The 138,450-nt window shown below is 58.5% G+C and overlaps 4 protein-coding genes across 10 annotated transcripts; 3 read left to right on the top strand and 1 right to left on the bottom strand.

Annotated features, from left to right (window-relative positions):
* Nucleotides 1–54,503: 54,503 nt before the first annotated feature.
* On the top strand, nt 54,504–62,401 carry TH (tyrosine hydroxylase). Of its 2 annotated transcripts, none has more exons than XM_003816061.5 (13): nt 54,504–54,654; nt 56,461–56,682; nt 57,667–57,841; nt 58,153–58,241; nt 58,399–58,466; nt 58,847–58,897; nt 59,300–59,445; nt 59,564–59,699; nt 59,783–59,852; nt 60,273–60,329; nt 60,568–60,663; nt 60,966–61,099; nt 61,942–62,401. In XM_003816061.5, the coding sequence occupies exons 1-13, from the start codon at nt 54,565–54,567 to the stop codon at nt 62,099–62,101; spliced, it is 1,494 nt and encodes a 497-aa protein (XP_003816109.1). In that variant the 5' UTR covers nt 54,504–54,564; the 3' UTR covers nt 62,102–62,401. The 2 variants fall into 2 exon arrangements, with proteins under 2 accessions (XP_003816109.1, XP_008967339.1); XM_008969091.4 differs by having other exon boundaries at nt 54,514–54,666.
* Nucleotides 62,402–64,650: 2,249 nt separating this feature from the next.
* Nucleotides 64,651–66,343, top strand: INS (insulin). Its single transcript, XM_034931941.4, has 2 exons — nt 64,651–65,404; nt 66,197–66,343. Exons 1-2 carry the CDS (start codon nt 64,936–64,938, stop codon nt 66,340–66,342), a joined length of 615 nt encoding a protein of 204 aa, XP_034787832.1. The 5' UTR covers nt 64,651–64,935; the 3' UTR covers nt 66,343.
* A 1,404-nt stretch (nt 66,344–67,747) lies between these two features.
* Nucleotides 67,748–97,026, top strand: IGF2 (insulin like growth factor 2). Of its 6 annotated transcripts, XM_063608045.1 has the most exons (6): nt 67,748–67,878; nt 76,793–77,012; nt 78,340–78,582; nt 90,608–90,770; nt 92,472–92,620; nt 92,914–97,026. In XM_063608045.1, exons 4-6 carry the CDS (start codon nt 90,614–90,616, stop codon nt 93,148–93,150), a joined length of 543 nt encoding a protein of 180 aa, XP_063464115.1. In that variant the 5' UTR covers nt 67,748–67,878; nt 76,793–77,012; nt 78,340–78,582; nt 90,608–90,613; the 3' UTR covers nt 93,151–97,026. The 6 variants fall into 6 exon arrangements, with proteins under 6 accessions (XP_063464115.1, XP_063464113.1, XP_034787835.1 ...); XM_063608043.1 differs by lacking the exons at nt 67,748–67,878; nt 76,793–77,012; nt 78,340–78,582 and adding exons at nt 85,051–85,286; nt 85,844–86,008; XM_034931944.3 differs by lacking the exons at nt 67,748–67,878; nt 76,793–77,012; nt 78,340–78,582 and adding an exon at nt 86,753–87,908.
* LOC100969036 (putative insulin-like growth factor 2 antisense gene protein) lies at nt 78,695–85,855 on the bottom strand. The gene is made up of 3 exons (XM_055093965.2): nt 85,196–85,855; nt 79,621–79,792; nt 78,695–78,830 (listed from the first exon to the last, which is right to left on the bottom strand). The coding sequence occupies exons 1-2, from the start codon at nt 85,497–85,499 to the stop codon at nt 79,695–79,697; spliced, it is 402 nt and encodes a 133-aa protein (XP_054949940.1). The 5' UTR covers nt 85,500–85,855; the 3' UTR covers nt 78,695–78,830; nt 79,621–79,694.
* Nucleotides 97,027–138,450: the final 41,424 nt, after the last annotated feature.

Here is a 138,450-nt window from a genome sequence, read left to right as displayed (position 1 = left end):
CGGCTAATTTTTTGTATTTTTAGTAGAGATGGGGTTTCACCGTGTTAGCCAGGATGGTCTCGATCTCCTGACCTCGTGATCTGCCCACCTCGGCCTCCCAAAGTGCTAGGATTACAGGCGTGAGCCACCGCGCCCAGCCAATTTTGCCCATTTTTTAATGGGGTTATTTGTTTTTCACTCATCAAATTGTTTAAGTTCCTTATAGATTCTGGATATTAGACTTTTGTCAGATACATAGTTTGAGAATATCTCCCCCATTCTGTAGGTTTTCTGTTTATTCTGTTGATAAACAGATAAACAGTGATTACCTTAGCATTTACAATATACATTTTAAATTTACCTAAGTCCATCTCCAAATAACACCATTTCACTTCATCAGTAGCACAGATACCCTATAACAGATTAGTCCTGTGTTAGTCCATTTTGCATTGCTGTAAAGGAATGCCTGAAACTGGGTAATTGATAAAGTAAAGAGGTTTAATAGTTCTGCAGGCTGTATAAGAAGCATGATGTCATCATCTGCTTCTGGTGAGGCCTCAGGAAGGTTTTACCCATGGCGGAAGGCAAAGAGGGAGCAGGCATGTCACATGGCAAGAGAGGAAGCAAGAGAGGTGCCAGACCCTTTTAAATAACCAGCTTTCACATAAACTTACTGCTGCAGAGAGGGCACCAAGCCATTGATGAGGGATCCACTCCCATGACCAAAACACCTATCACTAGGCCCAACTTCCAACATTGAGGATCACATTTCAACATGAAATTTGGAGGGGACAAATACCAAACTATATAAAGTCCCAATTCCTCCTCCCATCCCTTATAATGCTTGTCATTTATTTTACTTACCCATATGCTGTAATAACCCAATGCATTCTTACTAATATTATTTGAAACAAATAGTTATCATTAGATTGATTTAGAATAAGAAAAGATCTTACTTTTACCTTCATTTATTCCTTCTCTGATGCTCCTTTTCTCTTTATGCAGATTCAAGTTTCTGACCTATAATTTTCCTCTGTCTAAAAAAGAATCTTAACATTTCATTCGGGTGTGGTGGCTCACACCTGTAATCCCAGCATTTCTTGTAGGGCAGATCTGGTGATAAATTCCTTCCATTTTTGTTTGTCTGCAAAAGTCTTTACTTTCTCTTCACCCAGCCTATCACTGTATATAGGCTGGGTGCAATGGCTAACACCCATAATCCCAGCACTTTGGGAGGCAGAGGCAGGAGGATCACTTCATCCCCAGAGTTCAAGACTAGCCAGGGCAACATAGTGAGACCTCATCTCTACAGAAATAAAAAATAAAAACATTGTCAGGTGTGGTGCAGCACATCTATAGTCCTAGCTACTTGGGAGGCTGAAGCAGGAGGATTTCAAAGTCCAGGAGGTCAAGGCTGCAGTGAGCTATGATCACACCACTGCACTCCAGCCAGGGCAACAGAGTGAGACTGACGCTGAAAAAAAATTTTTTTAATGATAGCCTAAGAGCTGTGAGAATTAATGTGAACTGCAGGACACATGTATCATCAACACTTTGAACATACTTGTGGCCCTTGTTCCTCTCAGGGCTTTAAAAATCATTTTTATATAATTTAAAAATTATATGTAAATATATATGCGCACATATATACACACATATATACACATGTGTGTATATACATATATGCGCATATACATACATGTATGTATATATACACACACACATATATATAACTGGATATAGAATTCTAGGTTGGTAGTATATGTCTTTCAACACTTTAATTATTTCACCTTATTGTCTTCTTGCTTGCAGTTTTCTGACAAGAGGTCATTGTAATTCTTATCCATATTTCTCTCTAGGTAATGCGGTATTTTTCCTTTTGTGTCTTTCAAGAATTCTTGTTGTCTTAGGTCTTCTCAGATTAAATATAATATGTCTATGTGTAGTTGAGGGTTTTTAAATGTTTACAAAATTCTCCTTGGTGTTCTCTGAGCTTCCTGGATCTGTGGTTTGATGTCTATCATTAATTTTGCCAAGTTCTAAGCCATTATAACTGCAAACATCTCTTCTGCTCCATTCCTTTTTTCTTCTCTTTCTGGTATTCCAACTACAAGTATGTTACATTTTAAAAATTTCCCTCAGTTTTTGGTTGCTCTGTTCTGGTTTTGTTTTGTTTTTTTCAATTCCTCTTTTTTCCTTTGCATTTCAGTTTGGAAAGTGTCTGTTGATCTGTCTTCAAGCTCCTCAATTCTTTCCTTAGACATGCTTAGCCTATTGATAATCCCATTGAAGGCGGTCCCTGTTTCTGCTAAAATGTTTTTTATTTCTAGCATTTCCTTTTGATTCTTTCCCAGGATTATCATATCTCTGCTCGATTACCGATCTTTTCTTAACATTTTGTCAATTTTTTTCATTAGAGCTCTTAGCATGTTAATCATAGTTATATTAAATTATCTATGTGATAATTCTGACATCTGTGTCATATCTCAGTCTGGTTCTGTCACTTGTTTTGTCTTTTGAAGCTGTGCCTTTTCTTATCCTTTGGTGTGCCTTGTAAATTTTTTGTTTATCAGGTAATAGAAACTGAGGTAAAGAGCCCTCTACTGTGAGGGTTTATGTTATTCTGACAAGGAGTCAGGTATGAGGGGGAGAATAGTGTTCTATATTCTCCCAATTAAATGCCTTACAGTGAGCCTGTGCCTCGGGCTGAAACCTTCACAAGTATTTCCCAGTGTCATAGCTTTTGCAACTTGGGAGTGACAGGAGAGCTAGAAGGGGCTGGAGTCGGGGAAATGCCCTTCACCCAGGTGGGATAAGGCTCTGGAAACATCTTTCCCCAGAAGAGTAGTACTTTGTTATGGAAATTGCTCCACAATTACTCTTCACCCCTGCCCCCTACCTGCCTCCTACCAGGCTCTTCTGGGCTCTTCACAGTGAGAAAGTGGTTCCTGGAGGTAAAGTCCATGAAAGCGTGGAGCCCCCAAGACTGCACACCCCTAGGATCTCTTACTCTCAGGGTAGCCTGTCTCAGCAGTTGATCAGAACTACCATTTAAACGTCTGTGTCTGTTTGTGTCTCCCATGGCTTCTACTCCAGTAAGCCAATCTTGGCCACAACTCTCTGGACTTCCCCATTTCTCTGATTTCAGGAGAGTGATTTGCTCTACAATCTCAAGTCTCTGATGGGTCTGAGAAAGTTAGTGATTTTCAGGTTGTTCTGCTTTTTCCGGTGGAAGGATGGGAGCTCTTTACATGTTGGGGGTGAAAATAAAAATCCATTCTTTTTTCAGAATGTTTTTGTCCCTCCCTATTCTTTCCTTCAGGCCCTCTAATTACTTGTATACTAGGCCACCTGAAATTGTCCCATAGCTCAATGATACTCTTATCATTTAAAAAAAATTCTTGTTTTTTCATTTCATTTGGAATATTTTCTATTGGTATATCTTTAAGTAATCTCATCCAGTGTATTTTTTATCTCAGACATTGCCATGTTCATACTGACAGCTCAATTTGGTTCATTCTTACATTTTTCACATCTCTCCACATCTCTGTTTAGCTCTTTGTACATAGGGAATGCAGTTACAATAACTGTTTTAATGTCCTTGCCTGCCAATTCTAACATTCATGTCTGTTCTGGGTTTGTTACAATGGGTTGATTTTTCTCCCCATTATGGGTTGTATTTTCTTGCTTCCTTGCAGATCCCACAATTTTTTATTGGTTGCAGATGTTGTGAATTTTGCCGTGTTGGATACTGGATACGTCTGCATTCCTATGAACACGGCTGAGCTTTGTTCTGGGATGCAGTTAAGATACTTTGGAACAACTTGTTCCTTTCATATCTTGCTTTTATGGCTTGTCAGGCAGGCCTGGAACATTACTCCATCCAGGGCTAATTATTCCCCACTGCTGGGGCAAGACCCTTTTATTGGTACCCTACCCAATGCCCTGTGAATCATGACATTTTCCAGTCTGGCTGGTGGGAACTGGTTCTTCTCCCAGCTCTGCATAGGTACTGGGTCCTGCAGCCCCGAACCCTTTCAGTTGGTCCTTCCAGGCTTGGGTCATTCCCTCCCAGACCTGTGATGAATGTATCCTGCTGAATATTTTAGGGGGAACCTTCTGGAGATCTCCAGGGTTCACGCTTTGTACCACTCTCTTCTCTGCCCTGCAAACTCTAGCCACCTTGGTCTCCCCAAACCCCCAATTCTGTTACCTCAACTTGGATTCATTGGGCTCTGCCTCAATTTTCCTCCCTGTATTGCAGTCCAAAAACTCTCTCAGGGCAGCAAGACAAGGCAATTGTAGGGCTCACTTTGTTTTTCTTCTCTTGGGGATCACTGTCCTTCTTTGCCCAATATCCTTTCTTGAAAACCAGTGTTTCTTTTTTTTTTCTTCTTCAATCTTTTTGCTTATTATTTCAGCTGAGAGGGGAAACCCAGTTCCTGTTACTTCGTCTTTGCCAGAAGTGGGTGAAAAGCCTTGGAGAGTGTCATCAGTTTTGACTTATTTTCTGGCTTTGGAGTAAAGGCAGGTTCAGGGACTTCTACTTGTTCTTTCCTGCCATAATAGGTCTTACCACAAAGGTCAAGGAGCTGATGAAGGAGTCTGCCTGCTTATGGGTCCATGTTGATTATTTGTGTAGGAACTGGGGGCGTAATCTTCAAATGGGTTCATGAACATAGCCCACCCCATGAGATAGACCTGGGCCAGATTTCCACTTATTACCTAACTCCCCTATGCTGCTTCTTTAATGGGGGGCCCATGATGACACTTGGGTCCCCTAGTACCAGTGTTATGAGTGTTATGCAGACTCCATATGCAACAGCCCTGTAAAGATAGTTGTGTCCCTCAGTTATCAGCCGTGATGATCTGATTCAGTGGCTGTAGGTCCCTTAGGGAAAGGACTGAGGACATACCACAGGTTGCATTTGGTATGCTGTTTCAGGGTCCTGCCTCATGGGGACCCAGCTTCTCTTTCCATTGGTGAGTCTGGGTCTGAGAACTGGCTGAGGTCTGGAAATGGCCAAGGGGTCAGGATTGCGTTTGAGAGGATGATCTTAGCCTCCGGCATTCAGTCTTCATCCCTTGTTTCTATATTAAGTGGTCACCTGGTTGGTTGCCCACCTGTCCCCTCTAGGAGCATCATGCTCTATTATCCTTCTCAAAGACCCCTGTGGGTAAGGCCAGCTGGTGCCGTTTCCTCTTTGCTGCCCGAATTCACTTTCTGTGGCTGCCATAACTAAGTACCATAGACTGGGGGACTTAATAACCAGAAGTTTATCCTCCTCAGTCCTGAAGGCTGGAACCCAGATCAAGGTGTCACAGGGCTGGTTCCTCCTGAGGCTTCTCCCTTTGGCTGGCAGATGGCTGCCTTCTAGCTGTGTCCTCACAGGGTCTTCCCTCTGTGTGTGTCTGGGTTCTAATCTCCTCTTCTCACAAGTATATCGGTCAGGTTGGATTAAAGCTGCTAGAATTTGGATGTTTGTCCACCCCAAACCTCAAGTGGAAATTTGATCCAATGTTGAAAGTGGAGGCCTAATGGGAGGTGTTTGGGTCATGGGAGTAGATCCCTCATGAACAGGTTAATGCCCTCCCTGGTAGAGCGGGGCAAATGAGGTCTCACTTTATTAGTTCCCGCAAGAGCAGGTTGTTAAAAAGAGGCTGGCACCTCCCTCCCATCTCTCTGGCTTGCTCTCTTGCCATACGGTCTCTGCACACACTGGCTCCCCCTCACCTCCACCATGAGTGGAAGCAGCCTGAGGCCCTCACCAGCAGCAGATGCAGGCCCCGTGCTTCCTGTACAGCCTGCAGAACCATGAACCAAATAAACCTCTTTTCTTTATAAATTACCCAGTCTCAGGTGTGCCTTTATAGTAACACAAGTGGACTGAGAAAATTGGTACTGAGAGTGGGGTGTTGCTATAAAGATACCTGAAAATGTGGAAGTGGCTTTGGAACTGAGTAATGGGCAGAGGTTGAATGAGTTTGGAGGGCTCAGAAGAAGACAAGAAGATGAGGGAAAGTTTTAAACTTCTTAGAGACTAGTTAAGTGGTTGTGACTAAAATGCTGATAGACATGCAGGCAATAGAGGCCATGCTGATGAGGTCTCTGATAGAAATGAGGAACTTACTGGGGACTGGAGCGAAGATCACCCTTGTTAACCCCTAGCAAAGGTTGCAACTGCATTGTGTCCATGCTTTAAGGCTTTGTAGAAGGCTAACCTTAAGAGTGATGACCCAGAATGTTTAGTGGAAGAAATTTCTAAGCAGCAGAGTGTTCCAGAAGTACCATGGCTACTTTTAACAACTTACAATCACTACAACGGCAAAGGAATGATCTAAAGGTAGAATTTCTAATAAAAAGGGAAGTAGAGCACACAAATTTAGACAATTTTCAGCCTGGCCTGTGGTAGAGAAGCAAAGAATGTTTTCAGGAGAGGAATTCAAGGTCCTTTGTGACACCGGTTGCTAGCGGGGTTAGCATGACTGAAAGAGGGCATAGTGCTAACAGTCAAAACAATGGGGAAAGGGCCCTGAAGGTATTTTGAAGGACTTTGAGGCCACCCTGCCCATCACAGGCCCAGAGGCCTAGCAGAACAGAGTGGCTTGGAGGGTCAGGTCCAGGGTGCCACTGCTGTGGACCACCTTCGGATGCTGCTTCCCACATCCCAGCCACCCCAGATCCAGCCATGGTCCCAGTGGCCTCAGATACCGCGTGGACAGCTGCCCTGCAGAGCACGAGGCATGGGACTTGCTGGCTTCCATGTATTGTTAAGTCTGCAGGAATCCAGAATGCAAAAGTGCTGGAGGTTTGGCCGCTTCCATTTAGATTTCAAAGGGTGTATTGGAAAGCCTGGGTGCCCAGGCAGAACCCTGCTGCAGGGATAGAGCCCTTCGGAGATATTCTTCTACTGGAGCTGTGGGAATGGGGCTGCCAGGGGGACCCCAGAATTACAGAGACACCAGCAGTGTGCAATCGCAGCCTGGAAAAGCCCCAGGCATTGGACTCCAACCTGTGAGAGTAGCCACGTGGGCTGGGCTCAGCAAAGCCATGGGGGCAGGGCTGTCCAGAGTCCTGGGAGCCCACCCTTCCTTCCAGCGTGGGATGTGGGACATGGAGTCAAAAGAGATTTGGGAGCTTTAAGATTTAATGTCTGTTCTGCTGGGTTTCAAGCTTGTGTGGGACCTGTTCTGCCTTTCTTTTGGTCAATTTCTCCCTTTTGGAATGGGAATGTTTACCCAATGTCTGTCCCACCATTGTACCTTGGAAGTAAATGACTTGATTTTGATTTTACAGGCTCATACCTGAAAGAAACTTGCCTTGAGTCTTAGATGAGACTTTGCACTTTGGACTTTTAAATGGATGCAGGAAGAAGCTAAAACTTTAGGGGACTCCTGAGATGGGATGATTGTATTTTGCATGTGAGAAGGACATAAATTTGGGGGGACTGGGGAGGAATGCTATAGTTTGGATGTTTGTCCCCCAACCTCATGTTGAAATTTGATGCCCAGTGTTGGAGGTGGGGGCCTGATGTGAGCCGTTGGGGTCATGGGGATGGATACCTCATGAGTGGATTAATGCCCTCCCTGGAGGAGGGTGAGAACTAAGTTCTTACTTTGAGTTCCCATGAGCACTGATTGTTAAGAAGAGCCCAGCACCTTCCCTCTCTCTTGGTTCCTCTCTTACCATGTGGTCTCTGCACACTGGCTCTCACCCTCCCGCCATGAGTGGATGCAGGCTGAGGCCCTCCCCAGCAGCAGATGCAGGTGCCATGCTTCCTGTCCAGCCTGCAGAACCATGAGCCAAATAAACCTCATTTCTTTATCAATTACCCAGTCTCAGGTATTCCTTTATAGCAACACAAACAGACTAAGACAAAAGCCCACACCCATGACCTCGTTAGGACTCTCACACTGGATCTTGGATTGTGAATTTATAGATCTGAACTTGGGGTTTTCTTCCTTCAGGACCTTCATGGCTCTCAGTAAAAGCTGCCCGTTCCACAGCTCTTTGCTTAAGGTTTCCCCATAGTTCTCAAGTGCTGGGGACATGGCACCAGGTGGTCTGTGATCCCACAGTGTTCTGCTCTAGCCTGCCAGGGGCTCTGTCCACTCCTCCCCTGCTCACCCCCATGAGGGGCTCCTCCTTGCCCTGGTCAGTGAGAGAGCTGATCACAGAGCCCACACCTGGGCTCAGCTTCCCAATGCCATGCCTGGCACCAACTATCTCAGGCCTGTTCCCCTGAAGAAGAATCTGCAGTGGGGTTTCTCATGCATGGGATTTGTTGGTGGGGGGTGCCCTCCTAGGAAGAGAAGAGGCTGAGAACACAGGCAAGCAAGAGGGAGTCTCAGCAGCAGACAGCCTCAGGGAGCTCTGGGGCATAAATTGTACTATAGTAGCCTGGGCTTTGAGGTAAGGGGACTGGGTTTCATATTCCTGGGTGGTCACTCCTAGCGTGGGCTGCCCCTGGGCTGGGGCATAGCCTCCTGTTTGCCTGAGAACGAGTCACTGAGGAGGGGCCGCTCTGAGTACTTGCAGCCAACCTCTGTGGCTGGGAATGAATGCAGAGCCAGTGTAGGAGTCAGGTGGAGCCGAGGGTGTAAGGGCCAGGCAGAGCAGAGGCTGGTGTAGGGACCCAGTGGGCACAGGGGATGAGGACCCAGTGAGGCGCTGGCAGCATGCTGCAGGCCGGACAGCTCCAGGCACCTTCCTCATTACCATGTGTCCTCCTCGCACAGGGGATTGTGAAGCTTCCAAGGCTGGGTCCACAGGGCCTTGGAACAGGGGGAGCCCACAGAGAGCCTCCCAGGCATAGGGGCTGTCCTGGGAAGCTGCTCTGGCCCCAAGAGGTGCCTTGGGAAGGCTTGGCCTGGCCACAGTCCTGCAGCACCCCCTGGGCATGGGAGGGGGGTGCCCAGCTCAGCCAGGCTCAGAGGTCCTGGCCCCCTACAGCAGGCAGCGGGCAGCATCCACACCTGTAGGTCTCCTTGTCCCAGCAGGTGGGACTCCAGGCACACTCGCTGCAGCAGCGGTGTCTGTCTGAGCCTGCCGGCCTGGGTGGGCACCGCTGAGGACGTTTTTTGGGCGTTGGTGCCAGGGTGTCGGTGCTGGGCGTTGGTAGTGGTGTCCCTGTGGGCAGGCAGCTGTGCTGGGAGGGCGGGTGTTGCTGGGTCCCCATGGGTGTGGCTGTGGCTGTGGGTATGTGTGGCTGTGAGAGGATGGGCACGTCTCTGCGTGCCTGTGTGTGCCCCTGTTTTGTGTGTCTGTGTGTGCCCATACGTCTCTGTGCACCTGCGTGTGTCTGAGCATACCTGTGTGTGTCCGTGTGTGGCTGTGCATCCCTGTTGTTTGTGCATGATGGTGTGTATTTGTGTTTATCTGTGTGTGGCTCTGTGTGTCTGTGTTTTGTCTGTTCATGTCTGTGTGGCTATGTGTACTGTGTGTGGCTGTGTGTATTTGTGTTTATCTGGGTATGGCTATGTGTGCCCATGTGTGGCTGTGTGTGTCTGTGTGTACCTTTGTGTGCCTATGTGTGGCTGTGTGTGCTGTGCATGGCTGTGTATATTTGTGTTTATCTGTGTGTGGCTGTGCAAGTCTCTGTGTGTCTGTGTGTCTGTGTGTGTCTTTGCGGCTGTGTGTCTGTGCGTGTCCGTGTGTGTCTTTGTGGCTGTGTGTCTGTGTGTGTCTTTGTGGCTGTGTGGCTGTGTGTGCTGTGCATAGCTGTGTGTGTTTGTGTTTATCTGTGTGTGGCTGTGCATGTCTGTGCGTGTCTGTGTGTGTGCCTTGCGTGTTTGTGTGTGTACCTGTGTGTGCCTGGTGCCCTCCAGGAGAAAGGGGGCAGGGAGCCCATTGCAAGGATGGGCGGTGTATGACCTGTCTCCCTGAGGATTTCTGAGGGTGGGGTAGCCACAAGTGTGTCTATGCCGGGCTCCCTGCTGTTTAGAGGGTGGAGTGATAGGCAGCTGAGAAAGGAGAAGGGAAGAAGCAGCTCTGAGCTCCCTCCTGACCTCAGGAGACCCTGCACCCATTGCTGACCGCCCACGGCACCCTGCCCTCCCTGGGGCCTGGGAGCAGCCCTGGGGCCTGGCTGTGAGCGGGGCCTGAGAGGTGGGGCGCAGCCCTCGGGGCTGCCCATCTGGCCCAGGTTACACCTGGCTGGTGCCTACTTTCCTCAGGTGAGGACCTGCGCATCCCAGGCTCAGGGTCCTCTCTGTGAAGGGGGCACGATGGTGAGACCACCCTGAGCATCCGGTGCGCCCAGTGCATCCCGCAGGGAGGCCCCATCCTCAGCTCCTCTGGGGGTCTGTCCAGAGTGCCTCTTGGTCCAGCTGCATCCATCCAGTCTGCTGGCACTGACTGAGCACCTACTGGATGCACTGGGATATAGTGGGGGGATCTGGGCCGGGCAGGGACCCCCACAGGGCTTGTGGGTCAGGGCAGGAGAAGGCCCGGGGCAGTGGGGGCAAGCAGAAGCCAGGCTCCGTGGCCTCTGACACTGAGGGCCCCAGGCGGGCCTCCTGGGCGGCTGCTCTCCTGCACCCTCTGCAGACAGCTACCTCACCCTCACGTCTCCCCAAGCCCTGGTCACACACTTGGCCTGTCCACTTGAGGGCCTCGCGGGCTTCTGAAAACTCACTTGTCTGGGACTTGCTCCCGGTCCCCCCTCACCTACCCCACAGTGGCCGTCCTGGTCCCCCTTCTCCTATCCCCTAGCGCCCGTCCCGGTCCCCCCTCACCTACCCCCCAGCACCCATCCCGGTCCCCTTCACCTACTCCCCAGCAGCCTTCCGGGTCCCCTCTCACCTACCCACCCCCAGCGCCTGTCCCAGTCCTCCCTCATGTACCCCCCAGCACCCGTCCCGGTCCCCCGTCACCTACCCCTCAGCGCCCGTCCCGGTCCTCCCTCACGTACCCCCCAGTGGCTGTCTCAGTCCCCCTCACCTACCCCCAGCGGCCATGCTCCCTCTGGCTACTCCTGGCTTCCATTCCATGGAATTTAGCACCTCGAGCTTCCGTGTGCTCAGTGACACCTCTGTTCTCTGCTTCCTTCCCCCCAGGGTGGATGCTCTGTGGGTTCTGGGACTGGGTCTGTTTTGCTCCTGGCTGTGACCCAGTGCCCAGAATGGAGCCTGGCTTGTGTATGAAGGGGACAAATGTGTACCCCTGAACGAGGACTGGGGTGTGTGGCCTGGCTGGGGAGGCTGCGGAGCCTTCCTCACAGGACGGGGTCCAGTAGAGTTAACTTGGGCAAAATGCAGGTGTGCAAAGGCCCTGCAGCTAGTCAGGCGTGGACCTGCAGAGGCTGGGGTGGGTGGGCACCACCCAAAGCCTGGGGAGGCAGGTGGGCCGGCCTAGTCCAAGCACAAAGGCTCTGTGTGGGTTCTGCCTGTGACTTTACCAAAGGCCGACGGGTAGCCCTGAGGGCCTCTAAGCATGGAGACATGCCCGTTGATGCCCATGTTTGCAGAGGTCAGGCTGACTCCCCAGAGGAGGATGTGCAGAGGCAGAGTGGCAGAGCAGGAGGGTAAAGGGAGACCACGGAGATGTCACTGCCCTCCCGATGGCATGTCTGAAGGACAGAATGTGGGGGCAGGAAGGAGCAGCTGCCGGCGGGGCAGGTGGCAGGGCAGGTGGCAGGGCAGTAGTACCCAGCATCAGGGTCCGGCCTGGCGAGGAGGCCCAGGCGGTGAGGAGCCCCGGGGCTCGGGCCTGGGGCAGCTGGACCCGTGCTGCTGTCTGTCGTCTGAGAGTGACGGACAGAGGGCAGCTGGCTTCTGGGTTGGAGCACAGGGGAGAGGGAGGCGGCTAGCGGGAGACGGACTGTGACCTGCGTGTAGCCGGCAACTGTGGCAGGAAGATGAGAGGAGGCCGTCTGGAGCAGCTCCGGACCCAGTGGAAGAGGCCGTCCCGCAAGGACCTGGGGAGGAGCAGCAGAGCGGGGAAGAAACACATGAGGGGCTGGGAAGGCAGGAGGAGGTCTCCAGGGCTGGAGGCCAAAGCACTGGGCCCCTTGGCGGTGCGGGAGCTGACTGATCTGGACTGTGGTAAGAAGAGAGGTGGCATGAGGTGACAGGGAAAGGGAGTGGACAGGCCTTCTCTCTTTCCAGACATTTAAGGTGAAGTAAAGAGGTTGGCATGAGCTGTGTGGCAGTCTGTGGACTCAAGGGATGAGTATTTAAGATGGGAGAGAACTGAGCCTGTCTAGAAGCCCGTGGAAGAAATGAGTTACAGGCCACAAAAAGACAGGGAGAAACCGCTAACTCGACATGTGGAAGAGGCCAGGCTGCAAAGGATTGTAGGATCCTGTAGGGTTCTACCCTTAGGACATTCTGGAAACAGCAAAACCATGAAGACAAAGGTCAGCGGCTGCCAGGGGTTAGGGAGGCAGGAGGAACAAACAGGTGGAGCATGGAGGATTTCGGGGCCGTGGAACCCCTCTATGGGGTGCTGTAACAGTGGATACAGGGTAGTATTAGTCCAAACCCATAGAACTTATAACACCGAGCTCCAAGCCTCATGTAAACTATGGCCTTTGCATAATAATTAAGTATTGATGTATTTCAAAACAACGTGTAGTGCAGGATAAATATATGCATTTTTATTTGTCAATTACATAAACAGAAATGTTTTTCAAAAAGCATCAGCGTGGATAAGCAAAGTGCGATCTTCTCATACGGTGGGGGATCTGGACCCACGCTGTTACGGGGTGGACCTGAGGCAGGGGCTCAGCGGGAAAAGCCAAACACGGAAGGACAGACGCTGTGTGCTGCCACTCACATGAGGCTCCTACAGTCATCAAATCTGCAGAGACGGGAAGTAGAACAGTGGGTGTCAGGGGCTGGGGGAGGGGTGGGGAGTTTGCTTTGAATGGGAACAGAGTCTCATCTTGGGAAGATGAAAGGGTTCTGGAGATGGATGGCAGTGAGGGCTGCACACCAGCGTGAGTGTCCCTAATGCCCCTGAATTGTGCATTGAAAAACAGTGTACATTTAGGACAGTACATTGATGTGATGTGTTTTTTGCCCCAGTAAAAAGTATGCGACTTTAAAAAATGTCCAATGGGTTCCTCAACTGACTCACAGCGATGCAAGAGGCCAGTAACGGGGAGACTGCGGGCATGGGGGAGGGCTGGGCAGGGGGTAGAGCATCAGGGAAATTTCTGTACTTTCTGCTCCATTTTCTATAAACCTTAAAGTGTGTGCTTTAAAAAAAAAAAAAAAAAAGGCTACCAGTTACAAAACAGAAAAAGCCCAGAGGCCAATGAGGGCACCCGGCATAGCCTGCGGGCCAGTTGGCTGGGGGGGGCTGGAGGAGGTTGGGATGGGGCTGGCCCCTGCTGCATGCCCTGCCTGCACCCCTCTCCAGGCTGCAGGTGGGGTCTCCTGGGGTTTGCCTGTTGCCCCTGGGGCTGTGTGCTTCATGCTAGCAGGAGCCAGGGCAGCCTGCCCACTCCTGCATTCCCCCAGCAGGGCCAGCTTCTGCTGCCTAGCAGGTCTTCAGGACATTGTGGGAAAGAGTGGATGGACTGGACAAAGGTGCTCGGAGGAGTGTGTGTGTGGCCACAGTGGCTCCCAGGGAGGGGCATGCTCAACAGGAGCTGGGATGGTGCTGCGGGAGGCTCAGGGCCACAAACCTGGAGATCAAGGCACAGAGAGACCACCAAGGCCACGGCCAGCCCCAGGCAGAGCTGGGAGTGAGCCAGGCCGCCCGATTGGGGTCTGTGGCCTGGCCTAGGCCCCAGCCCGTCTTGGTTTCCCACGCTCAGGGACCCACTGTTTGTGTGTCCGTCTCAGTGGGCTGTCATTTTTAAAAGGAAGTGAAGTTCACATACCCAGAATTAGCTATTTTCAGTGCACAATCCAGCGTATCCAGCACGATCTCAGTGCTGTGCGACCCTCACCTCGGTCTAGCTCCAGAACACGTGCATCCCCCAGGCGGAAACCCTGTCACTGAGCAGTCACTCCCTGTCTCCACCACCCCCCTCCCTGGGCGGCCACCCATCTATTTTTGTCCCTATGGATTTGCCTATTCTGGACATTTCATATAAAGGGAGTCCATCACCACGCGGCGTTGTGTGCCTGGCCTCTTCCACCGAACGTGGCGTTGGCGAGGCCTGTCCATGCTGCAGCCTGCATCCGTCCATCATTCCTCGCATGGCCCAGTAATGTTCCATTGTACAGACAGACCACAGTGGGCTCGTCTTTTTTTTTTTTTTTTTTTTTTGAGACGGAGTCTCACTCTGTCGCCCAGGCTAGAGTGCAGTGGTGCGATCTCTGCTCACTGCAAGCTCCGCCTCCTGGGTTCACGCCATTCTCCTGCCTCAGCCTCCCCAGTAGCTGGGACTACAGGCGCCCGCCATCGCGCCTGGCTAATTTTTTGTATTTTTAGTAGAGACGGGGTTTCACTGTGTTAGCCAGGTTGGTCTCTATCTCCTGACCTCGTGATCCACCCACCTTCGCCTCCCAAAGTGCTGGGATTACAGGCGTGAGACACCATGCCCGGCCTGGGCTCGTCGTTTTCGTGGTTGGTGCATGCCAGGGTCGTTTCCACCTGTTGCCTCTGGTGAGTGATGCTGCCGGGAACATGGGTGTGCACGTGTCTGCCTGAGTCCCTGCTTTCACTTCTGGGGATAGACCTGGGGTGGGATTGCTGGTCACACGGTAGTGCTGGGGGTAACCGGCCTGCGTGGACCGGCCAGGGCATTTCCCATGGCAGCTGTGCTGCTGACGTCCCACAGCTGTGTGAGGCTTGCTCACGGGGCTCTAACTGCATGCCCACTCCTGGCCCGTGGGTCTGGAGTACACAGAGAGTGGCCGGCTCTCAAGCGTCTGAGCAGCTCCCACAGCCTGGGCGCCTGCCTGGTGTGGAGGGGTCGGGGCAGGTGTCTTGCTGGGGACTCCAGCAGCTTCCTCTGGACTTGTCTCCCGGCTCCAGGGTTGCTGGGAGGCTAGTTCTAAAACAGGGGAGAAGCCGTGTGCTCTCTCTGCCCACTGGGAGCCCCAGTGTAGGACGACTGTGCCCTGGTGGGGTGGGGGGGGCTGCTGCCCACACCATGCCAGGCAGCTCCCCCACCCTGGCCTCAGGCAGAGCTGCCGTCCTTCTCCCCTTGGTTTAACCATTAACAGGTCGCCTGCGGTGCACCCGGAGACAATGGCGTGTTTGTTCAGCGCAGTCCGCAGGGGCCTGTGCAGGGTCTGGCACAGTCATCAAAGCTTTGCGATTAAGACTATTAGGGACGGGATTTGTGCAAACAAAGGGACAGGTGCAGGGGCCAGGCCAGCTGCTGGGGCCGGGTGCTCTGCTGGGAGGCCATAAACCTCCCTGGGCCATGGGGCCTCCCTTGCCTGCAGCCCGCTCGCCGAGGCTTTGCTGTTCGCCCAGGCACAGAGGCCGGGCTGCACAGGGCAGGGTGTCCCCAGGGCATCCTGCTCCCCCCACCCCTTGGCCCCTGGGCTGCCTGGAACCTGGTTGGCTCAGGAGCTCTTTATCCACAGCTCCTCTGTCTATGTCCCCTTGGCAGGTCCTTTTTAACATGAGTCCTCCAGTGAAGGAAAGGGTCATGCCAGGGCCTGCACCTAGGGCCTCCGTTCTCCAGTGGGTGTCTTTGCATGAAATGGCCTGGGCCCTGGCACTTGCCCCACCAGCGCTGCCTGCAACCTCGTCCCTGTACCTCGGGCCTCCACCACATCCCTGGACCTGCACGAAGGAGCCCTGAGCATGGAAGTCAGGGGAAGGGAGGTCTCGACATGAGCCCAGCCATGGCCAGAGTACTGAGCCCAGGGCCAGCAGCCTCGGCTGGCAGTGCAGGGTGATGGGTCTGTGGGCCGGGCTGCCCAGGGACCTCGGCCCTGGGGTCTGAGGGGCACCAATGCCTTTTGCAGGCCACCGTTTCCCTTTCCACTTTCCAAATGTGATTGGACACAGGTGGATGCACCTGCCTGACCAGCAGACAGCCCGGTTCTGACCCGTGTGGAGCTGCGTGGACTGGGCTCACCTGTGCCTTCTTGCATCAACCAGGTGTGGACTCTGACAAGGTGCCGGCCACTGTCCTCCAGGAGCTACCTCAGGGACACGCAGGGAGGGACTGGACAGACAGATGGAGCGCAGTCCTTGCTGCCCGGCCAAGCCCTCGTGGGCAGGGCAGACTCCTTCAAGATCATCAAATGAAAGCAGGCAAAAACCATGTCCTTTTGTGACCTAAGCTTGGAAGCAATGTTGTCACTTCTGCCTCATCCTATTGGTTAGAAGTGAGCCAGGAGGTCCTGTCCACATCCAAGGTGGGAGTCCCCACAGGACGGGGCCTGGGAGGTGGGCCCATGGGCTCCAGAGGGGCTGGACCACAGCAAGAAGAACGAGGCCAACCTCCATGGGCAGCGCAGACCGGCTCAGGCCCTGCCCTTCCCGCCGGGGTCCCCTGTGACAGGACGCAAGGGCACAGCTGTGGAGCAGGGTGGGCTGTTAGAGCTGGGCAGAGGCCACAGTGGCCAGAGGGCTGGTGAGAGTGGCTCTCCTGCTGCCCTAGCCACTGGCTGAAGATCTGCCTGGGGAGGAGTGGGTTTGGGCGGCCGGGCCTAGGACCCCTTCATAGCTACCACTAATACTCATTCTCTGCTCCTGAGAAACCTCCTCCAGGGGCCTCTGGGGTCTTGGAGATGAGACAGAGGGACCTCAGGCAGGACAGAGAAGAGACCCTGGTCTCGGGTGTCCACAGAGCGGGAGCCAGGCAGGCTGGGCGGAAGTCCTAGGCTTGGACCCTGGTACGGGACTTTCCCTGTCAGAATGGGCTCAGGAGGGAGTGAGTGCGTGGTCCTCAGGTGTGCAAGTGCCAAGGCTGGAGCCCACCCCCTGGGAAGCAGGGCCAGGGTGGCTGGGGCGGACTTGATCCCTGGAGAGGAGCGTGGGCAGCCAGGGCAGGGAGGAGGGCAGGCAGGAGGGAGGTCCAGGCCTGTGGGCCGACAGGGGGTGAGGAGGCAGTCTGGGGACCTGAGAGAAGGCCGAGTGGCTGTGGGGTGGGTGACCTGGGGCCCTGACTCTGCCTTACCCTTGGCCATGGGGCCACATTCATGCTCGGCCCCTGCCCAGCCTGGGCTGGGAAGGCATCAGCCTGGCCATGAGGCAAGGGGCCGGCCATGCCTGGGGCCAGAGGGGGTCCCCCAGCCCTTCTCCTTCTCTGCATCTCCTGAGTAGGGCCCCTGCCCTGCTCTGACAGGGTGGTCACCTTGCCCCGCTCCGTGCCCAGTCCTGAGCTGGCAGTGGCTCCAGCCTTTGCAGCGTGGCCCTGTCTGCCTCTGTGTGTGTCTGGGCTCCTCTCATTTGGCCGCCCTGCCCGTCTACACTGGTGCCCCCACACCTGCACTGTCCGCCGGGCCAGGCTCTGTCTCTGCCACCTGTTGGGTGCTTGCCAGACTCCGCCATCCTCTCCGCTCCCAGCTTGCGGCTTCTGCCTCCACTGGCCTGGGCCTGCCCTGCCGCCGCCTCCTTGTGCCCTGGCTGTCTGCTGCCCCTCTGCTGCCCATTGGCCAGCCGCTGAGCTCCCTACCAGGAAGAAAAAGGGCCAGGCCACGCCAGACCAGGACTGGGCACAGCCTCCAGCACTCCAGGTGGACAGGCTGAGACGCGCGGCGAGCGAGGCAGCCTGGGACGGGTGATTTCTGGAACATGGGGCCAGCCAGCCTTGGCGTGAGGTGTGGACAGCTGCCAGCTTCTTCTCAGGGCTGCTCACGGGCAGCGGGGGAGTGACCCCGTTTTCTGCTTGGCACCTGGCTTGCCATCCCGCTCTACCCCAGGGCACTCAGACCTCAAACTCCTCAGCTGCCTGGAACACCAGGGAAGCCCAGGCTATGTGAGCCTGTGCCCAGCAGGCCAGGGGGCCCAGGACATCCCCCTCTTCTCTGATACTCCAAACCTCCCTGCCTTTCAGGAATGCCTCCTGGTCCTTCTGGTTTTCTAGGCCACGGGCTCACCCTGGTCTGCCAGCTCTGGAGCTCTGAGAATATTCCTGTAAAATGCACATCCCAGGCCTGGCCGCAGACTGTGAGTCACAGGTAGGGCCTGGGATCAGCATTTTCATGGATTCTGCAGGCACTGCTGAGAGCAGCTGCCCGGGGTCAAGCCAGGGCGTGGGCTGTCCTCATCACGCTCCCCTTCTCAGAGGCCGCCCTTCTGGCCTGGCCTGCACCTTTCCCCACTCACTGCCCGCCAGCTGCAGACACACTCACTCCTGCCTCAGGGCCTCTGCACGGTGCAGACATTCCTCCCACAGCTTCCCAGGGAGGCCGAAGAGCAAGGAACCTGCCTCTCCTCATGGAGCCCTCTGCTCCCGCCACACGGCTGGATTTTTCTTGGATGCCAGCATTTGACATCTCTATGTGAGATCTGCTTCTTCCCTGATCGTGACATTCCCTCCACCAGCAGGCAGCCGCATGAGGACCAGCTCCTGCTCACCGCTGTGTCCCTCCTACGTGCGGGGCAGGCACCCAGCAGCAGGTGTTCGGTGCCCACTGGGAGCGTGCCTGGGCCCCTGCTCCTGCTCCTCAGAGGGAACAAACAACTGACCTGCTGACGGAGGCTGTGAACCCACACGGGTTGTCTGCAGACGTAACGGGGCATCTCCTATGACGCTTCTGGAGAGGGCAAGGCTCCACGGCTGAGGGCTTTCTTTGGGTGACAACCATGTGAAATGCCATGACCTTGTGCCACCCCATGGCAGATGACTCAGAAGGTGGTGCGTACCCTTCCCCCATTATGGTGTGGACACGCAGATGTGGGGCCTCTCCCACCTCTTACAACTGGGGCAGGCTGACAACCACAGTAGAAGGGACACCCTGCAACTCCCAGACCACATCATAAGAGGCCACGCAGCTTCCTCCTGGAGCTCTCGGGCAGCTGCCCTTGGAGCCTGACTGCCATGCTGTGAGGAAGCCCAGGTGCCACCGAGACGGCACATGCAGATGTGCAGCCAATGGCCCTGGCAGAGCCTGACAAAGTCAGCACCAGCCACCAGACCTGCCAGCAAGGATGCTCTGAGCCGACGTCCACTCCGGCTGTCGTCTGACTGCCCACGAGACACCCTGAGTGAGCACTGCTCAGCTGAGACCCATCAACTCCAGAACTGTGAGAGGCGATGGTTCCACAACTTCCTGGCTGTAGTCACTGCTGTTGGGCAGCTGTGGGTGACCCTGAAGGGACACTCTGATAAGGGACATCTGCTTGCATGTGTGACCTGAGTCCCAGCCTCAGCTTTCTCATGTGAAAAATCAGGACCACGGTAGACCCTACCTTATAAGGCAGCTGCAAGAGTGAAATACAATGGAAAATGTACACAAGATAGGGTGGCTGTTCGACGCCCTCTTGGTTCTTCAAATCTAAGGCCCATGTCAAGTTTTACCATCATTTTGCCATCACGATGAGAAAAGAAATGAGACCAGCCTGACCAACATGGAGAAACCCCATCTCTACTAAAAATACAAAATTAGCTGGGCATGGTGGCACTCGCCTGTAATCCCAGCTACTGGGGAGGCTGAGGCAGGAGAATCACTCGAACTCAGGAGGTGGAGGTTGCAGTGAGCCGAGATTGCACCATTGCACTCTGGCCTGGGCAACAAGAATGAAACTCTGTCTCAAAAAAAAAAAAAAAAGAAAAAAAGAAATGGAACTTAAACAAGGAAATAGTGTTTTCCTTGTTTTGTTTCTTGCTTATTGAAAGCACCTTGCCTGATGGGTTGAGGGAGGGATTTTCATAAATCACTGTTGTATACACACGTAGAGAGAAAATACCAGCAAGTAAGGGTTACTGTCCCCACATTTGAGTCCACTTCCTCCGGGTCAATTTTGTCTAGAGTCATTGCACCGAGGCCGTCCCTCATACACTCTTCCTTTGGGCCATGTACAGGGCTGGGGGACACCTGTTCCCCAAGAGGGGCCTCCACGATTGACCCGGGAACTTTTGCTTGCTCTGCCGGTATCTAGATCTTACCAGCAGGTGCCAGCAAATGATCTCTGGACTGCGCCCCAGACTCACTGTCCTTCCCTAGATGGGCCCTTGAGGCTTGGGATGGAAGTGTAGAGGGGTCACTGCCAGGTGAGACAGTCAGGTTCATCCGTGTTGAGCTGGGGCCACCATGTCATGAACCTGGCTGTTGGCAGCATTCACATGAAACCTGCTTTCAGAGACAATAAGTGTAAACAAGTGTCTTAGGATCAGTGCATTGTGTCCCAGATAAGCCCCTTCTCCCAATGTCCCTCCACAACACACACACGAGGAAAGGAGGCTGGGAGGTGGGGAGGCTGGGAGGTGGGGAGGCTGACAGGCTGGGATGTGGGGAGGCTGAGAGGTAGGGAGGTGGGGAGGCTGGAAGGTAGGGGCGTGGGGAGGCTGGGAGGTAGGGAGGTGAGGAGGCTGGGAGGTAGGGAGGCTGGGAAGTAGGGAGATGGGGAGGCTGGGAGGTAGGGAGGTAAGGAGGCTGGGAGGTAGGGAGGCTGGGAAGTAGGGAGATGGGAAGGCTGGGAGGTAGGGAGGTGGGGAGGCTGAAAGGTGGCAGGCTGGGAAGTGAGGATGCTGGGAGGTGGGGAGGCTGAGAGGTAGGGAGGTGAGGAGGCTGGGAGGTAGGGAGACTGAGAGGTAGGGAGGTGGGGAAGCTGGGAGGTAAGGAGGCAGGGAGGCTGGGAAGTAGGGAGGTGGGGAGGCTGGGAGGTGGGGAGGCTGGGAGGTGGGGAGGCTGAGAGGTAGGGAGGTGGGGAGGCTTGGAGGTAGAAAGGTGGGCAGGCTGGGAGGTGGGGAGGCTGGGAGGTGGGGAGGCTGGGAGGCTGGGAAGTAGGGAGGTTGGAAGGCAGAGGGGCTGGGAAGTGGGGAGGCTGGAAGGCTGGGCTGCTGGGAGGTAGGGAGGCTGGAGGCTGGGAGGTAGGGAGGTGGGGAGGATGGCTGGCTGGGATGTGAGGAGGTGTGGAGGCTGAGCCTTGGCAGAATGTGGGCTTTTCAGCGAATCACTAGCCCCTGAAGACAGCCCAGGTCAGGTGCAGCACCGCCCCAGAGGCCAATTAGTGATTTGTCACCCTCTGCCTTGGGAAACAAGGCTGCCAGGAGTCTTGCCCCCAGCCACAGCATCCAGCTATGCTCCCTGCCCTCTGGCAGGAGGTAGGGAAACCTCTGCTTTCACATCTGTGGGGAGGCCCCCATACTTGGCCCCTGCCCTTCAGGCCCAACCCACCCTGTCATGGAATCCTCTAGAGTCCTTGGAGGGGCAGAGTCCCACCCCCACCAGGAATTCCATCGGTGATCCTAGGAACGGAGTCCCGGAAGGCCTGCTCCTACGGCCCTGGGGGCAGGAATTGAAGCAGGCGCTCCCTTCAGGCAGCGGGACAGGATGGTGTCGAACAGACACTCCAAGTCCCTCTCTGTGTGACTCGATGTCACCACCTTCTGACCCTCAGGCCCCGGAGGGTCCTAGGAGAGGATCCCTGCCCAGGGCTGTGGAGAGGAGCGAACCGGATCCTGGGGTCAGGCTGCGTCCTGGCACCTGGCACACAGTAGGGCTGCCATCGGGCACGTCCACCCATGCTGTGGACCTTTGCTACTGCCAGGGCAGTGGAAGGGGGCACCTAGGCTGTAGCAGGGGAGCTCTCAAGGGCCCCCCCTCTGTGCAGTTCAGCCAAGGCCAGGCCTGTCCCATCAGGGTGAGGCTTCCCTTGGGGTGAGGGGTCCTCCTCACCTCCTGATCGTAAAGGCCCAGGGCTGGGCTAGGGACCCTGGTGGTTAAAAGGGCCAGAAAATGCTGTCCAGGCAGATAGTCCCAGGGAGAGGGCCCAGAGCACCTGCCGCCAGGCTGGGGACGCAAGGGGGGGCCATGGTGTCACCCAGCACCCAGCACCCCCCAGAAGCTCCTGGATCCCCGTTAAAACTGGGTGATCATTAAGTGGAGTGGGTTGTGTCACAGCCCCCAGAAGCCCCACCCACCACTCCCCAGCCACCCCTGGGAGCAAGGCCCTCACCCAGAGAGGTGGGGTGTCACCGGCCTGGCCAGAACCTCAGGGTGAGGCAGGGGCCTCGGGTCACTGCAGGGGGCCTCCAGTGGACCCAGGGGTGGGGCTGACCCCAGCCGCTCCCTCTGGAGATAGAGTTCTGGATGTTTCTACACTTGCTCCGACTGCCAGCCGCCCCTTAGGTGGGGCCCTTTGATGTCCCCGAACTCACAGGTGGGCGGGGCCCCGAGGCCTCCCCTGGCCCTTTGAAACTGGGAACTCTTGTGGCCCAGTCCCAGCAGACACAGGCTAACACCGAGTTCACCCTGGAGTCCACCGGCTCCCCCAGCCCAGCCCCAGGATCCCAGGCCTGCTCTCCTCAGGGGTCCCTGGAGGGCCAGTTCCCAGCCTGTGGTCCAACATCCTCACCTCCCTGAACCTCCATAGCAATAGCTGCTGGTTTGGCCCCTGGCTGAGCCGTCTCCTGGTCTCCCTTGTTTCCTTTAGCACCCTGTTCTTTAGGTAAGGAAACTGAGGCACAGGGGCTTGGGAAGGCAGAAGCCCCCACCCACGGGAGTCATCAGGCAGAGGGAGGGAGGTGGGATGGGAGAAATAGGAGGCCACAGGCTTGCAGGGGTCTGTATCCCAGAGTCCCCCTAACCTGAGGGTGCCTGCCCCCTAGGCCTCCCGGTGACCTGGCGGAGGAGCCGGCGGCCAGGTCCCAGGCTTGCTATGCCAGCACCCCACAGCGGCACAGGGGCAGGGACCAGGCCTTATCAGAGCGGCCGCCCGCCACCCGCCTGCAGCTGACAGAGGGATGGGGAGACCAGCCATAAACCCGTCTGTTCCCCTAAAGGAGAGAGGGAACAAAGGCATAGGCTAATAAAACTCAGATCAAAGCTGACTTATCTCTTCATTTTGCTATTAAAATTTGGAATCAAAAGGGAAGGCGGCCCCTTTATGGTTCAGGATTACAGAGATTTCTGTGCCTGTGGGGCCCTGCAGGGCCCCCGCTGCCCATCCCAGCTTCAGAGCCCTAGCCTCGGGCTGCAAGGGTTCCTGGAGTTGACCTTCCCAAGGGCACTCCTGGGACATGGGCTCCAGGTCCCTCCTGGGCCTCGGGGGGCCACAAGGAGGGAGTGAACAGCTCTACCTAAGGCCCCCTTGAGACACCAAGACACCCCATGGCTGACCTCCCCACACCGATGGCTCTGCAGGTGAAGGGGTTTCCTGGCCTGCGCCCTGCGCCCTCTTGTCTCTGCAGAAGAGCTCCCTCGGTCCCCAGTTCCTGAAACTCCTAGACCCCTCTAGGAGGGAGACAGCCGGGGGGCAGGGCCTCTGCCAGCTGCACCCGAGTCAAGCCTGGAGGCCACAGGGCTGGGTGGGTGGGTTCCTCTCCTCCATTTCTCAGCTGTCCCAGGTCTCTGGGGTGGGGGGCACCACTCAGCGCCGGATGGAGTGGAACCCCTGGAATCTTGGGCAGCCAGGCAGTCACTCCGGCAGGCCCTGCATCCGCAGCAGAGGCCCTTGTGCACTGCGCAGGTGACACGCGCGGACCTGTCTGCACCTACCCAGGCTTGCTGTGACACACGGTCCAGTCCCGTGTGTGAGCACGTGCCCAAGCTCCTGTCGGCCGGCGCCCCTCCCCCATGCCCAGGGGGGCCCCCGCACGCTTCCTGTGCACGCTTCACCTCTTCTCTAACCAACGCCTGAGCTCCCTGGTAGGAAGCTGGCGGCCCTTCCCTTCCAAACAGGCCTGACAGGTTATGACACTGAAGATTACACACCTCCCCCAGGGTGGGCGGGGGAGGGGCGAGGAGGGAAGGTAGACTTCGGGGCAGGGGCTTTGAATGGCCTTCAGCCCCTACCCCAGATGTCCCGGTGCCCAGAGGCTGGACCCCGTAACCTTCATCTCCACACTCCAGGGGTGCAGGACATTCCTGGGTGGAGTGTGGGCCCAGGGCCAGGTGAAGGAGCCTTCCCTAGGTGGCTCTCGCAGGCACGGGCCAGGGCGGGGCAGGCAGGGCAGTCCTGCCATGCCCCGGGTGCCCAGGGCTACCCTCTCCACCATGCTCTGAGCCCTGGCATGAGCTGGGTTTGGAGGGAGGGGTTGCCACGTGGATGCAGGTTCCAGGCATGGATGAGGGTGGGGTCTGGCCTCAGCCTCCTTGCTGCCCAGACATTGCATTTTTGGGCAGGGCCTGGCAGACACCTGGGATGAACCAAGCACTAGAGGACCATGTGGTCCAGAACTCATGGGGGTCTTAATGGCCCCCATGGGGGAGGGAGAGGAGGAAGGGTTGAGGGATCCCCTCTGTTTCAGAGGAGTAGAGGACCTTTCTGCTGGGCCTAGAAGACAAGAGTGACTGGACAGCACACAGCTCCTAGCATCCCCTCAGCGGGGTCCTGAGATTCCCCTACAGGGAGACGTTGTACAGATGTGTGCACCCATTTATCTACTAAATCTTAATGTGGTATACTGATGCTTGGCAGAGGACTTAGAAGGTACCCAGTTAGCAGTGGGCAGCCCCCCTACCATGGCTAAGCCCCAGGTGGGCCAGGGTTTCGGGGTTACGTTAACTAGCTACCAAGTTTGACATTGGTAAGGATTGGGGTTTCAGAGAATTGGAGGTCTGTTAGGTCTGTTTACAAGAGGGTCAACCCAGGCAAATCTGCAAGCTGGCAGGGACCAGAGTTGAGTCTTTAGACTAAGGATATGGTGTTTGGAATACAGCAAAGGTCTTTCTTCTCAGTTTCCATCCATCCATCCATCCATCCATCCATCCATCCATCCATCCATCCATCCACCTCATCCATCCATCCATCCATCCATCCATCCATCCACCTCATCCATCCATCCATCCACGTCATCCATCCATCCATCCATCCATCCATCCATCCATCCATCCATCCACCTCATCCATCCATCCATCCATCCATCCACCCATCCACTTATCCATCCATCCATTTTGCCATCCATTCATTCATCCCTTTACCCATCTCTCCCTCTCTTCCTCCCGTCATCCTTTGATCTGTCTGTGCATCTATCTTTAGGCACCTATCTACACATTTATGTATCTATTCATCCATCTATCCATTAACTCTCACCACTTTTATGAGCAGATGGGCATGGGTTAAATCACAACTTATCTCTTATTAGCTTAAGAGCTTTTGGGGTCCAGAGAGTACATGTCTCAGTGCACCCATAATCATATGGGAGGGGTCCCAGAAGTTCTTTCATGAATAAATCTTCCTAAAGCAGTTGGACTGTTTTATTAATTCAGTTGCTTTGAAAATATCTCTTTTTCACCTTCATAGAGAATTGACCTTTGGTTGTTGGTCGACTCTGAGTCCAGGTTTGTTCTGCAGTTGGGTGGTCCCCATCCTCTCTTGTGGGGGCTGCTCGAGGGTGAAAAAAGGAACTGGCAGATGACAGGACACCCCCGGGAAGGTGGACAGATGTGGGTGGGCGGCTGGGAGGAAGGGCTGTTGGAATAGGCTGTCTGGGGCCAGGAGGCAGGCAACAAGCCCAGACGCCAGGGCGGTCCTTCCCCAGCTGATGGCCTTGCCCATGCGTCCACCTCTGCAGCCTCCGTGTCTCCTTGGTGAAGTCTGGAAGTGTCTGCTTTGTGGGAAGAGGGTGAGGATCCAACAGGACCGTGGCCCATCATGGGGGTTCTGTAAAGGGTGTAGGTGTGGCCTTGGTGGAGGTAGTCAAGGCTAAATGAGGGCACAAGTGTGGGCTCTGACCCCATACAGTGAATATCCTTATAAGAAGAGACCCCACAGCACTTGCTTGCTGTCCATGTGAGCCTGGGGAGGCCCCGACGGGGAGCCAAGAAGCAGGTTCTCACCAGCAACCGAATCTGCTGGCCCCTTGATCTGGGCCACCCAGACCCCAGAGCTATGGGAAATGAATGCGTAGGGTTTAAGCCCCCAGTCTGTGGCCCTTTGTTCTGGCTGCCTGAGTTGACTGAGCTCTCAGGATAGAGAGCGTCTTCAGTCCCGGAGGCCGCCCACCAGGGCAAGATTGTGCAGGCCACTGCTTTCTCTGCCCCGGCCTGTCCAGAGCCCTGGTCGTTCTGTGCCCGCTCCCCGTCCAGCCCCTGCCTCTGTCTTGCCCTCACCTCCACACCCTGTCTGTCCTGCTCAGCACAGGGGACATTTTCTCCAGGTGGAACGGCCATCCAGCTGCTCACCCGTGTGCCCGGGTAGGTGCTAGGGTGGAGGATGGGCTGGGACACGGGTGGGGAGGGGGATCTGGCCTGCCTTAGGATGCAGACTTAGGCCTCTCGGAGGAGCCCCGGTCCTATCCAGCTCAGGAGGGGGGCTGCTGGGCTGAAACAAGCAACTGGGGAGTCTGGGGACCCAGAAACACCTTGGGGCTCTGGGCTCACACCCTGCTAGCTGCAGGGCTGGCCCCATGAGCCATCAGAGGAGCCAACAGCGCACCTGCGCTGAACGCTGCACCATGAGCTGACCCCGGGCCCCTGCCACCCTGCCAGCCATCCCACATTCAGAGTGGGGCAGCATGCAGTAGGCGCTTATAAAGGCCTCGGCCAGAGTGGCCCAGCAACAAGTCTGCAGCAGGGCAGTCATGGGATGGGCCCCAGCTGTGGCCTGGGGGTTCTGTCCAGGGCCCACTGCAGCAACCGGCTGCTCCTGGACGTGGGGCATTCTCTGTGCTCAGCCTCAGAGGTCCCTGGTGGATGCCAGGTCACCTGACCGGCCAAAAGTTCCAGCAAAAGGGCCCCTGTCTTGGGAAGGCCCAGGCTGAGGAGGGGAGGATGGCCCGACCTTAGGGGACATAGTCAGAGACTATGCTTTCAAACCTCCATGGCCTCCCTTGCACGGCACAGAAGTGGGTATAGAAAGTGTGGTCAGGGAGCCCAGTGGAGACGGAGCTGGCCAACCAGGAAGGACCCAGGTATTCTGGGCAGGAGGGTGAGAAGGGCTCCCTCCTCCAGGCCTGCCCAGGCCGCCTCCTGCTCCAGGCTCCGCTAGCTGCCCCGGGCTCCGCTAGCTGCCCTGTTCCCCCCACCACCACGTCCCCTCACGCCTGCGGCAGGGAAACAGGAGATGCTGTGGTTTTGTGACGTCTGCCCTCATGTCCCCAGCTGGAGGCCCTCTGCGGGTCAGCCTGTCTGACTCTCACCCACTCCTGGTTGTCCCTGTCTGCAGGTGCTGGCTGTGCTGGACAAAGGGCTGTGCCTTGGCTGGCAGTCCTCTAGGCCATTGGTCTGTGGCTGTCTGTCTGTGGTGGTCAAGCTGCCCAGGGCAGACAGTGAGCTAGGCCAGCCAGGCCCTGGCTCCCACTGCTCAGCTCAGAAGGTCCGGGGCTAGGTATGTCTGTGAGGGCTGTGCTGTGCCGACTTCGGACACCCAGGCGCGAGACCCTGCAGGCACAGGTGACTTTGGGGCTGGGACAGTTGTATTCCCAGCCAGTAGCCAGGCCTAGCGCTAGTTAAAGGAGGGATGCTGACCCTGTGGAGGCGAGAGGCCCAGCACCAGGTGGCCTCGTCTTGCTGTCCACCAGAACTGGGACGACATGGGGCTGGGCTGGCCTGTGAATGACCACATGGCAGGCCCAGCTCCTAGTTCTGTGGAGCAGGGGCCACGACCCCTTCCCTGCCAGTGGCTGTGAGGACAGGATCCTGGAGGGGGAAGGGATGCACCCGACGTCCCTGGGGTGGGTTTTGAGGAGGAGCCCTCCTGGTCCCAGGTGAAGATACTGGCCAGGCCTGGTCCCTGGACAGCCCCTAGAAAGGTGCCGCCTGCCAGGTCTCTGGGTCCTTGAGGTGGGCTCAAGGCCACCTCAGCAGACGACTCATGCCATGTCCCCACCCCGACGTGCATGCCAAGTCCAGTGACTGTGGGGACTCCAGGGGCCCCCACTGGCCCCCTCCTCTGTCCCCTGAGCTGGGCTTTGCCCTGGGAGAAAGGAAGCAGCGAGGTCCTGAGTGGGATGGCACAGGGCACGTGGGGTGTGGGTGATGGAGGACGTTGAGCTGGGTGGGGAGAGGTGGGGCATGTGTGCGGCCTGGCCATGTGGATCCTCCCAGGGGAGCTGAAGCCCAGGGGCCAAGATGCCCCGGCGATTGGTGCCTGGTTAGGGAGCTGGGGTTGCGGACCGGCCCCCGTTTGTCACTTGCTGGCCTCTCCCCTGCTACCCTGCAGGCTGGGCTGTGGTGCCACACGGTGGTCTCTTTCTGGGTTGGGGTGTGATTCTTTCCTTTCTCCTGTGGTGTAAGAGTGCATAGCTGTGCAGGAGGCCGCCGAGGGCGTGTGTGTGACTGTGTGTGCTGCGCGTAGGGCCGTGTGTGCTGGCATCTGCGCACGCGTGTTTGCGGGGCCCGCAAGTGTGTGTGTGCATGTGTGGTGTGTGGCATGCGACGTGCCTGCAGAGAAAGTGTGTCTGGGGGCCCCACGTCCTCAGGCCTGGCGCCCATTGACCCCCGTTAAGCCCAAGCCCCATGGCTAGATTGTAGGCGGGACTGAGGCGCTTCGGAGACCTCTGCACTCGACTGTGGGAGTCTTATGGGGGCCTCCTGGGATGTGAGCAACCCCTGCCCTGCCTGGCAGTGTCAGCACCTCGGGCGGCCCACGCCTGGCCCCGCCACCCTTCCCCTGCCCCACTCCTGTGGCAGTCACGGTTGAGCCGCACCTCCTGCGGTCCTGTCCCTCCCTCGGGGTCCTGGGGACCAGCCTGGTTCCCTGAGAGCAATCTGATGGAGACCCCCTGAGTCCCACCCCAGCTCCCCTTTCCTGACCCCTTCCCAGCCCCTCTCCTCCTTGAGGAACCAGCACCCTCCTCCTGCAGCCCGGCCACCTGGACATGGGACGAGGGCCCCACCGTGTGGCCACCTGGACACCCTGCAGGGTGGCTCCTCGGCCTGACTTCTGCCTTCAGCACCCAGGGCTCCTCCTCCTCTCCGACTGTACATGTGAGATGGGAGACAGAGACACGGGGACGGGGACACAGAGACGGGGAGACAGAGATGCAGAGAGATGGAGGCGGGGAGACAGAGATGCAGAGAGACAGAGACAGAGAGACAGGGAGACAGAGACACAGAGAGACAGAGATGAGGAGACAGAGGTGCAGAGACAGGGACACAGAGATGGGGAGACAGAGATGCAGAGAGACAGAAGAGAGATGGAGGCGGGGAGACAGAGATGCAGAGATGGAGACAGAGACGGGGAGACAGAGACACAGGGAGACAAAGACAGGGAGACAGAGACACAGAGAGACAGAGAGATGGAGAAGGGGAGACAGAGACATAGAGATGAAGACAGAGATGAGGAGACAGAGACACGGAGACGGCGACACAGAGACGGGGAGACAGAGATGCAGAGAGACAGAGAGATGGAGGCAGGGAGACAGAGACACAGAGATGGAGACAGAGACAGGGAGACAGAGACACAGAGAGACAGAAACAGAGAGACAGGGAGACAGAGACACAGAGAGACAGAGAGATGGAGACGGGGAGACAGAGACGTGGAGACGAAGACAGAAATGAGGAGACAGAGACGCAGAGACAGGGACACAGAGATGGGGAGACAGAGACGCAGAGATGGAGACAGAGACGGGGAGACAGAGACACAGAGAGACAAAGACAGAGAGACAGGGAGACAGAGGGAAGGAGACGGGGAGACAGAGGCACAGAGATGAAGACAGAGACAAGCAGACGGAGATGCAGAGACAGGGACACAGACACGGGGAGATAGACAGACAGAAACAGAGAGACGGGGGAACAGAGACGCAGAGACAGGGAGACACAGATGGGGAGACAGAGATGCAGAAATGGAGAAAGAGATGGAGATACAAAGACAGAATTAGAGAGAGACAGAGATGGGAAGAGAAACAGAGACAGAGACAGAAGCAGAGAAATAGAGACGCAAAGATAGAGACAGATGGGGAAGAGACAGATAGAGATGGAGACAGACAGACAGAGATACAGATAGAGATAGACAGAGATGGGGAGAGAGGCAGGTAGAGACAGAGGCAAACAGAGAAACAGAGACTGATGAGGCCACACACCCATCCATCTGTTCACCTCAAACCCTCTAACCCTCTCCCTGCTACAGATGGAGACCCTCATGACCTGTGTGGTCCAGAACCCAGGTCTTCACCTCCCCCCACTGTTCCTGGGCCCACCGGTTTCTCGGGGATAATAGTGAGCATGGCGGTGGCTGGAGCCCAGAGCCAGCTGGGCCACAGCACAGCCCAGGGACGGCCCACCCTCTACCAGGCCAGATTCAGCCCCCTGATGCCAAGACCCCAGATCCAGCCCAGGCCCAAGCTGACCCCTGCCACATCTGCCCCTGTGAGTGGTGCCCACGAGATCTGATGCCCTGACTCACGGGCAGGGGTGGGCACCGGCCCTCCATCTTGGCAGGGCAGGACACCCTCCTCCCAAGATGCCTCTTCCTCAAGGAGGTGGAAGCAGCTGGCTCCCCCAGTCTGAAGGCCTAGGCCCCGCTGCCACTCACTGTCCACAGGCTTCCGTTTTCCCACCTGTGGAATGGGGGTGATGGAAATACAGCCCCAGGGGGTCGTGGTGCTGTACAAATTTGCGAGGCCACCAGTGCCCTGCAAAGCTGGGGGGTGTCCCGTTGCGAATAGCTCAGCGCAACCCTCCCCGGGGGTGGGAAGCGGGGAGCAGCCTTGCTCAGGGCTGGGGTCTGAACTTGGAGCCGTGTGGCCCCCCAAAACAAGCCAGGGCCTGACTGCATGAGTGCTCACTGCATGGCCGGTTTGCTAAGGGTGGGCTGGCCAATTCAGAAGGGAGGAAAGAGCCCTTGGTGGGAGTCAGTGAGGGGCAGGGTTCCTCTCAGGCCTCCAGAGACCTTTCGAGAAGCCCCCTGCTCCTACCTGGGTGTCTGGGAGCTGTGTGGAAGTGTCCCTAGAAAATTCTACCCCTGACTGACTCTGGGCTTGGGGAGCCCAGAGGCATCTGGGAAATTGGGGCCCATGGGCACCCACCTTCAGTGCACCCAATGCCAGCTGGCCCGGGGGCCCCTGAGGTGCCCACAAATGTCCCCACAGACTGCCCTGTCGGGTTTGCCTGCCAGGCCCCTCCCCGGGCAGGGAGGGGGCTTTGTGGACCCCCAGGCTCTTTCCAGCACAGGCGGCCGGGAGTGAGGTTATGCCTCAGATGGCCGCAAGGGGGTGCCAGCCTCAGGGAACACCAGGGAAGGGGCTGGGCCTCAGTCTGCAAGGACAGAGATGGCCCAGCGTGCCTGCCACCTGCCACCCACCAGGAAGTGTGCACCCCAGGCAGCAAGAGAGAGGATGACAGCTGCAGAGAAGAGGAGCGGTGGCCAGCGGAGCTTAGCTGGGACATGGGCTTGAGTGTGGCTGTGGCCATCCACGGAGCTAGAGGGTGTGGACAAGTGGGAGTGGGGCAGGCGCCGGAGCCCCTGGGAGCAAGCATGCTGGAGGGTCCCTGGGGTGAGCTCAGGGTGCAGGGGCCAGGGAAGCTGCAGGACCCAGGACCCCACCCCATCCATATCCCAGATCAACATGATCCAGGGAGAAACATACTTGCAACTTCTCAGCCCACAGATGCACACAGTCACATACAAACGCACACACACTCAGCCCATCTGCAGCAAACTCACATCCATACCCTGCAGAAGCACCCGTGCACACCATGGAGACCCTTGTGCCCAGGAAGGGCGCACAGCCTGCTCAGGTTTGTCCCTGTCCCTGCAGGCAGGTCCCAGATCCAGCTGGGCGGCAGGACCAGGACCCAACGCCTCCCCATCTGCTGTCCCCTCCCTCCCTGTCCCCCTTGCAGCCACCATCACCGCTCTCAGCAGGCTAAGCTGGCCTTCACAGGTGGCCTGGTCTTCCATTGACCCTCGGCATGCACACACAGGTGCACACAGGGCCAGGTTCACACACTCTGACTCTCCCATGTGTGTGCACACAGGGCCGGGCTCACATGCTCTCTCACATGTGTGTGCACACAGGGCCAGGTTCACACACTCTGACTCTCACATGTGTGCACACAGGGCCAGGTTCACACACTCTGACTCTCACATGTGTGCACACAGGGCCGGGCTCACACACTCTGACTCTCCCATGTGTGTGCACACAGGGCCGGGCTCACACGCTCTGACTCTCCCATGTGTGCGCACAAATCGCAGCTGTTTCAACACCAGCACTACTCTGATAAGTCCCCGGGCACAGGCCCCAGCTCCTCACCCCCCGGGTTTGGAGTCTGGGGTCTTGAGGGAGAAGAACGTGGGGCCGAGGGTACAGAGGGCTAGGCCTCGAGTATGGGGTTTCAGGTGGGGTGTCCCTGTGGGTGGATTCCCAGGGGCCTGCCCTCCATGGGGTTCATAGTAGCCCCCAGCGAGGGTGGACCGGACAGTAAACAGGAGCTTCCCTGCAGGCCTGTAGCTGAGGCCCTTCCAAGAACAAGGGTGGGGCTGGGCCCCTGCTGGGCACTGTGCCGAGCTCCCGCCCCGTGCTCCACCCTGTACTCCCTGCTCCAGGCCGGCCCGATGGCGCCTCCATTCCTGCCCCTGCTTTTCCCCTCCCTGTGTCCACTTGGGCCCCTGCTGCCCTCATGGACGGTCTCTCCTTAATTGACCCCCAGCCCGCATCCTGACAGAGCTGTGCCTTCCTCGGTCTCCCCGCTGCTGAGGACAGCACACGGCACACCCTGCCCCTGCCTGGAGCCTCTGCCTACCTCCCAGTGGAGCGGAGCAATGGTGTCACCTGTCACAGTGACACAGACCAGGGCCGCTGTGTCGCAGAGCAGAGCAGCTCAGCGGTGCCCGCAGGCAAGGTCAGGATGCACATCCTGGGAGAGAACATCTTGTGCCACAGCCAGCAGGACCGTCTGGGGCTGGTGCACCCACCAGGCCCTGTGACGCCACTGTATCTGCCTGAGCCATCATCGCACCCTGTCACCCCGCTGATTCCCACCGTAGCCCACGGGGTTGGTATAAGGACACATGCCGCCCAGGTGGGGACACTGAGGCCCACCGGAGAGTGGCCAAATGAGGCCTCGAGCCTGGGCCTCCTCTTTTTTTTGAGGAGACGGAGTCTCACTCTGTGGCCCAGGCTGGAGTGCGGTGGCACAATCTCAGCTCACTGCAAACTCTGACTCCCTAGTTCAAGCTATTCTCCTGCCTCAGCCTCCTGAGTGGCCGGGATTACAGGCATGCGCCACCAAGCTGGGCCTCCTTTTTACACAGCAACCTCCCCAGGGCCAACCCTGTTCTGGCCTCTGAGCTGCCCCCAGGCAGCCTCTCTCCTGTTTACCTAGACACTGTTAGACCCTGCACCAGTGCCTGATGCCCAGGACAACACTGGCCCCTCAGTGGGCAGGGCTGTAGCCAGCCTTACCCCTGGAAACAGGGGAGAAAGGGAGGGAGGGAAGGGGGCCCACCTGCAGCGGTCGGCCGCTGTGCACCCCCCTGCAGAGTCAGCTCAGAGACACCGGGCTCTGCCTTCTGGGGTTCCCAAGGCTGCTCCCCTGAAGAAGACTGCTCAGTCCCAGCTGCCCCAGACCAGGCCCTTGGTGGGGGGTCCCTGAGCCTCCACTCCCTCCGGGAATGGCTGATCCTCCTTGGAGCCGAGTTTTTGTGCTGTGGGGAGAGCACCCAACCATGGGGGGCACCCTGGTAGCTCACGACATGGACCCCTGCCCACGGGCATGCCCTCGGCCAGCCTGGAGACAGCTGCTCTATTGACTGCCAGGCCAGGAGTGTCCCAGGTTAAGCCAACAAGCCCCCTCTTTCTGAGAGACAAATCACCTCCTTTGGGCGTGGAATATGGGGGGCCGGGGAGCTGGGAGGTCGGGAGCCCTGGCTGGACCACAGGGCCTGTGGCTGGGGACCTCTGGCTGCCCAGGCCACAGTGAACTGAGACCCCCTTGGGTCTCAGCCTGGAGGGGGTGACCCAGGAGGGTGCATTTCTGCTTCCCCCTGAGAAGTCACACCACACCTAGCCAGGGGCCCCTCCAGGGTGTACCCCAGGGGTCTAGGGGATGTTAATGATTGGCCGTCTCGGTTCACAAAGATAGTCATCACCAGCACCATGGAGTGGCCACCGCCCAGCTCTGTCAAACTTGGACTTAGCCTCACGTGCACCTCGATTTAAAGAACAAGAAACCAGCCCTGCCCACACCCCTGGCTCACTGTGCTTCCCTCCCTCCTTCCCTCCTTCCCCGGACATAGCCAACACTTTGAATCTCGTGTCCCATGGGGTGTCCACACAGGGCACCTGATTTATCCAGGCTCGGGGAGGAGGGGTCACAGATTATTCCCCAGGGGACTTTACCTAGTCCGTGTGTTTGCTTTAGGAGTTCTGAGGCCATTTGGTTTCTTTATGCATTTCTGTATCTTTTGCATTTTTCTAGTGAGCGTGGGGTTACTCTTTTAATCGTAAATATATATATACACCTATTTTTTCAGTTAAAAAACTGTGGTTTCAGGCCAGGTGTGGTGGCTCAAGCCTGTAATCCCAATGCTTTGGGTTGTCAAGGCAGGGGCATCGCTTAAGCCCAGGAGTTTGAGACTAGCTTGGGCAACACAGTGAAACCCCGTCTCTACAAAAAATTGTTTTCAAATTAGCAGGGCATGGTGGCGTGTACCTGTAGTCCCAGCTACTCAGGAGGCTGAGGTCGGAGGATTGATTGAGGCCATGGAGATTGCAGTGAGCCATGATCCTGCCACTGCACTCCAGCCTGGGTGACAGAGAGAGACCCTGTCTCAAAACGAAAACAAAAATCTGTGCTTCCTCAATAACAAATTGAAGTCACCAACACCCTCGTCCACCGAAAGGTTAGCATGTGCCTGGTGACAAAGTCAACAGACAAAGGGGACTGGGGAACAGTTCTGTTCCTCCTCTGCAGAGTCCTAGGCCCCAGGCCCCTCCCTGAGACAGCCTCAGGGCCTCCTCCTTCCCCTCCCTCATCCTCCTCCTTCCCTCTCTCTCCTTCCTCCTTTGCTTTCTCCCTCTGCAATCTCAGCCACCTGCATCCGCTTCCTCCACCCCGACCTTCCCGCCAGGCAGGTGCCCAGGGCTTGCTCAGCATGGGCAGCCCCCGGCTCTGCCCCCTGCACACTGGGAGGCTGCTCCACTCTCAGGGGTCTCTGGCTTTCCGTGTCCCTGCAATTAGCCTCCGCGTGCGTGCAAGAAGTCAACACAATTTGGCTCCACGTGGCCCCGGTGCCGATTGTGGACAGATAAAAGACAAACTAATGTCCTGCCCTGAGGATTAAGATGCAGCTGTTTCCCTGGATACCGGATCAGGCGTAATTAGACAAAGGGAGTGCTTTCCAAACCTACTCAGCCGAAGGCCCAGGGGCAGGCAGCCCTCACCCCCAGGCAGCTGGCACGGGCTCGGGCCCTTCCTTCTTCCTTGTTAAAAGCGGATTGATACAGACGCCATGGAAAAGGTTTCTGACACGCAGCGGGATGATGGCAGCAAGGCCTCCTGCGGTGACAGCGAAACAAGATGCTCAGAGCCCCATTAGCAGGGCCGCCACGTGTGCGTTCGCCTTCGCCTCTGCCCCTGTTTTCTCCAGTTTTGTTCACTTTGCTGTATCATGGACGATAACACATCTTAGCAAGAAATCAATAAATGGTCCCAAGGCTTTTAATGGAGAAGAAATAAATAGCAACCGCGCTTGGTGGTCTGGAGGAACCAGCGCTTTCTGCCTGGACCCTGAGCCTCAGGCTTCACTGCCAACACGGCCCTCCCTGTGGGGCGGGAGCAGCCTGGAATGGGAAGGGTCCACCCTTCTTTCCCGCTTCCTGCAGAGGGCGGGGAGGGGCTCTGTCACCGTGCCCCTCAGAAGCCGGCCTGGGCTGTGTAACTGGGGACTTGTGGACAACAAGCCAGAAGGGGTCCTGCCAGGCTCTGGATGCCCACTCTGCCCATGAGGAGGGCACAGGCAGCGCAGTGCCGTGGGAGGCAGGCTGCCGACCTTATGCCCCAGGGGCGGCCTTAGTGCTGTGTAGACCCAGAGGGGACACGCCCCAGGGCTCCCTGAGGTGCTGCCTCAGTGGCTGTGCACTCCCAGCACCCACGGGGTGTGCCCACCAGCTGCCCGGCCCCTGAGTGGGCCTGTGTCCAGTGCTCCCCTGGCCTCCCGGGAGGAGCTGCTTGCTCTGCCCCAGGGTTGCTGAGAGACAGCCTTGCCACTGACCCGGCCGGTCTCTGCCTCCAGCCCAGCCCTCTGTGCACGCTGACTGCGGGTGGAAACTCCAGGCTGGCAAAGAAAAACACGTGAGGCAGCCCCTCATTCAGCAGAAGAGTTCGTTCTGGGGTCTCTTTGTCAACATGCTTTTCTCCCTTTATTTGTGTTATACTTTTTCCAGTTTTTTGTGGTCAAATACACATAACACAAAACTTCTCATCTGAACCACTTCCAGTGCACAGTTCGGCGGCATTAAGCACGTTCACGTTGCCGGGCAGCCATCACCACCGTCATCTCCAGAACTCTGTCATCTTCCCAAACCGAACTCTGTCCCCTGAAACACTCATGCCCCATCCCCTCCGCCAGCCCCCCACAGCCCCATTCTCCTCTCCATCCCCACAGATTTGACGTCTTTAGGGACCACGTGGGAGTGGACTCGGGCAGCATTTGTCCTGTTGTGACTGGCTCCTCTCCCTGATTGTAAGGTTCTCGAGGTTCATCCACGGCGTAGCGGATGTAAGAATGTCCTTCCTGGGCCGGGCGCGGTGGCTCACGCCTGTAATCCCAGCACTTTGGGCGGCCGAGGCGGGTGGATCACAAGGTCAGGAGATCGAGACCATCCTGGCTAACACGGTAAAACCCCATCTCTACTAAAAATACAAAAAATTAGCCGGGCGTGGTGGTGGGTACCTGTAGTCCAAGCTACTTGGGAGGCTGCGGCAGGAGAATGGCATGAACACGGGAGGCGGAGCTTGCAGTGAGCCGAGATCGCCCCACTGCACTCCAGCCTGGGTGACAGAGCGAGACTCCGCCTCAAAAAAAAAAAAAAAAAAAAAAGACTGTCCTTCCTTTTTGAGGCTGAATCTGAATCGTGCCCCGTTGTATGCGTGGACCACATTTTGCTCTTAGCCGGCGGACACTGGGTTGGTTCCACTTTCCAGCAATAGTGAATAACACTGTTGTGAGCAGTCACACACACGTTCCTGGGTGGACATAGGTTTCATTTCTTTTGGGCATCCGCGTAGGAACAGGATTGCGGCAGCCTGTAGTGCCCCTTTAACCCATGGGGGAGCTGCCAGGGTGCTGTCTGCAGCAGCTACCCTGCGGCACGACCCACCGCAGGGGCTCTGATTTCTCCACATTCTCGTGAGCACTTGCTATTTTGTGTTCTGCATTGTTTGGGTTTGTTGACGGTGGCCACCCTAACGGGTGTGGAATCCTGTCGCGCCGTGATTTTGATTGGCATTGCCCTAATGATTCGTGGCATTGAGCACCTTTCCCTGCGGCTGCTGTCCTGGATACACCTTCCCTGGAGAGGCGCCCGTCTACGTCCTTCGCCCACTTTTGAATCTGGTGTTTGGCAGTTGTGTTTTAGGGGTTCTCTGTGGGTTCCGGGTACTACTACCCGATCAGGTGTGTGATTTGCGGCATTTTCTCCTGTTCTGGGAGTTGCCTTTTTACAGTTGGTGATGTCCTCTGATGCACAAAGTTGTTTGTTTGTTTGTTTGTTTGTTTTAATTTTCAAGTCCAATTTATCTCTTTGTTGCTTGCACCTTTGGTGTCACATCTGGGAAATCACTGCCAGGTCTGAGGCCATGAAGCTTTTGCCCTGTGTGTTCTCTCTACCGTCTCAGGCCCTACGTCCAGGCTGTTGACCTGTTAGGGGGTAATTTTTGGATGGGAAGGGAGGGGTCCAGCGTCACACTTCTGCATGTGGGCATCCCGGTTTCCCAGCCCCGTCTGTGGAGGAGGCTGTCCTTTCCCCACTGAATGGCCTTGGCACCTGTGCCAAAGATCACGGGACTGCATTTGCCAGGGGGATTGCCAGTCTCTCCTCTACGTATTTGTGAATAGGGATCTATACACATTCCACGAACACACAACAGGGCCACGGGACAGCCCTGTGCCAGGTTCCTACCTCCCCGCCCAGAGGCTATGTGGATAGAGCACACGTGTGTGGGTATGGCATGTGTGGTATGTGGTGTGTTCATGTGTGTGACATGTGGAGTTGTGTGGGGTGAGTGTGCTGTGTGTATGATGTGTGTTTGTGATGTGTGTGGTATATGGTGTGTGTGGTGTGTGTGGAGTTTGTGGGGTGTGTGTGGTTGTGTGTGTGGTGTGTAGCGTGTGTGGTGTCTGCATGTGTGGTGTGTATGGGGTGTGTGAAGTGTGTGTGTGGTGTGTGTGGTATGTGTGGGGTGTGTGTGGTGTGTGTGATCTGTGTGTGTTGTGTGTGACTATGTGGTTTGTGTATGTGTGGTGTGCATGTGTATGCCTGTATGTGTGTGTAGTGTGTAATATGTGTGTGTTGTATGTGTCTAGTATGTGTGTGTGTGATGTGTATGATGTGTGTGTTATGTGTGCCTGTATGTGCGTGTGATGTATGTATGGTGTGTGGTGTGTGTGTGTGGTGTGTGTATGTGCATGGTGTTTGTAGGTGTGTGTGGTGTGGTGTGTGGTTTGTGCAGTTTGTGTGGTGTGTGTGTGGTGTGTATGCATGTGGTGTGTATGTAGGTAAGTGTGTTGTGTGTGTGGTGTGTATTGTGTGTAGTGTATGTGGTGTGTGGTGTTTGTGTGTGGTGTGTGTGTATGATTGGTGTAGTTTGTGTGGCATGTGTGTGGCGTGTATGTAGGTGTGTGTGTTGTGTGGTGTGTGTGGTGTGTATGTGTGGTGTGTGTGTAGTGTCTGGTGTGTGTGTGGTGTGTGGTTTATGTGTGTTGCATGTGGCATGTGGTTTGTGTCTATGTGGTATGTATGTAGGCATGTGTGGTATGTGCGGTGTGTGTGGTTTGTGTGTGTTGTGTGTGGCATGTAGCTTGTGTGTATGTGGGGCATGGTAAGTATGTAGGTGTGTGTGGTGTTTGTGTGTGGTGTGTGTATGGTGTGTGTGGCATGTAGCTTGTGTGTATGTGGTGTGTGGTGTGTGTGTGGTGTGTGTATGTGGCATGTGGTGTTTGTGTGTGTGGTGTGTATGTGGTGTGGTGTGCATGTGTGTATGTGCGAGTATGTGGCGTGTGGTGTTTGTGTGTATGGTGTGTATATGTGTGGTTTGTGTATGTTGTGTGGTGTGTGTGTGGTTTGTGTGTGGTGTGTTTGTATGTGATGTGGTGTGGTGTGTGTGGTGTGCATGTGTGTGGTGTGTATGTGGTCTGTGTGGTTTGTGTGTGTTGTATGTGGCATGTGGTGTGTGTATGGTGTGGTGTGCGTCTGTGTGTGTGTGTGGTGTGTGGTGTGTATGTGGTGTGTGGTGTGTTTGTGTGTGTGTGTGTCTGTGTGTGTGCACGCACTTAGATATCTTGTGTTCGCAGCTTGTCGTGGAGAGCAGTCAGTCCCTGGCTGCCTGGCGTCACTTCCTTCTCGGGCTGCCATCCTGGGAAGGGCCCCCTTCGCCCGGCCGTGCCTCCTGCTCCTGCGTCTGCTGCCCTTCGAATGCAGCCGCCCGGTTCAGCAGCCTCTCCAGGGAGGCCTGGGTGGGCCGCCCTCATCTTTTGTCTCCTCAGCGGGGGTTGCAGTGGCTTCACCTGGAGGCTCCGAGGGAGCACACGTGCGTCCTCTGGGTGAAGGCTGCCCAAGTGCTTGCGTCTGGGCGCCATCCTGTGGTGCCCACAGGGATATCAGGCTGAGAAGGCCTTTGTGCTGGCGTCCTTTATAAAATAAGCTCACCGGGGCATCTACGGCAGGTCAGCGTCAATACTCAAACGTGTTGTTGTCTAAAAGTGTCTGGAAATTTTACTCCTAATGTCAAAGGAGGCCCCTCCCATGGGCTCTGAGACTGGAGGGTGGGGGTTGTGAGCAGAAGGACCCAGGGGAGGGGAAGTGCTAGAGAGTGGGGGGTTCGGCCCACCAGGGGCCCTGCATTGGCAAGACCTGAGGTCATGCCATCATTTTCAGGCAGTGGGAGCCATTGAAAGTGCTTGAGTAAGAGAGTGGCCAAGGCAACATGCGTTTGGTGAAATCAATGAAGCACCTGTATTGGGAGGTGTTTGCTGGAAAGAGATAGAGTGAGGGTGGCTGGGAAGAACTGTGAGGCCTGTGTACACATTTCAGGGGTCCTCACTAAGCCTGGGCGTCTCATGGAGCTGTGGCAGGCTGCATGGACCGTGGGATTTGTTTGGACTCCCAGCTGTCCGTGGAGATGTGGAGAAGGTGAGAGGCCCTGGGGCTGAAGGGGCAATAGCCTGGATCGGGGAAGGTGGCAAGCCGAGGTCAGATGGGGAGGGACTGGAAGGCCCCAAACCACAGCCATTTACACCTGGGTGCCAGGTGGGAGCCAGGAAGAGGGGCCAGGATGTTGGACGCCAGCTCCACCCCGCGACTGCTCCCTGCCCAGGCGGACAGTGGGGAGGGGGCATACAGCACTCTGAGGATCATGAGGGTGGGGACCCCAGGAGCTGAATCTAGAAGGAAAGGGCTCCTTCCAGAGGAGGTCATTTGGAGATCCTGCCATCCCCACCCCCTTCCAAACAGCCAAATCCGCTCTGCCACCACCGCCTTCCCTATGCCCCCACCCCAGCTCCAGCTGAACCCCCTTGCCCAGCTTCCTTGGGAGACTGCCAATCTAGGCTGAGTTTTGCAGCTCCTTCTCTGGAGCGCGAGCCAGGCGCAGGCTCTGACACTGTCAGGGCAGCGGTAATGACGTCGGCCTCGAGTCCGGGGCCAGCCCAGGCCCCCTGTGCCCCTAGACGAACCCTCAGAGGATGCAAGCCTGAGGGTCCCCATTCTGGTCCGAATGGGAAGCCACTCCAGAGGCGCGCTGGCGCAGGGGGCGGGGATCCTGAGGTGGCCTGGACAGAATCAGCCTCCTCAAGTCGCCCAGCCCTGACGCCCAGGCCCTCCCCAAGGAAGGTGGGGTGCGTGGTCTGCCTGCTCCCTCCGCAGGGCTCCCTGCGGCATCTCAGTGCTTGTGGAGCTGACAGCTCTCTCTGCCTTCCTAACCCTTGATCCCTTTGATAAACATCAAAACCTCAGCATCAGCATTGCCTGGAGGCCATGCCCTCCATGCTGCCTCCCCTGCACAGGCACTCACAGATACCTTCACCCCAGTTCGGAAGATTCTGCCCAGCCCACCATCTGCGGTTTGTAAAAGAGAAACAATAGACCATCGGTTGCTATTGCTTCTAAATGCAAAACTGCGCTATGACGTTTCATGTGCTTTTCTGGGAACACAGTCCCCTACCCCGGTGTGCACGAGAAGGGGGCTGGCGCTTTCCTTCTTTGGGGGAACATTGCTGTTTTGGGGTTGGGTTGTTGGACAAGATCCGGATGGCAGAAACCACAAAGGAGATGGTTGACAAGCCTGGCTCCCCGAAGCCACATCATTGCCAAGCCTTCTTGATGACCACAGTCTCCATAAACACGGTAAAGGGTGGACCAGGCTCTGGGAGATGATACTTCCTGCCGAAAAGGATTCATGTCGGGAATGCGTAAAGAATTCCCACATCTCATCAGGAAAACGCAAGCCTCCAAAGGGAAGATGAGGGGAGGAAGTGAAGGGATCGTTCGAGAGAGGGAGAAGTAGAGATGCTCGGGAAGCAAGCGGACCTGAGATGCCGCTGAAGTGTCATTCAAGCTTTGTAATGTCGGGCGTGGATGATGACCTGGAAGACAGACGCTGTTGGGTCACGCTGGCGGAGTGTGACGGGAGAGGTGCTGGGGCGTTCCTGAGAACATGAATGTGGGGCTCCCAGAGCTCATAAGCTCATGATTTCCCTCCTCCCCAAAGGGGCTCACCCTCCAGTATCCAGGCTGGGGGGCCAAGAGCACACGCACTTTTTATATTTGTGTGTGTGCACGTGTGTATGTGTGTGTTCAAAGGAGAATCTGTTGCTCGTGTAACTAAAATTAAAAATAATATAGATGTAGAGAAATTGGAAGCCTTGTGCTCTGTTGGGGGGAGTGTGTAATGGTCCAACGTGGCCCAACGATGCCACCTCTAGGTCTAGCCCCAAAAGAATTGAAAGAAGGCTGGGTGCGGTGACTCTTGCCTATAATTCCAACACTTTAGGAGGCCAAGGCAGGAGGATCACCCAGGCCAGGAGTTCAACACCAGCCTGGGCAACATATGGAGATCCCCTATCTCTACTAGAAATTAAAACATTAGCTGGGCGTGGTGGTGCGCACCTGCATTCCCAGCTCCTTGGGAGGCTAAGGTGGGAGGATTGCTTGAGCCCAGGAGTTTGAAGCTGCAGTGAGCTATGATGGTGCCACTGCACTCCTGGGTGACACAGTGAGGCCCCATCTCTTAAAAAACGTATGTGTGTGTGTATGTGTATACAGAAAGGGGGGTCTCAGCTGGGCGTGGTGGCTCACTCCTGTAATCCCAGCACTTTGGGATGCCGAGGCAGGTGAATCATGAGGTCAGGAGTTCCAGACCAGCCTGGCCAATATGGTGAAACCCTGTCTCTACTAAAAATATAAAAATTAGCCAGGCATGGTGGCGCATGCCTGTAATTCCAGCTACTCGGGAGGCTGAGGCAGGAGAATCGTTTGAACCCGGGAGACAGAGGTTGCAGTGAGTCGAGATCACACCACTGCACTCCAGCCTGGACAGAGCGAGACTTCATCTTAAAAAAAAAAAACAAAAAAGAGGGAGAGTCTCCAGGAGATGCTTGTATGCTCACATTCATAGGTTCAGAACTCACAAGAGCCAAAAAGCGGAAGCAACCCAAGTGTGTGTTGACAGGTGAATGAACGGACAAAAGATGGCCCATCCTAGAGAGGAAGAAAATTCTGACACTGCTGCGTAGGGATGACCCCGAGGGCATCGTGCTGAGTGAAATAAGCCTCAGAAGCACAGGTACTGCAGCATCCCACTTAGACGCGGTCCCTAAGGCAGTCACAGGCGTAGAGACAGAGAGCCAATGTCGGTACCGGGAGCTGAGGAACAAGTGTTTAATGGGGAACAGAGTTTCAGTTTTAGAAGATGAAAAGATTCCTGGAGATGGCAGTGGTGACGGTTTTGCAACCATGTGAATGTACTTAATATCACTGAACTGGACAATGAACAATGGTTAAAATGGTAAAGTTTAGCCAGGCGCAGTGGCTCACGCCTGCAAGCCTAGCACTCCAGGAGGCTGAGGTGCTGGGAGGTGTGAGGGTCACTTGAGTGCCAGGGTTCAAGACCAGCATGGGCAACACAGAGAAACCTCACCTCTACAAAAAAGCAGGATGTGGTGGCACCTGCTTATAGTCCCAACTACTTGGGGGGCTGAGGTGGGAGGATTGCTTGAACCCAGGTGTTCGAGGCTGCAGTAAGCCAAAATTGTGCCGCTGCACTGCAGCCTGGGGAACAGAGTGAAACCCTGTCTCAAAAAAAAAAAAAAAAAAATCAAAAACAAAAACAAACAAACACACAAAAAACAGGTAAATCTTATATTATGTACATCTTACCACAGCAAAACAATAATCATTTTACAAGCCCAGTAATAGAAAGCAGTCAGAACAGAGGAGGGTGGCGACAGCCTTGGAGGTCCTCAGGGCTCCAAGTGCACCCCGGCCTGCGGGGAGTGGGCAGGGATGGGGTGGAGAAGGGAGCGGGCTTCGGGGAAAGGGCCAGAGGGAAGCAGCCCCTGCTCCGAGCCACCTGGGCCCACGCTGGAGAACCCGAGTCCCGGGTCCACTGGCCGTGGCAGGGAGAGCTGGCCCGTGGCTTTGCCATGTGGAGGCCGATCCGCCCTCTCTTCTCATCTCTGAGCCGGGTGTTCCCAAACTTCCCTCCTGGTCTGTTCATCCACCAGGCTCTGAGGGCCCGCCCTGCCTGGCAAGGGGGGAACCAAGGGGCCAACTTTAGCTTTCCAGAAGCCTCTGTCCAGGGGAGGAGTCGACGTGAACGAATCGGTCACACACACGCGGAAAGGTGCCGCTGCTGGGGACCTGTGGGGCGGGGGCGGGGCAGAAGGAAGGTCCCCTGTTTGGGGGACCCTTTATTAAAAACAGGCGGCAAGCTGAGGCGTCCAGCTGAGTTCATCCCAGGCCCCAAAGTAATCGCACGGCCAATAAGCCCTGTCTAGGATGAGGACGGGTGGGTCTGGACCGAGGCCCCGGCGGGAGGGAGGGTCCTGGGCGTGCCACCAGCTCTCCGGTCGGAAGCTTCTGCATGGGCCGTGCCCTGCGCTGGGAGACTCCTGCCCGGGCAGCCTTGCTCCAAGGTCGGCTCCACAGAGGGTGCCCGCCCTCTCAGCCCTGGCCTGTGGCACCTGCCCACAGCCCTTTCTTCCCCGGATGCAGTTTTTGCCCCCTCTGTGTCCTTGGCTGCACGAGTAGAGGCTTTCTTGCGTTGGCTGCCCGCCTGGCCCGGACTCACCCGGACTGGCTGAGGCTGAGGCTGACAGTGCAGGGAAGGAGCCAGAAGCCACTATGGCTGCTGTGCAGAGACCAAGGTGTCTCCCTACACCTGTGGCCCCCAGGGCCCCAGGGACACAGGGTCCACACACTGCCCCACCTGCTCCATCTCTGGGACGCCCTCGCTCCCCAATCTGATTGCACAGGGTGGGGGGCCCAGCAGCCTTGGTGACAGTTCTTCACCCCAAGGGCCCGCCCAGTTTCTCCTGGCTCCTGGGGACGGGAGTGGTCTGGGTTGTGGCCCCACCAGCTCTGTGACGGGGCTCTTGATGCTTCCCAGGCCCTAGTTTCCCTGAGACCTGCTGGCCAGGAGCTCAGGCCTCCTGGTTTCTGGTTACTTTTCCTCCCCTAGAAAGCAGCCTTGGCGGACAGAACAGAGGCCCAGAAGATCCCGGGAGGCTCCCCAGGCCCCGAATCTGGGGAACTTGCAAGGATTTGGAATCCTGGCCGGGTATGGTAGCCGAGCCTGTAATCCCAGAATTTGGGGAGGCTAAGGTGGGAGGATTACTTGAGGCCAGGAGTTTGAGACCAGCCTGGGCAACACAGTGAGACCCCCTCTCTACAAAAAAAGTTTTAAAAATAGCCAGGTGTGCTGGTGTGCCCCTGCAGCTCCAGCTACTTGGGAGGCTTAAATGGGAGGATGGCTTGAGCCCGGGAGGTCAAGGCTGCAGTGAGCCATGATCAAGCCACTGCACTCCAGCCTGGGTGACAAAGACCCTGTCTCTCAAAATAAACATTTAAAAAATAGAAGTTAAATCCTCTTTTGGAGACTGTGGGGTGAGGTGAGTGTGGCCACACCACAGCCCTTCCACCTCCCCATTGTGTGCCCCGAACTGTGCTGTGCTGGCCACTGGCCTCACCATCCCTGAAGCATGGCAGGTCCCCCACCCCCAAGGCCATGCTGGGGTGGGGACAGGGGTCATGTGCTTCCCACTTGGAGGGGGCTGTTCCAGACACCTCCCTGGCTGCCCCTGGCGGGGTCTCGGCTGTATTGGATGTGAGGACCGTGGGCCTCCCTTCCCCCAGACTACGAGAGCCTCCAAAATTGGGACCGTGCTGTTTCCCTTTCCGTGCTGTTTCCCAAAGGGCACCCAGGAAATGCTTGCTGCGTGAATCAGTGAATGAGTGAGTTCATTCACCTGGGGGCTGGGTGGGGACGATGGAGCCTCCAGCCTCCTGGGACCTGCCCTCAGTGTGGAAAGTGAGGAGGCATCTGTCTTCCTGAGGAAAACCTGGGCTTAGTCCTCCCTCTGGCCCAGGAGGGGACCGGACCCCACAGCTGGAGGGAGCCGGCTTAGCTGACAGCGAGTGTATTAAAAACAAGCTTTGGAGCAAAGCGGACAAGCTCAGGTGTTGGTAGAGTTCATCCCAGGCCCCAAAGTAATCACATGGCAAACAAGCCCTGTCTAAATATCACGGCGGCTGGGGCAGCGGCACGCAGCGGCCTGGAAATGTCAGCCGGGGGTGGGGGCTCCTCCGAGCCCCGGGATTAGCAGAGGTACCTGAAGTGAATGCTCCCACCTCCTCCTTCCTGCTCCTGCTCAGGACCTGGGCTGGGCCAGCCCGGGGCACCTGGGGAGGGGCTCAGAGGGTCTCACTGGGGCCAGGGGCTCTTCTTTCAGCCCCAGCCCGGGCTGGTTCCCATGGGGTAGCAGGCTGAGGAGAGTGGGGAGACTGAGCTTGGCCGGAGTGGGGCGGACGCACTTCCAGGCCCAAACCAGCAGCCCATGGGTGGGGGCAGAGAAAGCTGCCCCCCTGCAGGCCCAGTGAGTCCTCAAGAGAGGGGGCCACCCAGCCATGGGGGGGTGGTGATGTTGGTTCGGGGAACCTAGGGCATCTGGACCAGCCCCTGGACAAGGCGGTCACAGCAGCCACTGCCTGAGCGGGCCGTTCCTGAGCAGGCCACCTGCGGGCTTCCCTCCAGGTCTGCCCATCGGCTCAGGGCTTCCAGAGCCCAAGGGAGCAACACGTTTCTCCTGAGCACGGGTGGAGGGAAAATAAGGTTGTTTACGATCGAGTTGCCCATGGAAGCATTACCAAGCCCCCTGGAGACTCATCTCACCGCAGTGGGACCTTTGCATTCTCTCAGGCAGTGGGGGTCTCTGCTGTGTTGTCCGTAAAGTGTCAGCGTGGGGCCAACTGGGGACCTCAGCAGCCACGTCCAACCCTCACCTGAAACAAGAACTGGAGGCCTGGGCTGCTCCTCCCTCCCTGCCCTCAGGAGCACAGGGTGGCAGGAGGTGAACTCCACGGGCGAGGGGCTCTTGCAGGCCCCCAAAGCCAGGCAGGTGCAGGAGGGAAGGACAGGATTCAGGGACAGGAGACACACAGGGGGTCCCCTCTGTTCCAGGATGCTCCCAAATCTGAGCCCAGCTGCCCACAGGGTGGAGGGTGCGTGGACAGCCGGCCAAGAGGGGCGGGGCCGCAGAAGGCCCTGGCGAGGCCGTGGGGCCAAGCAGAGGAGCCTAGAGTGGCTGGCCAGACGGGCCCTAGGTGATGCAAGGGGTCCTCCGCACCCCTGTTCTGTTTCCCCGGCTCTGACCCAGTGTGCGGCCTCTCCTCCGTGTCTGTACACGGCTGCCTCCAAGGCCCCTCTCCTCAGGCCCTGCATGTCCAAGCTGGGCCTCCTTCCTCTGATCACCCTTCGGAGAGGTGGCATTGAGGTCACCTCCTCCCCTCCCAGAGTCTGTATCTTGTGGGCAAATGCCCCGGTGCCTCCCACCGTCCTCCACGCATGCAGCTGCCTGCCCAGGTCCCCTGTGAACGCAGCCCAGGGCCGTGCAGGCCACAGGCGGGGCTCGTCTTCCCAGCTGGGGCCTCCAAGTCCACACCTGTGGCTGGGAAGGGGAGTCACAGCACAGATGGAATGAAGCACATGAGCCCTGGGTGTGGAACCTGCCTCAGCTCAGAGCAGCGGTGGGACCACATCTTCTCCCTGCCACAGGCCAGGTGACTAGCACCCAAGCCTGTGGCACTGGCACTGCTGGGGGGCCAGGGCGGGCTGTGGCCTTGCAATTAGATGTGATTTGCTGTCAAAGCATAGCTGCCGCCTCTGTGAATGACTAATGAGAACTGAATGCCGCTCTTATTGCTTTTCACTCGACTAATTTGTCAGAGGCTGTCAAGAGCCAGGGGGAGGGGGCAGAGGGTGGGGACCGGAGGTCTGATTGAGTCACCGGCATGGGGGCGAGGCTGGGTGCCCAGAGGGGTCTGCAAGAAAGCAGGAGCACCTGGCAGGAACTCAGGGCCAGTGGGGACCTTGGCCATGACATCGTGTGAGAGTCAGGAGGGACACAGGAGCTGGGGTCACCCTGTTTGTTCCATATCAATGGCTGGTCAGCTCCTCTAAGCCCCTACTGTACACACACGTGCACATGCATGCATAGGACACACACACACTCTTACACAAACACACACATGCATGCATGTGGACATAAAATCATACACTCACATGAATAATTTTAGAAGCATGTACAACACATGTACACGCAGAGAAGCACTCCCACACATGCTTCCTGGCACACGCACGCACACACACACACGCGCGCACACACACCCTTGAATGCACACTCTGTCTCCCACACAGACACAGGCCAGCGAAAACTCCAGGCCAAGCTCTGGTGCGTGGGTTCCCAAGCCTGGCTGCACACACAACCAGGGTGCTCTCGGCAATTCCAGCATCTCCATACCCCTGGAGCCTCTTGTCCTGGTGTGGGCTTCCTGGTGATGTGGGCCAGCCAGGTATGGGTGGAACCATCCTACTCCCCCTCCAGCCCCAAGCCTGAGCCAGCCTGAGTCCGGCATGGAGCTCCTGGAGCCAGGCGAGCAGTGAGGGGCGCTGGGAGCTGGGGAGATGCCCTGTGGGTAGGAGATGCGCACCCCGCCCACCCGGATGCCCTTCCTCCCAGCTGAATGCCTGGCTGCCAGGGACCATGGTGACTTCTCTTGCTTGGCTCTGTAACCTGCCCCCTTCGTACCCTTTCCCTCCCTCTGCCTCCATCTCTGCCCGACTCGGTCCCACAGGACCCTCTGGCCACTGGATCCCCTTCCCTGGAAGCACCATCCCGACCCAGCCCCCTTGGCCTTTGGGGGTCCCACAGACACAAGGGGCTCAAGGCTGACCCCTCCTCCCACAAGGGCCTGCAACCGCCAATCCCTGATGCCCCCCACTGTGTGGATGGCAAAACTGAGTCCAGGGCCCAAAGGGCTGAGTCAGGACCCTCTTTCCGGCCCCCTACATGGTGGGTCTCAACACTGAGGCAGTCCCTACAGGCAACAAGGATGGAAGGACAGCACTGGCTGTCCAGGCTGGAGGGACTCAGAGAGGAGGCCACTGGGGGACTGCCTGGAGGAGGAGGGCAGCCCGGGCCTGAGGGCCTGGCAGGATTTGGTGGGGAAGGGAAAGCGGAGCCCCAGGTGGGCAGCTGCAGGAGCAGATGGGGGGCAGGGAGCCGTCTGTGGGGGACAGGGAGGGTCCGGCTGCCTGTCCAGGGTGTGGAGGAGGAGAGGCAGCCCACAGGCTCAGAGCCCGAAGGAGGCGTGGTGCCTGCTCTGCCGGCCTCGCTCTGGGACTGACTTCCAAACACCCAATTATCCCTAAATGCATCCGATCGACCGGCAGGGCGGCTGTTCCGGGGCCCACCTCGTCCATGTGCTCCGCCCGCCCTGCTGTGGGGCTCCATCTGATGGCCTCATTAGGGCTAATTGCTCTGGCATTTGGGTCTGACAGGGACGGCGGATTCTGTCCTGTGTCGGGGCGTCTTGGTTCTTCCAGCTTGGGGGATGGAGGGGAGCTGCTTCCTTACACGGCAGAGAAAGGCCCGGCACCCCAGGCGGGGCAAGATGGCGTGAGGGGAGGACGCAGGCCTCACTGTCCCCTGCCTTCTTGGGACAATGGGAACTGAGGGACAGCCCAGGGTGGCATGACACCCCAAATCCTCAGGAGGTCCCCCACTGTCTCCCAAATGTGAGTGGGGGTCTGGGAGGCTGCAGGCCGGTGTCCCCGGGAGCCAGGCTCTAGAGGGGGCATCTCTGGGGACCCTGGGGACCCCGGTCTATAAAGAGAACTGTGGGGTAGACATGGGCAGGGGGGGCAGTGTGTGCTCCAGCATGTGTGCGTGTGTGTGCATGTACACGTGTGCACCTGTATCACCTGTGTGTGTGCATGTGATGTGTACATGTGTCATGCATGAGTGCACGTGTGTAGTGTGTGCTCGTGTGTGGTGCGTGCGTGTGTCATGTATGAGCACACTTGTATATGCTGTGTGTACTGTGTCATATATGAGTGTGTTTGCCTGTGTAGTGCATGCACATCCATGTGTGTGCATCTGGTGTGTCCGTGGGTCATTACGAGTGCATCGTATGTGTATCGTGTACATGAGTACACTTGTATGTGTGGTGTGTACAGGTGCCATGTAAGTGTGCTTGTACATATATGCATGCATGTGTCATATGCATCCGTGTGTGCATGCGTGTGGTGCACACATGTGTTATGTCTGAGTGTGCCTGTATGTGTGCTATGTACACGTCATGTGTGAGTGTGCTTGCATGTGCAGTGTGTGGATGCTGCTTGTACCTGTGGTGTGTACCTGTGTCATGGGTGCCCACACGTGCATGGAGTGTTGTGTGTGTGCTTGTGTGCCCCATGTGTGCATGTGTGTGTGCCTCACACAGATGCCTGCATTTGCCTAGGCACTTGCAGGAGGACACCATGCTGGCTCTCAAAGATCACAGGGCCACCTGAGCCCTGTGCACACCACAGCCAGGCCGTGGCTAGACCCTGCAGAGCAACAGGGCGATGCCTGTCAGCCAGGGGGCCCAGAACACCTCCTTGGCCCCTCCCCAGCACATGGCTGGGCTCCTCCAGCAGGCCTGGATTTGGGAATGGCCCGTGGTGGGCAAGGCTGGTGCTGGGGAGCAGACCTGGTGGCCTCAGAGACTCGCCCTGTGGGCGGAGCAGCCTCACAGCCAGGTGGAAGTCAGCACTCTGCCCCTGCCCCACGCGGGGAGCGGGCACCAGTGCCAGGGCACAGACGTGCTGGGTGATTAATCTGGGTGATTAAGCCTCGGGCTGAGAGGCTGTTGAGAGAGAACACGCTGCGTTGTGGAGCTGGCTCAGCGTTCCTTACGGCCATGGTGGCAGGGGCTGTAACCACAGGGATGGCGGAAGTGGTGGAGGGTGGTGGGGTATGGAGGGGAGCCCAGAGGGCTCCGTGCAGGAAGGTGGAGCCTGGTGCAATGGAGGGGACAGCAAGGGCTCCTCAGACCTCTGCGGGGCCCCCATTCCCCTGGTCACCTGTTTTGTCTCTGATCTGGCCTGGGTCGGCCCTCACTCCTGGCCCCACCTCATAGCCCACCCTGGTGGGGCTCCGCCCCAGCCCGTCTCCTTCCCAGGGGCCGGTATGCTGGCCCCAGGGGTCTCTTGGGGCGTGACCTCGGCCTCCAGAGAACCCTGTCCCAGCTCTGCCCTTCCCTCTGGGGTCTCTGTAGATGGAACGCTGGTCACAGCAGCCTGTCTGATTTGTTCCCTGTGGCCTAGGGTCCTGAGGCCCGCAGTGCCAGGGGATGGATGCCACCGGATCTTTGAAAGACCAGTGTCAGTCCGGGCGCAGTGGCTCACGCCTATAATCCCAGCACTTTGGGAGGCCGAGGTGGGCGGATCACGAAGTCAGGAGATCGAGACCATCCTGGCTAACACGGTGAAACCCCGTCTCCACTAAAAATACAAAAAGTTAGCTGGGCGTGGTGGTGGGCGCCTGTAGTCCCAGCTACTTGGGAGGCTGAGGCAGGAGAATGGCATGAACCGGGGAGGCGGAGCTTGCAGTGAGCCGAGATCGCGCCATTGCACTCCAGCCTGGGTGACAGAGCGAGACTCGGTCTCAAAAAAAAAGAAAAAAAGGAAAGACCAGTGTCTTGGGAGTTGGGAAACCTGGGCTGGAGACTCACTGCATGACCCCTGAGAAGTTGCACCTCAGAACCTCAGTCCTCGCATCTGCAGAATGGGTCTGTGAACACCTCAGCTGCCCGAACGTGGATGCCGCAGGCTGACCCAGCACTGAGCTCTACCAAGACCAGGGGCCAGCCGTGTGCTCCCTCCAGGCCTGTGCCCAGCGTGGAGAGGCCTCGTCCCGTGGGCGCTGGAGTGGAGCCTTCCTGGTGTTTGTGGACATCTCTGGAGAGGGCCAGAGGCAGGTGGGTGACGCGGGGCATGGCTCAATCATGGGTGGTCCAGACTGGAGAGGTACCCTTGGGCTGGGAGCGGGGAGGCTGGCCAGGGTGGACTTTCGGGGCCTCCATGGATACCCTCACCATCTGGAATCGGAGAGGGGCACGGCACAAAGGAGGGCGGGGCCAGGGCCAGGACTGGAGTCGGGGGCACCTCTGTGCCAACAGGGGCCTTGGATCTGGGGTACAGCATGGTTCCCCGGCCCTGAAGGGGCTGGCGTGTGGGACAGGCTTCCCAGGAATGGATAGGCAGGGATGGATGCTGCCTGGTTGGGGCGGGAGGCTGGAGGCAGGGCAGGTGCAGGCACCTGAGGGCAGCACTCGCCTCCGCAGGGGTCCAGGGGCCTCCCCAGCCTCAGCACCTGGCCTGGGCTCCTGCCTCCAGAGAGCCTGGCCCCAAGGAAGAGTCTAGTAAGCTTAGTTCCCATCAGGCTTCCATGAAAGCACAACTGGCCCAGCAGGAAACCGAATTAAAAAGCAATATTTGTATCAGTGGAAGACATTTGCCAAAAGGTTAAATCCACATCCGGCAGTGTGGGCCATGAGCCTCCGGCGTGGTGTTCATCAGGCATGTCTCTCCTCCTGGCCTGGGCACCTGAGCACTGGGGCCACCCTGGGCAGAGCTGGGGCGGGGTGCTGGGGGGCCTGGAGCTGCCTCACCGAGGGATCCCCAGCAGCCGACCCTGGGGGAGGCAAATGAGACTCTTTCTGGGGACCTTGAGGGGAGCTCGGGGGAGCCATGCAGAGCTTCACCAGGCCTGGACACTGGGCATGGAGGCTGGGCCACCCAAGGGCCATCATCAGGGACTCAGGTGGGTGGGCCTCAGCCCCGGGTGACAGAAGCTCACGGGCCGCAGGGCGAGGCCAGAGGCTGAGCCTTCAGGCTGGGGTCTTGGAGGCAAATCCCTCCAACGCCCTTCTGAGCAGGCACCCAGACCTACTGTGGGCAGGACCCACAGGAGGTGGAGGCCTTTGGGGAACGCCGTGGAGGGGCACAGCATCTCCGAGAGAGGACAGGGTCTGCACTGGGTGCTGGGAGACAGCAGGGGCCGAGCGGTAGGCTTCCCTACCCCCAGGTATGTTCCAGAGGAGCGCAAGGGAGGGGCATTAATATCGTGGCAAGAAAGGGCAGGCATTGCAGAGTGAGCAGCGAAGGAACTGGGTTTTGTGGGATGCACAGGAGTTCACCCGGATAAGAGGTGGGTGAGGAATGACACTGCAAACCGGGGATCACGGAGCCCCAAATCCTTCTGGGGCAGGAAGTGGGAAGGGTTGGGGGGTCTTCCCTTTGCTTTGACTGAGCACTCAGCCTGCCTGCAGAGGGCAGCGAGGAGCCACGGAGGGGTGTGGGACAGGGATGCCATGGCTGAAGCAGTTTTAGGAAAGGTCCCAGGGGCTATTGTTGAAGAGAGAACGGGGAGGGGGGAGTCCCACAGCTGACAGGAGCAGAGTGGACCCTGAGAGATGCCAGCTCTGGGTGCCACAGTGACCAGCCGGGGTAGGCCTTCAAGAAGTCAGGGAGCGTCTAGGGCTTCTGGCTCCTGCTGGGCCCAGGGTGTCATCTTGGGCTGCCAACACCAGAAAGCCCAGCAGATACAGGAAGCCCCAAGCCCTGTTGGAAACGGTTCTTCTCCAGGAGGGACAGCGGTGGCAGCGTTCAGCCGCAGGCCATGCACTCTGGGGCCACGTCCTTCCCTCTGTACAGTCCACCATTGTCAAGGCGGGCTCTGGCCATTTCTGCTGACCCCAGACGGATGGGGAGGCCTCCCCTTCCACCAGAAGGGCCAGAAGCCACCCTGGGCAGGGGCATCACTCTCCCTGGGTGGGGCAGCGGCTGGGAGCAGGAGGTGCCAGTGGGCGTGGGCTGGATGCAGGTGCCTGCGGGGCGGACATGGAACTTGGGGGAGGCTCTAGGCTGGGGTTGTCCTCAAGGGAGTTCTCAGGTCACCCCAGGGTCACCCTCACCCCGGGGCCTGGTGGGGTAGAGGAGAAACTGCAAAGGTCTCTCCAAGGGGAAGGGCGTCAGGGCCCTCAGCACTGAGGGACGTGCGTGCTATTCAAAGAAGGGGCCACAGGACCCCGAGGGAAGCCAGGAGCTAGCAGTGGGCCATAGAGGGGCTGAATGGGGTGGGTGGAAGCCGTCCCTGGCATGCTGTCCTGGCCCTGGTCGCCCTGGCCACCCTGGTGGGGACTGTGATGCAGGAGGTGGCAGCCATTTGGAAACGCGTGGCGTCTCCTTAGAGGTGTCTTCTTCAGCCTCCCAGGGTCCTCCACACTGGACAGGTGGGCCCTCCTGGGACATTCTGGACCCCACGGGGCGAGCTTGGGAAGCCGCTGCAAGGGCCACACCTGCAGGGCCCGGGGGCTGTGGGCAGATGGCACTCCTAGGAACCACGTCTACGACACACACAGCCTGGAATCTTCTGGAGAAGCAAACAAATTGCCTCCTGACATCTGAGGCTGGAGGCTGAATTCCCCGTCTTGGGGCTTTCTGGGTCGGTCTGCCACGAGGGTCTGGTGTTCATTAAAAGTGTGCCCCTGGGCTGCCAGAAAGCCCCTCCCTGTGTGCTCCCTTGAGGGCTATGGGGCCAAGGGGACCCTGGCTGTCTCAGCCCCCCGCAGAGCACGAGCCCCTGGTCCCCGCAAGCCCGCGGGCTGAGGATGATTCAGACAGGGCTGGGGAGTGAAGGCAATTAGATTCCACGGACGAGCCCTTTCTCCTGCGCCTCCCTCCCTCCCTCCTCACCCACCCCCGCCTCCATCAGGCACAGCAGGCAGGGGTGGGGGATGTAAGGAGGGGAAGGTGGGGGACCCAGAGGGGGCTTTGACGTCAGCTCAGCTTATAAGAGGCTGCTGGGCCAGGGCTGTGGAGACGGAGCCCGGACCTCCACACTGAGCCATGCCCACCCCCGACGCCACCACGCCACAGGCCAAGGGCTTCCGCAGGGCCGTGTCTGAGCTGGATGCCAAGCAGGCAGAGGCCATCATGGTAAGAGGGCAGGTAGGTGCCCGGCGGCCGTAGTGGACCGGAGCCCAGGGCTGGTGCCAGCTGCCTCTGCCACTCCCCAGCCTGGCTGGCAGCCCCAGGCTCAGGGTCCATGCAAACCCCTGGGACGCGGCGTGGATGTGGAGGCCTGGGCACAGCGGCATCCCCTGTGCCTGGTGTTTGAGTCCCTGTTGGGGGAGGGTGAGGTGATGCCTGTCCCTGTGTGTGCCCCTCTTAGGCCGACCTCTCTTGGGGGTCGTGTGGGTCCCTGTGTCTTGTTTCATCTTGAATCTTAACGATCAGAATGTGGAAACAAATCCATCCAAAAAATCCAAGATGGCCAGAGGTCCCCGGCTGCTGCACACAGCCCCCACCCTACTCCCACCTGCCCCTGCCTCCCTCTGCCCCAGCTGCCCTAGTCAGCACCCCAACCAGCCTGCCTGCTTGGGGAGGCAGCCCCAAGGCCCTTCCCAGGCTCTAGCAGCAGCTCATGGTGGGGGGTCCTGGGCAAGATTCAAAGGGTATCTGGGCTCTGGGGTGATTCCCATTGGCCTGTTCCTCCCTTATTTCCCTCATTCATTCATTCATTCATTCATTCACCATGGAGTCTGTGTTCCCTGTGACCTGCACTCGGAAGCCCTGTGTACAGGGGACTGTGTGGGCCAGGCTGGATAATCGGGAGCTTTTCAGCCTACAGGAGGGGTCTTCGGTGCCTCCTTGGGCACTCAGAACCTTGGGCTCCCTGGCACATTTAAAATGGGTTTTTATTTATGGACCTTGATTGAAACGTGGTGTGAGTTGTAGCAGTGTCATTTCCAGGTACCTTCTCAGGGACACAGAGCACCCTCCCCCGTCCTCCCCCGCCCTCCCCTACCCTCCCCCACCAGGCTCCCCATCAGGCATCCCCTCCCCAGGGGGCCCCGGGGCCCAGCCTCACAGGCTCTCCGTGGCCTGGAACTGCAGCCCCAGCTGCATCCTACACCCCCAGCCCAAGGGTAAGAGGGGACTCTGGGAGGGGCTTCTGCTGCTCCCCTTCATGCTCCACAACCCTGGAAGCTCAGGATGAAGCTGATTCTTCTCTTACACGGGGCCCAGAGCCTTCTTGGGAGTTCAGCTCCAAGGGATGAGCCCCAGGTGTCTGCCAAGCCCCCCTCTGTTCAGGCCTGGGGCGGCTCTGGGATCGAGGGGTCAGAGGCGCTGAGCCCAGGGAGAGACACCTGCACCCAGAGCTATGACAAAGGGTGGAGGGATGACAAGGCAGCCAGGAGCGGGCGCCTGCGGGGTGGCACAGAGGGGCAGGGCCCGAGGACAGGCGTCCTGATGGGAGTGTGAGAAAGGGTCCCCTGTGCGGCAGCCAGGAGGGTAGGGGGGTTGTTCACTGGGGCCCTGTGGGGGCAGCTCCTTCCTGAGCTGCCGTTCCCTCCCCGGCAGCCGATGCCACTGTCCATCAAGACATCGCCCTCTTCCCACCACTAATCCAGTTAGCGCCTGGCCTGGGGATGAGTGACACAGCGTCTCTGTCTGTCTGCTCGCCACAGAGTGGGGAGCAGGCGAGCACCTTCCCAGCCCCCACTCCTCCCCCACCACCACTGCTTCTGACTGGGCTGCCCCCATCGGGAAGGGCGTGCAATGCCCGCAGGCACCTCGGCTAGCATCTGCCCCAGCAGGCACACAGTAGGCGCTCAAAAACGTGCTCTCATCCCCGGCCTCTGTGTGCCATCAGCGCTGCCCGACTGTGGGACCAGCTCTGGGTGGGGGTCCCCGGGTCTCAGCAGGTGGAGGAGGCATGGGTGCCCCTTGTCCCCACAGTCCCCGCGGTTCATTGGGCGCAGGCAGAGCCTCATCGAGGACGCCCGCAAGGAGCGGGAGGCGGCGGTGGCAGCAGCGGCCGCTGCAGTCCCCTCGGAGCCCGGGGACCCCCTGGAGGCCGTGGCCTTTGAGGAGAAGGAGGGGAAGGCCGTGCTAAACCTGCTCTTCTCCCCGAGGGCCACCAAGCCCTCCGCGCTGTCCCGAGCTGTGAAGGTGTTTGAGGTGAGCTGGTGGCCTTCGTGTCCCTGGGGCAAGTTCACCTGTGGGTGGGGCTGTGTGGGCTGAGTTCCTGACTCCTCTATAGCAGAGGTGCAGCTGCCCAGTCCCCCGAGGCCGGCACAGGATGCAGCAGGGGAGTCTCAGGCCTCAGCTCAGCCCCCATGGCATCTAGCCACACCCCTGTGTTTTTGAGGGATCCTGAGCCCACCCCTAGGGCTGAGGCTACCAAGCCCCACTGTGCCTCTTGCCTTGCCCATCCCCTGGATCCCCCTCACCCACCATTTCCCACGTGGGGGGCTCCCAGCAGGGCAGCACGAGAGGCAGGGGCAGGGCAGTGTGCCCTCTCCCACCCACCCAGCACAGCGGCTGAGGTGACCACTGATTGCATTAGTCACTCCGGCCCCACTGTGCCCCGGGAGGCAGGTGACCCAGCTCCCGGAAGAAGCTCCCAAATGACATTAAAGCCAGACTCCCCGCCCCCCAGCTCCCAGAGCCAGTTTTGTGGCCGGAGGGCCACTGCGACCCACCGCCCTTGTTGCTAGGCAACAGGAGGTGGGGGTGGAGCGGACCCTTCCGGCCAGTGTCCTGGACGCTCAGGGGCCAGTGAGACTCAGGGCCCATCCTACAAACCTGGATGAGGCCACCAGGGTTGGGGGCACCTTCTGACCAGTGGCTGAGGAGCCGGACTGTGTGGCATGGCCTTGGGACACACAGACCGAGCCGCCCAGAACCAGGTTAAGCCTCAAGCTGTGACAACTCCTGGTTAGGCACGTAACACAAAATCCAACTTGCCAGTGGCAAACCCTGGCCTGGTGGCCGACAGCTGACCTGAGCCTGGAAGAACGGGATCTGTGTGCCGCTAGCACAAAAGTCAAGGGCAGGGCCTGGCCAGCCAGCCAGATGTGCTTCCTCCCCGCCCACCCCACCCTCTCTCTCCATCTCTGTCTCTTTCTCCTTCTCTCTCTCTTCCTGCTTTTGCTCCCTAAGACGTTTGAAGCCAAAATCCACCATCTAGAGACCCGGCCCGCCCAGAGGCCGCGAGCTGGGGGCCCCCACCTGGAGTACTTCGTGCGCCTCGAGGTGCGCCGAGGGGACCTGGCCGCCCTGCTCAGTGGTGTGCGCCAGGTGTCAGAGGACGTGCGCAGCCCCGCGGGGCCCAAGGGTGAGGCGGTTTTCTGTCCTTGAGGGCCACCAAATGACCTCGAGAGGCTGGGGTGCAGGGGCTCCTGCAGGGGGACCCTACAGTGACCACGTGGTGGTGGCCTGGTTCCCTCTCTGCGGGCTCCACTCCGCCCCCCGTTTTGCTACACATCCGTGTCCGGGCCTGAGGCCACTCCAGGATCCCCCCGCAGCTCTCACAGCCCCGGCTGCCTCTGCCCCCCGGAAGTCTTGTAGGGGAGGCTGCTTCAAGGTGGGTGACACGGCCCCACGGCTCTGAGCTCACCAAGATCTCTTCCTCCATCACCCATAAAGTCCCCTGGTTCCCAAGAAAAGTGTCAGAGCTGGACAAGTGTCATCACCTGGTCACCAAGTTCGACCCTGACCTGGACTTGGACCACCCGGTGAGTGGTGCGCCCCTCACTCAGGCCTCCTGCCCCTGATCACATCCCCTACCCTTAGCCCAACCCTGGACAGGAGTCTGTCGGCTTCAGGAGCCTCTGTGGCCTGTGCCCCCACCCCAGCACAGCCTCCTGACCCGTGTATCCCCTCTGCCCTCAGGGCTTCTCGGACCAGGTGTACCGCCAGCGCAGGAAGCTGATTGCTGAGATCGCCTTCCAGTACAGGCAGTGAGGGGCCCCTGCGCTCGGGACCCAGACTCCGTCCTGCAGGCTGACGCTGGACCTGGGGGGTGGGAGGGAAGGACAAAGGGGAGGGCCCATCTTGTCACCAGCATCAGTGCCTCCTGCCAGGCAGCTCTGCTCCAGGGCTTTCCATGTCCCCAAATCCCAGTGGGGAAACTGAGGCCCAGGGGGGCTAGAGCAACCCGCCGAGGCCACACAGCCGGCTCACGGCACAGTCAGCCGGGGTGCACCCTCCTGTCCATCCTCCAACCCAAAGGCCTCGCTGCACTAGGCGGGTGTGGACCTGTGCCCAGTGAGGCTCCCTCCCTCCCTCCTGCCCTTCTCACTCCCCGAGGGGACCTGCTGACCACTGGCCCCCTCCCCAGCGGCGACCCGATTCCCCGTGTGGAGTACACCGCCGAGGAGATTGCCACCTGGTGAGACCTCCGTGCAGCTAGGGGCTGGGGAGGAGCCCGGGGGATGCCTCCTGGAATCCTGGCCTGTGAGGGCCGCCTCCAGGGACCTTGGCACAACAGGAGAGACTAAGGCCGGGAAGAAGAGGGACTTGCAGGGCTCAGAATGTTGGGTTGGGAGGAAGAGGCTACCCATCCTGTCTGGCCATCCCCAGTGTGCTGAGGGACCGCCCCTCACGGCCCCCTATCCCCTGGGATTCCCTAAAGCCACCAGCAAAAGCCCCTCCCAGGGGCCTGGGTCTTCAGGGGTCCCCAAGAGGCCTGCGTTGGTAGGGGCTCAGGCAGGCAGAGGCACCCACAGTTCAGGAGGGGGGTTTCGGGCACTGGGGTGGGGCATTGGAGGGCCCTGAGCCTGGCTGCCTGTAGGAAGGAGGTCTACACCACGCTGAAGGGCCTCTACGCCACGCACGCCTGCGGGGAGCACCTGGAGGCCTTTGCTTTGCTGGAGCGCTTCAGCGGCTACCGGGAAGACAATATCCCCCAGCTGGAGGACGTCTCCCGCTTCCTGAAGGGTGTGCCCAGACGGGAGGGGCGCAGAGCCGGGGGGCCGGGGATGGTCAGCCAAGCGCCCCACCCCAGCGCGGCTCCAGCCCGTCCCGGCTCGGCAGTGACCCGCGTGGCCCCTTGCAGAGCGCACGGGCTTCCAGCTGCGGCCTGTGGCCGGCCTGCTGTCCGCCCGGGACTTCCTGGCCAGCCTGGCCTTCCGCGTGTTCCAGTGCACCCAGTATATCCGCCACGCGTCCTCGCCCATGCACTCCCCTGAGCCGTGAGTGCGCGCCCTGGCCGCCAGCCCGAGGGTGGGGGGTGCGACGGGCGGCCCCTCAGCCCCCTTCTCCCTCCTACGCGCAGGGACTGCTGCCACGAGCTGCTGGGGCACGTGCCCATGCTGGCCGACCGCACCTTCGCGCAGTTCTCGCAGGTACGCCGCGGCCTCGGAGGGAGCCGGGGTCACCCAGGGGCTGGCTTGGCGCCGGGGGCGGGGGGGGTCGATGTGCGGGTGGGTGAAGTGTGCTGCCTGCTCCCGGGCCCCGCCAAGGAGGCTCAGCGCCCCGAGGGTCGCGCGGCATAGGGCGGGGCTGGAGCGGAGCCTCCCACGGCCTGTGCTGCCACCTGCCGGCTACCTGGGAACGGCGCCCACGGGCTTAGGAATATGGTCAAGGAGGGCTGCCTGGAGGAGGAGGCCCGGTGGAGGTGCGGATCCTGGGTGGCCAGGGAAGGTCTCTGCCACCCGGGAAGTGTCCCAGAGACCCCTGGAGGGGCTGCTGACACCCCCGGTGCCCCCACCTCGAGCATGACCCAGGGCTGCCTATCCCCATCCTTCATCCTCCCCGCTCCACAGGACATTGGCCTGGCATCCCTGGGGGCCTCGGATGAGGAAATTGAGAAGCTGTCCACGGTGGGTTGACCCCTCCCTGCAGGGCCCGGGGTGTGGGTTTGGGGGTCTGAATCCAGGCCTCACCCTCTTGCCGTCCAGGCTGAGGCCTCTCCTTCCACCCATGAATTGTGACCCTCACCCTGGACTGCCTGCATCCTGGCCTGGCCTCCCTGGGGGTGGTGTCCTGGTCACGGGTGACCAGGGGCTGCCCGGTGGGCGGCAGCTGTCTCTGGGCTGATGCTGCCCGGCTTCCCCGCAGCTGTACTGGTTCACGGTGGAGTTCGGGCTGTGTAAGCAGAATGGGGAGGTGAAGGCCTATGGTGCCGGGCTGCTGTCCTCCTACGGGGAGCTCCTGGTGAGAGTGTCTCCTTGCTGCAGCCCCCAGCAGAGGGGCAGGGCTGGGGGACAGTGCAGGGAGGGGACAGGCTCCCAGTGGGAGGAAACTGAGGCCTGGGCCTCCAGGACTCAGGCTCTGTTTGGGAGAAGGCTTGTCTCTGCCCAGTCCTCACCCCACACTATCCCAGGCCTCCGAAGGCCCGGCGGGGGAGATGGGGGTGACTCTGCCCAAGGAACCCACCCAGCGTCAGGCCACGGTGCCCCAGTTCCCTCGGGGACCTGGGTGCAGTGGAGTCAGTGATGCCATTGGCCTCCTGCCAGCACTGCCTGTCTGAGGAGCCCGAGATTCGGGCCTTCGACCCTGAAGCTGCAGCCGTGCAGCCCTACCAAGACCAGACGTACCAGTCAGTCTACTTCGTGTCTGAGAGCTTCAGTGACGCCAAGGACAAGCTCAGGTGGGCTAGGCTGCTAGGGCAAGCCCCCCATGGTGCCCCCAAACTGGGCCAGCCAGGCCTTCCTTCTGGCCTTGAGCAGGGCTGGACCTGTGAGCCCAGGTCACAGATGAGAAAACCGACCCCTGGTTGCAGCAGCCCCCACACAGCAGGGGCACCATCCGTGAGAAGGACCCCAGCGTCTGGGGAGGGGCGGACCTACAGGACTGGGGGCTGCTGGGTGGCCGGGTCAAGGCCAGTCTTGGAGGTGCTGACAGAGCCTGAGCTTTGTGAGGATGTCCTGTGGAACCTGTCCCGGCCCCCTGCCCTGGGATGGGGAGAAGTCAGGGGGATAGACAGAGTCAAGGTGGGGGGCAGGGCGGGAGTGGGGTCCCCCGGGCTGGGGGCCTTTGGCTCAGTGACCAGAGTGTCAGGAGAGGGGAGCAAAGCCCTCTAGCCTCATCCCCATAAAAGGTCTCATCATTTTCCCTCCAGCCTCTTGTTGTGCACTGGGGAAACTGAGGCCAGGGGCTATGTGTCCAGCGGACTGGGGTGCTGAATTCCACCCACAGGCTTAGGGATATGGTCAAGGAAAGCTTCCTGGAGGAGGCCCAGTGGAGGTGCAGGGAGGGATGGGGTGCCTGGCAGTCTCTCGTGGAAAAGGCGCCTAGCCTATCTCCCCCATGAACCCCCTCACCCAGCCCTGGAAGAGGCCTCAGTGTCTCGCCTGTGACCAGGTGGCTCAGAAAAGCCCTGGGAGCTCTGAGCCACTGTGAAGGTGGAAACGCGGCCCCTGGCCTCCCCTCTCCTGGAGGCTGCAGACTCTGCCTGCCAGTTGATGAGGGCTCTGCCGCTCTCCTCCCCAGGAGCTATGCCTCACGCATCCAGCGCCCCTTCTCCGTGAAGTTCGACCCGTACACGCTGGCCATCGACGTGCTGGACAGCCCCCAGGCCGTGCGGCGCTCCCTGGAGGGTGTCCAGGATGAGCTGGACACCCTTGCCCATGCGCTGAGTGCCATTGGCTAGGTGCACGGCGTCCCTGAAGGCCCTTCCCAACCTCCCCTGGTCCTGCACTGTCCCGGAGCTCAGGCCCTGGTGAGGGGCTGGGTCCCGGGTGCCCCCACCTCCCTGCTGCCAGGCTCCCGCTGCCCCTGCACCTGCTTCTCAGCGCAACAGCTGTGTGTGCCCGTGGTGAGGTTGTGCTGCCTGTGGTGAGGTCCTGTCCTGGCTCCCAGGGTCCTGGGGGCTGCTGCACTGCCCTCTCCCCTTCCCTGACACTGTCTGCTGCCCCAGTCACCGTCACAATAAAAGAAAGTGTGGTCTCTACACCTGCCTGGCCCCACGTCTGTGCCACAGAGACAGACCCTGGGATCCTCAGGCCCCCACATCCCCACCCCAGCCTCACTCAGAGCTTTCGCCCTGGCCTCCTTCCTCCTCTGGGAGGTGGCTGGCCGCCCTGGCCAGGCAGCTGGCCCCTCCGGGCCTGGTTTCCCCGCTCACCCTGAGGCCCCGCCCAGCTCTGAGCCCCAAGCAGCTCCAGAGGCTCGGGCACCCTGGCTGAGCTGCCCCATCTCCGTGGGGTGCCCTCCCAAGGTGGGGAGCCGAGTGACCGTGGGAGGGCCTCTCTCAGGCCTGGCAGGGAGCAGGGGTCACAAACTGTGCTGGCTGGGGGTGGCCTCAGAGGTGGGCCTGCAGGCCTAACCCTCCCTGCTGACAGGGCTCCCAGCCCTTGAGAGAAACAGGGATGGAGGAACAGCTGCCCCGATGCCCTCACCCACCCGGAGCAGGCCCTGTGAACCAAGGGGAACCTCAGTGTGGCCCCCAGCATGTGTGCTGATGGGGAGGGTCTGGCTGAGCTGGTGCCCAGGCAGATGGTCTGGGCCTATCTCCCCAGTGAGGCAGGCTGGGGGCTGGATTTCACTCTGTAAGATGCCCCTGGCTTACTCGAGGGGCCTGGACATTGCCCTCCAGAGAGAGCACCCAACACCCTCCAGGCTTGACCGGCCAGGGTGCCCCCTTCCTACCTTGGAGAGAGCAGCCCCAGGGCGTCCTGCAAGGGGTGCTGGGACACCAGCTGGCCTTCAAGGCCTCTGCCTCCCTCCAGCCACCCCACTACACCCTGCTGGGATCCTGGATCTCAGCTCCCCGGCCGACAACCCTGGCAAACTCCTACTCATCCACAAAGGCCCTCCTGGGCATGGCGGTCCTTCCCAGCCTGGCAGTCTGTTCCTCACACACCTTGTCGGTGCCCAGCCCCTGAGGTTGCAACTGGGGGTGTCTCTGAAGGGCTGTGAGCCCCAAGGAAGCCCTGGGGAAGTGCCTGCCTTGCCTCCCCCCGGCCCTGCCAGTCCCTGGCTCTGCCCTCCTACCTGGGCTCCCCCCATCCAGCCTCCCTCCCTGCACACTCCTCTTAAGGAGGCACCCATGTCTTCTCCAGCTGCCGGGCCTCAGAGCACTGTGGTGTCCTGGGGCAGCCACCGCATGTCCTGCTGTGGCATGGCTCAGGGTGGAAAGGGCGGAAGGGAGGGGCCTTGCAGATAGCTGGTGCCCACTACCAAACCCGCTCGGGGCAGGAGAGCCTAAGGCTGGGTGTGTGCAGAGTGGCCCCGAGAGGTTCTGAGGCTGAGGCCAGGGTGGGACATAGGGATGTGAGGGGCCAGGGCACAGGATACTCCAACCTGCCTGCCCCCATTGTCTCACCCTCCTGCTTCTGGGACCTCCTGATCCTGCCCCTGGTGCTAAGAGGCAGGTAGGGGCTGCGGGCAGCAGGGCTCGGAGCCCATGCCCCCTCACCATGGGTCAGGCTGGACCTCCAGGTGCCTGTTCTGGGGAGCTGGGAGGGCCGGAGGGGTGAACCCCAGGGGCTCAGCCCAGATGACACTATGGGGGTGATGGTGTCATGGGACCTGGCCAGGAGAGGGGAGATGGGCTCCCAGAAGAGGAGTGGGGGCTGAGAGGGTGCCTGGGGTCCCGGACGGAGCTGGGCCAGTGCACAGCTTCCCACACCTGCCCACCCCCAGAGTCCTGCCGCCACCCCCAGATCACACGGAAGATGAGGTCCGAGTGGCCTGCTGAGGACTTGCTGCTTGTCCCCGGGTCCCCGGGTCATGCCCTCCTTCTGCCACCCTCGGGAGCTGAGGGCCACAGCTGGGGCTGCTGTCCTACGGCGGGGTGGGAACTGGGCAGCCAGCAGGGAGGGGACCCCTCCCTCACTCCCACTCTACCACCCCCACCACCTTGGCCCATCTATGGCGGCATCTTGGGCCATCAGGGACTGGGGACAGGGGTCCTGGGGACAGGGGTCTGGGGACAGGGTCCTGGGGACAGGGGTCCTGGGGACAGGGGTCCTGGGGAACAGGGGTCCTGGGGACGGGTCTGGGGACAGGGGTCCTGGGGACAGGGGTCTGGGGACAGGGGTCCTGGGGACAGGGTCCTGGGGACAGGGGTCCTGGGGACAGGGGTCTGGGGACAGGGGTCCTGGGGACAGGGGTCTGGGGACAGGGGTCCTGGGGACAGGGTCCTGGGGACAGGGGTCTGGGGACAGCGGTACAAAGAGCCCCGCCCTGCAGCCTCCAGCTCTCCTGGTCTAATGTGGAAAGTGGCCCAGGTGACGGCTTTGCTCTCCTGGAGACATTTGCCCCCAGCTGTGAGCAGGGACAGGTCTGGCCACCGGGCCCCTGGTTAAGACTCTAATGACCCGCTGGCCCTGAGGAAGAGGTGCTGACGACCAAGGAGATCTTCCCACAGACCCAGCACCAGGGAAATGGTCCGGAAATTGCAGCCTCAGCCCCCAGCCATCTGCCGACCCCCCCACCCCAGGCCCTAATGGGCCAGGCGGCAGGGGTTGACAGGTAGGGGAGATGGGCTCTGAGACTATAAAGCCAGCGGGGACCCAGCAGCCCTCAGCCCTCCAGGACAGGCTGCATCAGAAGAGGCCATCAAGCAGGTCTGTTCCAAGGGCCTTTGCGTCAGGTGGGCTCAGGGTTCCAGGGTGGCTGGACCCCAGGCCCCAGCTCTGCAGCAGGGAGGATGTGGCTGGGCTCTTGAAGCATGTGGGGGTGAGCCCAGGGGCCCCAAGGCAGGGCACCTGGCCTTCAGCCGGCCTCAGCCCTGCCTGTCTCCCAGATCACTGTCCTTCTGCCATGGCCCTGTGGATGCGCCTCCTGCCCCTGCTGGCGCTGCTGGCCCTCTGGGGACCTGACCCAGCCTCGGCCTTTGTGAACCAACACCTGTGCGGCTCCCACCTGGTGGAAGCTCTCTACCTAGTGTGCGGGGAACGAGGCTTCTTCTACACACCCAAGACCCGCCGGGAGGCAGAGGACCTGCAGGGTGAGCCAACCGCCCGTTGCTGCCCCTGGCCGCCCCCAGCCACCCCCTGCTCCTGGCGCTCCCACCCAGCATGGGCAGAAGGGGGCAGGAGGCTGCCACCCAGCAGGGGGTCAGGTGCACTTTTTTAAAAAGAAATGAAGTTCTCTTGGTCACGTCCTAAAAGTGACCAGCTCCCTGTGGCCCAGTCAGAATCTCAGCCTGAGGACGGTGTTGGCTTCGGCAGCCCCGAGATACATCAGAGGGTGGGCACGCTCCTCCCTCCACTCGCCCCTCAAACAAATGCCCCGCAGCCCATTTCTCCACCCTCATTTGATGACCGCAGATTCAAGTGTTTTGTTAAGTAAAGTCCTGGGTGACCTGGGGTCACAGGGTGCCCCACGCTGCCTGCCTCTGGGCGAACACCCCATCACGCCCTGAGGAGGGCGTGGCTGCCTCCCTGAGTGGGCCAGACCCCTGTCGCCAGGCCTCACGGCAGCTCCATAGTCAGGAGATGGGGAAGATGCTGGGGACAGGCCCTGGGGAGAAGTACTGGGGCCACCTGTTCAGGCTCCCGCTGTGACACCGCCCCGGGGCGGGGGAAGGAGGTAGGACATGTGGGCGTTGGGGCCTGTAGGTCCACACCCAGTGTGGGTGACCCTCCCTCTAACCTGGGTCCAGCCCGGCTGGAGATGGGTGGGAGTGCGACCTAGGGCTGGTGGGCAGGCGGGCACTGTCTTTCCCTGACTGTGTCCTCCTGTGTCCCTCTGCCTCGCCGCTGTTCCGGAACCTGCTCTGCGCGGCACGCCCTGGCAGTGGGGCAGGTGGAGCTGGGCGGGGGCCCTGGTGCAGGCAGCCTGCAGCCCTTGGCCCTGGAGGGGTCCCTGCAGAAGCGTGGTATCGTGGAACAATGCTGTACCAGCATCTGCTCCCTCTACCAGCTGGAGAACTACTGCAACTAGATGGAATAAAGCCCTTGAACCAGCCCTGCTGTGCCGTCTGTGTGTCTTGGGGGCCCTGGGCCAAGCCCCACTTCCCGGCACTGTTGTGAGCCCCTCCCAGCTCTCTCCACGCTCTCTGGGTGCCCACAGGTGCCAATGCCGGCCAGGCCCAGCATGCAGTGGCTCTCCCCAAAGCGGCCATGCCTGTCGGCTGCCTGCTACCCCCACCCTGTGGCTCAGGGTCCAGTATGGGAGCTGCGGGGGTCTCTGAGGGGCCAGGGGTGGTGCAGCCACTGAGAAATGACTTCTTGTTCAGTAGCTCTGGACTCTTGGAGTCCCCAGAGACCTTGTTCAGGAAAGGGAATGAGAACATTCCAGCAATTTTCCCCCCACCTAGCCCTCCCAGGTTCTATTTTTAGAGTTATTTCTGATGGAGTCCCTGTGGAGGGAGGAGGCTGGGCTGAGGGAGGGGGTCCTGTAGGGCGGGGGGCTGGGAAGGTGGGGAGAGGCTGCCGAGAGCCACCCGCTATCCCCAGCTCTGGGCAGCCCCGGGACAGTCACACACCCTGGCCTCGCGGCCCAAGCTGGCAGCCGTCTGCAGCCACAGCTTATGCCAGCCCAGGTCCAGCCAGACACCTGAGGGACCCACTGGTGCCTTGGAGGAAGCAGGAGAGGTCAGATGGCACCATGAGCTGGGGCAGGTGCAGGGACCGTGGCAGCACCGGGCAGGGCCTCAGAACCCATGCCTTGGGCACCCTGGCCATAAGGCCCTGAGGATTGCAGCCCAGGAGAAGCAGGGAACCGCCAGGGCCACAAGGGCAGAGACCAGGGCCAGGGTCCCCCTGCAGCCCCTTAGCCCACTGCCTCCCAGTAAGCAGGGCTGCTTGGCTGGCTTCCTTGGCTACAGACCTGCTGCTCACCCAGAAGGGCCTACGGGCCCTGGTGACAAGGTCGTTGTGGCTCCAGGTCCTTGGGGGTCCTGACACAGAGCCTCTTCTTCCGCACCCTGAGGACAGGGTGGCTCCGCTGGGCACCCAGCCTAGTGGGCAGACGAGAACCTAGGGGCTGCCTGGGCCTACTGTGGCCTGGGAGGTCAGCGGGTGACCCTAGCTACCCTGTGGCTGGGCCAGTCTGCCTGCCACCCAGGCCAAACCAATCTGCACCTTTCCTGAGAGCACCACCCAGGGCTGGGCTGGGGATGGCTGGGCCTGGGGCTGGCATGGGCTGTGGCTGCAGACCACTGCCAGCTTGGGCCTCGAGGCCAGGAGCTCACCCCTCCAGCTGGGGACCTGGCCACTGGGGCAGCCCTGTTCCTGAAGCTCTGAGCTCACCCCTTCCCCATGACCACATCAGCCCCCTTCCACCCAAAGATGTCACAGCCCCCAGCTAGCCCCGCCTCCAGAGTGGGGGCCAAGGCTGGGCAGGCGGGTGGACGGCCGGACACTGGCCCCGGAAGAGGAGGGAGGCGGTGGCTGGGATCTGCAGCAGCCGTCCATGGGAACACCCAGCCGGCCCCACTCGCACGGGTAGAGACAGGGGCGCCCTGCTGGAGCTGAGGTATGTGAGCTCGCGCGGGGCTGGGCCAAAGCGGGGCCCGGTGGGCCGGCTGGGAGGCTGCCCACCAGTCAGCCATCGGCCAAGCTGTTGCCCTGGCTGACCCTGATGGCCAACAAGGCCGCAGGGAGTGATGGGCAGAGGCCCGTTCTGGGAGGGGAGGGTCAGTGCTCTGTGGGGGACCATGTGTTGGAGTGGAGGGCAGCAGGAGGAGCCCTTTGGTGTCCAGGGACTCCTGGAGCTGCCCCAGCCTTCCAGGACTTGCAGGGCAGCTGGCACTGGCTGGTGCTGGGGGCTGAGGAGTGTCTTTTGAGGGGCCAAATTTTCTGTGACTTCTGTCCTGGGGGACCTCTGACCTGAGGCCTCAGGAGAGGGCAAGGCCGCCCACCCAAAAGAGATGCAGCCATGGTTCGCGGTGCCCTCAGCTGCCCTGGGCCAGAGCTGGGGCTAGCTTTCACCTTGTTGAGACCCAGGACTCTGTCCCCCAAGCCTGTCTTCGCCAGCGCCTTGACCCCACCCCCCACACACTGTGTCCTGGAAAAGGTGGACACAGGAGACCACAGCCAGGGCGAGGTATCGCCCCTCCATCCCCCCAGGCCCAATGAGAAGCAGTTGGCCAAGGTGATCCAGGTGGCAGAGGCAGCATCAGACCCAGTCTTCTGTCAGGCACCACCTTGGGTGCCGGTCCCCAGATGCCCTGGCGGGGAGTGTGGATGCTCCCGGAGCCCCCAGGTCACCCCATGTGAGCCAGGCCCACAGAGCTTGGCTCTGCAATGCCTGCTGGGCCGCTGCCTATGCTCCACCCCTTCTGGGAAGCTAAAAGACAGCCCTTCAGTGTCCAGAGACCTGCCTGGCCTTGGAGCCTGGGTTTCACATGCCCACCGGGCTGGCAGGGGCACTCAGCTGCCTCCAGCCCCGGCGGTCACCCTGGCATTGGGTCAATCTAACTGCTCCGCAGTCACAAGGCAGCTGCTCCCCAAGGCTCCCCAAACCTGCTGGCCCCTCTAGAAGCCTCTGTCCATTCCTGGAGGACCGAGGGCAGCCTGCATGCCATCCCGCACACAGCCTTCTGTCTGGGCATCCTGCCTTCACACATGCTGCACAGGGAGGAAACTCTTATACCACATTCCTTAAGCAGAGACTGAAGCCTGGAGCCAGGCACATGGCACGTGCTCCCACCCACCCAGGACACACTGCGGTGTGGCTGCCTCCAGGCTGGCCCCCTAGATTGCGTCTGCTCCTGGCATGGATAACTGGCACCTTTGCCTGGCCGTTGGGGCAGTGTTTGCCTTCCCGTGTCGGCAGCAAATATTTACTGTCCTCCGTCTCCAGGACTCTCCAGGCCTGAGCAGACCCTGGGGGGATGAGTGTGGACTCAGCGGTGCTGAGGGTAGCCCCCTGCCCTTCAGGTCCTGGTGCCCAGCAGGGGTCCAGCCCAGGGAAGAGACTGAGGCCAGGACAGGTAGTGTTTAAGCCTGAGTTTCTGGGAAAGGTAGCCCTGGGCAGAACTTGGGCCGAACGTCGGCCAGTGTCTGTCTCCAGCCAGGCTGTGAGGTAGCTGTTTCCAGGATGGGCACTTTTCCACACCTAGCAATGTGGCCAGGAGCCGCCATTCATGGGTGCGACCAGCAGATGGCATCAGAGCCTCACTTTTGATGCACTCCAGCCACCAGCCACGGGTCCAGGCTCGGGCCACCACCCAGGGCACCACCCAGCAGCTGCATCCTGCCCCTGCCGGGCACTCCCGGGGGCTGTGGGGCTTGTGGGGGCCCTGCCAGACACTCTTGGGGGCTGTGAGGGGCTCTGCCAGGCACTCCCAGGGACTATGGGGGCTGTGGGGGGCCCTGCTGGGCACTCTGAAGGGCATGGGGCTTAGGAATGAGAGGAGCTGTCTGATGATGATGGTGGGGGCGCTGCAGAGGCCCCCGGACTGCTCAGGTCCAGTCTCGGCCCCTAAGTCAAGCCTCAGGCCAGCCTCTCACCAGCCTGGGTTTCTCAGACGGCCGGGACAAATGTTCTGGGTCTCTAATATTCCAAGAAAGCCTCTGGCTGGACTCTGAGCCCCACCTGTGAGCCCCTAGAATCACAGAGAGCCAGGGTGAGAAGACCAGGGGGACTCCGTCCCACCCTCGTCATGGCTGAGCCCACCGTGGCCTGTGGTGGACCAGGCTGTGGCCTTTGCTGAGGGTCCCCAGGGCCCCTGGGGGCTACTGAGGCTGGAGGCCAGCGGTGGCCAGGAGGGTCCCTCCCTCAGCCACTCAAGCCAGAAGGTCGAGTCCTGGTTTCCATGTGAGGAGGGGGCTTCAGGGGCTGGGACCTGGGGGCACGGAAGGCCTGGAGCTGGGGTCCAGGCGGCTGAGGGTTAGTGCATTCCCACGCTCCCCTCCGCCAGCGCCGTGAGGAGAGGGAGGTCCACTCTGGAAAGAATGTTTGAGGGCAGGGGTAGACAGGGTCTGGGAACGCGGAGATGACACACTGGGGTGCCGCCTCCGCACCCTCCGCCCTTCCTCCCACTATTGTTTCTGGCCTCGGCCGCAGGAACAGCAAGGCAGATTCCTTCGAAAGTGGGGCCGGCCGGAGGCGGCACCCCATCGTCCCTCTCGCGGCCCAGCCGTGCTGTGCTGGCGCCAAGCTCCCCGCCGGCCTCCCACCCGCTCCTCCGCGTCCTCAGCTCACTCCTCTGCTCCCAGGTGGCCCCAGTCCCCGCCCCACCTCGCTTGGACTCCCCACTTCCTGCCCATCTGCTGCTGTTGGGAGACCCTCTCCCTGACCCCAGGGACTGCTGAGGCAGCCTCCAAGCCTCCCAGTGTCCCCGAGGCTGCCCCTAGAAGCTGGCTTGGGGCTGTACCAAAAGGTCACCCCACAGTCCCCACTCTCCAAGGCAGGTTGATAGCAGGGATCTCAGGGTGCCCATGGATCTAGGACTAAGTCAGAGTCGGGGTCCCTCAGGCCAAGGGTAAGGTAGGTGGTGCCTGCCAGGCTCTCCTCGCCCAGGGAGGCTGAGAATGTCTAGACCCAGGTGGCTGTGACCCCTAGGCAGAGCCAGCCCAGCCCTTGCCAGGTATGGAGACCGGCCTCGAGGAGGCCAAGCCCTGGGGGTCCACAGGCCTGTGGGCTTCGGGGAGGCTCTGCTCCCTGTGGCCCTGTGTGGCCCAGGCTGCTGAGTCATCAGAACCTCGGGGGCGCCGCGGGCCCCACATTCCGCCCAGGCCTCTCTCTGACCCCCTTCCCAGCCCATCTGTGTTTTTGGAAAACAGAGCCAGAGCCCCCCGCGGCCCTGCCAGCTTGCGGCTGCTCACGCTGGGACTCAAATCGCACCCTTCTGTCTTCAAAGTCCACCTTCACTTCAAAGCTCGGTCCCACCCCAGCCCGGCCTCCACAGGGCCACCACCTGCCCACATCCAGGCCCGCTGCTGCCCAGTTTCGGAGGGACCTTGGGCATCCCCTGATCCTCTCTAGAGCGCGGGGTTCCTGGCATGGGCCCGTTACACATGGGTGGCTCGGTGGGTGGTGAGGACGGGGCTGGGAGGAGATCCTGGGGACCCCATGGTGGAGGCAATGAGGCACCCAAACCCCAACTCCAGTGATGGCTGCTTCCACGGGGCCCTCCGAGCCCTGACCTTCAAGGTGCAAGAAAAGCTTTCAGGGGCAGGGGTGAGTGGAAGGTGGGCTTCCTCCCTTGCCACCTGGGGGGCGGGCCCAGGACAGATGCTCTGTGAGCACTTCCCAACCTAGGCCCAGCTGTGGGGAAGGAGGGAGCAGGCGGCTGGGCTCCAGGCAGGGGGAAGAGTTGCCTGAGAACTTAGGGAGAGAGGGAGGGCTGGGGCACCCCATGCCAGCTCCAGCTGTACCACCAGAGCTCAAAGCAGAGGAGGCAGGAGCCAGCAGGCTGGGAGGCTTCCTGGAGGAGGTGTCCCAGGCCTCTGCCAGCACTGCAGCCTTGAGCACGAGTCCACGCTGGGCTCCTGCTTCCAGGGCCGCAGACCCAGCCCAGCACTGCCCATGCTGCCCTTGCCAGGGACCCTTACAGAGCTAGCACCTGGGTCCTTCCCCCTGGTTGGGCATGGGCTGGCCTCGACAATAAAGAAGGGGTAGCTGTGGCCTCAAGGTCTACAACAGGTTGTGATCTGTGGGTGCCAAGAAGTCATGGGCCCTCAGCATCCTCAGGGCCAGTGAGTGTCCACCTGGGCCAGTGTGGGGCTGAAGGGTGAGAGCTGAGAGGCGGGGCTGACATCCTGGCTCTGCTGCCAGTGGCTGTGTGGCCTTGGGAAAGTCACTTAGCATCTCTGGGCCTTGGTTGCCTCATCCATCAGAAGGGAACCAAAGGAGGCCCTGCCTGCCTCAGCTGCTGGATGGTGTAGCTCAGTGTTGTCTGTGAGAGGCAGGCCCTTGGGCAGCCGTGCCTCTGGCTTCAGTACACCCGTGAGCTGCTTTCTGTGCCCAGGCCTTCAAATCACGGGGACAGCCCCGTGGGTGTGGTTCAGGTCTGGGCACCACAGGCAAGGGGAAGCTGACATGTCCTCCGTGGGAAGTGGCAGTCCCCATGGCTACCGGGCATGCACAGGGCGTGTGGAAGGGACCTTGGAGGGAGGAGCAGCTCCCCGAGGGAGGAGCCTGGGGCTGGGGTACAGAGGCCTCTGCACATCTTAGAGTAAAACAAGCAGGAGAGGCTGGGTGCGGTGGCTCATGCCTATAATCCCAACTTTAGGAGGCTGAGGCGGGCAGATCACCTGAGGTCAGGAGTTCAAGACCAGCCTGACCAACAGGGAGAAACCCCATCTTTACTAAAACTACAAAATTAGCTGGGTGTGGTGGCACATGCCTGTAATCCCAGATATTCGGGAGGCTGAGGCAGGAGAATCGCTTGAACCTGGGAAGCAGAGGTTGCGCTGAGCCGAGATGGCACCATTGCACTCCAGCCTGGGCAACGAGAGCGAAACTCCGTCTCAAAAAAACAAAAACAAAAACAAAACAAAAAAATCAAAACAATCAAAAAAAACAAGCAGGAGGGGCTCTGAGGTGCCTGCAACACCCAGGTACAATCCGTGGCCCTGAGGCCCATCACAGGGAAGGGGTCTTTGCAGCTCTTTCAACCCCCAGCCCAGCATCCAAGGAAGCCCAGGGCAGGGAGAAACCTCAGCTGCACTATCAGAGCTCAGAACAGAGAAGGCAGAAATTAGCAGGGAGTGGGGCTGTGGAGGCTTCCTGGAAGAGGTGTCTCCCGCCTTGCTGGCACTGAGGCCTTGAGGATGGGTCCATACTGGGCCCCCACTGCCAGGGATGCAGATCCGGCCCACTGCTGAAATCTGTGCTCCTGGAGCCTCCCTCCTCTTCATGGGCCACAGGCTGTGAAAACCCCATAGTCCTCCCAGGCAGCAAGTTTTGTTTTGTTTTTTGTTTGTTTATTTGTTTTTTGAGAGTCTTGCTCTGTCATCCAGGCTGGAGTCCAATGGCGCGATCTCGGCTCACTGCAACCCCTACCAGCCAGCAAGTTTTGCTGGAGCAGGTGGAGGAGTCTTTGCAGCGAGCTCCCGAGCTGCCTAGGCCTGCCGAAGAGTTGCTGAGCACATGACCACCAAAAAAGGTTTCGGCACCCGTGGGTAGGGGAGGCAGGGGCAAATGTCACTTTACGTCAGGGGGAGGATAAAATTGAACGTTTATTAACATCGATTTTGTGCCAGAGGTGGCTACCCAGACCCATCCACTGTAGCCGTGAGGTTGGAAGGGAGAGGGGAGGTATGAACTGGTTTGTCCAAGGTCGTTGGCAGAGCGCGGCTGTGAAATGGGTTAGCCCCCAGGCCCCTCCTGCCCATCCATCCTCCAAGCACTGATGTGTGAGTGGCACAGTGGTCTCCTTGGCCCTGCCAGCCCCTCGGGCTGTGGCCCTATAGCCTTTGAAGGACGGCCTCACTTCCCCAGCAGAGGCAGCCTGGCCTTCCAGTACCTCGATGGTGTAGGGCTCTGGGGCCACAATCTGGTGTTTTCAGGACTAGGTTGTGGGTTACTTCCTCCTCTTCTCTCAATTCCCAAGGTTTGTTAAGCGGCCCTGTAGCTGTGGTCATGGCAATATGGATTTACTGGCGGTGCTTTCTGAAGCTGTGGATGCAATTCTCACAAGTGGCCACATGGTGTCAGGCTCGGGCCAGATTTGGAAATCTCCGCTTTACAGGTGGAGCAGGGTGGGGCTGGGAAGCGAGTTAAGAACGAAATTCAGCCCATCTGGGCTCATCCTAGGGAGGCTGTCTCTGAAAGGGGGTCTCAACGTTCTGCCCCGGGCCTCTCAGTAATAGATCTCATTTTATGTTCATGCTAATGTAGTGGTTTCCTCTCTTAGAACAAAACGGATGCTTCAGAAAGGTGTTCCAGACCTATCCTGTGGCTTAGGCCCTAAGCTTTAGGATCCTCACCAGGCCACAGCCCCCTCGGGTTAGGAGACACCCGAAGGGAGGAATTCCCTCAGCGCCCCCTCTCAGTCCTGTAATGCCAGGACAGAAGCAGATAAGAGCCCCGGTTCCAAACACAAAGGTGCAGGACCCATGGCACCCTGACACTGTAGGGAGGCGTCCTGACTTTGTCCCCAGAGTCCCCCTCCAGAGTGCCCCAAATTGCGGCGCCCAAGACCTTTGGGTTATGCCACTGTAATTCTAGAAATGGCCGCCAGGGGTCAGCATAAGGCCACTTAAGAAGCTAAATGGCGAAAGCTTGGTGTAGCAGATTTCTGGGGGTTCCCAAGACTCTCATGCATGAACAAGGGTGGGCTGAGCCTCTCCCAGGCCTAAGAGGCAGTGGAGGAAGGAGGTTTTTCTATGTCGTGTCCCTCAATCCTGCACCCCAGTTTTTGTCCATTTTGCCGTCCCTCTCACCTGTCTCCATAAAGCATGTGTCCCCCAGACCCTTGCGTGGAAAATCTGTGGAATGTAGTGCTGCGGGGCCACAGCCCTCACACCCGAACCCACTGATCCCCAATGCCTCTAGTCCTGCCTCGGTGGCACCATGGCTTAGCTGCTCCCCGGGGGCCCTTTCTATCCTGACCGCTTCTCCCTGCTCTCCTTCTCCTGTTTACACACCCTGGGTTCCAAGATCCTGATGGGATAAAATAGCCTTGGAGACTAGAGTGAGCTCCTCCTGGGCCCATCCAGAGATGGAATTCCAGTCCAGGGCAGAGTTTGGATTCAAGACACCATTGTGGGCCTGGGAGGCTCCAGGTTTCCAGGAGTTTGACCTGTGGGCTGCTTCCCTTTCAGCCCCGTAGCTGCCCACCTCCTCAACCTGGGGACTCTTCATTTGGGGGGCATCCCATGGAATCACTTCATCTGGCTGGGTGTCAGCCCGTCACTCTCTCTAGGTCCATCTGCAGCTTGGAAAGTCCCAGCCAAGTGTCTCCAGAGGGCTCTGGCAGTCGCTGTTTGCAACATTTGGGCATCTTGCAGCAGACACTGGGACCAGCACATGCTACGGGGTCTCTAAGCCATAGAGCCCCGGAGCAAGGGCTGCTTCATGCTGACCTCCTTGTATCTTTGTTTTGTTTCTTTCCCTGAGTCTTTGTTTTGTGCTTTCTCTTCCTGCAGGCTTGAGGAAGAGGTGTCGAATTCCCAGTAAGACTTGATCTAATCCAATGGGTGATTCTATCTGAGCCCTCCCTGAGCTGCTGCCAGCTCTGAGTCTGTGCTTTAGCTGGAAATGCGAACCCATTCAGTGCTCTGGACCTGACAGGGCCATTAACATCCCTCCCCACTCAAAAGCCGAGTGAAAAATCCCATTTTCCCTCCTCCCATGGGAGGGCATGGCTCTGGGGCATCTACGTCTTATTTGAGACATCCCCCAACACATGCCAGATTTGAATCCCCTTCAAGTCTAACTCTCTTCCCTGCTGAAATCCTTGTTATCCCCACTAGATGTCCTATTCCTCCAGCTAATGAAGGGATTTAAGACGAGGGCTTGAAAGAAAAAGGGAGAGGGGACAATTAAATCCCAACACAGGCTAGTAAAACTAATCACACTGAAGGTGGTTGGGGTGCATGGATGTTGGGAGGGTAGGGACTGGTGGCTCTCTGGAAAGTACACGTCTTTGCCTCTTCCTGAGTCTTTGCTAGCTTGGGGAAGAGGTTAGAAATTTCCAGTGTGATTTAGTCCAATCTGGTGGATGCTTCTATATGAACCCTCACCCAGCTGCTGCCAGCTTTGAGTCTGTGCTTTAATTAGAAAGGCTGCGAACCTGTCCAATCGCCCAATCCAGAAATGCCTGCAAGTGCCCCCTGCAGCAGTGTCATTAGAGCTTAGTACCACACAGGGTGTGTCCGAGGTCAGATCAGACGTGACCAGTGAAGTGAAAAACCCCCCAGCTGAGTACCTTGCTCATGGAAGATGGAAGGACCTAACTGCACAGTACATAACTGTACTGGGAGCACCTCAAATCCAATTTTTCTGCTCATTCTTGAATGCTGCTTTGTCCCCCTTATCCCCCCCCCCATTTTACCAGTGCCACGTCCACCAACATTCCGGGGTGTCAAGTAACTGCCAAGTGTCACTCTAAGTAAAGCTACACCCACTCCCCACCACCTCCACATAGCCCCCACCTCCTAGCTGGCAGGGAGCTTCTGGCTTATGCCCACGCCCACAGGCGCCTTTCTGCCAGGTCAGGGGTGGGCCAAACCTCCACCCCCTAATGTACCATGCCCTGGTGCTGGAAAGTGCCTGAGCCAGCTGCCCCAGCGGCCTCAGCACTACCAAGTTGGCACAAAGCTCCCCAAATTCGGAGGGGCTCAGGGAAACGAGTGGAGGGGATGAGGAGGTGAGGGGTAAACCCATCATTTCAGTTGGCATTTGAGCAGGTGCCATGCTCAGCGGAGATGAGGCTCTCCCATCTGTAGGGGCCGTATTAACATGCACACTCTAAAAGTGCCCTTCGTGTCTCCAGCCTCAGCTTTGTCCCTCTCCTCCTCCACGTCAACCTGGCCAGAGGGTCTGGACGCCACAGCCAGGGCACCCCCTGCTTTGGTGGTGACTGCTAATATCGGCCAGGCCGGCGGATCATCATCCAGGCAGTTTCGGCAGAGAGCCTTGGGAACCAGTGACTCCCCGGTCCTCTTTATCCACTGTCCAGGAGCTGCAGGGACTGCGCAGGGACTAGAGTACAGGTAACTGGGCTCCCATCCCTTGAGCGTGAGAGAAAAGCTGCACTTTAAGTGTTCAGGCGTGGGTGGGCCGGGAGCTTGGGGCAGCTGCCAGGATCCTGGTTTCTGAAGGAGGGGAAGAACTTCTGCTGCTGGAGGGTGCAGGGAAGCCTCCTGAGAGCAGCCTCAACTTCAGGGATGGGGTGTGCAGGAAAGGCCATTGTGGAGAGGGTTCTTCTTTAGGGCTGCACAAAGCCACTGAGGCTTTTGCAAGGAAAATAGGTTTTCCTTGACTAATTCACCAAGCAAAATGGGAGGGGTAGGGGAGGAGGGCTAGGCTGCTCTTCCCAGCGGGAACACACAGCTGTCTTCACAAGTGTGAAAGGAAGAGTCTTTCTGTGTGAAAAGTTTCCTCCCGTTGCATCCCCCATCCCATTCCCAGAGACAAACAGGAGACTTTGCAGAGGAGCCAGGGGCCCGAGATTCTGGCGCAGATATTTTATTTATATATATATATATATATATACACCATTTTAAAGGTAAAGCTTCCTTCCCTCCTGCCTCCCTATGCCTCCTGACCACCAGCAAGAAATTGGACAGGAGACTGAGGAGAAATGCCGGGAGAGGCAACAACGGCCCTCCATGTCCCCCTAGGTTTAGCTTCTCTCCTCCTGATGGCGCACCTGGTCCCCCTTGCTGCCCTCCCAGCCTCCCTGGCACAGAGAGGGGCCCTGGGGCCAAGGCAGTTTCCCTGGGAATGCTCATTCATGCATGAAGTTTTTCTCTGTTGCACCCTGGACCCAGACTCCTCAATCCACCCAGGGTGGTGTCTGTGGGGCGGGGGTTCATTTCCCCAGGAAGCACAGCCACCCCCTCCCTCACTGGCCTCATCAAGCAGAGCTGTGTGTCCAGTGGCTTTTGCTGGGGCCCCCTCCTTATCTCCTTCCAAGGTGGGGGTGTTTGGAGGTGGAGGAGGCTTTCATATTCTGTGCCATGACCCCTCAAGGCAGGCCATTCGTGTGCACCCTCCACCCCCAGTGCCAGGCAGAAGCCCATCCTCACCCAGGAACAGGGCAGCCTGTCCAACAGAAGGGTCTCGGCCTCTCCATCAGCACTGGGAAGCCCTTTCTAGGCAAACTTCTCACCACTTCTTCCCTCCCTTATACTTTGAAAACGGGAGCTCTAGGCAGGGGAGGGGCTAGAGGGGGAGCCGCTGCCCAAATCCTGACAAGGTGACCTGAAGGAACCCGGGGAGGGGGATGGCACAGGGCTCAGGCTTGGGGTGTATGGGGAGGGGGGGCTTTGCTTTTAAAAGAGGTCATCTCAGCAATATCTTTTTGTTTTTCCCCAGGGGCCGAAGAGTCACCACCGAGCTTGTGTGGGAGGAGGTGGATTCCAGCCCCCAGCCCCAGGGCTCTGAATCGCTGCCAGCTCAGCCCCCTGCCCAGCCTGCCCCACAGCCTGAGCCCCAGCAGGCCAGAGAGCCCAGTCCTGAGGTGAGCTGCTGCGGCCTGTGGCCCAGGCGACCCCAGCGCTCCCAGAACTGAGGCTGGCGGCCAGCCCCAGCCTCAGCGCCAACTGCAGAGGCAGAGAGGTGAGTGTCTCAGGCACCCTGAGGCCTGGCAGAGAGGGCCACAGGCTCTGCGCGGGAGTCTTCGAACTGGGATCTCCCCCTTCTGCAAGCAGCTTTGGCTCAGAGAGGCTGGCGTGGATTCAGTCACACAGCTGGGATCTGGAGTTCCGTGGTTGGCTCCAGGTGCTTCCGTCCAGGGGCCAGAGCAGGTGTGGGCAGAGCAGGTTCCCCGCAGTCTCCACGGCACCGAGGTCCTGGCAGGGGAGCTCCTGGGAGAGGAAAGAGGGCAAAGAAGGGGAGAGGGGCAGGGAGAGAGCGGGCAGCCAAAGGGGAGAAGATGGGGGGCAGAAAGTGGGTAGAGAGGGAAAAAGGGAAAATATCATTGGGGAAGAACCTAAAAACCCAAGGAAAGCTGGGCTCTGCTGGGGGCTGTGAGACCCCCGGGTTCTCCCCGCCCCAGGCTGCTGGCCATGGGGTCTTGCACCAATGGCCTGACCTTTCTGTCAGTCTGTATTTATCAAAGTGGGTGACAGTCTCAGGCCTCCTGGCTGTTCAGAATTGAGGTAATAACCAGAGGCCTTCTGAGCAAAGGGCCTAAGGGGCTCCGGCGTCAGGATCCCATTGCGGTCAGGAGCCTGCGGGGCTTCCCGTGTGCAAGGGGGGTGAAAGGTGGCTAGAAAGGCCCAGCCAGTGGCTTCTGCCTCAGCCAGAGGGAGCTCTGTAGTGGGGACAGCACCCATTCACTGGTCAGGCACTGGGGTGACAGGGGAGGCTCCAGGACTTGGGGAGCGTTGGAGCTGGAGGCACATGGATTGGAGTCCCTGCACCTGCCCCACGACAGGGCTTGCAGGCAGGGATCCAGCAGGTGACCCTTCAGGCTGGTTTGCCCATCCCAGATAGAAGCCGGGAGTGTTCTTTCAAAGGTGTCTTTACCTTAGACACTCAATAAAATGGTAACACAGTGGCGCCGCCTCAGTCCTTTGGAGTGTGCACCGTCTGAACCCCTCTCCCAGGGCCCTCTCCCAAGCACCCCAACCTGGACCCATATCCCCCACGTACTTTTGGCTTTGGGCAGATTGAGCAGCCTTGGGGTGGTCTGTGCTGTCTGGTGTGGAGGGTTGCAGTTCGGGTCCTTAGTCTGACTTCCCAGGCCGGCCGGGCTGACGCCAGCGAGTGTGTCCTTCCCCAGCGAGGGGAGCGAGCGCAAGGTCAACGCCTCGTCTGCGGCGCCCTGCAGGGGGTGACGGAGGGGCACTCTGAGGACCCTTGGAGAAAGGAGCTGGGTTTGTAAAATGCTGGGCTTGGTCCCACCGACGGCGGAGCGGTGAGCTCAGCGCCAGAGCTGGGGAGGAAACGGGAATGAGAAAGGCCCACTTCAGGACTGGTGAGCGAGGGGATAGGGAGCAGCCACAGGCCGAGGCTGGGGCATGGGCCAGGCTCCATGGGGTGAGTCTGAGTCCTTGAGGGGATGTTCATCCTCTGTGGAATGTGGGTTTGCCAGTGGAGAGGAGACCAGCGTTGCCCTGGTGAGGTGCTGGTTCAGGGCTGGGGGGCGGACGCTGCTTGGGGCTAAAGTTCCCACCAGCCAAGCTCTGGGTGGGAGGAGACCCTGGCCCCCTCCCGACACCCTTGGACTGCTGGCGGGACCCTTCCTACCTCCGGGGGCTGGAAGTAGTGGGGGAGGAGCCAGTCTTGAGGAAGAACCCCGATGCTGGTCTTGACTAGAGGGGAGCCGGTGTGCTTTTTGAGCCCCAGGGTGACCCGCGTCTGCCCCAGCCTCCAGCCTGCCCTGGTCACTTCTGACTAAATAAGGAGAGCACTCAGCAGGCAGCCCCATGAGGGAGGGGGAACATGTGTGTCCCCCCACTCCCCCACCTGCTCCTCCCTCCCTACAGGGCCACTACACCCTGCTGTGGGCACCCCAAGGTGACCCTCAGCCTTCTTCCTACCTCAAAAAGTCCAGGCATGCGTTTCCAAGCATGATCGGTGGCTCCCTGGGGAAAGGCACCTCGGCAGGGCAGAACAAAGGGAAGGGACCCCCAAACAGGTCACTGGTGTAATTGTCCCCAGCACCCCCAAAGAGGAGGAGAACCCACAACTCGGAACTGGGGCTCACCCCCGATGCCCAACCTGTCCCCAGCCTGGGAAGCAGGCGTGGAGCAGAAGGTGGGGGGAGCCTAGAGCTGGCCCTGGGGGCCCTGGTTTTGTCCATGACGGGAGCCTCGGCAACCTAGTCTGCTCTCCCGGGGACCAGGTTTGCAGACAGGCACCTTTCAAATGCTCCTCACCCCCAAATTTACAAGTCACCCTGCAGAGGAAAACATCAACACAGCCCGGGGTTCTCTGCTGGAGGCTCCCCCTTCTATAGGCACAGCCGGAGAGGCCAGAGAGCTGGGGACACGGGGAGGCTGCAGAAGGCTGGTGGGAAGGGGGGCAGTGATGGGTGGGGAGAGATGGGCCAGATGTTCTTGGAATGGGACATGGGGGTGATTGATGCAGACGGAAATTTGAAGGGGACATTCCCACGTGTCTTGTTCTGTGGGTGGAAAATGGGCTGTTTTTCATGGTGGGGGCGGGTTCTCCCTGTCTTGCCAAGCTAATGTGAAAGAGATGCCTCATCCTGCCCAGCTCCCCACACCTGTCCAAGGCCATTAACTTCTGCCTCCCCAGTGTCAGGCTTTGAGATCCCCCCTTCTAGCCGGGGTCCTTCTATGGGGTGACAATGGGGACAAGCAATGCCCACTGTAGTTGCCCCAGGATCCCCCACCATTCTGCTGGTCCCCAGCGGTGCCCCCTCTCTGGCAGTACCCCCACCCACCCCACAGGTCCCCTTAGGGCCACTGCCCCATCGCCCGACATTGCCCAACGCCAAGGGGTGACCTTGTTCCTGCCGACAGGGCCGTTGGGCGCCTGCATGCAGGTTTAATATTTGCCTATAAGGAACTGGGCTTTCCCCAGCCGGAGTGGACAGACTTTCCCTGAAAATTCGCTTGGAGAGAACGAAAAGAGACCCCTGGCACCCCAGCGGCGTGCAGCCCTGCACCCCCCTCCTCCTGGGCCCCGTGTTTCTCATTTTCCTCCCCACTTCCTCTGCTCTTCAGTGTTACCCAAACAAAACTGGTTTCACCCTTGTTTGGTGCTGGCGAAGGCCCGAACGGCGCGCGCAAAGCTCCGGGGCAGGCCGGAGGTGGCCACCGGGGGTGCTCCGGGCCCCCAAGCCAAGCCGGGGACTAGCCTGCCCCCGGTGGCGGCTCGGCCGCGGCTTCGCCTAGGCTCGCAGCGCGGAGGCGAGTGGGGCGCAGTGGCGAGGGGGAGCCTGCGGACCTCCCACGCGGGGACCGAGCAGGTATCTGGGAGTCCCGGGAGCGCCCGGGAAGCAGCGTCCTGGTCGCTCCCTCGCGGCCCTTGGGTTTCTTCCTTACACCCAGACGCCCGCTAAGCTCGGGCTGCCGCCACAAACGCGCTCTCCGTGTGGAGAAGGCAAAGAAAAAAAAAATAAAAGCAAAAGGAAGAAAAACCCCAAAGAACGAAAAGCAGAATTTCAGCCGGCCGTGCGCGCCAGGGCGCTCCGCGCTACCTGCCCGCGCCGCCCGCGCTCGGGTTCCCGGGGAGGGCGCCAGTGCTCCGCGCGCGCCCCAGCCAAGGTGAATCCCCGGCAGCGCCTTCCTTCCGCGGCCCGGGAAGCTTGAGCTCAACAATTAGCCCTTGATCCTCGGGGGATTCCAATCCACGGAACAACTTCCCTGCTTTCCCCGAACTCGGACATTTTACTTTTTCTGGGATCCTCTAAATTTAAGCATTGCTTCCCAAGTCTTCTAAATATATTCACCATTTCGACGGGTCACAATAATTTTCTTGGACGTTAATTTCCGGGGACGTCAAAACACATCAGTCCCGGCGGGCTTTTCCAGACTTACACTATGTGGCCTGGGGCCCCAGATGTGCTTTCTCCCAGGCTCTGGACAGTTTTATACACCCCCTCCAGGTCCCACAGATTTACAGGCCACTAACCCGGGTTCCCTAATTTTAAAGACGAAGCCCTTGGTCCGTGGTGGTCGCGCTGACCAATTTGCCTGGCTCCCCAGGATGTGGACAGTGCCTTTTCCACATTTAGGCATTGTTTCCAAAACAAGTGGAACTTTCCCGCATAATTTTGAATATTAACTCCAGGGTCTCCTAAGCTTACTGTTTCCCGCACACGTCCGCCCCATTCCGCGCCCCCCCACCCCACCCCCGCGCCCCTTCCCGTTCACCTCAGCATGGGACATTTGCTGTTGAGTCCCGCAAATCTATTCACACTAACCTGGGTTCCCTAAACTTTACACGTTGAATCCCAAGTCCCTCATGACACTCAGCAGGGCTGGAAGGTTGGAACCCTCAGAGTATGAAAATTGCTTCCCATACCTTCCCTCAAATTCGGTCATTACACCCAGAGCATGTTGAATCCTTTTCTGAATCATAAACGACCTGCCCTCTGATTGCCTGAGTTTCATAAAATGGAGGGATTTCCCCAGTGATTCCCCAAACCTATTGAGAATGTTGTGGGTGTGTGAGTCACAAAGCTTTGGGGCATTAACGTCTATGGCTCTATATGCTGCCTGGCCACGAATCAGGTCCCTTAAGATGTAGACAGTGCCACCCAGGTCCCTGGAGCACACTGAGCAGTTACCAGGAGGTGCTCAAGTGTGACCCAGGATTCTCCAGGTCCCCCCAAATCACACAGGGTCTCCCGGTCCCTCTGGGCTACACCAAGCACAAAAGGACCCCTTGGGCAGAGCCTACTTTTATTTCTGTTATGCCAGGTGTTGCTAACGGCCCCAGTTCCCAAACATTCTGAGCACTTTCTCTGCATCACAACATATTGACTATTAAACAATTCTCTGGGTCCCAGGAGCTTCATAACAAGAATCTTGCTTTTCTAAAATTCAGGCATTGGTCTGAAACCCCAACGGCCAGGATCACACTGGACCCTTTTCCTGGTCCCCCATACTTGGATGTTCTGGACGCTGCCCTCCAGGCCCTCTAGGAACATTCAGCATTGCCCTCGGATCACAGGACAGCACTGATTTCTTGGGCTCCAAACAACCCACTGAGTCATCTCAAAGTTAAGCAATATTTCCTTCAAACACACTGCACACTCCCTATCACAAAATCTGAAAATTCCTAAGTCCTAAGACCTAGGAATTCTGAATCCCCTTTCTTTAAAATGTACATATGGACCCCCAAGTCCTCCAAGGACTCTGAGCAACTTCCCTAGATCTTTAGATTCAAAAACGATTTTCCTGGAGCCCCCAAATTGCGGTATTGTCTCCCAGGCTTCCAAAGCAAATTGAGATTTTTTTCCCTTCACAAAACAATTGAGGTTTTTTTTTTTTAAATACTGATTTATGAGTCTCCTGACTTTATGGTCCCTGCCCTGGGTCCCCCTACATTTAGAAAATGTTCCATGGACCCCCAAAGCACACTAAAAAATGTCCCTGGGTCCCAAGAAATCCCAGGCATGGAAAAGCCTGCGACCTATAAGTTTCCTAGCTACTAACTAGGTTTCCAGAAATTTAGATATCAAATCTCCATTGGGTAATTTCCATGTGTCCCAAAAACTTGAAATGTGTTTCACTGGGGCTCCCCCAAATGCAGACGACGTCCAGGAAAATATATAGTCTTTTTCTTATTTACCAAAAATAAGCTAATGGAAATCATTTAAAAATTAGCATAGAAAAATAATACTGATTTTTTATTTTTTTATTTTTTATTTTGCTTTCCCCAAATGTACTGATCACACTCCAGGCTCCCCCAAAATTTAGACAGTGCTTTCTTCCATCTCTGAAGGGTGTTAAAACCTTTCCCTGAAGCCACGGTAATTATGAAGGTTATTTTTTCCCCGGCTGCTGCCAGCGTCCAGGCCACTAACTTATATTCTTAAGATGTGAAAATTAATCTCAGCTTCCCCCTAACACACCAAGAATGTGTTTGGATCCCCAAAATGTGTTCCTTGCTTTCATCTGCCAATTTTACGCAATGTGGCTCTAAGGCAAAATTCCCAATTTCATATGGAGAATTTTCTTTAACTACCCCTCCTCACAAATTGGTCCCCCAAGCTAGCTGGCCCCTATTTGAGACCTCTTTCTCTATGTTCCCAATTGCATGGAGCAAATTCCCTCATCCCCCAAACCTGTAATCTATTTTTCTGGAGTCTCGAGTTTAGTCATTAATCACGGTTCCCACATTAACGGAGTCCCCGGGGTCCCCTCCTCCAGGACACCCATTCGCTAAGCCCGCAAGGCAGAAAGAACTGCCTTGCGTTCCCCAAAATTTGGGCATTGTTCCCGGCTCGCCGGCCGCCCACTGCAGCTTCCCCAACCCCGCGCACAGCGGGCACTGGTTTCGGGCCTCTCTGTCTCCTACGAAGTCCCCAGAGCAACTCGGATTTGGGAAATTTCTCTCTAGCGTTGCCCAAACACACTTGGGTCGGCCGCGCGCCCTCAGGACGTGGACAGGGAGGGCTTCCCCGTGTCCAGGAAAGCGACCGGGCATTGCCCCCAGTCTCCCCCAAATTTGGGCATTGTCCCCGGGTCTTCCAACGGACTGGGCGTTGCTCCCGGACACTGAGGACTGGCCCCGGGGTCTCGCTCACCTTCAGCAGCGTCCACCGCCCGCCACAGAGCGTTCGATCGCCCGCTGCCTGAGCTCCTGGTGCGCCCGCGGACGCAGCCTCCAGCTTCGCGGTGAGCTCCCCGCCGCGCCGATCCCCGCCGCCTCTGCGCCCCTGACCGGCTCTCGGCCCGCATCTGCTGCTGTCCCGCCGGTGCTGGCGCTCGTCTCCGGCTGCCGCCGGGGAGGCCGGCGTGGGGCGCGGGACACGGCTGCGGACTTGCGGCTGGCGGCCGCGCTCGCTCCGGCTGGGCGCCCCGAAATCCGCGCCACTTTCGTTTGCTCATTGCAAAGATCTCATTTGTGGGGAAAGCGGCTGGAGGGTCCCAAAGTGGGGCGGGCAGGGGGCTGGGGCGAGGGACGCGGAGGAGAGGTGCTCCCGCCGGGCGGTAAAGTGCCTCTAGCCCGCGGGCCTAGGACTCCGCCGGGAGGCGCGCGCGGAGCGCGGGCGAAGTGATTGATGGCGGAGCGAGGGGGGCGAGGGGGGCCAGGGGGGCGCGAGATTCCGCCGGCGGCCCCTTCCCCTTGGCTAGGATTAGGCGGCGGGGGGCTGGCGGGGTGCGGGATTTTGTGCGTGGTTTTTGACTTGGTAAAAATCACAGTGCTTTCTTACATCGTTCAAACTCTCCAGGAGATGGTTTCCCCAGACCCCCAAATTATCGTGGTGGCCCCCGAGACTGAACTCGCGTCTATGCAAGTCCAACGCACTGAGGACGGGGTAACCATTATCCAGATATTTTGGGTGGGCCGCAAAGGCGAGCTACTTAGACGCACCCCGGTGAGCTCGGCCATGCAGGTAGGATTTGAGCTGTGTTTCCCGCCCTGATCCTCTCTCCTCTGGCGGCCGGAGCCTCCGTAGGCTCAAGCCTGGCCCAGATTCGGCCCGGCGCAGCCGGCCTTCCGCGCGTCCCGCACCTGGCGGGGGCTCCGGGGCTCCGGCGCGGCACCGGGGGGCGCTCGGGATCTGGCTGAGGCTCCAAGCGCCGCGTGGCCGGCTCCTCCTGCTGGGGCAGGTGGCGGCTGCGCGCCCCGCCCGAGCCCAGGGGCCCCCTCAGCCGCAACAACCAGCAAGGACCCCCCGACTCAGCCCCAAGCCACCTGCATCTGCACTCAGACGGGGCGCACCCGCAGTGCAGCCTCCTGGTGGGGCGCTGGGAGCCCGCCTGCCCCTGCCTGCCCGGAGACCCCAGCTCACGAGCACAGGCCGCCCGGGCACCCCAGAAACCCGTGATGGGGCCCCTGAATTCTCTAGAACGGGCATTCAGCATGGCCTTGGCGCTCTGCGGCTCCCTGCCCCCCACCCAGCCTCGCCCCCGCGCACCCCCCAGCCCCTGCGACCGCCGCCCCCCCCCCCGGGCCCCAGGGCCCCCAGCCCGCACCCCCCGCCCCGCTCTTGGCTCGGGTTGCGGGGGCGGGCCGGGGGCGGGGCGAGGGCTCCGCGGGCGCCCATTGGCGCGGGCGCGAGGCCAGCGAGGCCCGCGCGGGCCCTGGGCCGCGGGCTGGCGCGACTATAAGAGCGGGGCGTGGGCGCCCGCAGTTCGCCTGCTCTCCGGCGGAGCTGCGTGAGGCCCGGCCGGCCCCGGCCCCCCCCTTCCGGCCGCCCCCGCCTCCTGGCCCACGCCTGCCCGCGCTCTGCCCACCAGCGCCTCCATCGGGCAAGGCGGCCCCGCGTCGACGCCGCCCGCTGCCTCGCTGCTGACTCCCGTCCCGGGCGCCGTCCGCGGGGTCGCGCTCCGCCGGGCCTGCGGATTCCCCGCCGCCTCCTCTTCATCTACCTCAACTCCCCCCATCCCCGCTTCGCCCGAGGAGGCGGTTCCCCCCGCAGGCAGTCCGGCTCGCAGGCCGCCGGCGTTGTCACCCCCCCGCGCTCCCCCTCCAGCCCTCCCCCCGGCGCGCAGCCTCGGGCCGCTCCCCTTTCCGCGCTGCGTCCCGGAGCGGCCCCGGTGCCGCCACCGCCTGTCCCCCTCCCGAGGCCCGGGCTCGCGACGGCAGAGGGCTCCGTCGGCCCAAACCGAGCTGGGCGCCCGCGGTCCGGGTGCAGCCTCCACTCCGCCCCCCAGTCACCGCCTCCCCCGGCCCCTCGACGTGGCGCCCTTCCCTCCGCTTCTCTGTGCTCCCCGCGCCCCTCTTGGCGTCTGGCCCCGGCCCCCGCTCTTTCTCCCGCAACCTTCCCTTCGCTCCCTCCCGTCCCCCCCAGCTCCTAGCCTCCGACTCCCTCCCCCCCTCACGCCCGCCCTCTCGCCTTCGCCGAACCAAAGTGGATTAATTACACGCTTTCTGTTTCTCTCCGTGCTGTTCTCTCCCGCTGTGCGCCTGCCCGCCTCTCGCTGTCCTCTCTCCCTCTCGCCCTCTCTTCAGCCCCCCCCTTTCACGTTCACTCTGTCTCTCCCACTATCTCTGCCCCCCTCTATCCTTGATACAACAGCTGACCTCATTTCCCGATACCTTTTCCCCCCCGAAAAGTACAACATCTGGCCCGCCCCAGCCCGAAGACAGCCCGTCCTCCCTGGACAATCAGACGAATTCCCCCCCACCCAAAAAAAAGCCATCCCCCCGCTCTGCCCCGTCGCACATTCGGCCCCCGCGACTCGGCCAGAGCGGCGCTGGCAGAGGAGTGTCCGGCAGGAGGGCCAACGCCCGCTGTTCGGTTTGCGACACGCAGCAGGGAGGTGGGCGGCAGCGTCGCCGGCTTCCAGGTAAGCGGCGTGTGCGGGCTGGGCCGGGGCCGGGGCTGGGGCGGCGCGGGCTTGCGCCGGACGCCCGGCCCTTCCTCCGCCTGCTCCCGGCCCGGGGCCTGCGGGGCTCGGCGGGGCGGCTGAGCCCGGGGAGGAGGAGGAGGAGGAGGAGGAGGACGGACGGCTGCGCGTCCCGTTCCCTGCGCGGAGCCCCGCGCTCACCCTGGCGGCGGAGCTGGGGGTGGGGTGGGGGCGTCGGGAAGGGCCGAGGGAGGTGTGAGCTGTCTGCAGGGGCGACTTCCTGGTCGGTCTGTGGGTGCAGGGGGTGCCGCCTCACATGTGTGACTCGTGCCTTGCCGGCCCTGGCCTCCGGGGTGCTGGGTAACGAGGAGGGGCGCGGAGCCGCAGAAGCCCACCCTGGTATGTTGACGCGGTGCCAGCGAGACCGCGAGAGGAAGACGGGGGTGGGCGGGGCCAGGATGGAGAGGGGCCGAGTTGGCAGGAGTCATGGCAGACGCCACATTCGCGATATCTCCCCCACACCCCCTCTGGCTCTGTCCGCAACGTTTCCAAAGAGGAGTCCCGGGAGAGGGGGAGAGGGGCTGCGGGTCGGAGGCTAAGAAGGGCAGAGCCTTCGACCCAGAGAGAGGCCAGGGCCCCTGCCCAGTGGGCAGCGTGGAAGTTTCCATACAAGGAGGTGGGAAGGAGACCCCCCCGCCCTTCGCTGCCCTGTGCAGAGATGAGCCGGGGGTGCAGGATGGGAGCCCATGGCACTTCGCTACGGGATGGTCCAGGGCTCGCGGTTGGGGGTGCAGGAGAGAAGAGACTGGCTGGGAGGAGGGAGAGGGCGGGAGCAAAGGCGCGGGGGAGTGGTCAGCAGGGAGAGGGGTGGGGGGTAGGGTGGAGCCCGGGCTGGGAGGAGTCGGCTCACACATAAAAGCTGAGGCACTGACCAGCCTGCAAACTGGACATTAGCTTCTCCTGTGAAAGAGACTTCCAGCTTCCTCCTCCTCCTCTTCCTCCTCCTCCTCCTGCCCCAGCGAGCCTTCTGCTGAGCTGTAGGTAACCAGGGCTGTGGAGTGAGGACCCCCGCTGCCATCCCACTCCAGCCTGAGGCAGGGCAGCAGGGGGCACGGCCCACGCCTGGGCCTCGGGCCCTGCAGCCGCCAGCCCGCTGCCTCTCGGACAGCACCCCCCTCCCCTCTTTTCCTCTGCCCCTGCCCCCACCTGGTCTCTGCTCCCTCACCTGCTCCTTCCCTTTCTGTTCCTTCCCTTCGGCCCCCTCCTTGCCCAGCTCAGGGCTTTTCCTGGGCCCTTACCTGCTCCGCACCGCTGCATGCTTCCTGTCCTGCTTTCTGCCGGTCCCCTGACCCGGACCTCCAAGTTCAGAGTGGTGGGGCTTGTTGCGGAAGCGCGGCGAGGGCTAGAGTGGCCAGCTGGCGGAGTGTGCTCTTAGAATTTGGAAGGGGGTGGCAGAGGGGGCGGTGAGGGGACTGGCCAGGGTCCAGTCAAGGAGATGACCAAGGAGGCTTTCAGATCCTCGGCGCAGCTGCCCACTAGTCTTTAGAGAGGGCATGCAAAGTTGTGCTTCTGTCCCACTGCCTGCTCAGTCGCTCACATAATTTATTGCATCAAAAACTCCCCTGGGTCTGCGGAGCGAAGGCTGGGGCTGCCCGCCTGGAGGGTTCCACCTTCTGCAGGGGCAGGGCCAACTTGCTGTGGTGGCCCCCGGCCTCCCACCCCCGAGTGGGTTAACCCGGCCCTGTGGCCCTGCAGCCTGTGGAGGGGGTGTGTCCTAAGACTGGCCTCCCCTTCCAGATTGTAGTCTGGGGAACCTGGTGTCGGACTTCCCAGGTGGCCTGAGCTGGTCTCTCCAGCTCCCACGGGGAGAGTTTGGTAGCGCAAACGGGGAGATGTTCTGGAGGCCCCTGGCCTTACTGGTTCGATTTGAGGCCTGGAAAGGAGGCTCTGGGCTTGTGTGTGTGTGTTTGGGGGTACCCAAGGCAGACTGGAGTTGGAGAACTGGGTGACTGGGAAAACAAGGTTTCTAGGAGCATGCGTGGCGTGGTTGTGCTAACCATTGGAGTCGTTGACCCAGGCCTGGCTCAGCTGCAGACTGGAAAGGTGGAAAAGCCAGGGGGAGGGGCGGGGCTGGCCCAGCAGGACGGCCTGCTGCTTTGAGGGCGATGGTCCTCCTGGACCCCCCCTGCTCAGCTGGGGGTTGTGGGGAGGAAGGGACTGGTCCTCCTGGATGCACATGCTCTGTAGGGGTGGGGCTGTCTGCCATCTTGGCTGGTGCTGGAGGCCTGAGAAGTGGCGATGTGACGCTGGGCTGGCCCTGCCCCCATGGTGTCATAGGACGGAGGCCAGGTCGGGTGTCCAGCCTGGGCCCCTGCAGCTGTGGATGCCGCTGAGCTCCTGCAATAATGACCGTGGAGATGGTCACCCCTCGTGTAAAATTACTAGTGCTTCTTGCAAATGGAAGGAACTGGGCCTTTTCTGTGTGCTTCCGGACGCTTCATTCTGCACATGGCCCTGCGCCCTCACCTCGGCATTATGACCTGTGTGTTACTTTTGTAATAAAAATAATGTTTATAGGAAAGCCGTGCTTTCAATTTTCAACTGAATTTGAAGGTTGGCAAATTTGGTTTGGGAGGGGCACCTCTGGCCTGGGGCTTGGCCTGGCTGCCCCGCTCACGCCACTTCTCTCCCGCCCCCAGACACCAATGGGAATCCCAATGGGGAAGTCGATGCTGGTGCTTCTCACCTTCTTGGCCTTCGCCTCGTGCTGCATTGCTGCTTACCGCCCCAGTGAGACCCTGTGCGGCGGGGAGCTGGTGGACACCCTCCAGTTCGTCTGTGGGGACCGCGGCTTCTACTTCAGTAAGTAGCTGGGAGGGGCTTCCTCAGACCTGGTCAGGCCCCTAGAGTGACCAGTGAGGACGCCCAACCTCAAGCCAGGGGAGCACACTGCTAGGTCAGCGGCCCAGCCCCTTGCTCTGAGACTTTGACCTTCCCGCCGCGTTTCTGAGCACCTGCGGTGTCCCAGGGCATCCACACCAGCTGCCTTTCCCATCACACGCCCCCTTCGAAGGGTGGGCCAGAGGTGCCCCCTAGACGTCAGGGGCACTCACAGGGGTCTCCCTGGGCATCAGAATTTCTGCCGGGGGCCGTGAGGCTCCTGCTGCTGAGGCACCGCACGCCTAGGGCAGGGCTTCAGGCTCTGGAGGAAGAGCCTGCCTTTCTTCCTGCACCTTTTGGACATTTTGACAAGGGACGTGCGTTCGGTGAATGATCAGAATTAAAATCAATAAAGTGATTTATATAATTAAAATCAATAAGACAAGTGCAGTTGGTGGGTGGCAGGGGTGAGCGGTGCATGCGCCTCCTTGGGCCCCAAGGCTGCCGTGGAGGGTGCCCACCTGCTGACCTCAGGGACGCTTCAGCCTTTCCTCGTGTTTCTCTCTTGGTTCTCCAGCCTGGGGGCTGGCAGGTGGGTGCATGGCCCATTGTCCTTGAGACCCCACCCCCAGATGGGGGGGCTGGGTGGATGCAGAGGCAGGCATGGTGCCTGGGCATGCCTGATGGGGCAGGGGAGGGGCCGCTCCTCACTGGCAGAGGCCGCACGGCTTATTCCACCTGACACTCACCACGTGACATCTTTACCACCACTGCTTACTCACGCTGTGAAATGGGCTCACAGGATGCAAATGCACTTCAAAGCTTCTCTCTGAAAAGTTCCTGCTGCTTGACTCTGGAAGCCCCTGCCCGCCCTGGCCTCTCCTGTGCCCTCTCTCTTGCCTGCCCCATTTGGGGGTAGGAAGTGGCACTGCAGGGCCTGGTGCCAGCCAGTCCTTGCCCAGGGAGAAGCTTCCCTGCACCAGGCTTTCCTGAGAGGAGGGGAGGGCCAAGCCCCCACTTGGGGGACCCCCGTGATGGGGCTCCTGCTCCCTCCTCCGGCTGATGGCACCTGCCCTTTGGCACCCCAAGGTGGAGCCCCCAGCGACCTTCCCCTTCCAGCTGAGCATTGCTGTGGGGGAGAGGGGGAAGACGGGAGGAAAGAAGGGAGTGGTTCCATCACGCCTCCTCACTCCTCTCCTCCCGTCTTCTCCTCTCCTGCCCTTGTCTCCCTGTCTCAGCAGCTCCAGGGGTGGTGTGGGCCCCTCCAGCCTCCTAGGTGGTGCCAGGCCAGAGTGCAAGCTCAGGGACAGCAGTCCCTCCTGTGGGGGCCCCTGAACTGGGCTCACATCCCACACATTTTCCAAACCACTCCCATTGTGAGCCTTTGGTCCTGGTGGTGTCCGTCTGGCCGTGGGACCAAGAGCTTGTGCCCATTTTTCATCTGAGGAAGGAGGCAGCAGAGGCCACGGGCTGGTCTGGGTCCCACTCACCTCCCCTCTCACCTCTCTTCTTCCTGGGACGCCTCTGCCTGCCAGCTCTCACTTCCCTCCCCTGACCTGCAGGGTGGCTGCGTCCTTCCAGGGCCTGGCCTGAGGGCAGGGGTGGTTTGCTCCTCCTCCAGCCTCCGGGGGCTGGGGGCAGTGCGGTGCTAACACGGCTCTCTCTGTGCTGTGGGACTTCCAGGCAGGCCCGCAAGCCGTGTGAGCCGTCGCAGCCGTGGCATCGTTGAGGAGTGCTGTTTCCGCAGCTGTGACCTGGCCCTCCTGGAGACGTACTGTGCTACCCCCGCCAAGTCCGAGAGGGACGTGTCGACCCCTCCGACCGTGCTTCCGGTGAGGGTCCTGGGCCCCTTTCCCGGTCTCTAGAGACAGAGAAATAGGGCTTCGGGCGCCCAGCGTTTCCTGTGGCCTCTGAGACCTCTTGGCCAGGGACAAGGACCCGTGACTTCCTTGCTTGCTGTGTGGCCCGGGAGCAGCTCAGACGCTGGCTCCTTCTGTCCCTCTGCCCGTGGACATTAGCTCAAGTCACTGATCAGTCACCGGGGTGGCCTGTCAGGTCAGGCGGGCGGCTCAGGCGGAAGAGCGTGGAGAGCAGGCACCTGCTGACCAGCCCCTTCCCCTCCCAGGACAACTTCCCCAGATACCCCGTGGGCAAGTTCTTCCAATATGACACCTGGAAGCAGTCCACCCAGCGCCTGCGCAGGGGCCTGCCTGCCCTCCTGCGTGCCCGCCGGGGTCACGTGCTCGCCAAGGAGCTCGAGGCGTTCAGGGAGGCCAAACGTCACCGTCCCCTGATTGCTCTACCCACCCAAGACCCCGCCCACGGGGGCGCCCCCCCAGAGATGGCCAGCAATCGGAAGTGAGCAAAACTGCCGCAAGTCTGCAGCCCGGCGCCACCACCCTGCAGCCTCCTCCTGACCACAGACGTTTCCATCAGGTTCCATCCCGAAAATCTCTCGGTTCCACGTCCCCCTGGGGCTTCTCCTGACCCAGTCCCCGTGCCCCGCCTCCCCGAAACAGGCTACTCTCCTCGGCCCCCTCCATCGGGCTGAGGAAGCACAGCAACATCTTCAAACATGTACAAAATCGATTGGCTTTAAACACCCTTCACACACCTTCCCCCCAAATTATCCCCAATTATCCCCACACATAAAAAATCAAAACATTAACCCCCTTCCCCCCCCAACAACCCTCTTAAAACTAATTGGCTTTTTAGAAACACCCCACAAAAGCTCAGAAATTGGCTTTAAAAAAAAAACCACCAAAAAAAATCAATTGGCTAAAAAAAAAGTATTAAAAACGAATTGGCTGAGAAACAATTGGCAAAATAAAGGAATTTGGCACTCCCCACCCCCCTCTTTCTCTTCTCCCTTGGACTTTGAGTCAAATTGGCCTGGACTTGAGTCCCTGAACCAGCAAAGAGAAAAGAAGGGCCCCAGAAATCACAGGTGGGCATGTCGCTGCTACCGCCATCTCCCTTCTCACGGGAATTTTCAGGGTAAACTGGCCATCCGAAAATAGCAACAACCCAGACTGGCTCCTCACTCCCTTTTCCATCACTAAAAATCACAGAGCAGTCAGAGGGACCCAGTAAGACCAAAGGAGGGGAGGACAGAGCATGAAAACCAAAATCCATGCAAATGAAATGTAATTGGCACGACCCCCACCCCCAAATCTTACATCTCAATTCCCATCCTAAAAAGCACCCATACTTTATGCATCCCCGCAGCCACACGCACACAGCACACGCAGGAACACAGAACACACACGAGCACACAGCACACACACAAACGCACAGCACACACACAAACGCACAGCACACGCATGAACACAGCACACACGAGCACACAGCACACACGCGAGCACACAGCACACACACACATGCACACACAGCACACACATGAGCACAGCACACACACCAATGCACAGCACACACACGCACACACACACACGAGCACACAGCACACACAAACGCACAGCACACACACAAACGCACAGCACACACAGCACACACACGAGCACACAGCACACACACAAAGACACAGCACACACATGCACACACAGCACACACATGAGCACACAGCACACACAAACGCACAGCACACACGCACACACATGTGCAAACGCACACACACGAGCACACAGCAAACGCACAGCACACGCACACATGCACACACAGCACACACACGAGCACACAGCACACACAGACACAGCACACACATGCACACACAGCACACACACGCAAACACAGCACACACATGCACACAGCACACACGCATGCACAGCAGACACACGAACAGCACACACAAAGCACACACATGCACACACACTCATGCACAGCACATACATGAACACAGCTCACAGCACACAAACACGCAACACACACGTGCACACGCAAGCACCCACCTGCACACACACATGCGCACACACACGCACACCCCCACACAATTGGATGAAAACAATAAGCATATCTAAGCAACTACGATATCTGTACGGATCAGGCCAAAGTCCCGCTAAGATTCTCCAATGTTTTCATGGTCTGAGCCCCCCTCCTGTTCCCATCTCCACTGCCCCTCGGCCCTGTCTGTGCCCTGCCTCTCAGAGGAGGGGGCTCAGATGGTGCGGCCTGAGTGTGTGGCCGGCGGCGTTTGGGATACACCCGTAGGGTGGGCGGGGTGTGTCCCAGGCCTAATTCCATCTTTCCACCATGACAGAGGTGCCCTTGTGAGGCTGGCCTCCTTGGCGCCTGTCCCCACGGCCCCCACAGCGTGAGCCACGATGCTCCCCATACCCCACCCATTCCCGATACACCTTACTTACTGTGTGTTGGCCCAGCCAGAGTGAGGAAGGAGTTTGGCCACATTGGAGATGGCGGTAGCTGAGCAGACATGCCCCCACGAGTAGCCTGACTCCCTCGTGTGCTCCTGGAAGGAAGATCTTGGGGACCCCCCACCGGAGCACACCTAGGGATCATCTTTGCCCGTCTCCTGGGGACCCCCCAAGAAATGTGGAGTCCTCGGGGGCCGTGCACTGATGCGGGGAGTGTGGGAAGTCTGGCGGTTGGAGGGGTGGGTGGGGGGCAGTGGGGGCTGGGCGGGGGGAGTTCTGGGGTAGGAAGTGGTCCCGGGAGATTTTGGATGGAAAAGTCAGGAGGATTGACAGCAGACTTGCAGAATTACATAGAGAAATTAGGAACCCCCAAATTTCACGTCAATTGATCTATTTCCCCTCTTTGTTTCTTGGGGCATTTTTCCTTTTTTTTTTTTCGTTTTTTTTTTTTTACCCCTCCTTAGCTTTATGCGCTCAGAAACCAAATTAAACCCCCTCCCTATGTAACAGGGGGGCAGTGACAAAAGCAAGAACGCACGAAGCCAGCCTGGAGACCACCACGTCCTGCCCCCCGCCATTTATCGCCCTGATTGGATTTTGTTTTTCATCTGTCCCTGTTGCTTGGGTTGAGTTGAGGGTGGAGCCTCCTTGGGGGCACTGGCCACTGAGCCCCCTTGGAGAAGTCAGAGGGGAGTGGAGAAGGCCACTGTCCGGCCTGGCTTCTGGGGACAGTGGCTGGTCCCCAGAAGTCCTGAGGGCGGAGGGGGGGGTGGGGCAGGGTCTCCTCAGGTGTCAGGAGGGTGCTCGGAGGCCACAGGAGGGGGCTCCCGGCTGGCCTGAGGCCGGCCGGAGGGGAAGGGGCTAGCAGGTGTGTAAACAGAGGGTTCCATCAGGCTGGGGCAGGGTGGCCGCCTTCCGCACACTTGAGGAACCCTCCCCTCTCCCTCGGTGACATCTTGCCCGCCCCTCAGCACCCTGCCTTGTCTCCAGGAGGTGCGAAGCTCTGTGGGGCCTCCTGGGGACAAGGTGGGGTGAGGTCGGGGAGTAGGGAGGTCAGGCGGGTCTGAGCCCACAGAGCAGGAGAGCTGCCAGGTCTGCCCATCGACCAGGTTGCTTGGGCCCCGGAGCCCGCGGGTCTGGTGATGCCGTAGCAGCCACCACCGCGGCGCCTAGGGCTGCGGCAGGGACTCGGCCTCTGGGAGGTTTACCTCGCCCCCACTTGTGCCCCCAGCTCAGCCCCCCTGCACGCAGCCCGACTAGCAGTCTAGAGGCCTGAGGCTTCTGGGTCCTGGTGACGGGGCTGGCATGACCCCGGGGGTCGTCCATGCCAGTCCGCCTCAGTCGCAGAGGGTCCCTCGGCAAGCGCCCTGAGAGTGGGCCATTCGGAACATTGGACAGAAGCCCAAAGAGCCAAATTGTCACAATTGTGGAACACACATTGGCCTGAAATCCAAAACACTTCGAGGCACCCCAAATTACCTGCCCATTCGTCAGGACACCCACCCACCCAGTGTTATATTCTGCCTCGCCGGAGTGGGTGTTCCCGGGGGCACTTGCCGACCAGCCCCTTGCGTCCCCAGGTTTGCAGCTCTCCCCTGTGCCACTAACCATCCTGGCCCGGGCTGCCTGTCTGACCTCCGTGCCTAGTCGTGGCTCTCCATCTTGTCTCCTCCCCGTGTCCCCAATGTCTTCAGTGGGGGGCCCCCTCTTGGGTCCCCTCCTCTGCCATCACCTGAAGACCCCCACACCAAACACTGAATGTCACCTGTGCCTGCCGCCTCAGTCCACCTTGAGGCCCGTGTTTGACTCAACTCAGCTCCTTTAACGCTAATATTTCCGGCAAAATCCCATGCTTGGGTTTTGTCTTTAACCTTGTAACGCTTGCAATCCCAATAAAGCATTAAAAGTCATGATCTTCTGAGTGTTCCACTCTTTGACTTGGGTACTGGACTGCAGGAGGGAGGGAAGGGACTGAGCACCTGGGAGCAGGCAGAGGGGGATAGAAGAGGGAAGGGGAAGGAAGGCCTTAGGGGTGTGGACACCTCTCTCCGTCCCCTGATCACATACATGGAGAAATGAGAGAGCTGGAAGCCAGACTCTCAGACTCACGGTTGTGCACCTGAAGCCAGGGGGTCTGGGACAGTGTCAGGCACCAAGTTCTCAAAGATGGGGGTGCCACGAAGGGTAGGAGCCTGGGGGGCTTTTTCAGAGAAAAAGCAAAGTACCATCAGTACCAACTCCAGGGAATGCCTTCCCCCCCACCAACCTTAGAGGACTGGGGCTGGGCAACCTCTAAAAGGTTCTGGAAACCGTATCTGTGGCTGGAGATGGGGGCTCAGGGCCACTCTCACCCAGGGACTCAGCCCCCTTCCAAGGTTGAGGCTGCCCAGATGTCATTAGTACCACTGCCTCCTGCCAGGGCTCAGCCTGTACCCACCTGTCCCAAGGGTGCTGGCCTCTAGCTTTCAAGGGTCCCTGAGCATGGGAGGAGGGGTAGGCTGGGCTGCTGGGAGCCTGGCCCAGCCTCTTCTCTCCATCCCCCTCCAGGAACTTTCCAGCAGCCTTGGGCAGTGGATCTGCCTGTGCCCCGCCTGCTGTGCGGATGGAGGGACAGGGGCGCCACAGATGGAGCCCGGAAGTGTGCCCAGGGCCCTGCAGCCTTCAGTGCTGGGCAGGCGGTGGGGAGGGGCCTCACTGGGTTGGGGGCGTGCTTGCATCCTGGCCCCCAGGGTCTGCCCCTGGTCAAGCCCTGTCCCTTGATGGCTGCCTCTGTCCCTAGCATTTCTCCTGTGCCGGGCACTGGAGGGTGCTGGGCTGTCACCCAAGCCTCTGAGGCCTGGGGACACGTCTACACGGACAGTGTCACTGCCCACACCATCTGAGAACCACTCCAAGGGAAGGGAGAGGGTGGGCGGTGGTTTGGGGAGTTGCCTGGAGGAGGAGGGATTAGCCTTGAAGATGAGGAGGGCTGGGGGTTGGAGAAGAGCAGATTGGATATGGGGGGGCACCATGCCCTTCCTGGGCTGGTCCCTGGCTCTGCACCTCAGTGCTAGGGCTAAGCTGGAGGGTCCAGGGCCCAGGTGGCATTGCTGACCCCCAGGGGGTCAGGGCTGCTCTGAGGCCCTTCTGTAGATGTAGATGGAACCCTAGTCCTGTCCACCTTCCTGAGGCCAGGTGGAGTTTCTTTCCCTGCAAGCCCAGGCAGCTCTGCCCCGTGCCCCTCCCCCAGCCCTGCAGTCCCCCAGGCCCATGCAGGGCCGGCCTCATGGTCTCGCTTCCTCTCTGGGTCTGCTTCAGGGCCCAGCCTCCAGCCCCATGAGCCTGGGCCCTCCTGCTCCTGTCCCCACTGGCCCCAGGGCACTTCAACACTGGCTCTCCCTGCACCCTGGGCCTGCTCAGCCACTCCTGCCCACACTCAGGAGCTTCTGTGCAGCTTCTTTCCTTTCACTTGCAGCCTGCCTGCCCTCTGCCTCCCCAGAACCCTTGTGACCTTCCCTGACCTCTCCGCAGAACTGGGCAAAGCCACTCACCCTGGTTCCCCTGGGTTTAGCCTGGTCTCTTGCCACCCACTCAGGGCTGCCCAGCCTTCATCCTGCTTCACTGGGCCCAGCCTCATTCCAGGGGTTCTGAGACTGCAGGGCCCTCTCTTCTCCCCTCTCCCTGCTTTGCAAATTCTCAGTTCATCCTGGCAGCTCCAACTCTCCATCCCTCCACCCATCCATCCCCCCACCCATCCCTCCACCCATCCATCCCCCCATCCATCCACCCATCCCTCCACTCATCCATCCACTCATCCCTCCACCCATCCCCCACCCATCCAGCCACCCATCCATCCACCCATCCCTCCACCCATCCATCCAACCATCCCTCCACCCATCCCTCCACCCATCCATCCCCCCATCCATCCACCTATCCCTCCACCCATCCCTCCACCCATCCCTCCACCCATCCCTCCACCCATCCATCCACCCATCCCTCCACCCATCCCTCCACCCATCCCTCCACCCATCCCTCCACCCATCCCTCCACTCATCCATCCACTCATCCCTCCACCCATCCCCCACCCATCCAGCCACCCATCCATCCACCTATCCCTCCACCCATCCCTCCACCCATCCATCCCCCACCCATCCCTCCACCCATCCCTCCACTCATCCATCCACTCATCCCTCCACCCATCCCCCACCCATCCAGCCACTCATCCCTCCACCCATCCCTCCACCCATCCCTCCACCCATCCCTCCACTCATCCATCCACTCATCCCTCCACCCATCCCCCACCCATCCAGCCACCCATCCCTCCACCCATCCCTCCACCCATCCATGCACCCATCCCTCCACCCATCCACTTACCCACTCATTCACCAACTCATCCATCCACTCGTCCATCTACCCACCAAACCATCCACTCACCATCCACCCATTCACCTATTTATCCATCCCATCCACCCACTTACCACTCACTCACCCACTCATCCATCCATTTACTCACCCCTCCATCCACCCACCCACTCATCCATCTATTCTTCCACCCACCCACTCATCCATCTATTCTTCCACCCACTCACCCACTCACTCACCCACGCACCCATTCACCCATCTATTCATCCACCCACCCAACCATCCACTCACCCACCCATCCACCTATTCATCCATCCCATCCACAAACACCCCACCTACTACTCACTCACCCACTCATTCATCCATTTACTCACCCCTCCACCCATCCACCCATTCATCCATCTATTCATCCATCCCATCTACCCACTCACCCACTTACCCACTCTCACCCACTCATCCATCCACCCATCTATTCGTCCACCCAACAGTCCACCCACCCACCCATCCACTCACCCATCCATCCACCTATTCATCCATCCCATCCACCCACTCACCCACTTATCCACTCACTCACCCACTCATCCATCCATCCACTCACCCTCCCATCTACCCATCCACTCATCTATCCATCTACCCACTCGCCCATTCATCATCCACCCACTCACCCACTTACCCACAAACTCACCCACTCATCCATCCATCCACTCACCCTCCCATCCACCCACCCAGTCATCTATCCATCTACCCATTCACCCACTTACCCACTCACTCACCCACTCATCCATCCATCCACTCACCCTCCATCCACCCACCCAGTCATCTATCTATTCATCTGTCCATCCACCCACTCACCCACTTACCTCTCACTCGCCCACTCATCCATCCATCCACTCACCCTCCATCCACCCACCCACTCATCTATCTATTCATCTATCCATCTACCCACTCACCCACTTACCCACTCACCCACTCATCCATCCATCCACTCACCGTCCCATCTGCCCACCCACTCATCTATCCATCTATCCATCTACCCATTCACCCACTTACCCGCTCACCCACTCATCCATCCATCCACTCGCCGTCCATCCACCCCCCAGTCATCTGTCTACTCATCTGTCCATCCACCCACTTAACTCTCACTCACCCACTCATCCATCCATCCACTCACCCTCCATCCACCCACCCACTCATCTATCTATTCATCTATCCATCTATCCACTCACCCACTTACCCACTCACCCACTCATCCATCCATCCACTTACCCTCCATCCACCCACCCAGTCATCTATCTATTCATCTATCCATCTATCCACTCACCCACTTACCTCTCACTCGCCCACTCATCCATCCAACCACTCACCCTCCATCCACCCACCCAGTCATCTATCCATCTATCCATCTACCCATTCACCCACTTACCCGCTCACCCACTCATCCATCCATCCACTCACCCTCCATCCACCCACCCAGTCATCTGTCTACTCATCTGTCCATCCACCCACTTAACTCTCACTCACCCACTCATCCATCCATCCACTCACTCCTCCATCCACCCACCCACTCATCCACGTATACAAACACATGGACAGGCACTACCCACATGCTGGACTTTCAGGCCAAGAGATGAGCTCAGCGTCATGGAGGGAAGAAAGCGAAAGGTGTGGGCTGCTCTTTTAAGCAAGGCAGGCCTCCTGGAGAAGTTGGCATGGGGGCAGAGACTGGAAGGAGCTGAGGATGGAGTATGAAGCACCCAGAAAGAGCATTCTTCCTCACAGGGATAAAACATGAGTGGTCTGGGAGTGTTTGAGCCACAGCAGGAAGTCGGGGGTTTGGGTTGGTGGGAGCTGCAGCAGGAAGAGGTGGGGGGCCTGCATAGGGGGCTGAGGTCAGAGCTGTAATGGGGGGCAGATGGCCTGGGCTGCATAGGCCATGCCATTTGTTCAACAGACACCATAGGACCCTGAGGCCGTGGGGTGAATTGTGGCCCTCAAAAAGGTCTGTCCCGTCACATGCAGTGACTCGAACCTGTAATCCCAGCTACCCAGGAGGCTGAGCCAGGAGGATCACTTGAGGCCAGGAGTCCAAGGTTATAGTGAGCTGCGATGGCACCTGTGAACAGACACTGCACTCCAGCCTAACCTAACCCTAACCCTAACCCAACCTCCACGCAGCACCCACGTGGCCTCGTGGCACAGCTCGGTTCATAGTCCAGCAGTGGTACCTTATTTCCTTGGTGACAAGCAACACCCTCGTGATGACCCATGAGGCCACCTGACCCACACTACCCATCACCACCACTGCTATGACACCTGCCCAGCCACAGTGGTCCCGGGTTGGGTTGCCCCTGCCTAGACCCCTTCCCCTGCAGACCTTTGCCCAGGTCATCTTGGCGTGGTTGCACCCTCGGCATGGAGTCTACCTTGGAATTCCTCTGCACAATGGCAGCCCGTGTGGACCTGTCCCACAAACGCTCTGAGAATGAAGAGGACACACTTCCAATGGCACCTGCTGTGGCCAGCTTCACTCCTCCAGGATGTCCTGCAGACCCCTCACCCAGTGTGCGTCTGCCGGTCCACCACTGCCCTCCACCACACCTCACATTGAGTTAGTTGAGGAGATCCACGGACTCCACCAGGCCCTGGCCCCTGCTGCTGTCCAGCCTCCTGTAGAGCCAGCCCCTCTGGCCATGCTCCATATGGGACCAGAGCAGTGGGGCCAGAGTCTGCCTCTCTCCACTTAGAGCCCTCCGTGAATCCCGTGGGCCACTGGCAAATCCAGGCCCTGGCCAGGCTTTCCAGCACCTGGCTCCATCCCTGGTCCTCCCACCCACCCCTCCACTCCCAGTCCCAGGCTGCACCTGCTGCCCTCTTGCCCAGGCCCTCTGGTATCACCCTTGTCCTGGTAACTCACGCACGCCCTCTGCTGTACTGTGCCATCCTGACCCCCAGGAGTCTGGCCTCCCTGGTCTCCCTTCCTGTTTGTTCTGGCATTGAGCCCCCCACCATCCGCCAGAGACACTGCTAACCATGGTCCCAAGACGCCTGCTGGCAAGTCCTCTCCAGGATCCCTGGGGCTCTGTCTGGGGCTCCCAGACCAGAGGGGTCAGACAGAAGGCCCTGGAGGGTGCCTCGAGGGACTCTGGCACCCCACCAATGGCAAACTCCCTGCTCCCTGGGTTAGCTTGTCCCCTGCCCCTGGGTTAGCTTCCCCCTTGCCTCCTGCCCCTGGGTTAGCTTGCCCCCTGCCCCTGGGTTAGCTTGGCCCCTGCTCCCCAGGTTAGCTTGTCCCCTGCCCCTGGGTTAGCTTGTCCCCTGCCCCCTGGGTTAGCTTGTCCCCTGCCCCCTGAGTTAGCTTGTCCCCTGCCCCCTGGGTTAGCTTGTCCCCTGCCCCCCGGGTTAGCTTGGCCCCTGCCCCTGGGTTAGCTTGGCCCCTGCCCCCCGCCCCCCGGGTTAGCTTGGCCCCTGCCCCTGGGTTAGCTTGGCCCCTGCCCCCTGCCCCCCAGGTTAGCTTGCCCCCTGCCCCCCGGGTTAGCTTGCCGGGGAGACCCAGCTGCCAGGCATCCTTGCTGAGGTTGCCCACCGGCCCGCTCAGCAGGCCTCATCCTGGAGGAACCTGTCCCTCTGGGTCTGGCCCCCAGGGTCCCTGCTCTTCCCAGCTCCCACACAGGTGCGGCCAGGCCAGGGCTGGCACCCACAGGCTGACAGCCCCACCCCTCAAGCCTGGTCTCTACCTTCTCAGCTGGGCCCCTGGCCCTGCCCACTCCCCTCTGGCCCAGGCCGGGGCTGCAGCCCCAGGCTCAGAGTGTAGTCTCCAGCCTGTCTCCCGGCTCCCAGCCCCAGCCAGCCCAGGCCTCAGCCGGCCTGAAACCAAAGAGAAAATGCCTGTTTATGCCAGTCATGCCGAAAGCAAAACAGTTTGTGGTTTGTGACCCAAATTTTTTGCCTTTTTTTTTCAGAACATAACAAAGCCCAAGACAACTCCCTCCCCGCCCCCAGCCCTCCCCCCAAGGCAGACAGAAATGATCTGTTTACACTGGCCGCGGCACATTCCGGCCGCCAGCCCGGCCCTCTCCCCAGTGCCGTGCCCTCCGTGCTGGGCTCCTCCTCGGTGGAAGGGGCTGCCGAGGCCGGGGAGAGGGGACCGCACCACAGACTTGGAGCGAGGGTGGGGCTTGCTTCCTCTGGGGGATGGCTGAATGAGATGTGTCTTGGGGGTTGGGGGTACCGGGGTGCATGTCCATCTGGGAGTTGGAGTGGGGACTCCACGCTGCCTGCACAGGCTACACAGGGAAGGATGGCAGGAGAGCGGCCGCCTGCAGCCGCTCCCTCCAGGGAACCCCTCTCCAAGTCTGCCTTTCAGTACCCCCTTCACACAGACAGGTGCTTAGACCCTCAGGGTGACAGGAACTATTACCTTCCCACCCCCTCTACTGCACTCCATCCTCTCGCCTCCTCCCTCCTTGATTGTCCAAAGCCTGAGACCCCCTGACTCAGCTCGGCCGTGGAGCACACAGAGATGGGGATGCCTCTGCCCTTGAAAGCCTGCAGCCCCAGAGTGGCGGTGTCAGTGGGGTGGTGAGTGTGGAGGAGGGTGGCCCCAGACTGCATTGAGGGAGGGGGGTGCAGGCACATGTTGGAGCCCAGTGGTAGGGGGCAGGTGGGACCCCAAGGTGCCATGACTGGAAGCAAGAACAGGCCCCTCCCCATCTTCAGACTGTTCCCACGTGCCTGGCTCTCCCAGGAGACAGAAAAGTGGTGCAAACCTTCACCTTCCCCAGGCCTCCTCGGAGTCCTCCTCGGAGTCCTCGGAGAGCCAGAATTGCCCCTCTCTCCTTCCAGCCTCCTCCACTGCCCTCTCCTGATCGCCTCCTCCCAGTCTTCATTCTTTGTTCGCGCACTTGGCTATGCCTGCTCCTGGTGCTGGGGAGCCAGGGCTTCAGAAGAAGGAATTCCTGGGCCAAGGGGACCTGGTGGTGTGAGCGGGGGGAGGCAAAGGCACCTGGAGGTCTGGGGCTGAGAAAGACCATGCAGACAGGGGTGCTCCTCCCGCGGGGTCGGACAGGAGCGTGGGCATTGGCAGGACATGGGTGGGAAGGGCGTTCTAGGCACAGGGAACCACATGTGCAGGCACAGGTGTGCACACATGGAGGGAGATGGCTGCAGCTCAAAGGGCCTCGGTGCTGAGCCGAGAAGCTGAACTTCACCTTGAGTGAGCTCTGGGAGGCGGGGAGGGGCTTTGAAGGGGAGAGTGAGCCACTCTGGCCATCAATTCTGGAGAGATGGTCTAAGTGTGGGAACTCCTGGAGCCTGAGAGGGTTTGGAGGTGCACTAGCGGGTGGGGTGGGTGGGGTGGAAGGGGTGGTGCTGGGCCGGGAGCAGGGAGGCGCCCCAGCTGGGAGGAGCTCGGTGTGGCCCAGCAGCATCGCACGCATGCACGGATGGGGTCATTTCCACCCTGCCCCCAGCCCCACCAAATGCAGACCCTGGCTCCTCAGCTGGGGGGAGTATGGGGAGCAGGGAGCTCCTCCTGCCTCAGGCCCTGGGGGCAACCCAGGTCTGCCCACTCTCAGGCTGGCTGGCTCCCCCGCCTGGCTGGGAGCATCACTTCGGGAAGGTCTGGCCAAGTACCTCTGCTTCCCTTCCCCTGCCTTGTCGTCCCTGGCCTCCCGTCTATCAGGAACAGATGTGCCTCTGAGCAGGAATCCTAGCTATTTGGTTTAGCCAGCCACTCTCGGGAGTTTCTGATAAGGCAAATTGGTTCTCTGCAGAGTCGGTGGAGGTAGTGGGGGAGAGGACAAGCAGTGCCCACCCCCACCTTTCTCCTGCCGAGGACGGGGCCTAGGATGCGCCCCAGCCTGGTCCCTGGCCCCAGCTCAGCAGCACTGTGGGGAGGAAGACTTTCGAGGCCTCTCCTGATGCTCCGTGGCGCTGCAGTGGCTGAGGGCTGGCCGGCCCCAGCAGGTGGGAGTGGGCTGAGACCACAGGGGTTTCCCCCACCCCTGGACCTGGGCTCAGAGCTTTGTGGGAGGGAAAGAAATCTACACTGGAGCCCTCTGTGGTGTTGAAGCAAGCAGCCGCAACCCTCCCCAGCACCCAGCCCTCAGCGGCCACATGTCCCATGTTCCGGGCTCTGTGCGGGACCTTCCACAACACTCTGGTCCTTCCTGCCTTCATCCTCTGTTCAATACACATATGCCAGGCCCTGTACAAAGCCCTAGAGTCATGAAGATGGATAAAGTTCCATTCCTGCCCTCAAAACAACTCTAGGAAGTGGCACATCAACATAAATGTAACAAACAGCAGGGCTGAGGAGGGGCCCGGCTAGCACCTTGTAAATTATTCACTCAGATCTTCCCTGGATCCCAGAACATCGTCGTATCTTGTTCTATTCTGTCCATGGTTTTAGCCTGTGGAGGCCGTTTAAAGTATCAGTTTGGTCTTCCAGCCACTTAGCTTATATTTCTCAGCCTTGGACCTTCAATGTGGGCTCCATGAATGGATGGGTGGGTTGGTGGATGGATAAGCAGATGGGCAGATGGGTAGATGTATGGATAGGTAGATGATGGAGTGGGTGGGTGATGGATGGGTGAATAGATGTGTGGGTGGGTGAATGGATGTATGGATGGATAAATGGATGTGTGGATAGGTGCAAGTCAGCTGTAGGTCAACAAGTGTCTACCTGGATTCTCTTCTGACATGATCCTTGTGAGGGAAGAGAGCAAAGAGACTGTAATCCATTGTATGTCTGTGCTTATAGAGATTCTATGTGTTGATTCAGGTTGAATATATCCTGTTTTTAGGATCTGACACATCATAGAGATTAAAAGATATTTGTCGATTAAATGAAATTTATCGGGAATGATATTAAAAGGAATTTTAAAAATGAAATGTAAAGGTCTTGTTTAAGTGAACATATACCTGGAAATTGTCTCAAGAGGACCTAGAAAAATCTGAACATATCGGCCGGGCTCAGTGGCTCACGCCTGTAATCCCAGCACTTTGGGAGGTCAAGGCAGGCGGATCATGAGGTCAGGAGTCCGAGACCAACCTGATCAACTTGGTGAAACCCTGTCTCTACTAAAAATATAAAAATTAGCCGGATGTGGTGGCGCACGTCTGTAATCCCAACTACTCAGGAAGCTGAGGCAGGAGGATCGCTTGAACCCAGGAGGCGGAGGTTGCAGTGAGCTGAGATCATACCACTGCACTCCAGCCTGGGTGACAGAGCGAGACTCTGTCTCAAAAAAAAAAAAAAAAAGAAAAAGAAAAATCTGAAAATCTGAACATACCAATTACCAGGTTGTCAACTGAGGGTTATAAGATGCTACCCCAGAAAAAGGCACAGGGCCCAGAGTGTTCCACGGGAAAGTTTTTTAAACACTCAAGATCATGCCTGTACTATACAAAATGTTTCAAGTGTAGGAGATGGACACGGTTTCTATTCATTTTTGGTGTTAGCATAACCCTGATTAACAAAACCCAAACACAATGGCACAAAAAAGGAAAAACCACAGTCCAAGGTCACATGTAAAGAAAGATGCAAAAATTGTCAATAAGAGAATTAGCAAATTAAATCCAGCAGCGTATTAAATTAAAGTAATAACACACCATGACCAAGTAGAGTTTGTTTCCAGGAACGCAAGGATGACTCAACATGAAGAAATCCATTAATATCATGATGCTAATAAGCCAAAGGAAAAAAAACCATATGATAATATTGAGAAGTGCCAAAAATATATGTAATAAAATCTAAAATGCACTTCCAGTTATAAACTGTGTTGAGCAGGCTAGGACTAAAAAGAAACTTCCTCAACATAAGAGAAGATACCTAGTCCTCAGTTTCCTGCTATCTCCTCACCCACTGAGAGGACTTTTCACGACAACCACCAACCTTCTTGTAGCCAAATTCAGGGCACCCTTTTTTTTTTTATTAGACTCGAGCACTCAGCAGCCTTTTCCTGCTCACCTGCTTGCTCTCACTCCCCACTCGGAAACTTCTCTTGGTTCTCCTTCTAGTATGGAGTAGCAAACTTTAACAAACCAGCACTCCTGCACATAACAACTGTAAACCCCGAATCACAAACAAACAGAAACTACCAAGGACTCTAGAAAGTTAGCAAAAGCAGGTAGATTTTGATGGGGTAGTCAGGGTATGGTGTGGGTGTCTATAATTCCAATAGAAAGCCTGCCATGTTCAACACCTGTGAAAAAAAGAGGGGATTAAAAGAAGTCCTGCCATTATTATGGCCAGAGGAAGCAGGAAAGGAGCTGGAGGCAATCAAAGTTGCTGGAGAGTGAGATGAGACTCTCAAAAAAGGCTAGAGAAGGGCCTTTTATGTGTCAAATCTGCCCTGGTTTCTGGTATGGGGCAGAAAGCAATCTGAACTGAGACTGGGACTCCTGTCACCTCAGGTGAGACTCTTTGCAACTGGCAGCTAATCAAGTTAATTGCCTGCTAAAACAAATGCATCAATGCTCTCCAGACAAATACAGGACATTTCAGAGTCTCCAACAACATAATATTCACAAAGTCCAGGATGCCATCCCAAACTGTATGACATATGTCAGGGCCAGAAACCGGTATTTTCTTCTCAAGGGAAGACAATTGACTGAGGCCAGCCATGATGTTGGAATCATCAAACAAGGCCTCTCTTATAACTATGCCCATGAAGATAAAGAAAAATACACTTTCAGTGAATGAAATGACAGGAAATTTCAGCAGACCAGTAGAAAATATTTTAAAATATCTAAATTGATGCTTTGAACTGAAAAATACACTCTCTGAAATTAGTAAAAAACAAAATACTGGATGAAAGGATCAGTAGTGTAGAGAGGACAGAAGAAAGTCTGTGAACTTGAAGACAGAGCAATAGAAGTTATTCAACTCAATACGAAAATGAGAGAGAGAGAAAAGGCTTTAAAAATATGAACAGAGACTCAAGTACATGTGAATAATGTTAAAAACTTAACAGATGGCCAGGTGCAGTGGCTCACACCTGTATTCCCAGCACTTCGGGTGGCTGAGGCAGGCAGATCACTTGAGGTCAGGAGTTCAAGAGCAGCCTGGCCAACATGGTGAAACCCCATCTCTACCAAAACTACAAAAATTAGCCAGGCATGGTGGCACGTGCCTGTAATCCCAGCTACTTGGGAGGCTGAGGCAGGAGAAGCACTTGAACCCAGGAGGTGGAGGTTGCAGGGAGCCAAGATCACACTACTGCACTCCAGCCTGGGTGACAGAGTGAGACTCCATCTCAAAAGAAAAAAAAACCCCAAAAATTAATATATAGGAAATTGGAGTTCCAGAAGGGGAGGAGAGAGCAAATGGAGCAGAAAAAAATATATTAAAGAAATAATGATGAAAAAGTTCTCAAATTGATTTTAAAAACATAAACTTATGGATTCAAGAAGTTCATCAAAATCTGAATAGGATCAATTTGAAGAAACAAAATCTGAATAGGATCAGTTTGAAGAAAATCATGCCTAGGCTCATCAAAGTCAAATGGATAAAAATGAAAATTAAAAAAGAAAATCTTGAAAGAAGAGAACAAGGCACCACATAGCAGGGAATGGTGAATTGAATCACCACAGACTTCCGGTCAGAAACCATGGGGGCTGGAAGACAATGGAATAACATTCCTTAAACCCTGAAATGTGCTATCCCTTTGGCTCCTGTGGCCACTTGGTCCAGTTTTACTGTCCCGTCGTTTTGTTTTCCTTGTTGCTCTCCCTTCCATTAAGCATTGGCCTCATCCTGGCCTGGGCTTCCTCTATCCTTCCCTTCCTCCAACTTCACTCCCTGGATGAACTCTTCCATACCACAGCTTTGATGATAGCATATGTCCTGAAGACTCCCAAACACGGACCTCTTGTTTCGCCCTCTTGAGATTGGGCACGTAGATCCAATGCCTGCTCAGTTTATCCACTAGCATCTGAAGCTCTTCCTCCCATCTCAAGGAATAACCATCCCAGCCCCTCAGTTGTTGACACCAGAATTCCGGGTGTTAGCAGTCCCCATCTCTCTTACCTTCCATCATATCTGATGAACCTGCTATCTGGCAAGTCTTAGTCCTTACAAGCCAGCCTTCACTCCAGAAGTTTCCACAGACAGGGTGTCACCCTGTGCTACCTGCTGTACATCTGTTCTATCACTTGATCCTCAAAAGTAGAGCTATTCTCCACATTTTAATTGATGGCCAACTGAGAAAGACAGGGACCTGCTGATGGTCATTCCATTGTTCTTGAGTGCCCCAGGTTAGCCACTGTGCTGGGCATTGGCCACGCAGCAGACGGGCAACTGCAGACACACAGCTGGAGGCACAGACAGCCAACAAGGAGTCCATTGCCCTGATGGCATGATGTCAGGCTGCAGAGAATAGCAGGGCCGTGGGGTTGCTCACCCCAGTGCCCCCAAGTCCTCCTGTGGTCAGGCAGTGCCCACGCCATCTTGCCTCCCAAGGCTGAGGCCAGACATGTTTGTGGGCCTGTGTCTTCCAGGCAGTTCCCGGCCTCAGCACAGTCATCTTTTCCTTCCTCTACCAGGTACAGCTCTGGGTGCAGGTGAAATGGAAGCAGCCTCACCCTCCTCCTGCCCAACCCTGGCCAGCTCAGAAAGCCACTCAGAGAGGCAGCCCTAGGGTTTGCCTCCACTCCTCACTGCTGACCTGAGGACAAGAGCAAGCTGTTCTGAGGCTTAGGACCCTCTGGCACCAGCTCTAGACCCCACCTGGGGTCTCCCTACTGCCCCAGGTCAGGCCTGAGGGCTTGCTTGAGGGTACGGTTTTGAACCACGCAGGTGGAGGACCCAGCCTGCTGCCCAGCTCTCCTGCCTCCCCAGACTCTGGGTGTGAAGATAGGGCTTTCGCATCACATTTCTCCCGCTCATGGGGCTGGGCCTACCGAGAGCCCTCTGTGTGTGTCTCCCTAAATGCTCCCCATGTGCCAGGGGCAGGCTCTGTGCTTACCAGCCCCACCTGCCAGGTAAGAAGACTGAGACCGCAGCCGGCGAGTGAGGGGCAGGCCGGGGTTGCTCAGGGTGCGACCAGGAGGCTGCCCTGTGTGTGTCCCCTCTGGGCCATTGCTCTGGCCCTGGTGCCCCTCCCTTCCCCTCTACGCCTCCTCCACCAGGCACCTCCCCCACTCAGGCCCAGGAAACACCACCTGGAGCTTGGAAGATCCCTCAAGGAAGGAGGGCGGCTTGGAGGAGGGAGGCCAGTGCCCTGTGTGCGGCCTCCCTTCTCTGTCTCCCAGAACAGGCCAGTCTCCGCCGCTGGACCCACCACTGGGCAGTGGCGAGGAAGGGCTTCTGTGGTGCCCCAGCAGGACCCCATCAGGTGTGGCTGGCTCAGGGCTGAGTCGTCTCTTCTTTCAGCTGGGCAAGATCCTCCCACTAGGGCCCAGTTCCTGTCTGAACGCTGGGTCCAGGCCAGGGCCCGTGTGCCCAGGGGTGTCTGGGTCAGGCCCTCCATGCATCCCTGTCCTGGGAATGCCGGGGCATGAGTCAGGGAATCAGCTGGCACTGTCTCAGAGCACGAGCACTTCCAGGCGCTCAGGGCAGACGGCAAGCCCAGCTTGGGCGAGGCCTTCCCCTGAGCGCCTCTGGGCCTGGGGGGCTCCCTTGTGGAAAACATGGGAGAGGAAGCCTGAGGGGGTCGACTCCTTACTCCTGGTCTTTCCCGCTCACCCAGTGCTCCCCGGAAACTCCTTCCTGCAGCACTGGGATCTGACATCCCGGCACGTTCTGGAAAGTTCCTCACTGAACGTTGTGCATGAGAAGAAACTTGGGGCAGGGCCCGTCCAGCTAGGAGGCGTGCACCCGCCACTCTCTGCTTGTGATTAGCAAGGAGGCGAGGGCTGTGCTCTCTGCGGTTCACCAGGGGGTCAAGAGAATTCCCAGATCCGGAGGAATCCCACTGCTGCCAGGCCTGAGACAGAGGGCCCTACGGGATGGCTGCAAGCTCGTGGGATGGACTGCAGGAGGCCGTCCCGGCCTGGGCGAGTAGGAGATAAACCACTGCCAGATAGGAGACCGTGCTGGGTCAGGGTGTCTGCCTCTGCCAAGTTCGCAGCCTGGTGGGGGAAGCCAAGGAACATAAGGGATGGTAAAGAATGGGCAGAGGGAGCCCCAGGAAGTGAATTTCTCTAGGCCGGGCTGGTCGGTGAGGGCTCCCTGGAACCTTGAGGAGAAGCTCCAGGAGAATCTAATGGGGAGGGTGAGGTGGTGGAGGGTGGAGGGGACAGGGGAGAGGGCAGGTCTATGAACGCAGCTGGGAACCATCCCACCAAAGCCTCCTGACAGGGTGGTGTGGCTGAGTTTGGGGCAGGAGGTGGGACTGAGCCCAGGTCTCCCAGCCCATGGGACGTGGGCCAGCTGCCAGTCTCACTTAAGAATGTCCTTGATGAAGCATTAAACTTTATTAATTCTATTAAATCTTGACCCTGGAGTGTGTCTTTTTAATATTCTCGGAGGCACGCTGAAAGCACTCCCACTGTAGGCGGAAGCATGCCAGCGTCCCCAGGAAAAGCTCCTGCACAGTGGTTTGAGTTGCAGGCTCAACGGGCTGCGTGCACCGCTTTTACTGAACCGGCGACCGGCTGGTTGTTTCCTCAGAGAAGAACAAAAAGATCCACTTAGAGAAAAACAACTCATGGATTTTGCTGTTGGTGACCACCCTGGAGCTTTCATGCAAACAGCAGAATTTTGAGAAACTTACAACTGCCCCCTTGAACCAGACGGTTTTCCAATCCTTAAAGACCTTCCTGAGGAGCCTGGTGGGGACAGTCACAAAAGTAGTTTTCCGTAACAATAAAGAATGGCATCCACTCCTGGAAGAGCTGCCTGATTGTGAGATTGATATTTTCCAAACGATCAATGCGGAACGTTACAGAGGCACACACAGGAAAATATCCTTGAGGCCGAGGCGGGCGGATTGCTTGAGCCCAGGAGTTCAAGACCAGCCTGAGCAACATGGTGAAACCCTGTCTCTACAAAAAATGTTAAAATTAGCTGGGTGTGGTGGTGCATGCCTATGGTCCCAGCTACTGGGGAGGCTGATGTGGGAGGATCCCCTGAGCCTGGGGAGGCTGAGGCTGCAGTGAGCCATGATCATGCAACTGTAATCCAGCCTGGATGACAGAGCAAGACCCTGTCTCAAAAATAAAAATAAAAACAAAAAAGAGGAAAAGATCCTTGGAAAGTGCAAGATACACCAGTTGACTCGTTCCATAATACACCTTTTATTTTGGAACAATTTCAAGATGACAGACGAGTTGCAAGGATTGTACACACAGCCCCCCTCGCCCAATCCCCCTTTGTTAAGGTCACACCTGACTGTGGTATGGTTGTGACAATTAAGAGTGTGACATTGCTTCTCGACTTATTAATGTTACCCAGGCTTCATCTGGAGTTCACCAATGTTTCTGTTCACATCCTCTTTCTGTTCCAGGATGCCATTGAGGGTCCACGGTGCATTTGTTTATTTTGTTTTTTGTTTTGTTTTGTTTTGAGATGGAGTTTCTTTTTTTTTTTTTTTTTTTTTTTTTTGAGGCGGAGTCTCACTGTCACCCAGGCTGGAGTACAGTGGTGCGATCCCGGCTCACTGCAAGCTCCGCCTCCTGGGTTCATGCCATTCTCCTGCCTCAGCCTCCCGAGTAGCTGGGACTACAGGCGCCCACCACCACGCCCGGCTAATTTTCTGTATTTTTAGTAGAGACGGGATTTCACCATGTTAGCCAGGATGGTCTCAATCTCCTGACCTCGTGATCCACCCACCTCGGCCTCCCAAAGTGCTGGGATTACAGGCATGAGCCACCGTGCCTGGCCACATTGAGATGGAGTTTCACTCTTGTCGCCCAGGCTGGAGTATAGTGGTGCAATCTTGGCTGACTGCAACCTCCACCTCCCAGGTTCAAGTGATTCTCCTGCCTCAGCCTCCTTAGTAACTGGGATTACAGGTGCCTGCCTCCATGTCCAGCTAATTTTCATATTTTTAGTAGAGACAGGGTTTCACTATGTTGGCCAGGCTGGTCTCGAACTCCTGACCTCAGGTGATCTGCCTGCCTCGGCCTCCCAAAGTGCTGGGATTCCAGGCGTGCACTACCACGCCCAGCCCCGGTGCATTTGGTTATGATGCCTCTGTCGTTTCCTAAACTGAGGGACTTTAACATCACGGAGTCTCTAAAGGTCATGGGTTTCAGATTCTGCATTGCAGCTAAGCTTGAAGAAATGACACTTGTCAAGTTTTGGTGTAGTAGCAAAAAGAAAATCTACAAGCGCATAAGGCCATTAAAGTACCAGCGCCCCCCGCCCCCCACTCCCAACCACGTATGTTCGTAGATGTCCTCATCTACATTCTTCCCATGCGCTGGCCAAAGCCTGCAGAGGCGTGATGGGAATCCGCTGCCTTCCAGCAAGCCACAGAGATTCGCAAAGTGCAAAGACATCTCACTCTTCTCACGGAACTTGCTTTGTTTTGAAAAGCCTAGTTGTCTTTTGTAAACAAATATTTTATGTTAATGTGTAGTGAGTTTATTATTGCTGTTGTGATTTTACTGTTTTGTGTTCATTTGTTTCATATGGTTTTGAGTCAGGGTCTTGCTCTATGGCCCAGGCCGGAGTGCAGTGGCACAATCCGGGCTCACTGCAGCCTCGACCTTCCAGGCCCAAGTGATCCTTCTGCCTCAGCCTCCCGAGTAGCTGGTGTGTGCCACTATACCTGGCTTTTTTTTTTTTAATTAAGGATATTTTAATGGCCTTATGTGCTTGTAGATTTTCTTTTTGATTACTCCTCCTTGTAATTCCAGCACTTTGGGAGGCCAAGGTGGGAGGATCACTTGAGCCCACAAGTTCAAGACCAGGCTGGGTAACATAGCAACATAGCCCAGGCTGGTCTTGAACTCCTGGGCTCAAGTGATCCTCCCGCCTTGGCCTCCCAAAGTGCTGGAATTACAGGCATGAGCCACCACGCCCAGCCTCTGTTGTGACTTTTAAATTAATTCACTTAACCTATTTTTAAAATTTCTAATATTTTAAATATTGAAATATTTCAATGTCTTAGTTGTAACTTCTAAGACAGTAAATATCAGCAGGGGTGACCCCGCATCAACCCACTCTCTTTAAGGACTTGTTCATAACTTTGGGGAATGCAAGAGGCCCTGAGGCCCGAACATTTGAGAACCGAGGTCAAAGAGCCCAGGCTTAGGGGCCAGTAGCTGTGCTTATAATTAGCAGAGGGGCAAGTGTTTTGACTATTTCAAATCCTGGAGTGTTGCCTCGCTTTTCTGTTCCTCAGTGTCCCCCTGTGCAAAAGCGAGCACCTGAGCACGGGGGCTCCCACCGGATGCGCGTGTAAACAGCCTGGCTCGGGTTTGTTCTCCACAAAGGGAGCTGCTGAGAGTGGCATTAAAAAGTGATGGACAGACGGTCCTTGGACAAGAGTAAAACTGGGTTAGGACTACAGAAAAATCACATGGAAAGCACAGTGAGTTCCCATGGACCTCCTGCCTCATGCCTCCACCACAGTTTCCCCTGTTATTCACATGTTGCAATATGTGGGCCTTCTCTTAGAATTGACCAGCCGGCACCAGCACACACTGAGGTCCAGGCTCACTCTAGGGGTTGTGCATTCTATGAGTTTGGACGCAAGTTATCATGCCCTATATCCACCATCAGACTATCAGACAGAGTAGTTTCACTGCCCCCACAGTCATGGTTCTGCACCTCTTCCTCCCTTTCTTCCTGCAAACGCTGGCGGCCACTGGTCTTTTCACTGTCTCCATAGCTTTGCCTTTTCGAGGACGTCATAGAGGTGGAATCCTACAGGGCGTAGCCTTTGCAGAGTGGCTTCTCTCACTTAGTATCATGCATTTGGTGCTCCTCCATGTCTTCTTGCGGCTGACAGCTAACTTCTTTTTAGCACCGAATAACATTCCTCGGCATAGAGGTACCGCTGTGTGTTTACCCACTCACCCACTGAAGGATCTCAGTTGCTTCCAAGTTTTTGGCGATTATGAATAAAACTGCTATAAATACTTGTGAGCAGGTTTTTGTGTGGATGTAAGTGTTCTCTTTGATTGAATTTTATTACAAATTACTAACACATTATCTCAAGACAATGCCTGAGGCAGCTCCTCTGTGCTCCTCTGCTGGAAGGGCTTCTGAGATCCTACGCTGTGGTTTTAAATTGTAGCGTTCTTTTTTTCTGGAGTTTTAATGTTCTTTGTGTAGGTTGCTGGTTCCACTTCCAGACTTCCACTTCTCCTCCCCAGCCTATATCTCCATCTTTGCATCAGTACCGTGAGGTTTTAATTATTGTTACTCTAGAACATGTTCTAACTTCTGGCAGGCTAAACTTTTCTGCTTTAAGCCCCTTCTATTTTAGAACATTTCTTTAAAACTTGCCTCACATCTTCCTTTCTGAACCTGGCTCACAGAGACCCCTTCCCCAACTCAATGCCACCAGAGTGAGCTTCTGCAGGCCTCAGCGCCCCAGCTGGGCTGTGGCAGCCCTTTGAAGGCCCTTGACCTGCCCAGCATGGCTGCCGGCTCCTGCCCACTCCCATTCTACCCCACGAGAAGCCTAGCTAGTTTGTGTGCTCTGGGCTGGGTCTTGGCAGCCTGGGTGGAGCAGCTGAGCCCACCGTGGCAGAGAAGGGTGTGTGCTGGGAGCCCACCCTCCTCTGACCTGCACGGCTCCACTGGTCAAGCGCGAAGCCCAGGGGTTCCTGGTGGGGGAGTTGCAGCCTGGCCGTTTCCTGGAGGGCTGGGACTGCCCAGCCCAGCCGAGGGCCTGGCTGCAGCGCCACCTTCTAGGCAGCCCGCATGCTGAGGCCCCAGCCCTCCCCTCACGTTCAGGGAAGACCAGCTGCTTCCTGTTTGTGTGAAGAATTCGGCTGTTTTCCTGCGTGGTGGGTGAGGGTCCAAGCACCCAGTGGGACGGTCGCTCCTCGTTTCTGTGGGGCCTGCTGTTCTGAGGAGAAACTTAATCACTTTGTTTTCTTGGTTTAGGTTTTGCTTTTTAATAAAAAAAAAAAAAAAAAGACCCAGCTTGTCTGCAGCCCCAGGGCCCTGTGACGTTCCTGGCATAACAGGCGTTACTTTTACATGGGCTGCTGCAGTGGGCGGCTGGCCGGGAGCTCCCGGGGAGGGCAGTGGGTCTCATAGACTCGGCCCTGCCCAGCTGGGTGTGGGCACCGCTGCCCAAAAGTGGGGGGGTCTGAAGGAGCCGACCCCTGCGTCCCATGCTGGCTCAGCCGGGCTCCCTGAGGGCCCTGACCCTCTCCCAGCCACGGGTCAGTGCTGGGGAGAAGGTTCTCAGATGCCGGGGAGGCCTGGGAAGGAGAAGAGCCTGCAGGCTCCCTCAGCAAGGGCTGGCAGGTCTGAGAACCGCCAGGCCACCAGACTTCCAGGGCAGCCCCTCCGGGAGTCAACACCCGCCCCCTCTCCCAGAAACCCAAGCCAGGAAAGATGGGGGACAGAGCCCTGGCACCCCCACTCTTTCTGGCACTCTCCCCTCAGAGGCCTCAGCTGCTGGACAAGGTCCTGGGCTCCCTGGGTTGCCCTCTTGGCCCAGGCTGGGGATGGAGAACAACGTACAGTCGGTGCCCTGGTGTCCCCCAGGGCCTCAGGATGCCTCCCCCACCCTCCACCAGCTGTCCTGCCTCCCAGCCGGGCCCTTCCCTATCCCACCCAAAACGCTGGCTCTACCCTTCCTGCCCTGTGGCTGGGGAATCTGCAGAGTCATGAGGCCAGGGAAGGGGACAGTAAGGAGGGACCCCTCGTCTATCTCAGCACTGGAGGGGTTCAGGGTCCAGGGCTACCCTAGAAACAGTCACTGTCTCACTGAAGAGCTCCAGGCACACCTTGCCCCTGGCGCTCAGGGTGGCCTGAGCTGAGCCTATTGTGGGGAAGGAGGAGGGGGCTGGGGGTGTTGGCTGGGCCAGGTCACCAGGTGTCGGCAATGGAACCACAAGAAGATGGTCAGTCTGGGGCTACCTTGCCCACTGCTTCTCTCACTTCATGTCATTTGTGGAAGAAAGAAGAGCATGTCAGCTGCAGGTCATGGTAGCCATGGGCCTAGATCTGCACTTCCAGGAATTCGGCCACTGTGCGGCCCCCCTCACATTAACAGGATGGATTTGTGTAACCAACAGTGGGAATGACGGCGGGTGACATCTGAGGCCAGGTCATAATTGACACTGCAGCATCCTTCTTCTTCCCCCACCTCTCTCCCTTCACTCCCTCTGGGGAAAGCTGGCTGCCATGTTGTGAGGATGCGCAAACCTCAGAGGTTTGTGTGGAAGGACTGAGCATCCCTCCGACAGCCACACTAGGTTGCCAGGCATGAAGGGGACACTCCAGTCCAGCAGAACCTTCAGATGGCTGGGGCCCAGGGCTGATGGCTTGGCTTGGGGTGTCAGGGGGTGGCAGCCAAGCCAAGCCACAACCACCAGGCTAAGCTGCTCCTGTACTCCTGACCCACAGAAACTGAGATGATAAATATCCATCACTTTAAGTCTTTATTGTTTTAAGTTTTGGACTAATTTATTCTGCAGCCATAGGCAACGAACACCGTCTTCTGGCAGGGGTGAAATAGATGCAACTAGACCAGAGGGGACAAGGCTGGTGCAAGGAAGGCTTGTAAGGACGGAGAGTTGGAGGGGAGCTCAGGAGTCCTGGCCTTGGGTCTGGCCTGGCTCTGAGGCTCAGCAGCTGTGAGCGCTGGACAAGTCTGCCTCCCACCCAGATTAGCCTGGGTGATGAGTGTGGTGTGTGGCAGAGGCGAATAGCCTATGATCACACAGGGAGGACCAGTGTGAGTCACAAAAGGGACAGCAATCAAGGGTGACATTGGAGGAACTTGGCTTGTGGTATGGGTACAGGGGACACCAGGGAAGCCTGCAGATGACTCAGAGTGGCCAAGTCCCCAGAGCAGGCACAGAGGAACAAATCAGAGCATGGCTCAAAACAACGGGCAGCCAGCACCTGCACAGTCTGGCTGGGTACATCTCTTTTTGCCCTTTCAACACCTGGGGCCCAGCAGTTGTTCTCAGGGCAGGGTGAGTGGTCTGGGAAGACAGCTGCCCACCTGGGCCTTTCCACTTGGCTACGTTCCTGGCTGGCATTCAGAGAAAGGGCATCCACCCATCCATTCATCCATCCATGCATCTATCCATCCATTTATCCAGGCATCTATCCATTCATTCATCCACCCACCATCCACCCATCCATTTATACACCCAGTCATTATCCATGTATTCATCTATCCATCCATCCTTTCTTCCATGCATCCATCCAAGCATCTATTCACTCACTCCTACATGTATCAATTTATCCATCCATCTATCCATCCATCCATGCATGCATCCACCCATTCATACACCTACTCATTCATCCATGTATTTATCTATCTATCCACCCATCCATGTATCCAGCCCTCTATGCATCTATTCATCCATCCATTCACCCACTCATTCATACATCCACTCATTCACCCATGTATCTATCTATCTATCCATCCATCCATCCATGCATCCACCCATCTATGCATCTATTCATCCATCCATTCACCCACCTATTCATACACCCACTTATTTATCCATATATCTATCTTCCATCCATCCATGCATCCACCCATCCATGCATCACCCACCCATTCATCCATCCATCCATCCACTCATTTGTTCATGTATCCATCCACCCATCCATCCTTCCTTCCATCCATGCATGCATCCATCCATCCATCCATCCATGCACCCATCCATGCATCCATCTTCCTTTCCTTCCTTCCTTCCTTCCTTCCTTCCTTCCTTCCATGAATCCATGCATCCACTTATCCATCCATCCATCTGTTCATCCATCCATCTGTTCATCCATCCATCCATGCACCCATCCATGCACCCATCTGTGCACCCATTCATCCTCCCTCCCTCCCTTCTTCTCTTCCTTCCTTCTTTCCTTCCTTCCTTCTTTCCTCCTGCCCTCCCTCCCTCTCTTCCTTCCTTCCTTCCATGAATCCATGCATCCACCCACGCATCCAGCCATCTACCCAGCCAACCATTTACCCATCTACATACCTTTCTAGCCCCCACCACATACTCACATGGACATCTGGGGGAGAGCATCTCATGGCAGGAGCAGCGGGTACAAGGCTTGCAGAGAGGTGATGTGGCATCTCTGAGGAGTGGTGGATAGGGAGGAAGCATGGGTTGTTGAGAAACACACCTGAGAAACCAAGGGGAGCTTGCCCAGGAAGGCATCAGGAAGCCCTGAAGGGGATGCCGCTTTTTCTTGAAGAGAAGTAGGGCTAGTGGAGGTCTCTGCTTAGGAGTGAAGGGATCCTGTGGCTGCTGAGTGACCAGAGTGCAAGAGGAGAAGTGGAGGCATCTGCTGGGATACACACAGAAGGGAGTGACTGGGAGAGACTGGTGGAGGAGTGAGGGTGGTTGCACCCTGGTGTGTGCTGAGGGCAGAGTGAGAGCCTTTGCTGAGGGCCTAGAGGAGTGAAGAGCCCAGAAGGCCCCTGGGAAGGATGGCATCACCTGACAGAGAAGAGGAGAGGCAGAAAGGTACATTTGGAGTTTCAGGGCTAGGCGGTCATGTCCACAGAGGCCGGGGACATCCGTGAGAGGGGAATAATGGACAGACAGCACCTGCCAGGTCATGTTGCCAAGAGGCCCCTGGCCAGGAGCTCAGACCAGCCTGGGCAAGTGGTCAGGTCCTGGCTGCTGGCTGTGGCCTTCGTCCTGCTGGCCTCTCAGATGTCACAGGGAGCTCTCGGAGCCTCTTGAGCTGTCCCCCAGTGGGCTGCTACCTGGCCCCGAGGCCTGGTCCCGGCCCCACAGCCCCAACTTGGTGTTCCTTCAGGGCAGAGACAGATGGGACAGGGGTCAGTGAGGGGAGGAGAGTTCTGAGGAGGCGGTGCTTGGGCTGGGCCTGGGGAGGGAAGCTCCAGGGTGCTCCTGGGGCAGCAGGGTGAACCAGCTCTGACGTTTTCTATATTAAGGAGCATCTGAGAAGGGAGAGAACAAACGCTTCGCTTTTCCACATCAGGCACAACATGATCGGTCATCCGTTTCCATTCCGGGATCTGGAAAACAGCTGATTCTGGAAAGCTACAACTTCCCTAGGTGCAGAGCTCTGTGGAGAAGGGCTCCCGCAGGGCTGGGGGTGGGAGCTCAGGCCCCAGACACTCCAGAGCTGGCTCAGGAAAGGGTAAGGCTCAGACTGGGCCTGGAGGGAAGAGCCCACCAAGGAGGAACCAGTCTCCACCCCCTGCCTCTGGCCAGGTTTCTATAGCACTGGTGACCAGGACACTCGAGCCTCTGGGACCTCAGTGGGCTAATCCGGGACTAATCCTAGCAACAGGCTGGGCCTGCAGCCACATGATGGCCGAGGGTTGCTGAGCATGCACCCATGACCCTTCCCAGGGGCCTGGCCACAGTGCCTGGTTTCCCTCTGTGCCCTGGCATTGAGTGGAGTCGGCTCCAGGAGCAAGGCCCCCTGGGCCTTTGGTCCCTTTCCTGGGCCCAGCTCTGGGCCACTGGGGTCCCCATGGCTGCCCTCACCTGGGGGTTGGCAGGATCAGCGGAAATTAACAGGTGAGGGAGGCCTCATGCATGAAGCACGGCTTCCTGCTGGGAGCAGTGGAAACCTGGGGATTTCGGGGCGGGCTCAGGGATCCTGATACACTCACTTGGGGCCCTGGGCTGGGGCAAGGCAACATGGTGAGTCTTCTGGGCCACTGGAACCATGAGGAAGGACAAAGCTCTGGAGGCCTTGACCAAGGAGGCCTGCTGCGCGTGTGTGTATATGAATGTGTGTTTGCATGTGTGGGCATGTGTGTATATGAATGTGTGTTTGCATGTGTGGGCATGTGTGTATATGAATGTGTGTTTGCATGTGTGGGCGTGTGTGTATATGAATGTGTGTTTGCATGTGTGGGCGTGCGTGTGTATATGAATGTGTGTTTGCATGTGCGGGCATGTGTGTATATGAATGTGTGTTTGCATGTGTGGGCATGTGTGTATATGAATGTGTGTTTGCATGTGTGGGCATGTGTGTATATGAATGTGTGTTTGCATGTGTGGGCGTGTGTGTGTATGCATGTGTGTCTGTGCGTGCATGTGTGCACCCCTGTGTGTGTGTGTGCGCACTCCGGCACGGGAGGGGGTTGTGCCCCTGCCTCCGCGCCCCAGCAGCTCTGGTTCCATCTGTGTTCTTGCTTTTCATCAGTCAGCCATCATTTGTTAATTCATTCATTCACCCATCATTCATTCAGCAATGGTCAGGAGGAGCCAGGAAGCACCCTTGTCTGTGCTGACCCAGGCTGTGGGTCTGTTGTGTTGGCCTTAGCAGTGTCTGGGCATCAGCAGGTGAAAGGGTGCCTGAGTGTCAGTGTGGGAGCGGCCTCCACTGAGAACCACAGCTCCCTGGGAGTACCCTGAGCGGCAGCCCTCTGTTCCCTGCTCTGCCATCTCCTGGACCCATGCCCTTCCTAGCTGCTGGATCAGCCTCTGCCCAGGTTGGGGCAGGTGCTGGGTCCAGGCCTCCCCGGGGTGCCCCTCGTCAGGGGTTGCAGGCAGCCCCTGCGACCATGGCTGGAGCTGGGCTGACCCGGGCTCAAACTCCTGACTCTTGTGCCACTTACTGTGTGTCTGCGGGAAAGCCACTTAATGGAGACTCATCCTCAGTCTCCTTGTCTGGAACAGCGACAGTCCTGACTCCTTCAGGGTTTCGAAGGTGATGCTTGTGGAACACGCTACTGACACCTGGCCATGGAGGGCGTGAGGGACGGCCACTGTCACTGTCACTATCCAGATTTTCCCTGGGCCAGCAGTGTGGGAACAGATGGGATTTGGGGTGGACCACGCACAGGACGGCCCTCGTTCATTTTGAGTCCACACAAGCCTGTGTCCCCAGTTCCCGGCCCTGCCCCTGCTCTGTACTGCAGCACCCCTACCCTCAGAAGAGACCCCTTATTTCCATGTGGAAAGCGCTCTGTGGGCTCTAAGCGGCTTCCCAGGAGGGCAGAGCCCCTGGAGCCATCTCTGGGTTTCCAGGAAGCCCACTGGGAGGGTGGTGGATGGTGTCTCCAGGGCCGTGGAACACTCTGGCTGCCCTTAGCACGAGACGGGGAGATTCTCTGGTTTTCAGCTTGTCCTTCTGTTCCAGGGACAGCTCTGTGGGAGAGGCTCTCTCCTGCCAATGCAGGAGACAGAGCTGGAGCAGAGGAGAGCCCCTGCTTAGGCCTAAGATCCCCAGCTTGGTCACTGAAACTGGGAGCCACGGTTGGGTTGGAAAGTCTGGTCCTCCGTGCCCTGGCAAGGGCAGACTTGGTTTTCCTTCCTACTCTACTCTTCCAGTCTCCTCCTCTGCCAGACTGGCCATGGTGGGGCAGAGAGAGGGGCAAGGAAAGGGAAGTGGGGGGACAGAGCAGGATGACCATAAGGAAGAGGACACAGGAGAGAGAAGGGGATGCAGGGCCTTCCAACTATGGACTTGAAGAAGAAAGACAAAAACAAGAAACCAAAGTCATGTCTTGGCCAACAAACCCCCAGCTCCTATCTCCCTACAGAAAGAAGCTTGGGGGAAACTGGCTCCAGGAGCCTTGGCTGCAGGGAAGGCAGCATTTCCATGACTGAGCCCTTTGCAAACTATGTGGGTCCTGCTCTTTTTGGCCCTCCTGCTCCAGCCCCCAGCTCCCTGCATCCAGCTCTGAGGGCCCCAGAGCCCCATCAGATGTGGAGGGAGCTTGGGTGGAGCAGGGTGGAGGTGCGGCAAAGATCAGGCCAGGCCTCATTGTTTAGAAAAGAAGGAACTGACTTCAGCTCCGGGAGCAGGGCCTCCCACCCCACCCGGACTTCCTGCTCCCTGGGCCTGCCAGTGCGGACTTTGTCCACCTTATTTGGGGATTGAGAAGCCACACTGCTCTATGGCCCTGGGGGTCATGGCAGAGAACCAGAGACTCACAGAGTGGAGGGTGCCTGGCAATCATTCTCCATGATTCAAGGTTACAACACTTTAGCCAAAGAAAGTGCTATTTGAGGATCCATTCATTCCTCCATCCAACTGTTCATCCACCCTTCTATCTACCCACCTGCTCTTCATTCATCCACCTACTTATTCATACATCTACATTCATCCTCATGTCTCCACATCCCCCACTCACCCATCCATTCATCCTTTCCTCTACCCACTCATCCATCCATCCATCCATCCATCCATCCATCCATCCATCCTAATCATCCATCCATCTCAACCATCCATTCATCCATTCACACACCACCTTCCCATCCACTCATCCACCCATCCATCCCACACATCCTTCCACTCACCTACATATTCACTCATCCATCCATCCATCCATTCCAACCTCCATCCATTCACCCACCTACCCATCCATCGATCATCCATCCATCCATCCATCCATTTATCCATCCATCCATCCATCCATCCGTCCATCCATCCGTTCACCCATCCATCCATCAATTCACCCACCCATCTATCCACCCACCTATCTACCACCCTTTCCACCACAATTCTATATCATCCAGGTTTGATAATTGGAAGCCCATTGCTAAGAAAACTTCTTGAACAAGTTCTTTGGCTAAGAAACAAGAGGCTGCCTCAATTTACCCAATGCATCTGTGTCTTATGGATTTGAAGTCATCATAAGTCACATCTAAGACCAGGACCAGGACCTGAGACTGTCCTTTCAGGACCTTTTATTTTCCACAATGACAGTGACAGACACACACAGGGAGCACTAAGGCTGGGGTCCCAGTGGACGTCAGTGTGGGGAAGAGTCTCTCCTGGCTCTGTGTGGCCTTTGAAAGACACCTCATTCCTTTGGTCTAGGCTTCTCTATAAAATGGGCTGCCAAGATGGTTGTGCGGGTCGATGGAGAGAAGTAATCTGCCTGTCTTTGAATCATTGCCTCCAGGTGAAGGTCTCCCCTCTTTCTAACTCTAATCTAAAAACCCGTGAGGTTGAAATCCTCAAGCCCCAAGCGACACCTGTGAAACGGCCCAAGAGAAGCGTGCCATGAGGCAGCAGGAAGGGCATTCCAGGAGGAGGGAACAGAGGTGAGAGAGACGCCCTGACATTTGGGGACCCAGCAGGGAGTTTGGCCTGGCTGTCACTGGAATGGCAGCACAGGTGGCTGGAGAGGAAAGAGGGGCCAGGCTGAAGGATCAGATGCCCCTGGGAACACACAGGAGCTGTGGGGTGGGCCAGGTGGGGTTCCTGAGGGAGGGGCATGGGTGGGCCAGCTGGCCCAGAAGAAGCTGCCTCTGCAGGGTGGCGAGTAGAAAGGGGAGTGAGCCCCACCTGCATGGCTGCCGAGGGGTCCAGTGAGGGAAGGTGGTGAGTCCAGGGACCCAGCTTCAAGTGCCACACGGGTCCCGCTTGGCCTTGCTGGATGGGAAGGGTTCTCCTCTGGTACACTGTGTCTGGAGGCCCCGGGTCTTCCTCCCTTGGCCTGGCAGGGTGGTCCCTCCCGCTGCTCGGCTCTGTACTAGGCTTGATCCCCTGTCTTGGGTACAGTCCTGCCCCAACCTCCCCAGGCATCCAGTCCCTCCTGTCCTGCCCCATCGAGTCTGCAAACCCAATGCCCTTGGCTTCTCCCTGCCTCCAGCTTCCGTCCTTCAGCCCGTGCCAGGGGCCTGCCCGGGAGGTCTCTTGCCACCAGTCCCCAGTGCCTGTCTCCCAGTCTCCCACTCAGCAACTGTGGGGCACCTGGAAGGACCTGTGAAATAAACCCCTGAACCCTGGCCCAAAGCCACTGCCCCCCAAAACCTGGACTCAGGGAGCTCAGCAGAGCATGCAGGACCGCAACCGGCCTGGGCTATCCACTTGTCCTGCGGGCTTTGGGCTGGGGAAGGGCAGACGGAGGGGCAGGGCCAGGCCAGCCTAGGAGGCCCCGGGGTGCAGAGTGGGGCCTGGTTGCACCAGGGAACCCAGGGGCTCTGGTCCCCTGGGCCCAGCAAGCTCGAGATGGGCCTGGGCACCTCCCTCCCTGCACTGGGCGGGCTTCCTGCCTGGCCCCGGGAAGTGGCCCCCCTGCACCCCCCGCAGACAGGTGACGTCAGCGTCTGAGATAACAAGGCGGCCCTGCCGGCGTCTGCCCCAGCGTATGCCCACTGTAATCTGGGCTGTCTGGGCACAGGGGCCACCTTGGCTCAGTGAAAAGCTACCCTCGCAGTGGGCTCCGGTGGGGCTGAGGAAAACACGTCTGCAGGCCTAGGCGGGGCAGGCCCCAGGGGCGGCTCTGCCTTGCGCGCCCTAAGATCTGTGCCAGAACTGAGCTGTTCTTACCGGGGCACACAGGACCTGAAGCCCAGCAGGGTGTGCAGTCAGTAGGTGCCCAATAAATGTGTGGATGAGCCAAGGAACCCTGCACGAATTAGTGAGGCTGAAAAGCAAGATGATTTAGAGGCAAGAGAGGCCGGAGGAGCCTGGGCTTCTCCAAAGAGGACAGGATGCAGGGCCCCTGGCACACACAGCCCAGCCCCCGCTCTGCCCCGCCCCCACCCAGGCCAGCCTCAGGCAGCCTGTCCTCCAGGCCCTGCTACCACTGTGGCCTGTCCTGTGGTCTGACTTGGCCTGGCAAGGGCACTCGGGCGCAGGGCCAAGAGTGTGGGGCCTGCCTTCCTTGTAGCCCACTCCAGTCTCCTCCGCTGGCCGGGGAGGGCAAGGGAGCAGCTGCTGGAGCTGCGGCTGAGCGGGTGACGGGTACTGTTGTCAGGCAAGGCGGGGGTGCGGCTCCCGCTTGGCGTCCTCCACCAGGGCTGCAGTGAGAGGCGTGGCCAGCAGGTGAGCAGGCAGAGGAGTGTGTGGGTGCACCCAGCCCAGCAGCCTGGCCACGAGGGCCCCCTGGCACCCAGGCGCTGCTCTTCATCAGAGTCTGCCCTGTGCCAGCTGGCAGGGCCAGCATAGGGATGTTTAACTTACGTACACTTCACAAGGGAAGCGGCAGGCTGAGGAGCTGTCTGCTGAGGGCCAAGACCCGGGGACGCGCCACAAGTGGGGACAGCAGTTCCTGAGGATCCCAATGAGCCCTGGTGGGAGGGGGCCAAGGGGAGGGTCCCAGGGAGCAGGTGCTGGGCACTGTAGCGTGTCTGGGCCAGCTTTGACCCTCAGGAGGGTGGGCTGGGGTCAGCCAAGCCGCTTCTTAGAACCTGGGGATATCAAAAAGAGCAGAGCTGGCCTGCTGTGCCCAGCACCAGCCAGGACAGGAGACAGCAGGGGAGGGGCTCCAGCATATCACCTACTCATGGCTGCAGGAGCTGGGTGGGGGCAGGCAGCAGGCACCAGGAAAGAAGGGGGAGTGATAAGGGATGTGGGCTGAGACTGGTGGGAGTTCTGGGTTCAGGATAAGCTTGGCCACAGCCTCGAGGAGAGGGGAGGAAGTCCACACCCCAGCTGGACCCGCATTTCTGGCCATGTTCAGACGCCCTGCGGTCCGGTCTCCACTCCAGGTGCTCTGTCCGGGCAGGAGGCTGTGACGCACCCTCTTTGTCACGGGGCATTCAGGGATAAGGCTCCTACCTGCAAGGAGCTCACTCTAGAAGGGGAGCGACTCCGAAGCAGACAGGATGGGGCGAACCGCGTGGGGTGAGGAGGAGGCATCCCAACCGGGAGGATGGGGAGGTCCCTGCAGGGGGTCCAACCCAATGTGAATGCTTGTCTGTCACGATGGCCGTGGAGGGGCAGGATCCAGGAGGGGTGCTGGTGGCGCCAAGGGGCATGAGGACTGGGCAGGACGCTCCTGAGCTTGGTGCTGGACCTGGAAGCCTTGCTCCCAGGAGGCCTGATGCCCCTGCCTCCTGCCCCAGTCCTTGGCAAGATGCCCGTGGTCCTGGGTTGCCCCTGCCCACCGTCCACCAGGGACCCCCAGTGTGTGCCTGCCACAAGAGGTACAGGGTCTCCCACCCCCGCGTGGCAGTTAGTCCACCTCTGTGAAGGTGAATTTTCAGCTTTCAGGTTCCCCAGGTGCCCTGACTTCATCAGAAAGGCCCTGTCCTGCGCCCAGCCCAGAAGGGCCTTCCTGCCTCTCAAATCTGGGCCTGTATCCCAGGGCCCTGCTGGAGCCGGGGGGCCGCTCTGCGACTTCCGGCAGCACATGTGGGGTTCTGTGCCCAGGCAGGTGATTGGTTTGCATCCTTGGTTTGGGGTATGCGTGGGAGGGCAAAGGGGCCTCCAGTGCTGGTCCTTGGAGGCCCCTTCTTGGTCAGCATTTCCCTTTCTCCAGAGGCCCTTTCTGGACTAGACACTCCTTTGGTTTCAGAAATGAAGGAAAATTTTGGAAGACACTGGCACAGGGGGCTGGAGTAGGAGTGGTCACCAGGGAACAGCATTTCCGAAGGCTGGAACAGCATGCATGCAAGGACGAGAGGGGAGGGCAGGCGCCCAGAGGGCCCATGTGTGAGGCCGGCAGGTGTCAGGACTACAGGGGAGAGACGAGAGTGAGGGCCTCCCCTAAGATCCCCTGGCAGCCTTTCTGGAGAGCGAGATGATCCCATGTTGCAGACCAGCACCTGACTCCTGGACCTTCCTTGCCCGAGGCCGCAGAGCTCAGGCAAGAAGCTGTGCTGCCTGACCCCGCCGCAGCAGTCTCTGTGGACGAAGGGAGGCAGAGATGCTGGAGGCATGTCCCGGGTTTGTGCTGCTCTCTCAACTCACGTCCCCTCTTCCAGGGCCTCCTCTGTCCCCATCACCAGCTCCTGGTGCAGAGCTCACCCAGAGAGGCATTGCACAAGTTGACCTCCTTCTGCCCTGGCCTGGACCAGCACGGGCCAGAGTGGGGAGGGCCGGGGGAGCAGTCCAGGCCAGGACCTCCAGCCCCGGCCGGTGCAGCTTGCCCGGCCCTTCAGCGGCTGCATCCTCTGCTCTGTAAAGGCACATTCCTGAGGCTGCGGGTTAGCGGCCCCCCTCGGTGAGGCATTAATGAAGAAATGGAGTCTGGCCTTGTGTAACCGTGACAGCCAGATCAGAGCAGCCAGGGCGGGCGGGCAGGCGCCCGGCCCTGGGTGGGGAGGGCTGGGACGTGGCCCTGCCCTTGGCCCCCGCCCGCCTGACCCCCAAGCTCACGGTCTGTGGCCACGGCATGCCTGAACCCTCCCAGCCTCCCCCGCAGCGGGAAGCCCGGGGCTGGGCCTGCACTCAATGTGTCCTGAGTGAGTGTGTGTGTTTATTCTTCATCACTGAGCCCGCGCGTAGTGCGTTCGTTTCCTGATGTAGTAAACATTTTACAAGGCCAAGATCCTCTCCTTCCTGTCTCTGTGCCAGAGAAATTCCCCAAGACCAGCTTGTCCTTCGTGGAGTGCCAGAGCTCATCTTCCCGAGGGGAGATCGGAGGGCTCTTAGACCCTCCCATTGGCGCCCCCAAGGCCTCCCCAGCTCTCTGGGCCTCCGCATCAGTGCTGTTCTCCTCTGGGCCAAGCAGCGCCTCCCGATGCCTCTTGGGGCCGGGTGGGGCGTGCACCGTGGGCGGGAGGGCCGTGGTGTGCGGGTGCCCCAGACTGGGAGCCTCAGAGCCTCAGAGCAGGCCCTCGGGCCAGCAGTTGGAGCAGGAAGTCCCTGCATTCGGATCCCAACTTGGTTTCTTAAAGCTGCGTATTCTGGGCCAAGGAATCTGCCTCTCCAGGGGAGAACCCCAGGCAGTGAAGACTGTCAGTGCCCGTGAGCAGGGCAGCTTCCTGTGGAGTGGGCAGTTCACGGAGGGGTATGGAAGGGGTCTAGGGAGGAGCTGGGGCTGCTTTGGGGCAGACAGCCTGGGGGCACAGACTTGAGGGGCATGCTGCCTTGGGGGTTCAGCCTCAGTGGTACAGCCTTGGGTGGCACAACTTTAGGGGTGCAGCCTTGGGGTTGTAGCCTTGGGGTTGCAGGGGTAGGTCTAAGGCAGGCCAGGGCAGGGTTGCTATGGCCACAGGGGACCCACTGTGCCCTGGAGCAGGCCCTGGGTCCCCAGCTGCAAGGGCCTCTGCGGGACACGGGCTGGGGTCCCACATCACGTGGCTGTGTGTGCTGACATACAGGGCCTGTCACCCCCCATCTCACGGATTCTCCAAAGGACTTTGGGAGGTGTGAGGGGCAGAGAAAGGGAAACTGAGGCAAAGAGAAACCAAATGACTGCTAGGCAGGACGGTGGGGGCCTGGGCCCAGCAGCCCGCCCCCCACCCTGAGCTCCTTCCGCAATATCACAGCCGGGACTGGGGAAAAGGTTACCCTGAGGCCCTGTGTGTGATGTGCATGCTGGCGTGCGTACGTATGTGCAAGCATGTATGTGCATGTGTGCAGGTGCGTATGTACATGGGTGCACGTGCGTGGTGCCTGTGTGCACGCCGCCGCCCAGGCATGGGGCCTGTGCTCCTCACCCAGCTCTATCCTCACAGCTTCTATTTTCTTATACATGTCTGGCATTTTTTGCTGCTGAGTTGGGGGGCCGTGGTTTGGGGGGAGGCTGGGCAGTGGGGGAGGGGCTGTTTATGCCAGTTGTTCACCCTGGCTACACATTCTTGTGGTTGTCTCTTTAACTTGGTAAAAATTTGGGAAATTTCTAAATAAAACAAAACAAAGGAAAAACATTTTCAAAAGGATTTCAAAATCGGTGCTGCCACTTCCCCCAGTAACCGGACCTGTGGGGCCTGGGAGATGCTTTTGTGAGGAGGGGTCTGGAAGGTGGAACTTTCTAACCACCAGCACCTTTGAAAAGTGTTGTGCTGTGGAGGGATGAGCTTGCTGTCAGGAGAAACATGGAAGCCTTGGGGAGCTGCTGGGCTGTTGGCTGAGACCTGGCTTTCTCTAGAAGGAATCCAAGGCATCAGGTTCGTTAGAGGAAAGTCTTGACATCTTTGGGTTCTGGTGGCCAGGACTCTCTGAGACCCGTGGGGGCAAGAGGGGTGGGCAGGGCGAGGGCCTGCAGGGAGCTGGGGCAGGGCTGGTGAGACGAGAAATGGGGGTGAGGAGAGGAAGGGGCTCTTGGCCGGTGAGGACCCATGGATAGGTGTGCACTTGGTGAGGGCAGGTCCTATTGACCGCTGCATTCTTGGTGTCTGGCCTGGGCTGGCCAGAGAAGGCTCTGGAAGGTCTTTGTTGAGCTGGGAGGTGTAAGGGGGTGTTGGGGTGGTTCTATGGGGATGACCATCAGTCATGGTCATCTCCTACCTACCTAAGGGGTAGGTGCCTTAGACCTACCCCTGCACCCCCAAGGCTACAACCCCAAGGCTGCACCCCCAAAGTTGTGCCATATCCCACTGGGGATGACCAGTCGGGCCTGGGCGAGGGGTTCTTGTGGGATGAGAAAGCATGGACTGCTGGGGACAGAGGCTGGAGAGGGAGGTTGAGGTGGGCCTTGGCCTCCCACAGGGTGACGTGGTGTCCACACGGGGCACTGTGGGGTCCAAGCGGCCCTTTGGCCCCCAGGCTTTTTCCTGTCCCAACCTGGCTGCACCTCTGAAACTCTGGGAACAAGGAAGGGGGACCCAGTATGTGCCCAGGTGGCCTGGACAGACGGCCCTACTGGAAACCTGTCCCTGGGTGCACGGAGTATCCCTGTGTGCCTGGGCCCTGGGGAGGGGCTGGGCATGGAGCCCTGGGAAGCTGCTCCCGGGCTTCAGTTTTCCGCTCTGTACAGTGTCCAGTGGGACTCCAGCTCCATTCTGGCCTGTCTTTAGGCCACCAGGCCCTGGGGTCGAGCCTGGGGAGGGACAGCGGCAGGAATAGAGGCTCCGCCTCTACCTGATGGGGGTCCCCTACTTAGTGACATGCTCTGGTCTGGTCCCTGGGGTCCCAGGATGAGCTGACCAGGCAGGATTAGCGACCACGTCCTTCTGGGGATGTCCATCCACCCAGGGGCCCCAGGGCACAGGTGGGCCTGGAGTATCCCAGCCTGTGCAGATGGCATGTTCGCAGGGACCGTGCCTGTGACCAAGCCCTGGGGCGTGCACATACCCCTCTAGTCCTTGCCTCCTGCTCCCGGGATCTTACACCCTCGGCCAAACCCAAAGCCCCAAGCCAGTCTCAGAAGAGCCCAGGAACCCCGGGAAGTGTTACACGGGCTCCTTTGCGGTTTCACCTTTCCATTGCACAACCAAACCCTCCGTTTTGTTTGCCAGCAGTTTTTAGCTAGCGATGGCACCCAGCTTTCCCCTGGGACCCTCACGCAAATGTTGGCATGGAGCCAGTAGCTGCTGGGGTCTCCTGGGCAGAGCTGGCCTTAGCCTCCCGGGCCATCCAGCTCAGGGCTGTGCCGCCCAGCATCCAGGCTGGCCTCAGGCACCACTGCCACCCTCCTCCATGCCTGGCAGCTCGGGGACTAGGCTTTGAGAGGCCACAGACACTTACCATAATCCCAGGAGAGTGCCCTGGGCTGTGCGTGGGAAGCTTTCTGGGCCAGGTGCCACAAGGACTCCACGAGTCTACAGCCAGCGGCGTGTCAGGCCATGATGACGATTCCTGACATTCAGGCCCTGGCCAAGTCGGGCTTCTGGTCCGGGGGTTCCTCCTTGTCCTGGGCACTCGTCCTGCATGTTCCTGTCTCTGCCTTTTGCCCATACCGTGCCTTCCCCTCTCTGCCACATGACCTCCCTCAGAGCCCCCATCTCTCTTGTGGAGCCACATGCCAGTCCATGGGGCACTGCCAGCTTTTGGAGACAGAGTCTCATCGCTGTGGCCGGCAGGGCCCTCTTCTTGGGTGAGTGCATGGGGGGTCCTGCTGATTGTTCGGTCATGGCCAGGCTGGCGAGTGGGGCGCTGCTCTGTTCCAAACCCCCCAGGGTTCCCCAGCACCTTTGGTCCCAGTCCAAGCTCTGTGGCCTGGTTCTCTGGGTCCTCGCCATCCTGCCTGCTCCCGTGGCCCTCTCCTCTGACATCCACACACCCAGGCTCCTGCCATGCTGGAAAGTGCAGTGCCTGGCCACACCTTGCCTTAGCTGGGCTGGCTTCTCGGTGAGGAGCGCCACTTCCTTTCCTCCCTGCTGCATTTCCGTACCCAGCTCAAATGTCAGTTCTTCCACACAACTTCCAGACCTTCCCAGGGGCTCATTTTTTTTCCCTCCTCCGTGGTTTCAGTCCATCTCCGGGCATCTGATTCAGTAGGCACCATGCTAGGCCCCTCCCACACAGCACCTCCTTAGCCCCCACCCGAGGTGGGTCTGTCATCAGCAGGTCAGGGGACTGGGCTGGGGTTCAGCCCCCTTTCCTCATCGCCCAGCCGGTAAAGGCAGGAGCTAGTGCAGGGCCCAGCCCCAGGAGGGGCCAGGTGGGACCTGCTGCAATCACAGCCTCACCACCCACTGGGCAGGAAGCCAGCCTGGGAGCCAGAAAGCCTCAAACCACAGGCGGCGGCTCTCACAGGGAGGCTGGCAGCCACCACCTGGCGAGGCCCCAAGCTGCTGCCTGGCTGAGCCAGGGGCTGCTCCAGGCACACTCTGGCCTCGGCTCCCATCCAGCCTGCCAGGCAGCCTCCTCCCTGGGGACCTGGTTGGGAGTTCCACTGGCCCGGGCCTCCTCAGAAGACTTACCGGGTGAGTCAGTTACTACCTGCACCTGGCAGCCTCCTGCTGACCAGGAGCCTCCCCAGCCTCCCCAGAAGCTTCCCTTGTTTGTTCCTTCACCCGGGACCTTGTCCAGTCATGGCTGGGAGCTCTTGCTTGCTTAGGGCCAGGGTGGCTGCATAGGGGATGGATAGCTTTGCACTGGCCCCAGGAGCTCCCTGGGCAGCTGGTGAGGGCTCAGGGTGTGCAGTCAGCATGGAGCTGGAAGGCAGGACCCCAGGCAATGGTTGGGGTGTAGGAAAGAGGTTTGATGGAGCGGGGGCTCGCAGGAGGGACTAGATGGGGCTGATGTGGGCAGCAAGCGGGGATGAGCCAGTCCCAGGTTGAGAAGCCCCAAGGCAGGGGCTGGGACTGGCTGGGGCTGCTGGAAGGAGACAGTGGGGGCTTGTCAAAGCCAGCCTGGCTTCCCATCTCCCCTGGAGCCCACGGGGAAGCCTCAGCCTCTGCCATCAGGCTGGTCTTCCGGGGCCCCCAAGGCTTGGCATGGGCCAGACTCTGGGCGCTTGCCGCTTCTCCTGCCCTCCGGGAACTGTCTCCCCTCTGCCCCAGGCAGGCCTACCGCTTGCACAGTGGTGCTGGAAGGCGTTCCTCAATACTCCAGCATAAGCCTCAGTTTCCCCTTCTAAATGATGAGCATCTCATAGTTGCTAGGAGGGTGAAGGGCCTCATGTGTGGACCCCTGGCAGCATACCCAGCATACGGTGGAGCCCTGGCAGCTCTCAGTAACCATCCCACGTATCACCTGGGTGCTTGGCAGGCACAGACCCCGGACCCTGGGCCTGAGAGTGTCCACTAGTCAGTCCACAGCAAGGCCAGTTGTGCCAGATTCTCATGCTCCACCAGGCCGGAGGACCAGGGACGCTTCTCCCCTCTGTGCCTCAGTTTCCAATCTGTTAGTGCAAGGCACTCCCACTGTGCACTGTTCTGCCCATCCACAAAGGACATAGTCCCCCGTAGAGGGCTCTGCCTGCCCTTCCCGAGCCACCGGCCCCAAAGGCGCACACCGCACTACCTCCTCCGTCTGCTGTCTTGGGCTCTGCAGCCATGCTGGTGGCTGGGGTGCAACAGGGAGAGGACAGAGATCCCGGCTCTCCTGTCTTGAGGTCCACATTCCCGTGGGCTGACAGGAATGAACAAAGTAAGGGTGTGGAGTGCCAGCTGTGATGGCAGAGACAGGCGAGTGATGTACCCGCCGGCCCAGGAGCTCCAGCAGCCCCTGGAAGCGGGAAGAGGCAGGAGGGACCCTCCCGTAGCTCCTGGAGGAAGCCCAGCCCTGCTGACACCTGCATTTCTAAATTCTGGCCCCCCAGAATTGGGACAGAACCCATTTCTGTTGCTTTAAACCACCCAGTCTGTGGTCCTGTGTTGCACCCACAGGGGACGCAGATGCAGAGGACTCCTGGGTGAGATGAGAGTGTGGGGTGGGAGCAGAGGGGGCTCCAGCCCTTGCTCATCCTTTGCCAGGGCCCCTCTGGCTGCTGTCAGAGCATGGACACAAGAGTGGGCAGGGCTGGCCTGGCTGCAGGGCTTCCCTGGAGCCCACCTGCTGGTTCTGGGGTGGCCAGGCTCAGCAGAGGCGAAGCCAGCTGGGCAAAGGGCTTGGAAGCCGGACAGGAGCAGGCCCTGTTTTCCTGCCCGCACTGTACCATGCAGCTGTGCTCTGTAATTTGGGGCTGAGGCCACCACACCCCACTTCAGGTGGAGGTGAGCCTGGTAATTACAGCCTGGGGGCCAGCTCCCCAGCCCCCAGCCCCACAGGCCTCCGACTGGGGCTGTGCAGCCAGGATCCAGAATCCAAGCCCCTTCTTCCACCTCCACCCACATGTGAGGCCTGCAGGTTAGCCTGTGGCCCCCTCCAGAGTGTCACTCTGTTCACCCTTCCCAAGCCCCTCAGGGTGTCAGAGATAAAAAGATAATAAATAAGCAAAATTTCAAGTAAGTCATTACAGTAAAAATATAAATAAACCAAGCCGCTCAGGAGGTTGTGCTGTGGCCTGTACTGGGGCCCAAAACTCCCCAGAAGATGTGACAAGTCATGGGCTTCCAAGAGTGTGGGGGCCGCCTGAGAGTTTTGGGGTCTGGAGGATGGGAGGGGCTTTTCCTGGTGTGGGAAGACCAGGTGCAAGGTGGTAAGGCGTGGGACAAGGTTTGAGTGAGGGTCCTGGAGGCGCTGGCTGACCCCTGCAGGCCCTCCAGGCCTACTACGTCCAGTGTCAGCAGGAAATTCCAGGCTGCAGTGGTCTTGGTGGGACCCTGCAAGGCGGCGGCCACTCTGAGCCCAGCGACAGAATCCGATGTCTTCAAAGCTGCTGTGGCTCTTGTCCTGCCCTCAGCCCTGGACAGCCAAGCCCTGGACATACAATTGTGCGCATAGACACGGCCCGCTTGCCTCTGTGCGCACTTGCCTTTGGGGATGGCGGTGGCGGTGGCTTTTCATCAGTCCAGATGTTGGAGGCTGCATAGCCAGATGAGCAGGCCTGTGGAGGGGGCCGGGGGGCCGGGAAGCAGGCTGGGGTCAGAGAGCCGATAACTTCACAAGGCTGAATGGGAGTTTTGTGGCCCAGTGTCTTTTGGAAATGATGTGCAAAGCCCAGTTAATCCAGTGGGTAGGGCGTGGTGGCTCCTGGGTGAGCCGAGAGGGGCCAGGGGTCAGGAGGCTACCGGGTGGCCAGCAGGACAGGGGGTACCTGCTGAGCAGACCCCATGCCCGCCCTCCCCATGGCCTTCATAAGGACTGGAGCCCCCTTTAAACCCAGGCAGCTGCTGGCCACAGGCCGGCCTGGCCCTGCCATGCGGGGGTAGGGAGTCCAGGACCAGGCATCCTTACGACAGGGTCTGTTGGCCCAACATCAACAAGGGGCAGAGAGCAGTGAGGCTGGTGCTGCTTGTGGCTGTGCCCTATTTAGAATTTAGCCCCTCACCTTCCTCCCCTAGCTGAATTATTTTTGGCTTGCTTGGTGGCCTTGGGGTCTTCATGCTGACTTTAGGAGCCAGATGGGGCTCAGCTTCCAGGTGGCCCTGAGCAGCAGCATCGGGGGTGCTGGAGGGTGGGGCATGAGGGTGGCAGGCCCAGCTGGCCAGGCCTAGGGGGGCTCCAGATGAGTCACTGCCCAGCTTCCAGGACCCAACCCACCTCTGCCCTTACACTCGCCCCTCGTCGGGTGGTAGCATTCCTCGGGACCCTGGACTCAGAACACTCTTTAATTTGATTCCCAGATCTGAGGGCCTGAACTGTCAGCTGGGGACATGAGGATCCTATACACCCATCTATTCACTCTGGCAGTGAATCTGCTGGCACAGAGGCCATATCCTCTCTAGAGGCCACACCCTTTCTAAGGCCACACCCTCACTAAAGGCCACAGCCTCTCTAGAGGCCACACCCTCTCTAAGGCCACACCCTCACTAGAAACCACACCCTCTCTAAGGCCACACCCTCACTAGAGGCCACACCCCCTCTAAGACCACATCCTTAGAGGCCACACCCCCTCCAAGGCCACACCCTCACTAGAGGCCACACCCCCTCTAAGACCACACCCTCTCTTAAGACCTCACCGTGTCTAAGGCCAGCTCTCTCTGAGGCTCTAGGCGGAACCCTTCCTGCCTCTCTCAGCTCCTGGGGGCTCCTGCGGTTCCATGCTACGTGGTCCCGTTCCTCTCATCTCTGCCTCTGTCTTCACACTGCCTCCTCCGCCCCTCTGTCATCAAATCTCCAGCTGCCTCCCTCTTATAACCACCTTGTGTTGGCGTTTATGGTGTTCAGATGGTCCAGGACCGGATTGCCATCTCAAAGCCCTTCACCTCCTCACACCTGCACAGACCCTTCTTCCTCATTAGGTCACATTCAGGGATGAGGACCAGACACCTCTGGGGCCATTAATTCCACCTGCTGGCTCCGAAGACGAGCGCTTCTGCTCTGGGCTGTGCTCCTCTCCTGCCTCCTCTGAACCACATCCATGGGACTGTCCCACCTCCCCAAAGCAGCTCTTTTCAAGGCCTCCGGTGGCCTCTAGGTGGCCAAACCCACGAGTCCTTTCTTGGCTCTGTTTTTTCCCAGACAGGGCAGTGCCTGATGCAGGCAAACACCCGTTACCCAAACCACACTGCTCCCTGGGCCCCTGGCTCTGACTGCCCGGCTGCTGGCTCAGCCCCTTTCTTCCCTTTCTGTCCCACCCCATTTTCAGAGCTGGCCTCCACACCTTCCATGTCTGGGTGGTCCCTGCCCTGCCCTCTGGGCCGACTGCCCAGCTCCCCACATCTCCTGAGGCCTCCTGGGACTCCAGAAACCGCTCAGCCCTAGCCCACCAGCCCTGCCCTCACCCCCACAGCCCCTCTTTGCGCGGCCAGGCTTTCTGCTCAAAGGCCCACATCCTGGGGCCACATTTTTTTTTAGATCAAGCATTTGGATTTTCAAAATTAATTTTATTGTGTTTTACTACAATTGGTTTTAGTCGTGGGATCGAGGAAAAATGTACACAGCTCCAAGCAGATATTTGGCAATAGGGTGTTCCGCATGCGGATCTGACGTGGTATTTTAGGGTTTGTGGTCTCCAGGTCTCTGTTGTAATGACTCATTTCCACCATTGGAAGCAACCTTAGGCCATACATAAAAATGAAGGGGGCAGAGTGTCAATAAAACTTTATTAACAGAAGCAGATGACGGCCCAGTGCCCAGTGCCGGTCTGGTGTGCACGAAGCAGCAGAATCAAATGCCCGGCACCAGGTGGAGCCTGAAGGAGGCGTGTGGGAGGGGGGCGCTCGGGGTTAAGCTCTACCAGCAAACCTCAGACCGAAAAGTTTCCAAGACGCTAGGGGATGTTCTCACAGCTAGACAGGATAAACGGCTTTCCTATTTGCTTAAACAGTGACGAACTTTTCTAACTGCACCAAATCGAGTAACCTGATCACTCCCAAATCCCCACATGATAGTCTAAAAATAGATAGGAAAATATGGATTCCTTTATTTATTGTGGCAAAATAGACACACTGTGAATTCGATCATCTTCACCGTGTTTTAAGTGCACCGTTCTGTGGCACTATGTACATTCAGGACGTCGTGCAGATGTCACCGGCATCCATCTCCAGAACTTTCTCACCTTCCCACACTGAAACCCCACCCCCATCGAACACGGACTCCGCATTCCCTCCCCTAGCCCCTGGTACCCCTGGCACTTTCTGTCTCTATGACTTTGACCACTCTAGAAAGCTCGTGTGAGTGGAATCATGGCATCTGTCCTTTGGTGACTAGTTTCTTTCTTTTTTATTTGTATCTATTTATTTTGAGACAGAGTCTCTCTCTGAAGCCCAGGCTGGAGTGCAGAGGTGCAATCTTGGCTCACTGCAACCTCCGCCTCCTGGATTCAAGCAATTCTCCTGCCTCAGCCTCCCAAGTAGCTGGGACTACAGGCGCCCACCACCACGCCCAGCTAATTTTTGTA

Source organism: Pan paniscus, chromosome 9 (assembly GCF_029289425.2).
Source record: "Pan paniscus chromosome 9, NHGRI_mPanPan1-v2.0_pri, whole genome shotgun sequence".
In the NCBI taxonomy this organism is placed as follows: Eukaryota; Metazoa; Chordata; class Mammalia; order Primates; family Hominidae; genus Pan; species Pan paniscus.
Note: the sequence above shows the minus strand (reverse complement) of the source record. Positions and strands in the feature narration are given on the sequence as shown.

Coding starts and splice junctions, on each gene's coding strand:
- TH (XM_008969091.4), top strand. CDS start 54,565: ATGCCCACCCCCGACGCCACCACGCCACAGGCCAAGGGCTTCCGCAGG. Junction 54,667..56,460: donor CCATCATGGTAAGAGGGCAG/GTAGGTGCCCGG, acceptor TTGTCCCCACAG/TCCCCGCGGTTCATTGGGCG. Junction 57,842..58,152: donor CAGCCCCGCGGGGCCCAAGG/GTGAGGCGGTTT, acceptor TCACCCATAAAG/TCCCCTGGTTCCCAAGAAAA.
- INS (XM_034931941.4), top strand. CDS start 64,936: ATGGGCTCTGAGACTATAAAGCCAGCGGGGACCCAGCAGCCCTCAGCC. Junction 65,405..66,196: donor GGAGGCAGAGGACCTGCAGG/GTGAGCCAACCG, acceptor ACGCCCTGGCAG/TGGGGCAGGTGGAGCTGGGC.
- LOC100969036 (XM_055093965.2), bottom strand. CDS start 85,499: ATGAGCAAACGAAAGTGGCGCGGATTTCGGGGCGCCCAGCCGGAGCGA. Junction 79,793..85,195: donor GGCGGTGGACGCTGCTGAAG/GTGAGCGAGACC, acceptor CACCCCCTGCAG/GGCGCCGCAGACGAGGCGTT.
- IGF2 (XM_063608043.1), top strand. CDS start 85,847: ATGGTTTCCCCAGACCCCCAAATTATCGTGGTGGCCCCCGAGACTGAA. Junction 86,009..90,607: donor CGGTGAGCTCGGCCATGCAG/GTAGGATTTGAG, acceptor TCCCGCCCCCAG/ACACCAATGGGAATCCCAAT. Junction 90,771..92,471: donor GGACCGCGGCTTCTACTTCA/GTAAGTAGCTGG, acceptor TGGGACTTCCAG/GCAGGCCCGCAAGCCGTGTG.